At 51.0% G+C, this 131,509-nt stretch overlaps 3 protein-coding genes and 1 pseudogene across 4 annotated transcripts; 1 reads left to right on the top strand and 3 right to left on the bottom strand.

Moving 5' to 3' along the window:
• Positions 1–9,995: 9,995 nt before the first annotated feature.
• Positions 9,996–42,057, top strand: Znf362 (zinc finger protein 362). Of its 2 annotated transcripts, XM_051171280.1 has the most exons (9): positions 9,996–10,084; positions 21,125–21,250; positions 25,654–25,717; positions 25,862–26,108; positions 29,418–29,745; positions 30,454–30,678; positions 38,701–38,779; positions 38,919–39,077; positions 41,462–42,057. In XM_051171280.1, exons 2-9 carry the CDS (start codon positions 21,213–21,215, stop codon positions 41,576–41,578), a joined length of 1,257 nt encoding a protein of 418 aa, XP_051027237.1. In that variant the 5' UTR covers positions 9,996–10,084; positions 21,125–21,212; the 3' UTR covers positions 41,579–42,057. The 2 variants fall into 2 exon arrangements, with proteins under 2 accessions (XP_051027237.1, XP_051027236.1); XM_051171279.1 differs by lacking the exon at positions 9,996–10,084 and having other exon boundaries at positions 20,950–21,250.
• A 7,777-nt stretch (positions 42,058–49,834) lies between these two features.
• On the bottom strand, positions 49,835–60,919 carry A3galt2 (alpha 1,3-galactosyltransferase 2). Its single transcript, XM_051171965.1, has 5 exons — positions 60,692–60,919; positions 54,166–54,249; positions 53,911–54,000; positions 53,469–53,606; positions 49,835–50,898 (listed from the first exon to the last, which is right to left on the bottom strand). Exons 1-5 carry the CDS (start codon positions 60,739–60,741, stop codon positions 50,211–50,213), a joined length of 1,050 nt encoding a protein of 349 aa, XP_051027922.1. The 5' UTR covers positions 60,742–60,919; the 3' UTR covers positions 49,835–50,210.
• A 467-nt stretch (positions 60,920–61,386) lies between these two features.
• Positions 61,387–61,484, bottom strand: LOC127212140 (uncharacterized; annotated as a pseudogene).
• A 3,052-nt stretch (positions 61,485–64,536) lies between these two features.
• Positions 64,537–111,148, bottom strand: Phc2 (polyhomeotic homolog 2). Its single transcript, XM_051171016.1, has 14 exons — positions 110,957–111,148; positions 107,691–107,849; positions 106,486–106,563; positions 105,906–106,070; positions 104,077–104,163; positions 102,478–102,790; positions 90,496–90,884; positions 90,066–90,231; positions 72,618–72,820; positions 71,083–71,212; positions 70,294–70,408; positions 69,129–69,270; positions 68,035–68,311; positions 64,537–64,711 (listed from the first exon to the last, which is right to left on the bottom strand). The coding sequence occupies exons 1-14, from the start codon at positions 111,128–111,130 to the stop codon at positions 64,557–64,559; spliced, it is 2,553 nt and encodes an 850-aa protein (XP_051026973.1). The 5' UTR covers positions 111,131–111,148; the 3' UTR covers positions 64,537–64,556.
• Positions 111,149–131,509: the final 20,361 nt, after the last annotated feature.

The raw sequence follows: 131,509 nt of genomic DNA, 5'->3' as shown, positions 1-131,509 counted from the left end.
GCATATGCAAAGGCCTGGCTTCAATCTCCAGAACCAAGAGAAACAACGATGAAAATTCTCTTTTGGATCTTAACCCACTGACTAGAGCTCCTAAGATGAAGATGAAGGTCGGAGCTGAGCATAGGGAAGGTTAGAGACGCGCTCTCTTCTGGAGCCTGAGGCTGGAGCAAGGGCTTGTGCGCATCTGCATTTGAACTCCTGGCCTCCAGGCGGGAAGAGTAAATTCCCATTGTTTCAAGCTCCCATTAAGGTAGCTCCCTGTAACACAGATGCCCAAAGGGAAATTTGACTGTAGTCAAAGCAAAGGGGGGGGGGGGGGGGGTGGGGGGAGAAGGCCCATGTGAGGCCTGGCTGCACTCTGGGGCAGCTGTGGCCAGGCAGGGGGCCATTGTCTCTCCATCTGTTGTTTCAGATGGTTGCCACCCATGGCCTTGGGCGGCTCCAAAGGAAAAACCGGAAAAGACGGTGATTGGGCAGACTTGTGTCATGGGACTGTCCCCTCAAGAACTGTTCATAAAGATGGAGGGTGCTGTTGAGCCTCACCCCCAAGAAAAGTTTGGGGGTAAGGGGGTCGGCACCTAGAAAGTGCTTCTCTTCAGAGTGGGTGTTCAGCAAGAAGTGGCTTTTGAAGTCAAGCTTACCTCAGAAGTCTCAGCTCCCCCCCCCCCCCCTCCTGGGTAAGCCCCAGGTATTTCTGCATCCCTGGACGTTTCCCTTGTCCCTTTGCTTCAGTGACATTTTGCCCTCCCCATCAGGCAGGCTACAGGCAGAACATTTACTTCAGCTTTGAAGCTACCTGCCTTCGGGCTCTTACCTCTTCCCGGCCTGGCCCTTTCTCTTGCCTCCCCCTTGAAGTGACCTTTAGGGGGTAAATACTGTCCTACTGGCTCCAGGTGATTAGTCCAAAAATGGTCCCCTCCCCTGACTCAGGCCAGGCCAATAAAGGCAGATGCCCTTTAGGTGGCTGTGGGACCTGGTCCCGGAGAGTCCAGTTCATGGTCTGATGGACCACATGCAGGCAGGAACGGATGGTGGGACACCACCACTCATTTCATGAGCAGCATGGAAAAAGAGGGGCAATAGGATTAATGCCTCAATATTCCCCTCAAGAGCACAGGAATGACCATCAGAAAACCCCTCACAAGTTTGTACACACACACACACACACACACACACACACACACGCCACTAAGACTGAGGGATGGAGGGCCAAGCCTTCACTTGTGAGCTTGTGCAGGCCATTCCATATCCAAACGGTAACACCGAGGTCCTCACTCTGTTCACAGCTTTGCTGTTCACCCCCCTCCCCATTCCTAGACTTTTGTTTGTTTGTTATCATAAGATGGATTTCCGTCTTTTGCGACATGGAACGTGCAAAAAGACTGTGTGTATATGGGTGTAATACAACTCAGAGCCATCCACTTGTGGCCAGTGAATGTGGCATTGAGGACACAATGTTGGCTTCAGCTCATTTTGCAGGTAAGGAAACTGAGGCCCAGAGAGAGAGTGAACCACCCAGGCCACGACGGGTTTGCATAGGGGGACCTCAAACCCAGGACCCGGTCATCTGCCATTCTGTCTAAGAAGGTTCTCTAACTCAGGGATTTGTGCGTAACTTCGGGTGGTTGGCTTTAATTTTTCTCAGCCTCAGTTTCCCCATCTTGTCCCTATGGGCTTTCCATTCCGGGCAGAAGGGAGCCAGACGTTCGGTTCTATGTAGGCTGTTTTGAGTTCTCCAGGGGACAAAGGCTATTATTATTTAATTACCAGGAGTGGTAATTAGAAAGGAAAGTAATTGCTTGCCCTTTCATGATGGCACTAGTGTCCTCTTCTCACAGCCTCAGGCCAGCAATAAAAGGGAGCTTTGGGGGGGGGGGCCCATTATCCCCTCCTCCGCGGCCCAGCCCTGGAGAGAGGCTATGAAGGTTACTACCAGGGGCTTCATCTTCCAAAGGTGGTTTGTGGGTGACCTCACCTTACTATGTCCAAGAGGTCCTTTAATCCCCCTAGGAATAGGGAACCTTGGGCATAGGTCTAGGTACCCCCTCTTCTCTGGACAAGAACCTTCCACTGAAAACCTAATAGATGTCCTGCTTACAGCCAATGCTTAGCAGCATACGGTGGTGTGTTCTAATCCTGACACATGGCCCTGTTGGGATTACTGTACCCACTTACAGACTAGAAGGCTAGGATCTCGGGGCTGGAGGCGTGTTTGCCTGGCATGCCCTGGGTTTGATCTCCAGCACTGCCCAAACCAGGCGTGGTGGCACAAGTGATGCCAGCAGGAGGATCAGAAGTTCAAGGCCGTCCTTGGCTACCTATTGAGTTCAAGGTCAGCGGTGGGAGAGGGGGAAGTGGCATGGGGAACAAAGACTGATTCTCCCCAGGTGTTTTATCTAGTGGAAGAGCAAGATTCGGCCCCCCAAGTGCCTGATGTCAGAGCGCAAGTGCTCTCACTGGGGCTTGGCCTTTATACTATCGGCCATTTCTCAGGAGAAGAGCTTGCAAGCCCTGGGGGTGGGGGGTGGGGGGAAAGGGGGCACCAAATGTCCCGCCCTGACAAGCTCGGGGATTTAAGTGTCCTACCCTGCCTGGATGAGGCTCTGGCCTGTTGCTGGCTCTACTCTATTGATGCCTTTTCCCCTGCCGTTCATCTCAATCCCCAACCCCAGTCCTACTGTTGTCTGAGACAGGAGGCTGGCTAAAATGAAAGCTTTACCTCAGGGTAAGTGAGAACTGCGCTGACCTGCAGAGCTGGGGTTATGGACTCCTAGTGGCCTCCGGGCTGTCATTACAGGCTGTACTTTGCAGACTTCACTAGCTGGTCAGAAGATCCCTCCTGTACCAACCCTGACTCCTCAGCTTTCCAGATTTGGAGACTAGTTAAGCAGAATTCCCACTGTGCCTTGGTGGAAATGCAGTAGTGTGCTTAAGATGTCTGTGGGGAGCCATGCCAAATTCTGCCATGTCAGAAATCCTGTGCTTAGGCTGCATGCTGTAGTGGGGAACTGCGGCTTTACTGGTACTGACCATTACTTGTTTTTGTCTGCAGTTGAAACATTACTTGTGTTTCTCTGAAGTTGAAACATGTTTTTCTCTGAACTTGAAACATTGTGCTCTACTGGTTGCCTTCATTTTCCTTGTTTTGAGTCTTCCTCCCCTGTACAAGCAGTTCAGTTACTCCCAATAAACGGCATTCTCTTAGCACGAATGACCCCACTGTTGTGTCGTCTTTTCAATCTGTAGCCTAGCCTAGCCTAGCGGACGCTGCAGATGTCTTCAATTTCCAGTGACTTACAAAATCCTGGTCACTTCTCACTCCCACTTTCTGCTCCCAGCTCATCTCGACTTGACTTGACTCTCAACTCAGCCTTCCTGCCCTACTCCCCTGTCCGGAGCTGGGCCACCTGGTACCACCTGATCATAGTGTGTGGCTCATTTTGTTAAATATTCAAGGAGACAGAAGATGATCACATCACAGCAAGACAGAGAGCGGTGAGCCCACTCAGAGATCTGCTCCCTCACAGAGGTCATTGAGAGCCACCTCTCTCCTCAGGGTCCCCTTTCTTCCCAGTCACCTCGCCCATCAATTCAACATTGGCTCTCAGATTTCCGCTCATTCACCCCGAACCCCTTTGACCCTCAAAATGTTGATACTCGTCACATTCTTATGAAATGAATGAACGCAGAGGTGTTGAATTTGTAATCTGACATCAGAGCCCATTATTGGGAATCTAAAGGCAGAATTATAACTGGAATAGTTGTGCAAAAAGAAGGCGATATAGGCCATCCTTAGGATGCAGCTATGGGCCCTGACACAGTGGGTGAACAAGGGTACCCTAGGTGAAGAGACGGTGGGTGTGGTTAGGTAGTATAGTAGGTTTTTTTTCCCTCCCAACCCATGCTTCTGGAATAATGACTCATGAGAGTCGTTAAATATTATACAAATACCTAGGCCAGATAGCCAGGCTCTTCTCTAACTAGCTCATGACAACTCATCTATTCTAATTTACATTCTATCACATGGCTGGTTACGGTTACCTGAGCTCAGGCACCCTGCACCCATCCTCTTCATGTCTTGCCAGCAATTCTTGTGAACACCTGGCTCTATCCCAGAATCCCTTCTACCTGTTGGATGTCCCACCTATTTCCTGCCTCAGCCATAGGCCATATTTTTTTTTTTTAATTGACAGGTGTTGTATCCATAAAATACACAAGAGATTCATGGGTATCCATGGTTGATGCTTTTATTTAAAATGCTTTATTGGCTAGGCACAATGGTGCACAACTTTAATCCCAGCACTCTGGGAGGCAGAGGCAGGTGGCTCTCTGAGTTCTAGGCCAGCCTGGTCTACAAAGCAAGTCAAGGACAGCCAAGGCTACACAGAGAAACCCTGTCTTGAAAAAAAAAATGTTTTATTGGAGTGCCCGGTCAAGCTAAACATCACCTCTTAAGAACGCTAGCTAGCACCTCCCCCAAGGCCAGATGTAGTTAAGGCAGGATTTACGGGCGTTTTGGAGGGGCCAGGAGGGAGTGGGTCTCCTTAATCTCAGATGAGGCTCTCTTGATTTTCCCCTCTCTCCTTCTACTCGAGAAGGCTAAGAGGGCTTTGTGTGTGATCACAGCTTCCATGATTTCGAGCCAGCAACACCATGCCATACTCGGAAGACAAAGGTCCATAACAGACAACTTCTCTACTGAACTGCTGTGTTGCCATGGTGCCTTATTTCTATAAAACTGAAAGCCTAAACCCTCACCTCCCTGGGCGCACAGGAAGCATCCGTCCCTCGGTATCATGTCATAGTTGCCTCCTTTGGCTGCGGGTCTGTTGTCCCTTCCATGTGGCAAGCTCTTCCTTGCCCTGGGTCTCCACATTACCCCTCTCCCTCCTAGAATCACTGTTCTCTACCTGGTTTCGGCTTAAACCTCTTTTCCACTGGAAAGTTCTCTAAGATCTCTTAATCTGTCTCCAAGCACTTCGGATCTCTCCTCTGTAAATAAATAACCAGTAAAGGAATTCTTTGCTAAACCCTGTCTCTGGGAACAGACTTTTGGAGACTTCACTCACATACGAATACACACCGCCCTTCCTCACAGGGAACTCTATCTCCCAGCTTCCATTGTGGTTGGGTAGGCCATGTGACTAGTCTTGGCCAATGGATGGTGAGAAGTGATATGAGTCACTTCCAGACAAGAGCAGCAGAAAACCCATGCGCCTGGCCATTGAGACAGTCTTAAGTTCCAGTGGGTACAGCTCAGAGATGTCAGTGGCTAGGCCAGTCTAAGGCCCTAGATGACTAGTGCGAAGGAGCCATGTAGGGACGTGGTACAAGCCAGCAGCAATCTGCTACTGTGTTCTACACCCGAGGTTTGGAGCTCTTTGTTACAGCAGCACATTCTGGCTAGTACTCGGCTCTATCTGAGTGAGGGCCAGGGTTTGTCCTCTGCTGCCTGTGCAGAACCTCGGCCTCTGAATGAGGCACCAGAGCAGGCACTTTGTGACTGTATAGTGAGTTATTGGAAATGTGAAATCAGGTTCTTTCCTCAAGCAATTTACTCCAGCCTGGCATGTGGGCGCATGCTTTTTAATCCTAGCACTCAGGAGACAGAGGCAGGCAGGTTTCTGTGAGTTTGAGGGCAGGCTGATATATATATATGTGTGTGTGTGTGTGTGTGTGTGTGTGTGTGTATATATATATATATATATATATATATATATATATATATATAAAATTTATGATTATACATCTTCAGTTGCCGAATTGGAGAGGCTGAGCATGGGTTTGCTGCTCACCTCATCGTTCATCCATCTGTTCAGTAGACATTTATTCTGATGTGCCAGAGCCAGTTTGCCAGCAGAGTGGTTAGTGGCCCGTGGAATTCTGTAGAACCAGAGGAAGCACTTCCTTCCACGCAGGAGATCTACCGTGGCTTCAGAGAGAAGATGGTATTTGAGCACAGGCTTGACAAATAGGTGTTTCCCAGACAGAAGAGATGGGAAAAAGAACTGAGCTCCCAGGCAGATGGAGGAGAGTGAGCAGAGGCTGAGAGGTGAACAGCGTGCTGAGGGACAGGGAACCACCTACCTGGGTTTAGGGGGAGGAGTGTGAATACCAGTGGCAAAGAAGCCGAGAGTCCTCAACCCTGGCTTCCATATAGCGTGCTGAATCATCTACATCTAGGCCACATTAATAGAGTTCTGAAAGGAATGTGTGCATATGCATGTGAGTGCAGGTGCCCAAGAGTCCAGAAGGGGGCAGCAGATCCTTCATAAATAGAGTTACAGGCAGCTAGCTGTGAGTCTCCCACTGTGGGTCCTCTTAACTGCTGAGTTCCCTGCCCCTCTGTAGCTCCCCACCCTCCCCCTATAGCTTTTAAATGTCTAAGCTAAAGTCTGAAGGTAGTCAGGGGAGGGTGTTGTGAAAAGGACAGGTGAATCCCGGGTGGTATGGCAAGGGTGGATGGCAGCCTAGGTGGTCAGAGAGTAAGATGGCGAGGCAGAGATGGGCCAGGTGACCATTACCTGCATTCCACAATCCCTACTCCAGGCCGCAGCTCCACAGTCAATGCCTTTGGTGGCCTTTTTTTTTTTTTTTTTGTCTTGATGCTGTGCCTTTTCTAAGATGATGACACAGACACTTTTGAAGATCAGCAACCTTCAGGGCTGTGATGAGTTGAACCTTTCAACAATGTCATAATTAGTACACTCAGAATTTTTTCTTTTTAGGTTTAATATTTATTTATTTATTTATTTATTTATTTATTTATAGACAGGTCTTACTGTGCAGCTCTGGCTGACATGGGACTTGCTATGTAGACCAGGCTGGCTTCAAACTCACAGAGATGCCGTCTCTGCCTCTGGAATACTAGGATTAAAGTCATGCAACACCACATCCAGTTAGACTTTATTTCTAAAGGATACTTTTATATTTACCAAGACTTTGAGTATATAGTGGAGGGTTTCTCTTTATATATCCCACCACTTTCCCCCACTATACCATGACTATATGATACAATTTTTTGCAATTATTGGTAGATACCTTTATTGACATAATTAGAACCTACAGTTTTTTTTTTTTTTTTTTTTTTTTTAGAGATTCTTAGCTTCACGTTAATACCTATTTTTCTGCTCCAGTACATCACCCAGGGCAGTCATATTACATTCGTATGCTATATCTCTTCAGGCTCTGTCCAGATGAGAATTCCAGACTTTGATTGTTTGTTTGTTTGTTCTTTAGTTTTTTTGAGGCAGGGTTTCTCTGTGTGTACCCCTGGCTGTCCTAGAATCACTCTGTAGACCAGGCTGGCCTCGAACTCACAGAGATTCGCCTGGTTCTGCCTCCCGAGTGCTGGGGTTAAAGGCGTGTACCACCACTGCCCGGCTTGCTTTCTTTCTTTTTCTTTTTTCCTTCTTCTTCTTCTTCTTCTTCTTCTTCTTCTTCTTCTTCTTCTTCTTCTTTTTAAATGATCTTAACAGGTCTGAGAAATAAGTTAGGTATTTTGTTTCACCACTAGTGGAGTGTGCCTGATAGTTTTTCTCGTAGGAAAGACTATCACTGAGGTAATATTCCATTAAAACAAAACCTTTCAGGGCTAGAGAGATGGCTTAGTGGTTAAGAGCACTGCCTCCTCTTCCAAAGGACCTGGGTTCAATTCCCATCACCCACATGACAGCTCACTACTGTCTGTAACTCCAGTTCCAGGGGATCTGACACCTCACACAGCATGAATGCACATAAACCACTAATGCATATAAACTAAAAGAAAATAAAAATAAAGAAAAAATCCTTTCAATGTGGGGTGTGTGTGTGTGTGTGTGTGTGTGTGTGTGTGTGTGTGTGTACATGTGCACTGGCTTGCATGTGCATGCAAACATCCTGATATGCAGGAGTGCTAGGAAGGACAGAAGGGAGTGTTGGATCCCCTGGAACTGGAGTTACAGGCAGTGGATGGTTCCGCTTAACATTGGCGCTGGAATCTGAACTCTAGTCCTCTGAAAGAGCAGCAAGTCCTCTTAACCAGGGAGCCATCTCTCCAGCTCCTAAAATGTTGTTTAAAAAAAGAGAGAATGTTTATTATTTTTAATTATGTGAGGGGGTGGGGGGGAGGTATGTGCACATATAAGTGAAGATTCTGGAGGCGTCCAGAAGAGGGCATCTGATCGCCTGGAGCTGAAGTTACAGACAGTTGTGAGATACCAGGCATGGGTAGTAGAAACTAAACTCAGGTTCTCTGCACGAGCAGTGTGCACTCTTAACAGCTGAGTCATCTCTCCAGCTCTGAAAGTGTTGCTTTCGTCACAAGTCAAGTGTGCACACTCTCAACATGATTTATGACTGCTGCTGTGACCTTCATCACTTCCGGTCCTCTTCTCAGACTGTGCTCTTTGGAAGGAAGTCACTCTGTAAACCGCACACCCCATGTCCCCACGTTGATGACCCGTTCTTTTGCATGGGTGATTTCTCTTTCTTTCTCATTACTTGTTGGTTGTGTTTCCTCGTAGAACCTTCTCAACTGTGTGCCAGTGAAATTTTCACTCTTGTTCTGGAAGCCAAAAGGCCTGCCTCTCTTTTCCACCAGGCTCATCCCGGAGCCATGTTGTGAAAATGGCCCCTATCTCTCTAGGAGAGTGACCTTCTGTGTGTTCTCAATACCGTATCATTCCTGCTAATTCGCGTCACTTGCTCTTTGGACCTCTGCCCTATGCCAGGAACTGTGAGCTTGGTGCTTGATTGAGAAGGAACCATTGCCCTCTGTGGGCCCTTCTCTCCAGCTGCCCCAGTGCCTGTGCCATCCTGTGCTACACAAGGACTGACCAAGCTTCAGAACGGTGCTCCTGGCCAACTAGCACGCTGTCTCTGAACTTTTACTTCCTAGAAGACAGGAGGGTTTGTCTTGAGGGCCAACATAGCCTTGATCCACCAGGCCTGCAGGTGGACGCCGGCAGAAACGCACACAGAAATCTAAGCCGGTTTTGAGTCAGGGATGTCTGCCTCCTCAGGTAGAAGTGAAGTTTAGAAGTTGACACAGCCCGCGAGGCCGAATCAAGAGGACTTGGTGACTGATTGGCTGGGGAGGGTGAGGCGGGAGGAGGAGTCATATTGATGGCTCTGAGGTCTGGAGCTGGGGGACAGCCGGTGTGCCACCTCTGATAGACTTCAAGAACTGCTGTCAGCTCCTGGCCGCCCCACCGCGGAGGCGGAGGCTCAGGCCTAGGGTTAGGAAGCGGAGTCCAGGCCTGTGCAAACTTCTGCACCCCCGCCCCCACGTCCTTGTCTCCAAAAATAAATAACAAAAATCTTAGCATGGATTTTGAGCACAGCCGTTTGTCACCAGGTGTGTGGGGGCCTCTGTGGGGATCCGCATCAGCCTGCAGTTTCCCAGGGAGGGACACCCCCTTCCCGCCCCCTCCTAGGGGCAGCCTGGCCAGCCAGTGCCTGGTCTCCAGGCCACCGCCACCCGGGAGCGGAGTCTGGGCGGGACAATGGCCGCGGCCGCCGGGGCCCCGAGATCCCCCGTGCTGGGGAAGGGGCTGTCCTAGGCCGGGCGCCGGTGCCCTCCCCGCGCGGCTCGGGCGGGCGGAGGGGGGCGCGGAGTTCCTTTGTGGCTCAGCCTCCGGCGCGGCGCGGCGCGGGCAGGGGGCGCCGCGCAACTTTGCTTGGCGGCGGCGGCGAGCGCGAGACGAGGCCCCGGGGCCGAGCGGGGGCCCCCAGCGCGCGGCCCGTCCCCGCCCCGCCGGCCCCCTCCCCTCGCCGTCGCCAGCGCCGGGCGCTGCCCACTCGCCGGAGCCCCGGGGCCGGGCGGGCTGCGCAGCCGAGAGGCGGGGGGCCGGACGCGGCTGGCTCGCGGGGCCCAGAGCACCGGGGCCGCGCGGCTGCATACCCGGCCTCCGCCGCCGCCGCCGCCGCGGCGCCTGCAGAACCCAGAAGTGAACAGCAGGCGACCCGGAAGGTTTGCGCGCCGCTCCGCACCGAGCCCCAGCCGCGCGCCGCCGCCGGAGCCGGGAGCCCCCAGCCCGGCCCTGCTCGGGCCGCCGGGCTCGGGGCTGCGGCCGCATCCCCGGAGCGCCGCCAGCACTGCCAGGTCCGTGCGGGCCCGGGGCGCGCGGGGGAGCGGGCCCGCCCGCGGGAAAGTTGCGCCGAGTTGCGGGGCGGGGGCCGGGCGGGCGCGAGCGCTGTCAGCGCGGGGCGGCCGCGCTGCAAGGGCCCGGGGGTCGCCGGTGCCTCGGGCCCGGCCCGTGGTGGCCGCGGCGGCGGCGGCTGCGCGCGCGGGGTAGGCAGTGTCTCCCGCGGCGTGTCTGGGGCTGGTCTCCGAGTGTGTGCGTGTGTGTTTTCCTAAGCCGGGCTATTCAAACCTGCTGCAATTCTCCGGTAAACAATGATTCATGGGGCTTAATGCAAATAAACGGATTGCAAACGGCGCGGTTCGCGCACTTTGCTGCCGGCCCGGTGGAGCGGCCAGTGCCGGATTTCTCCGTTTTTTTGCAGATCTGCAGAATATGGCGTCCCTGTCCTGTTTTAAAAATAAGCCAGGCTGCCATTTTTGTTTTTCTTTTGTCTGAAGATTTTAATAAAACTGTCTGAGAATGTGGGAGAGGCGGCTGGAAGCAGAGGGGGCACCCGAAGGGTTGGCTTTTTTCCTTTTCTTTGGAAAGAGCCGGGAGCCTTTCGGGGAGGTGAGACACAATACAATTACACTTTAAAGGAAAAATAAGGGGGAGAGAAGCTGCCGGGTGATTTGGGGAGGAAGGGGGTTGGGAATTTAAAGTTAACTCTGAAAGTTTTCTTTTCTTTCTTGCTTTTTTTTTTTTTTTAAAGATTTTTTTTTTCCTTCCCCAAGGGCTCTGAGACGCCGCGAAAGGATATGGGGGCCCACTTCTCTGTTTCTTCCCCCAGCTAGCCGCCTTTCGGGGTTTTTGGGAAAACTTAACTGCCGGTTTCCCCAAAGCTGCGTGGGTGGGGGTGGCGTGTGTGTGTGTGTGTGTGTGTGTGTGTGTGTGTGTGTGTGTGTCTAGGGTTGAGGTGAGAGTTTTGGGGAGGAGTCGTTTGGATGGGGCTCCTATCAAAGTATCGTTGTAGCTCCAGATTTGAGGGGGGTGGTGGCTGGCACTAGGAGTTTAGAGTAGGCCCAGGATTTGGAGCTAAGACCCCTGCCGTCAGGACGTGACCCTGCTCCCCACCCTGTTCCCCAGCAGCGTGGATCCTTCAGGAACTCAGTGTGCTGGAGTTGCAGGGAGGCTTTCCCCTTCATGGGTGGCCACAGCCTCTTGGTGGACAGGAAGTTTCGGTAGCCCTGTCTTGGGGCAAGTCTGGCTGATTGCAGTTGAAGAGCCCCCTCCAGGTATTGGTGGTCTTCTTGACCTGCAGAGATGGCTTCTGGTAGTGGGGTTTTGGTTAGGTACAGGCCTGTGGCTCCTGTGGGTCCCTAAACACACAGGGGTAGCTGGTTGCCTGGCCCTTGTGATGAGGATGGTGTTCTTAATTCCTTTCTGCCACCCTGCCTGCCACTTTGACGGCTCCTGATTGGACATCAATTGAGTTTCTGAGGTGCCTGACGGGACATGCTAGGCTAGGCCCACAGACTCTGAACTTTTCCCCTTCTGGGAGAGTGTGTCCTAGGAGGACCCTGTGCCATAATTGCTCAGAGCCTTTGTGCTTATCTCGCGCCCTCCACCCCCACCCCACCTCCACCTCCACCCCCACCCTCCCACCCCCCATTTCCTGGAGGGAGAACACTGGAATCTTCGTTCAGATCTGTGTCCTGGCTCTACCAGGCTGTGTGAGCTCCTGAGGGCAGGTGGGCTTAGGGCAGTGGTAAGCCGGTCTGGGAGAGCTGAGCTGCAGAGCTAGGCAGGCCTAGGTAACGCAGTTCTTAACAACAGGAACTGACATTGCCCAGTAAGAGGAGAGCCAGAGGCCGCCCCCCCCAACCCCCACCCCCACTGCTGGGTTCCCTCCACCTGTCTCTGTTTTGGAGCTTTGACACTGGGATGGTTTGTTTTGGACAAAACTGATCGTGACTAAGAACAGGAATAGTATGGCCCCGCCCCCTTCATTCTTTCCCCAGACACCACCATCATCATCTTCCAGGAAATGGAACTTTTTACAGTTTGTACAGTGTCATCTGTGGCTGTTGCCATGTCAGGCTCTCCCCAAAAACTGAGTTGAGGTCGGATGTTCAGGTGGGGACAGTTGACTTCATTTAAAATGTAAGAAACTGAGGCTAGAGAGGCCGGGCGATGGCAGAGGAGGGCTTTCACTCAGGCCTGCAGACTCCTTGTGTGGGCCTTTCCTAAGTGGGTGGTGCTGTGAGCAGGACCTTTCCCAACGCCTAGTTTTTGGTCTGAAATTCTTCTGGTGACCCTAGGGGCTGTGTAAAACTCCAGAGGCTCATCCCCACCCCAAAGAATGTCAGAGATGGAAAGGCCCTGAGAGGTCATCTGGACTCAGAGAGAGGAAACCACCGGCTGAAAGTCTGGCCTCCGCTAGGGCCGGAGCCCTGGTCTCCTTTTCCTTCCTTCTGTGAAATACCCAGAGAGCTAGAGAGTCCCTGGGCCCAGCAGAGGGGCGCTGGCTGGGGCTGGGGGGACAGTCACCACACTAGGTAGCTTGGTCCCCCGGACTAAAGACTAGTCTGCGTGGAAATCTTGGGAAACGGAGGCCAGCCGGTTACAGGTGTGTGAGTGGGTTGCCCTTCCCTGGGCTGGTGCTGCCTCACCTCTCAGGTTGTTGCTCAGTATTCTTACCGTTTGCATGTTTGTTTATTTGTTGCTAGGCCATTCATTTATTCTTCCACTGTCCACCCATTTGTTTATTGTTAATTGATTCAGTAGTCCGTCCATCTGTCCATCCATCCATCCGTCCGCCCGTCCATCCATCCACCCATCCGTCCATCTATTCATCCATCCAATCCAGCTTCCCCAGCCCAGGTTGGACAGGTATGAGATATAAATGTAGCCCTGTCATGTTTTCAAGCCAACAAGGGAGAAAAGCCAAGCCAAGGCCTCGGGTGCCTTCCCAAAAGTTGTCTCCCCAAGAATAAGAGTTTCAGAGGCTCTTTTCAGCAGTGGGCCCGGGTCCTGAGATCAAGTTCCACTTGTGTCTCGGGGCTCTGAGGACACTGTTCCCTTCTGTGAGCTTCAGGGTGAGCACCTGTAAAGTGCTGTCCTCTCCATGATCTCATTGATAACACAGGGAAGAAATTAACAGTGTCTTGGGTGTCTCCCACCCCTGGCCAGGCATGTGCTGGGATCTCTGGATGTGTTCGTTGACCCCCTCCCTGCGTTGACTTTGTGAGCCAAGGTGGGGGTTTTCAGAACACTGAGTGATCTGAGGACCCCCAACAGTCCCCTTCTGCCTCTTTATTTCCTGTGCTGAAAGTTCCACTGTTCCTGAACATTCAGAAGAAAAATCAGCAACCAAATTCTGGGCCTATAGGGGCTTCCGTAGTCCCAGCCTTGCTCACTTTTCAATCTCTGCTTTCCTGTTCTTGCCCTGCCCTGCTCTGCCCTGACCACCCCCTGATCCTACCACCTCTAGCCACGCTAGCTGTGCACCTTCCCTGGCCTGGAATGTTGTTTTTTCTTTTTCCCCCTGAATCCTTGCATAGTTGGTGGCACCAACAAACATGGGGCCTTTGCTGACCGTTTGCTGTAAATAGCTTCCCACTGTCACATGAGGCCCCTTCTTGTTTTCTTTTGTGGCTCTGGGCATCTGAAACCTTTCTCTCGTTTTTGTTTATTTGTACTTCTCACTGTCTTCCAGGGGGACATGTTTAAGTTCTAAGCAGGCTTAAGCGCCACTCAAGCTTTCAGTGAGGTGTGGCTGGGCTTTCCGCAGAGGTGAGGAACGGCTGCGGAGCCAGGTGTGGCGCGGCAGCCACCGCAGTGTCCTGGCAGGGCCTGGGAGATGAGGTTACCCTGAAGTCCATCATCTTTCCCCTGGGAATCTTGGAATTGTTGTTAGGCATTAGTGAGATGCTTAAATCATGGACCTGAACTCAGAGCTGTTACAATCCGAGCAGCTTTCCCACCCACAACCGTTGACACTTTGACTGTGACCCCCATCTTCAACTGTCACTGTTACTTAGGGAGCAACAGAGAGTGCCCACTTTGTGCCAGGCCATGCTCTTCAGGGCTTTGTCTTTTGCAGCTGAGGAAGTTTAGGCATGGAGAAGTCAGGGAACATATCCCTGGGGGGGGGGGGGGGGGGGGGGGGGGGGAGGCTGGTGGCATGTGGGGGCACTGCTGGGTCTGGAACTCAGCACTCTGCGGCTGCCTAGGATCCCACACAGCCTTACCTGACCCGTACCCACATCCTGATTGAAGAGCCTCTGCTCTCCCCTAGGACTCCCCCACCCACCATGAACTTTGTCCCCAGGACACTTGTCACCCGTAGTCTGACGGCTGTCACTGCTAGGACAATGTTCCCACACCTCTTGGTAAATGACCCTGGGAAGCCATTTAGAGTTCCAGCTTCCCTGAGCTCTGCCTGGGTCAACCTGATGGCTTTGGTGCATGGCATTGAACTTAGGAGTGAGTGAGCAAATGGGCACCACAGCAACTGCCAAGTATTCCCCGGGCCCCTCTGGTCCCTGTAGCGTGGTGCTGACACTTGTCTGGGGTCTCTGGACGGGCTTGCCATCCTCAGGGATAGGAGACATGCTTTCCTGCCCCTGTAGTGGGCATCTGATGATGTTTGTGTAGCGTTATCTCCTGAGCTTTTACCTGGTGGGCTCTGCGTATCAGGCTTCAGCAGGCTGCCCTGGGAGGTTTAAGGGCAGGAGTAGCTTAGCTCCCTTTAGTACCATCCCCTCCTCCATCATGGGACAAAGGGCTACACCCAACACCGAGGAAGCCAACTGTTGTGGATGTGTGTCGGGGTCATGGTGGTATGAGAACTTTCTGGAACCCCAGACCACAAGTGGGCTTTAGAGATGGGGGGCCGGGGGCTGAGGTGCCTGAGTACTGTCATCAGTAGATCAGTTGTGACAGACAGGCTGAGGGACTTGGTTCTGAGGCCTAAGGGGCCCTCAACCTGCTGGTTCCTGCCTCACCCAGGTGGCTGGAAAGGATATTCCATATTGAACTTTGGGCAGCAGCTTTGGGCTCCTCAGGGCAGTGGTTCTCAACCTGTCGGCTGTGACCCCTTGGGGGATGGTGTTGAATCACCTCTTTCACAGGGTCTCATACCAGACATGCTGCATATCAGATACTTACATTACCATTTATAGCAGTAGCAACGTTATAGCCATGAAATAGCAATGAAAATAATCTTATGGTTGGGGGTCGCCACAACTGTATCCAAGGGTCACAGCATTAGGAGGGTTGGGAACCACTGCCTCAGAGGATAGTCTAGTTACCTAGGTACGGGGGCGGGGGTTCTGACGGAGAACACCTGGCTGCGGTGGGTAGACTCCCCCTTATGCTCAGACACACATATCTATACATAAATAGTCATCCATTCTATCACCGTGTTTCATGAATCCGCATTGCACTCCCGTGGGTGAGGGCCCACTCCTTGCCTGGATCTGCCTACAGTAGTGGAGCCACTCAGAAGCATGAGAAAGCAGTAGCCATGAGAACCTGGGGGGAGGCTATGAGCAACCAGGGGGGGGTCTTCACCGGACTCCCCACCCACATGGCCACCCAGCCCTTCTACTTGGGGGTTCACACTATTTCCTGGCCTTTACTCGGGCCTGAGCCTTGCTGAGCTGCCCACAGACTGCCTTCGTGGGAGGTGGAAGAGCGACTTCGTGGAGGGGTCATGATCACATGGAGGGGTCATGATTACATGTTGGGGTTCCCACTTTGAGATCTGTCTTGAAAAGACAGAGGGGGTACATGTCAGCTGGGGTGCCCTGATGTGGGGAGAAGTCAGAAGAGCCGCAGGAAGCTCCTGCAGCCCAGATACTGAGCCACGCTAGTGGAAGAAGGCCCCTTGGACCCTAGGAGCCCACCGCAGGCAGGTTAGCATGTGCAGCGACTCCATAACACAGGCCCAGGCACTGCCCTGGAACCGTATGCATGTTACCCTGTACTGTCCTTACCGCAGCCCAGTGGCAGCACTGTCACACGCTCCCCACTCTCACCCTGTAAGGTGAAACTTTGAGCCCTGAAGTTTGTTCCCAAGGCCCTGATCCCAAGGCCCACTTCTGGGCTCTCTGACTGTACCATCCTTTCAGCCTCCTGTGAGGACCTAGGCCCTTCCCCTCCCAGCTGTGAATGGTTGAGCCCTCGAGAGGGACCCAGAGACCTAGACCGGTTAGCTAGAAGTTTCCACTCCCTCAGCCCCTACCAATTCAGGACCTTAAGTGGCTTTGTTACCACAGAGCCTCATTCCTGACCCCAAATTAAAGGGTACCCTGAAAACCAGGAGGGCAGGTAAGGGCGGGGGCGGGGGCGGGGGGTAGGACTGGGCAGAACTGTAGTGGAAGGTAAGGGTTCCTCAGGTGTTCTGGCAGTTTGCTGCTCAGGTGTGTTCTAGGCATCTTCCTGGGAGTGTGCCACCTTCTAGAATGTTCCCAGCATCTTTCTCGTGTGGTTGGGAGGAGTTTGAGTGAGAAATGCCTGAGAAGGACTAAAGGGACTTGGATGGAGGCCGTGTGTCGTCACTTTCATCCACCTGGCATCCCCGGGGGAGCTGGCAGTAGAGAAAGGTCCCTCGATTTGAGTCAATAAGATGGTGGTGTCTCCGCTTGGAGAAGGTTCCTTGCCCGGCCACCTCTGGGTGTCTGGAGGTGGGTGTGGAGTTGCTGAGGTTCCGCGGGGCCAGGGAGTGGAAGATTAGGGAGGACACTGGGTGCAGACGTCAGCCCTTTTCACCAGGATCATGTCTTTCTGCCACGACAGTGGAAGAAACAGCCCTTCCCAGCCCTGTGGGGCTGCAGAATATGTCCCAATTTGATCCAGGATTGTCAGCCTTGTTCCTCACAGGAGGTTCACAGAAGGCTGGCCTGGCTTGGCTGGAGTTTTAGGGGTAGGGTCTGGGCAGCAGCGAGGGCTCCGGGCTTTATAGAATGGGGGAGTGTGTATGGCGGAGGGGTTGTGGGAGTGGACCTTGAGCATGGATGGGTGGGTGGGTCTCAAAGAGCCAGATAGCAGACAGTCTCACCTCAGCCTCTCTCTCTCTTGCAAAGCCTTTTGCTTGTCCTTTCTCAGCCATTCCCACCCCCCCCCCCAGCCACATAAGGATTTACCTGCTGGAAACCTTGCTCTCGATTGCTCAGAGCCCTCCCTCCCTTGCATGACCTGCTCTGGCCACCAGCTTGTATCTTCCCTTCACTCTGCTTACTCCAGACCAACATGCTGTCTGGGCTCTCCTGCCTCCTGGCCTGTGCAGTTCCGCCCTCCTGGGGGGCTTAGCAGTGTTCCTTCTCTGTACTAGGAATGTTCCCACACCCTCCTGCTCCTCTGGCATGGAGAGACCCTGCCTCATGGAGTCTCTCTGGGTCCTGCCCAATGCCAGTTTGGTGGGTGCATGGCTTTGCCATGATCCTAACCTTGAGCGCCATTCTTGGCTGCTGGAACAACCAGTGCCTTTAGAGGTATGAGAAAGGAAAGGCTGCAGCTGGGAGGGGTTTTAGGAGTGTGAACCTGGGTAACCCGAATCCTGTTAGGGAGGGGAAAGATCAGAAACAATGGCCTTGGACTAAGACCTGTCAGCTGAGCCATGAGGCTTGACTGGGGAAGCCGTGGATGTAACTATGAACTCTCAAACAAGCTGCCCTCACCCAGGCCACAGCTTATGTGGGGAATTGGGATAGACAGGTGACAGACCATCCACCCATGGCAGTGTGACCACCCAGATCACAGCTTATGTGGGGAAGTGGGATAGACAGGTGACAGACCATCCAACCCATGGCAATGTGACCGACCTCAGCTGAGATTTTGATGTCAGGGTTCTAGCTCTAGAACCTTCAGGTGGGTGGCACAGGTTGACATATAAAAAGCAGCTTGTTCGGGGTGGGGGGTGCAGGTGCTATAGAGGTGGAAGGGTGGGTGCAGTGGTTGGAGGCTAGGAATGAATGTGGTCAACAGGACCTTGTAGAGGCCTAGGTTGACTAACTGTGGTGTTAGGACTTCCCCAAGCCCTGGGACCTATAGAGGGCTTACTGTGGGAGAATGAGTGACAGGCAGGCTGGCCTATCCCTTGGTCTGTCTTCCTAACTGCCCTCCCACCCTGGGGGAATGGGTGGTTCTGGGGGCTTGCAGTAGGACCTTTAGCTTCTCTTTTGGGGAAATTTGGAAAGCTTAGCTCTTCAGACAGGAGGCCAGGGTGACTTGCTTTCCAAGCAAAGCTTGCAAACAGCTTGGATTTTATTTTAAAAGCATCCCTCAAGACAGCCACATAGCCACACTGTAGAAAAGTCATGAAAGACAAATATGAAATAAGCAGCCTGCAGCCCTGTCTTTGCCCCGTTCCAAACCCCAGACACCCTGACTCTTGACATTCGGGTCCTCTCCTGGCATCCAGCCTTGAGTGTGATTTTTATCTCTCATTGTCCTTCTGACTCCTGGCTCATGAGTATCTCCTAAGCTGCCTATGGTGTGTTATTAACCGCGCTTCTTAATGAGTGTGGTAGCCTGGGTGCCAGATCCCCCATAGTCTGAGTCAGAGCCCCACATTCCCTGCTTGGTCCCGGGCAGCTCCTTCTGTGGCCCTGGTTCCTTATGGGCTCATGTGTATGTTGACCAAGTCACAACAGTGCCACTGTGGACAGTCACGGAGAGAGTCATTTCAGGGCCACCTCCCTGTTGCTCGCAAGTTCGCGACTGTTGCATAAAAACACATGGACACAGAGCGTTGTATGTGGAACTCTGGGCCGTTTTCTAGGGATGGGTGACCAAGCCTGGGCTTACTAGGCCAGGGCGTCGGAATACTTTCAGAGCTCTTGACACGCTGCGGGGAGATTCTTTCCAGAAATGCTTCTTACAGTTTGCACACCCATTTGTAACCCACAGGCGTGTCAATCTCATTTCATCCTCTCCAGTATTGGGTGTTATCTTTCTCATGGTCTCTTTGCTCCTTTGGCAGGTAAAACTCTTGACTGTTCATGGCTGGTGAGGCAGAACCATTGGCTGTGTTCACTAGCTGTTCACGTCTTTTAGGGTCAGCGCACGTGCAGCCAGCCCCTCCTTGTGCCAGTCAGGGTGAGATCGGGTGGATATGGGCCACAGGACCGAGTATAATGCAGGGGCCACCCAGAGGAGCGGAGGGCACTTTCTTCTGACTAGGATGTAGCGTTTTTAGTTCCCGCCACCTCACCATGTGTGCACACCATCATTCATTCATTTACTCATTCGAACACCAGGTACTGCCAGTTAAAAGATCTCTGGCCCTTTCTGATGGCGCCCCACATCTCCAGGTGTGGGAAGTACCCTGGTGATGGACACGCAGGACACACAGGGCACAGAGCCCACGTGGGGTTAGCAGACCCCCCGCATGTAGGAAGAAGAGCCTGTGTATTGGGACCGGTGGGAAGAGTTGGAATTAGCCAGTGAGTGGCCCTGGCATCCTTGGAGGGGAGGAAGCAAAAAGGGAAGTGGACATTGCAGGAAGAGGAACTGTCAGTGTGGTTGGCCTTTGTACAGTGGGAGGGACGAGCCGTGAGGCCAGAGGGCAGCCTCTGTGTCCTCACTGTGTCTGCAGTAGGGAGCCATGGATTCACCTTTCTAGGTGGGACAGGGTACAGTGACTGAAGAAGAGCTGAAGGGAGGATGAGGATGGAGACAGGGGAGACAGGGAAACCAGAGGGGATGGGGGCGGGTGGGCACGTGCAGTAACTGAGGCCAGAGCTGAAGACAGGGACCAGAATGCCATGTGAGGGGCAGAATCCTACTTTGTGCCCTGCTCCAACCTGTGAGATCCCAGTCAGGGTCAAAGTGCACATTCTGTGGCCTCTTTCAGGAAGCCCTCCTGACACGCCCACCCCACCCCCGCCTCCCATCCTGAACCCCTCCCCTGCCCCAGCTTAGTTTTAGGATGGCCCTGTGAAAGGCCTGATGTGTGATGGTTCAGAAGTCCCCCCCCCATCAGCTGAGCTGACTTTCCCATGAGCCTCTAGCTTAGCCCCCTTAGGCTCCCAAGCACTTTCTTTCATTTTCTTTTAAAATAATAAATTTATTGTCTTCATTTTAAAAAGAAGCCGAATGCCAAGACTGGGAATTTGGAAATCAGGGAAACAAAGACAAAACCCTAAGCAGCTGAGGCTTGTCCCGGCCCGCCTACCGGCCCGCTGTAGGCGTGGTTCCCTGCTCTCTGGGTCTTGCTCCTCCCACATCCCCCCCTCCACTCTCAGCCCCATTTGCTTTGTTGGAAGTCTATTCCCATTTGGGATTTGGCAGATCTGTTTTAATGTTTGTAGCTTTGGGGGGGGGCGGGTCCTAAATAGTAGAATTGACAACATCCACTTCCTCCACCCTGGCAGCAGCGTCCCCAACCCCCTACAGCCCCCCGTGGGCTGTGTGTCCTCTGTGTGTCCCCCAGTCTAAGTCTGTGCTTTCCCCCTGTGGCAGAGCCTGGCACCTAGTGTGCTCTTCCCTCAGTTACTTTTTCTGGAGTTTGCTAGACTGGCCCCAGAGGCCTTCTGGGAAAGGGTGACAGAGGGACCGGCTTTGAAATTTGTGCTGGGCTCCGTAGCCTCAGCCAAGTTGCCTAACCTCTCTGGACCTCATTTTCTTCATCTGTACCATGGGCCTGTTGCAGTAAGTAATGACTGTAAATATCCTGCTACTGTACTCATCCCATTGTAGGTGGCCACCTTGGGTCAGATGCTGGCCCAGGGGGAGATACCATCCTACCTGGGAAGTGCTTACAGATAGATTCTCCTAGCCACCTAGTAAGCACTGCACCAGAGTGCATGTGACCCTGTAAGGCTGGGCCAGGGCTGGATGGCACCTCCCTCCCTCTGCCCTCCCTCCCTCGCTGTGTGTGGGCGGGCGGGGCGGGGGGGGGGGCAAGTTGATTGACATCTTTGAGCTGTACTTCTGTTAAAATGCTCATTTCACAAAAAGTCCTTGGGAAGATTCAATAACTCGAATCATAATATGTTCAGCGCATGGGTGTTTAAATCAACGGTAGCTGTCATTTTATTATTATTGTTATTATTATTCCCATGTACAAGGTGCTGTTGGGAACACAGAGGAAGTGACTGACTGGGGGTTCAGGGAAAGCTCCGTAGAAGAGGGAACACTTGAGCTGGGTCTTGAAGGATGAGTAGAAGTTCACCAAGTGGGAAAGGACCCTCTAGGTAAGGAACCTGTGATTCCAGGCTGCGGGTCTGTCAAAGAGGGGTTTGTTCTTGGGGGGTCAAGGCATTGTGTTCATAAGCGTCCCGAGTGCCCCTTACTGCTGTCCTCTGGGGTTGTCACGTGGGGGGTATGCTTGCCCTACTTAGTGTTGGTGGCTTTGGCTTCCTGTTCCCGTGAGTCCATGCTTGTGGCCTCAGGTCTATGTCTGTTCCCTGTCTGGGTTTGGTGCTGTCTGCATGTCGTGTTGACTGTGTTTGTCTGTGTCGATGTCTAGAGGTCTGGGCCACACTGTAGGGACAGCCCGTCTACTTCCCTGGCCACCAGCTCCCCCGAGTAGCCAGGCCCCTTTGGTCACTCCCCTCTGGGCCAAGGTACAGTCCTAGCCTCACACCTCTAATTGAGAATTCCCCTGCCACCCACGCTGGCCTCTCTAGAGCCTGCTATATCTGGCAGTCATAAGGGTCTTACAAACTGCACATTCCATACTATCGCTGCAAACATCTGGACTCTGGGCCTGAGAGCTAGGGGTCACCCTCTGAGCCAGGCTCTGGCTGACTGTCCAGGATCATCTGTTTGCCAGTCTCTCTGGGAGGCTGCGCGCCCCTCGCATTAGTACATCGCTTGCCTGCAGGCCTTTGCTGTTGATGTTGTCGCCTGCTGGCTGACTCCTGCTCACTCTGTGAGACTCAAGGCAGGCCTTGTCTCCCCCTGAGTCCTCCCTGGTTCACTCCCCCCACCCCTGCCCCCACAGGGTAGACAGCTTATCCCTTACTTGGAAGCTGGGCAAGTGACTTGCCCAAGGTCACATATTCCGTGAGGTAGAATCAGGACTTGAACCAGAGCCTGCTGTTCCCTGGAAGGGATGTGCTCACGGCCAGGCCTGCTGGGGAGGCATGGGTGCATTGGAGAGTGTCTGAAAATGGCCTCTCAACCCATCTCAGCTGAGGCAGGAGGGTCACTGTGTGTCTATGACCTACTCAGAGGTGGGCGACTGGAGGCGAGGCATGCCACAGGAGAAAGTCAAGGCCAGCAAAGGCCGACTGATGCAGAGCAGCTTCTGAGAGACAGCCTGAGAAAGAAAGGCAGGGGCAGCAGGGAGCTGGGCCAAAACGCCAAGTGGAGGCTTGGGCTTGTGGGTATTTACGGCTCCCAAGTAGATAGGCCACTGGTGCTGAGCCTTTATGGGATGGGCGTCCCACCCCATTCTGAGATGCCCACTGTGGAGGGCTGGGCAGGAAGCTGTGGAAGAGGTCCCAAAGGCAAGAAGCCCCAGACACACCTCATGGGCCCAGGTGGCTCTGGGAGTGGTCTGGTGGTGTGTAGAAGGCATCATAGGTGAGAGTTCTTCCCTGAGGCCCTGTTCACTGTTTTGAAAGACAAGGCAGGTCTGACTGGCTGTGGGTTCCCCAGTGCTGGTCCCTGGCTTGATCCAGTGTTTGTGAAACAGCTCCAGGAGACAATGCCAGCCACCCACAATTAAACTTCCTTTGCCTTTTAGAACAAGGAAAACAAATGACAGTTGTGGGTGGATTGCAAAGGTGAGGGTCAAGGTGTATGGCTCCCTGCTCCCAGCCTTGGCTTCTGCCCAGTGCTGAAGGCCCCAGCTGACTACCAGTGTGTCTCCTTTGCCCTCTTAGCCCCGGCAGGCTTGGCTTCGGCCTCTTCCCCCAGCATACTCCCCTCACCCTTGGTGTCCCCTCTGCCACACTGCTCCCTTGGCCCAGCATGCTCTTTGTTGCCTTCTCACTGCTGGCAACCCATGCCTTATCTCATCTTGGCATTTAAGGCCCTAGAGTTGGCTTCAGTGTCCCATGCCACTCTGGCACTGGGAAGGTGTTCGTCCTCCGTATCACTGCATCCTCAGCCTCCTCCATCTGTCCTGAGTGAGTACCTGTCCTTGCCTCTCTCTTGCATCATACCTTTCCTCAGGGCAGGCCTTACCCACATGCCAGACTGCCAGTGAGTACCAGAGCTCCATAGACACTCAGGCCCTGTCCTGTTCCCTGCATCTGGCACACAATAGGTGGGCACCAGAGCCAACGTCATTGACAGACTCGTAGCTGGAGAAAAGGTAGAGAAAGATCAGGAGAGGGCTGTGTGGAGCACCAGCCTTGGCAAACCCTCCCTCCATGTGCCTGGCCGTGTAGCCGAGGCCAGGGCCAGCTCTGGCTATGCAGAGGCGTGATAAACAGTAGAGTCTATTTGATTCCAGCAATGGGACCCTGGGCAAGCCCTCAGCTCCCAGAACTGTGTAGAAGCAGCCTAGTGCAGTAGGCAGCGTCCCGGTCAGGGCAGCCTGTCTCACTCCATCTTACTGATGTGGAAAACAGCTTATAAGGCTGCATCCAAGCCTGGTGCTACCTGTCCTTGCAGCCTGGAGCAGGTCTCCTCCACGAAATGGGGACAAAAAGCCTTCCCTCCTTGTCACTTTCCTGGGCTTCTGAAGAGCTCTCCACAGAGAGCACTTTGTGGACCCAGCAGCCAGAGAGCATGAGGGCTTGCCTCTCAGAGAGTTCCTTCCTGCAATTCACGCTGATGGCCTCTGGGCCTGGAGGCCAGGGAAGGTCAGGATGGATGGGACAGGTGGACCTATTCCTAAGCTACCCTAGGTTAGCTCCCCATCCCCTCCCCTCATCTCTACTTTGTGCTCATTCATGGGGTCACAGCCATGCCACCCTAAGGCAAGACATACCCACAAGCCTCCAGCCAGAGGGCTCTATCCTCTCCCTGAACACTTGAGGGGCCAACGCCGTGAACATGATCAAGATGAGGAGAGGAGAGGCTCGGCAGTATGCTTACTTGCTGTGTGATTCTGAGCCAGTCACTCTACCTCTCTGAACTTTATTCTCTCACTTCTAAAAGTGGGCATGGTGAGAGTCCCTGCTCTCGGTGTCAGTGTGCCTGCTACAAGGCACACCTGTAACCCTCAGCCTCCTTGCTGGTAGTCTTGCTTGGAGGTTTTCCTGGGAGAGAAATTCCAAAGGCCTGGGGTAGTCAGAGAGATGGGCAGGCGGGACATGCTTTTTGTCTATAAGAGGCCGACCTGGGGTTTGATGGGTAGAGGGGAGGGCCTTCTATGCCTGTGGGGACAGAAGGTTGACAGGGTCGGAATTGTCCTGGTTACCCCCTCCCCAGTCTTCTGCTGAGACCTAGGGGCTGAGAGCAGACTCTCAAGAGGCTAGGACTGAGGAGTAGGCCTTTTACGTGTAGGTACAGCAGCTGCTATTTAGGACTAGAATTTACAAAGCAAATGGCCCGGGGGAAGCAGTTTGAGTAATCTGACTTCCAGGCTTAACCTAGCGCCCCAGAGGTGCTGGGCGGCCTCTCCCTTCTCTTCAAGCCCCAGTTCCCTCACCTATAAAAAGAGACAGGGAAGCCTTTTGAGCCTACTTAACCAAGTGAAGATCTCGAAAGGTGATCCATAACCATAGCTCTTTCTGAAAACACTCAGGTTAGACTGTGTTCCTGTGGCAGGCGCTGTCCTCAAACCCTGTGCCCCAGTGTCATTGCCGCAGGAAGAGAGGTTGCAGGCATTTCTTTTTAGTTGCAATACCAGGTAGGGACGGGATTTCTGAAAGATTTCCAGTCAGCGTAGATGGGAAGCAAGGTGCAGTGGGTACCTCTGTGCGCCCAGTCCCTGTAAGCCACTGCTTGACTTAATAGAATCACAGAAAACTCAACCTCTCCACCTCACCCGCCAGCCCTCAGCCCCCTGCCCCCTGCCCTGCAGGAAGGACAGAGCTGACCTTGGGGACCTGGCCTTTGTACTACCCAGGCCCTCCAGCCCATAGGCTGCCATGGGACTAGCCAGCAGTGGGGGCTGCCGCTGACCTTGTCAAATTATGTCGACCCTTGGTCTCCCCAGCCTCCTCCCTTAAGCCCAGAACCCCGACACCCCATCATGGCAGGTCAGACGTTACACTTGTCCATGCCTGAACTTTCCAGAAGTGTAATTTTGGGGTCGAAGGGTATCCTTATTTGGGGCTGTGTGAATTGTTCTTGCCACCTCCCCTTCAGACAAGGCCCCATCTCTTGTACCCTGAAGAGGACGCCTTTCCTCGGGGAGGTTGCTTTGCGGCTATCCACAAAGGCCTTCCCTGGGCTCCAGGTTGTCTTTGGGTGGGGGGAGGGATCTATGTAGAATCGGCTGGCTTGGCTCTGAAACCTGGGGGGTGGTGGTGGTGGAAACTGGCCTGGCAGCATAAGGGCGAGTAACTGGGAGCATTCTGCTCTGAATATGACCTTTGCCCCTTGAGGTTCACCCAGGGAGACACTGAATTCCCAGCTTTTCGGTTTAGGAATGTGGGTCTCTGGGCCTGGTGGGAGGTCCGCTTGGCTGAAGACTTTTGAGTCCCAAGGGGGTATAACGAGATCTCACAGCTGCCACTCTCCCTTCCCGCAGGATGGCCGAACCTCGATTTAACAACCCTTACTTCTGGCCCCCTCCTCCCACCATGCCCAGCCAGGTAAGACTGAAAGCGCCCCTCGCTCCCGCTGCTGCCTTCCGTGTTGGAGCTGCTTTGCTTTCCCTAGGGTTTGGGCTGTCGCTTTCAGGGAACCGGCCCCCGGTGTGTGGCCCACCCATCCCAACCTGGCTTTTCCCTCTGTAGCTGGATAACCTGGTCCTGATTAACAAGATCAAAGAGCAGTTGATGGCCGAGAAGATCCGGCCACCTCACCTGCCACCCACCTCAGCCTCATCACAGCAGCCATTGCTAGTGCCCCCGGCGCCCGCCGAGAGCAGCCAGGCCGTCATGTCGCTGCCCAAGCTGCAGCAGGTGCCGGGGCTGCACCCGCAGTCTGTGCCACAGCCCGACGTGGCACTGCACGCCAGGCCGGCCACCAGCACGGTAACAGGTAGGTTGAGTAGGCTGGGCTGAAGGTGGTCGGAAGAGAGTGGGTGGGGTCTGTGAAGTGGGCGGGGCTGGCAAGGTCTGCTAAGAGTGTTGGGGCAGGATCTGGTCCAGGTAGGACTTGGTAAGGATAGGACTTGATTAGGTGAGAACAGGGTGAACAGGGCCTGGGATTATAGGGGAAGCTTCGCAGAGGGGCTAGTGGTGCTAGCCATAGCTCCTTGGTCCTCTCCTGACCTTGACCTCTGAGAATCCCTTCCATTGGCTGATGCTTACTAGGAAAGCAAGGTCTGCAGAAGACTCAAAACACCCCTGGCAGTGTGAACAGATGTAGGAGACAAGAGATGACGTCCATGGAAAAGAAAAAGAAAGGCTTAAGGCAGCCTAGGGTGGGGGAGCCGGAGGATGGAGGACCCTGGCAGAGGGAGCAGTGTGTAGAAGGCCAGCAGCCATGTTGTTTGGTGGGGGAGGACCAAGGATGCTGGGGTGGCAGCGACTCCAGTTAGCACTTGTATGAGCTTTGAAACGGCCCTGACTCCCAGCAGCCTGGTGATGGGCTGTGCAAGCGTTTCGTTGAAGGACAGGATTTTAGTACAAAACCAGCATCTTCTTGCAGTCCTGATGGCACAGCATTCCACATGTGGTTGGGTCTGCCCCTCCTCAGTGGCTCACCTCTGCCACCAGCCAAGTGCCTTTCTGCCCCCTCTCTGAGAATGCCCAAAAATTGTGGGCTTTGTGAGCCTCCCCAGGCCCCAGCTGCTCTCTGCAAATCTCCAGTTATTATGATTTTATTAAATTTATTTTTCATTGCAAAAGTAATATTAAAAAAGCAATATAAGCATATTAAGGGAAATTTGGGAAAAGGAGGAACTAAGAAAAAAATTACTCAGAGTCCCTGGTGCCTAACCCAGAATCTTTTCTTTCCCCTTAACCCAGAATCTTAGAGACTCTCTTAGCACATTTTTTCCTTTTACATATTTTTTGTTTGTTCTTTAATATGCGTGTGTTTGCTGTGTTTGTGGCAGGGCTGTGTCCATAATTTAATTTGTTTTTGTCCTGTTCCATTCCATACCCCCACTCCTACCCCACCACCCCACCATACCACTCCTACCACTCTGCCACCCCACCACCCCACCCTACCCCTACCACCCCACCCTACCACCACCACCCTACCCCACCACCACCACCCTGCCCCACCACCCCACACCACCCTCACCACCCCACCCACTACCACTGCCCCTATTTGCTATTTTATCCCAGACATCTTTATTATACATTTATTGTAAAGGCAATAACAGTCATTATTGAAAATTTAGAAATCTCAAAGAACCCAAACAGAGGAAAAATAATTAGCTATAGATCTGCTTTTGTTAGTTTTTTGGTTTGTTTGTTTGTTTGGGTGGTTTTGGTTTTTGGATTTTTTTGTTTGTGTTTTTATTTTTGTTTTTGTTTTTGACACAAGGTTTCTCCGGGCAGCCCTGGCTGTCCTGGACTTGTTTGTAGACCAGGCTGGCCTTGAACCCACAGAGATCCACCTGCCTCTGTCTCCCGAGTGCTAGAATTAAAGGGCTGCACCGACACCATGCCCAGCTTTTTGTTAGTATTTTTATGTATGTTTCTTTGTAATTTATTTTATTTTATTTAATCACAGATGTTTAAGAAAATGAGTGAATTTGTCAAGTAAAAGATTCAGATAACTTTGAAGTAGACTAACAAAGTGTGAAAATCCCCCGTGACCAAACATTACCCCTCTGTCACTAATGAGGGCTAGGTTAGCTGGCCAGAGCACCCAAGAGCTGGCTCCATGCTGGTACACTCCTGTGTCATGTCTGTGTATGTAGACATGTGTGCTCCCGTGTCATGTCTGTGTATGTAGACATGTGTGCTCCCGTGTCATGTCTGTGTATGTAGACATGAGTGCCTTCTGGGGTAGATGGACCCTTGAGGCCTTGCACAGCTTGGCGCTTCTCTGTGTTCTTGCATCCCAGCTTTCCTGTTTTGGTGGCCATGGAGGCCCCATATCCTTGTCCGTGTTGAGGACAAACACTTCATGTCACTGTGTAGAGTCACAGTTTTTGTGGAAAGCCCCAGCATGGAGACCTTTGTGCTCACGAGCTACTGTGTCTGTATGGTGGCGTCTATGCCTGGCTAAAAGTTATGAACATTTAAACTCTCAATAGCTATTGCCAAACTGTCCTCCGGGGAGGCTGTGTCAGTGTGCATTCCTGCCTCCACGGTGTGGCACAGACCCCCTGAATGTACAGATTTTGGCTTGTTTTTTTAAAAAAAAAAAAAAAAAAAAAAAAAAAATATATATATATATATATACATATATATATAAATAGGGCCAGATGATAACTACTGGCATCATATTTTGTCTACTGTAATAGTGTCTATCTATAAGTGCTATTATAAATGTTTGTAGCCCCCTCCCCTTCCTTCCTGACGAGTCTCACTGTGTAGTCTAGACATCCGCTGTTTCAGCCTTGCAAGTGCGTGTATTATAGGCAGCTATTGCACCACTCCATGCCTTCATTTTTAAAATAATTTCTTCCACTGGGCACCGTGGATCATGTGGGAGATAAAGGCAAGAGGTTCAGGACTTGGAGGCCAGGCCAGCCTGGGCTACACAAGATCCTGTCTCAAGAAGCGAAATTACGATAAAATAAGTAAATAAATTAAAAACTGACATAGAATTTGGGAGGGTTTTCTTTCTTTCTTTCATCCTTCCTTTCTTTTTAAAAACTTCATTGTTGTAGAATCAGAAAACAGTTAACCCATTATTTTGCAAACTTGCCTCGCCCCCCCCATCTTATTTGTGCACATCGTCTGTTTACTTTTCCCGTGTGTATCATACATAGCCTTTTGAAACAAAGATAGTGGGAAGTTCCGAAGAAAAGACTGACCACTGTTTTCTCAGCCCTTCCCTAATTTGCATAATTCAGTTGTCTCTGAAAAGTTTGCTATTATAAATAACATGGTGGTGAAAGTCTGGGTGCCCGGGACTTTTTCTGCGGGTGGACTTATTTCCAAGGTGCTGTTTGGTCTCTGTAGTACCGGGTGCAAACCCGAGGCCTGTGCTTCAACAGCTACACCCTCAGCCCCTCAACTGACTTTTTAGTCTAATTTAGCTCAGGCTATAGCTTGTCTAAGGTGTTTTACATATATGCAAGCTCTCATTTAGTAAACTCCAGAGTAATAGTTTCGTGTTGGGACTACCTCAGAAAAACAAGGTGACCTGTCACAGGCAGAGCGCTGGGTGGCCTGTGCTAAGTTGTCCTTACCCTTGTACCCCATGTGTGTGTCTTCCTAGGTCTGGGGCTTTCCTCCCGGACCCCCGCTGTGAGTACATCTGAGTCAACCCCAGGCACTGGCACAGGAACCAGTACCCCCTCCACACCTACTACCACCAGCCAGAGCCGTCTCATCGCCTCATCCCCCACCCTCATCTCAGGGATCACCAGCCCCCCCCTCCTGGACTCCATCAAGACAATCCAGGGCCATGGCCTGCTTGGCCCACCCAAGTCTGAACGCGGCCGCAAAAAGATCAAGGCAGAGAACCCAGGGGGTCCCCCTGTCCTTGTTGTCCCCTACCCGATCCTGGCCTCCGGTGAGACGGCAAAGGAGGGCAAGACATACAGGTGAGGTGCTCTTCATGTGGGGGTGTGGGTGAGGTGGTGGTGGAGGTCTGTACCTGGAGCTGGAAAGTGGGACCCCAGAGGCAGGAGTGGGGATCTAAGATTCAAAGAGTGGGGTAGAGCCCCACCAGTGTACCAGGCCATCAGGGAGAAGGAGGGCAGAGGAATAGAGTTTAGCCCATCAGAGGGGATCCAGGGCAAGCAGCATCCTGGGGTGCTGAGAGTACTGGTCCCATGAGGGTTGTGGAAGAAAAAAAAAAAGTGATATGCTTTCACAACATGCTACTGTGCCGCTGCCAGGGCTGGACCTCCAGGAGTTCTGAGCTAGTTGGGTAGAGGTGGGGAGCTAGGCACTTGTACTTGTCGAAAGGTTCTAGAAGATTCTAATGCACAGCCAGGTCAGAACGACTTAGCCTGTGAGAACCTCCTTCCCCAGGACCACAGGTGTGGCCATACGCAAGACTTTACCTGTTTTCCCTGTGGCTATGTGTAGCCCTGTCCCCCAGACAGCAACAGATGTTTCCAGATGTCAGAGCTCCCTCCGGACTAGAAGGTGCCTGCTCTGGAGCTTACTCATCTTTCTCAAGTGGGTCCTTTGGACTCCACAAGGAGAGTCTACCCCACGCACATGGTCTTCTCACTTGAGAAGGACTCCCTGGTGTGGAGTGGGTGGGGATCTTCCCAGCTGTGAAGCTGCCTCTCGCCCCGCAGGTGTAAGGTATGCCCGCTCACCTTTTTCACCAAGTCTGAGATGCAGATCCACTCCAAGTCGCACACAGAGGCCAAGCCCCACAAGTGCCCACACTGCTCCAAGTCCTTTGCCAACGCCTCCTACCTGGCCCAGCACCTGCGCATCCACCTGGGCGTCAAGCCCTACCACTGCTCCTACTGTGACAAGTCCTTTCGGCAGCTTTCCCACCTGCAGCAACACACCAGGTAGGTGCCTCTCCCTTCCATCCTCTGCTGTGGCCCCTGGAGTGCAGCACCCGGAACTCTCACTCCCAGGCGTCTGTTGCTCTCAGGGTCAAGATCGGATTTCTCCCATGAGCCTTTTAGGCCATGCTGGATGAAGCCCTCCAGCTTTGCTGAGCTCTCATAAGTGACAGCCCTTTTCATCACCAGGTCTTGGCACTTAACAGTGTCCTTTACTTGACATCCTGGCCACCTCTTTTGCACCCCTGGGGTCCCCCTTCCTTCATCCTAGCTGGTTCGGGTGTGCTTCTGTGCCCACAGGTCCCGGGCATCCGAACACCGTTTGTCTCCTTTGAATCAGGAATAGGCTGTCTCATACTTGCCTTGTGTGTTCTACTTCCCTCCATATTTTGGGAGCAGTGGAAAGCAAGGGCCTGGTGTCCTGCGCTGCTCTGTCCCCCGTGGGTGGCAACACGTGAGTGTTTAGGTGTTTGTTAAGTGTTTGTGGCATAGGTAGCCCTAGTTTGAGCAGAAAACATGACTCATCGTTTGACAGACCTTTACGGAGCCCCTGTGCTGTGCCAGACAGAATTCTAGGAACAAACCAGACAGAGCAGCTCTGCCTGGTGGTGCATACAGTCTAGCTGAGTGCGTGAAGGGAGATAGATTGAAGGAAATAAAAGTGTGTGCAGAGGAGAGTAGAGACGCTGGAAAGACCAGCTCGCTAGATGCAAAGACCAGAGTTTAAAAGAAGTAAAGGTTTGGAAGTTCATAGTCAGTGTGTTCCATGCATCCTGAGGGAAGAAGTACAGCTTGCTTGTGTGACTATAGGGAAAGGACTGTGGTTGTGGAGTCTGTAAGGACTGACAGCTAACGTTTTCCTCTCCTATAACAGACTAAAGCTATGTAGGAAACTGGGTTAATTTTTCATTTTCTATTTATTTATTTATTCACTTATTTGTTTTGATTTATTATTATTATTATTATTATTATTATTATTATTATTATTATTATTATTATTATTATTATTATTATTTTGAGACAAGGTTTCTCTCTGTGTAACAGAGCCCTGGCTGTCCTGGACTTTCTTGTGTAAACCAGGCTGGCCTTGAGCTCACAGAGTTCTGCCTGCCTCTATCTCCCATGTGCTGGGATCAAAGGCATGCACCACCATGCCCACCCAGAAAATTGTGTTTTATTGTTAATGGTACTTAAAAATTGCTTATCCTGTGGTGCTGGGAATCAGACCTATGGCCTCCTGTGTGCTAGACATGTGGCCTTATCTCCAGCCATGGTAAACTTTTCTTGTTTGATTTTTTTTTTTTTTTTTTTTTAACTCTACAAAAGATCAGATCTAGGGGCTGGAGAGATGACTCAGTAGTTAAGAGCACTGACTGCTCTTCTAGAGGTCCTGAGTTCAATTCTCAGCAACCACATGGTGGCTCCCAACCATCTATAATGTGATCGGATGCATACTACATACATAATAAATAAATCTTTTTTTTTTAAAAAAAATCAGATCTAGAGCCCTATATGTGCTAAACAAGTTGGCTACCGCAGAACTACATCTCAGGCCTTTAAAATTCCCCCTTTTCCTTTGAAACAAGGACTTGTTCTATACGACGGCCAACATTGAACCTAGCATCTTCCCCCTCTGCCTCCCTAGTAGCCAGGGTTGTAGCGTGCACTACCAGGCCTGGGACACTGTCGTTAGCTGTCTTCCTCTCACTGGGATCTTTGTCCGTTGTTTCTCTGGTGTGGGCCATCGTATGTGGGTTCAGTGGTAGGAATGAATGACAGCATGGCCCCGGGGAAGCCATCAGCCCGATTCCCATTTCTGTGCCTCCCCAGGCACAGGTCTGACTGTGTACGTGTGTTTCAGCAACTTCTGATGTTGTCATGCCTTGACTTTTAAAAAACATGGCTGGTCTCATGTGCATAGGTATATGAGACACAACACTGATGAAAAAGCAGAGACCTGCTGGTGGCATGGCTGGAAGAATGACAGCATATGGTACAAAATGCTGTCTGGAGACCGCCACGCCCCCTGGGCCAGAATTATAATCATGTGTGTATGTGGTGGTGGTGGTCGTTGTCGTCGTCGTCGTCGTCTTCTATTATTATTATTATTATTATTATTATTATTATTATTATTATTATTATTATTATTATTAATCTGTGAGCTAAGAGCTAATTGATTTCTGCCAGATTGTGTGGCAACGGGGGCACCTCCTTTTTTGGAGACGAAGGTTCAGTGTGTCAAGGCTCCTGGGCTGTTTTCTTGTTGTTTTATTTGCCTCCAGGAAGGGGTGGTAGGGCACAGGGCGCAGAGGCAGGAGGATTGGAAGTCCAGGGCTAGCCTCAGCTACATAGTACGTTCAAGGCCAGCCTGGGCTACATGAGATCCTGTCTCAAAGACAGAACAAACATTAGAAAAGAAGAGAGAGAGAGAGAGAGAAAGAAAGAAAGAAAGAAAGAAAGAAAGAAAGAAAGAAAGAAAAGGCTTTAACTCCGTGAGTTGTGGAATAGGCCCAGCCACTTACCGTGGCTGCCTCATTCTTGCACGGGGCTCTGTCCCATCAGGCTTGCCATGTCTGACTAAATGAGACTTGTCTTTAAATGTGACATTTCTGGCATGGTCACGGTTACAAATTTGATTTAGACAATTATATTCTGGTAGGAAGGAGAGCGGATTCCTTTTGAGCCTACTCACAGAACTAATGATGACAAAAAGGAGGGAGGGGCCTCATTCAAGGCCGGGGGGGGGGGGTGTCGCTCGAGCAGGGGCCTCACTCAAGCAGATTGGGGGTCTCACTCAATCGGGGGAGTGAGTGAGTCAAATAGACAAGGGGGTCACTCAAGCGGACAGGGGCAGGGGTGATCACTCAAGCACTGCGATTGTTCTGTGTGGTTTTGTAGACAAGGTCAATCACGTGTTGTTGGTGAGAATGGCGTGATTTTAAATTGTCCTTGGTAATTTACTAGTATGTAAGGCTGTGAGGTCCCTGTAGCCCTTCCCCCCATGCGCCTGAAGGGCTAATCGAAGCAGGCCGTCCATTTGGAGACTGTTCGTTCTATTTTGTTAACTAGGACTTCCTAAAGGAAAGGTTGGAGACAGACTAAGTGGAGGGTGGGTCTCCTGGGCTCTTATAGATTTGTTTGTTTATTATTATGAATGCAGTGCTCTGTCTGCATGTACACCTGCAGGCCAGAAGAGGGCACCAGATCTCACTTAGATGGTTGTGAGCCACCATGTGGTTGGCTGGGAATTGAACTCAGGACCTCTGAAGGAGCAGTCAGTGCCCTTAACCTCTGAGCCATCTCTCCAGCCCCTCTTGGGCTCCTTTTAAAAAGATAAAATATTAACCACGATGAAGTTAGCTTCATTCTCCTTGGTGGTAGTATTCCCTTGTCCTCTCATCCTGTGTCTGTCAGTCCGCTGGGCTATAGTGTCTTTGTCTAGACTCAGGCGGTGTCTGGGTCCAGGCCTCTCTCGGACTCTGTTCTCTTTATGTTCATCCGGAACTTTCTGACCTGCCGCTCAGAGCAGAAGCCCTAAGGCAAATGTGATGGCCCCAGAGGCCTGTTGGCAGGGCCGCATGGCTCTGCCCAGTCTGCTGTAAGAAGCAGCAAGCTCAGAAGGGAGCGTGGTGTCTGCTGCTGAGGTCTCATGCGTGCCACCCTTTGTCCTAAGAACGTGATGCACCCTTAGTTTATCCCATAAAGCTGATTGAGAAGGGTATCTTATATCTGGAAAGAATTTTTGTGTGTCTGAGTTCGGGGGACCAAACCCAAGGCCTTGGGCGTACTAGGCAAGCATGCACCTCTGAGCTACGTGTGTGTATGCATGAGTGGGTGGATGAGCAGGTGGGTGGTGTATGTGTCTGGTGTATACATACATGTGGATACACACCCCACAGTCGCAAGTGTAGAGGCCAGAGGAAGATATCTGGTCCTGTCCTGTCCTGTCCTGTCCTTGTCAGCCTTGTTCCCTGGAAACAAAGTCTTGCGATGAGCTTGGAGTTAGGCTGGCTCCAGCCTCCCGCACTGGGATTATGAGGATGTGTGTTTAGCCATATCCAGCTTGCATGTGGGTGCCGGGGATTCTCTTGGGTTCTCATGCTTGCTCAGTAAACACTCTTGCCCACCGAGCCGTCTCTCCGCAACCCTGGAAGGACGTGGTTTTGTTCGTTTGAGACAGGGCCTCACTATGTAGCCTTGGCTCGTCTGGGACTGGCTACGTAGAGCAGGCTGCCTCAGACTCACAGAGATACTCCCTTGCTTCTGGCCCCTGAGTGTTGGGATTAAAGGAAGATGCCCTATGCCCAGCTGTGCTATGTTGTGTTTACATTTTCTGTGACAGTCTCTGTACATTAGCATCTTTGGTCCATCTCTTAAAAGTACATGCTGTGGCCTGGAGAGACGGCTCAGTGCGTAAGGGCACATGCAGCCAAGTCCGGTGACCCAAGTTATTCCAGTCCGATAGATCTGGAATGCACATGGTGGGAGGGAAGAACTGACCCCTGCGCTTTGTCTTCTGATCTCCACATGTGCACTGTGACATGAGGGTGTGTGAGAGCACGAATGTTTGTACACGTATATACACAAAATAAATACATAAATGCAATAAATTCTTTGGGAGTGCAAGCCATACATCGTGTTGGGTTTATAATCCTAGCACTTAGGAACTAGAGGCTGCATAGTCATAAGTTCAAGGTCAGCCTCAGCTACATAGTGAGTTTGAGGTCTGGGTTATATAAGGCCGTGAATGGGCACAAAACATACATATGTATTACATGATATGTGTATGGAATAAACCCAGGGATGCTGAGCTGCTTCTTTGGGCTACAGACTTAAAGGGCACCTGTCATTTTATGTCCAGCTAATTGAAGGCAGTCCCCTCCCTCTGAGCATACTCCTTTCTCAAATAGTTGCTGTGGGCCAGTGTCCATATGGAAATTCTTGAGGGTTGCATATAGAAGAAACTAGGAAACTATTATTCTGAACTAAAGGACAGGACCCGAGAGGCCACCTAGCTCAAAGGCAGTGTTAGGTAAAGGCAGACACAGTCGGGTCTCGGTGGTAAGACCACATATGGCTCTTCCAGAAGACTTGAGTGTGACCCCCACCACCCACATCAGGAGGCCCACAGTCCAGGAGCATCCAGTTCCTCTGGCCTCTGTGGGCACCTGCACTGACATGTGCACACATGCACGCGCGCACACGCGCACACATGCACACACACACATAAATAAATCATTTTTTAAAAATTAACAAAGAGAAAATAGTCACAGTAGCAAGAAGTAATAATGATTAAGAATTCTGGTTTTTTTTTTTAATTTTTCTTTCAATAAGTAGACTTTGAGCTTATTTAACAGTAACTGTGAGAGGGTTCACACGTGTAATCCCAGCTCTTGGGAAGCTGGGCCTGACGATTGCTGAAACTCTGAGGCTGTGCTAGGGTTACAGAGTGAGATCCTGTTGAAAACAAATAAACACACAAAACGGAAAAAAAAAAAAAAAAAAAACCAAAACAAAAAACCCTGAAAGAATGTGAGCAAGAAAACAAAACAAAAGAATTAACTGGTCCTTGAAGGAGACTGTTTTGCCAGAATGTTCCCAGATCCTGGGGATTGCATTTGTGTGATTCAAGCTTATAATAGGCAGGAAACAGAACACCATTAAGAGGAGTCTGTCAACATTTAGAAGATAATTACAAGTCATGGGGCACTGGCACATACAATTAAGATACCATGTCCTAACCCAGTGGCAAAGAGAGGGGTTTACAAAGCCCCAGGATCCCCCAGCAACCACAGAGTCAGGGAGCCAGCCCTCTTCTACTCTGCAGAGACTGCGTCCTGCCTTCCTGCCCTATGGAGAAATCAAACCCACCTTCCTGGTATTATGTCGTGAAGGGAATAAAAGGGTATGTCCAAACCAGACCATGCTGGGCACTCGTAAGGTGTAGAGTTAGCAAGGGGTTGTACTCAGAGTTGTCCCCCGGACCACTGTTGGGATGGCTGTGTTTAGTGGCTTCCAGAAGAGCCTGTGTTTGGACGGAAGGCGTGTGTAAAAAGCAGGGCACTCCCAAACTGTGCCACCAGCCCAGACTTCTGGAGAACGATACACACCACATGCGTGCGTCAGCAATGCAAGCAGGACATCCTCTACTGTGGTCTATTCATGGAAGGCCCACAGCATGTGTCTTAATCGGGACAAAGAGATACCCACGCCAAAGGCACCACGTGTCTACAGGGACCAGGGTGTGAGCGGCAGAAATGAAGCTGTCTCTGGGGGGGTTCGGTAGAGTGCCGGCGAGCGCTCAGTGTCTATTTGTGGAGGCTAGTGCCAGACACAGTGAGACTCCCTGTGCGTGTTTGCTTCTGCAGGGTGCCCACTGTGCTTGGCTTTGTTTTTCTTTCCCTGGCTGAGTGATGTGATATTGATAACGGCAGCTGGGGACAGCGTGGTTTGCGTTCCTTGAGTCTGATGGTAATAATTGCAATGCCAAGACCAGCTCTTCAGCATCAGAGGGTCCCAGGGTGCTAGACACACAGCCCCTCGACACCTGAGGGGCCCCTGAGGTCTTTGTGTGGGATGAGTGTGTTTCCCCATGGGAGAGAATGGAAAAGGCCATGGAGAGGAATCCCACCCCGTGGAGATTGACTTCTCCTACATCTGCCGTTGTTTTAATTATGAAATCCAAGGTGGTTAAAGCCATCCATCCGGTAGTGGGGCATGCCTGGGAGTGAAAGCGAGCCCGCTGAGTGTTGGGGCTCACGTCTGAAATCCCACCACGTACAAGGCTGAAGCAGCAAAAGTGCCTTGAGTTCCAGGTCAGCCTGGGCTAAAACAAAACAAAACAAAAAGGAGAGGCTGGTGAGATGACTCAGCTGGTAAAGACACTTTCTGCCAAGCACGGTGACCCGGGGTTGGTGCCTGCAGCTCACATGGTGGGGGATTGGTCCCTCTAACCCCGCAGAAGGGTTGTGTGAACGGCCTTCGATGGAATCTTCTGTGCTCAGGGTCCTCAGTATTATCCCTATTTTAGAGGTGAGGAACTTGGGACTCAGGGAGACAAGAGGTGGCAGAAGTAGATTCAAGTGTGGTACACAAAGGAGGAGCCTTGGCTTAAGGTGGAAGGGGGCAGGGCATGTCTGGGTTTGGGTCGCAAGGGATGTGTGGATGGGCAAGCATTAGGTAAGAGAGCAGCTCTGGGTTTGAAGTCCCCACATGGGGCTGAGATCATGGTGGGGCTAGGAGTGGGGTGGGCAGCACACTAGTTTCAGCTGGCTTTTCTTGTGTTTGACAAGGGCCTGCCTGGGGTCAGGCTGAGCGTCCCCATCTCACAGATGCGGGAGGCAAGGCTGGAAGCTCTGCTGGCGGGAAGATTCTAGGAAGAGGATCCTGGTGATGGGTGTGGCCTAATATTCAGGGCTGGAAACAGAAGCCGAGAGCTCTGTAGGCAGTGGGAAAGGGCAGGCCCGGCCTCTGTCCAGTGGCTGCTCTTCTTGGATCTCTTCCGGAGGCAGCCCTGTGCTGTCACATAGGGACAAGTCAGTGGTTAGAGGCAGGCCTTGACCCAAGAGGATCCCCAATATGACCCCACTGTGACAAGGAGGCCAGTGTATGTGGGCATGCAAGAGTCATGTGAAGGAGTTATCTAGGGTGAGTCGGTGAATCTGAGAGGAGCTCTCCCCGCCTGCCTGCCGTCCCCAGCACACATCCTCTGTCTATGGACGTCTCCCTGAAGAGAGCTTATATCTGTCAGGCACCAAGGAGGTGGCAGTGAGTAAGAGAGGTCTATGCGGTCACAGGGGGAGCCAAGAAGACAGACACCGTAGGATGTCACAGGGATTTGGGGGTGTGGGGAAGTCTGTTCCGACCAGCAGCAGACTCCAGAGAAGGATGCTCTGGGGCGCACACCAGGGAAAGCGAGTGGGGGGTGGGGATGTAGGTGCCTGGCAGCAGAGGTCTAGCTGTGGGGGCTGGAGTTGCTGTGGGGATGTGGCAGGATGGCACCCTCACTGGACCCTGCTCTTACAGAATCCACACAGGCGACAGACCCTACAAGTGCCCACATCCTGGCTGTGAAAAGGCTTTCACTCAGCTCTCCAACCTCCAGGTGCGTGCTGACTGGCCCCATCCCTCACCCTCCACCCCCACCCCAGCTGTCTCCTCACTTCCCGGGGTCCCAGGCAGTGGGTGAGATGTGGGAGAGAGTCCCTGCCTCATAACCCCCCCTGCCGCGCTGCTCTTCACAGTCTCACCAGCGGCAGCACAACAAGGACAAACCCTACAAATGTCCCAACTGCTACAGGGCCTACTCAGACTCCGCCTCCCTCCAGATCCACCTCTCCGCCCACGCCATCAAGCACGCCAAGGCCTACTGCTGCAGCATGTGCGGGCGGGCCTACACCTCGGTGAGTCCTGCTGCCTGGCACCAAGTATGGGAGCCTCAAGGAAGGGCCTGGGATTCTGTTCTCCAGAGCCCAGGAATGCCAAGTACCTTCCTACTTGGGGAAGCTGCAATCCCGGCTAGGGCCACCAGGGGACACAGTACCATAGCGAGAGCCATGGGAAAGTTCTCCAAAGAAGGGCCTTGGATACTCAGCTTTTACCAAAGCAGAACTACTCAGTTCTAGCCCCGCAGCCCCTGGGCAGGATGCTCCTCGGAGATGGCTGGACACTTCCTTGTGTCTGGTAGGACTGTAAACAACCTTTGCATCTACCCACCGGGTACCGGTAGCAACCTCCCCTCTCCAAGACAAAATCAGTGCCCATGTCTCCAAGACATGATGTACGCCCACTGCAGGGGCTAACTTTTCCTAGTTGAGAACCATTGCTTTGAGAGACAGTAGCAGGTGCAAGGAGGTGAAGTTGGGGCCGGTTTAGATAAGGCCTTCTGAGGAAGGGACACATACTAACTTCCTGTCACTGTAACCAAGTACCTAAGGCAGTCGATTTTGCAAGATGAAGGCTTTATCTTGGCTCCTGAATTTGGAGAGGTCTCAGTCCATGGCCAGACCCCTGTGCTCGCTCGTCAGGCACAGCGCTGACGTTCCTCGGCCCCTGCTCTCTAAAGCAAAATCCAGACATCCTGTTACTTTGTCTGTAAAAATGTTATGTCTCTAAGGGCCACGATTCCTTTCAAAAACATACCCATAATGCCTTTATAATCCCTTATTCAAAAGCCCTGTTGTCCATTACTCAGACAGCATGGATATATTCACTCGTCTCCTAAATGTCATATTTTTATTTGCAGAATTATTTTTTTTTAAAGAGTAAGACCCAAATAAGATTCCTATATTATCCTGTGTTTTAGTTAGGGTTTTATTGCTGTGAAGAGACACCGTGGCCACAGCAACTCTTATAAAGGAAAACATTTAACTGGTCCTGGCTTAGAGCTCAGAGAGTTAGTAGTCTGATATCGTCATGGCGGCAAACATGGCGGCATGCAGGCAGACGCATGGTGCTGGAGAAGGAGCTGAGAGTTCTGCTTCTGGAGCCACAGGCAGCAGCAGGAGACTGTGCGCCCCACTGGGTGTTGGTCGCTTGAGCATAGGAGACTTCAAAGCCTGCCCCCACAGTGACACACTTCCCCCCAACAAGGCCTCAATCTTCTAATAGTGGCCCTCTCTATGGGCCAAGCATTCAAACATGAGTTTATGGGGACCAATCCTATTCAAATCGCCTCAACTTGGGCCAGTGTCTTTTAGGCCCCCCCCCCCCCCCCGTCTCTTTGCCGCGCGCTCACTGGAGACTGGCTTCTGTCTCGGCTGGTGCTGACTGCATCCTCCGGCTTATTTAACCCCTTGCCACGTTCATAGGCTCTCTCTGCCCGACTGCCCATCTTGAGTGGCGGCCAGGGACAGGGTATGCTACCTTGCTCCTGGCCAGGCTTCGTGGAGGCTGTGGGCATGCTGACAGGCCAGGTCACCTCGTCCATCCAGTCATGATGCCTCAGGGTAGACATACTAGAGGCAGTGGGGTACATGGATGGCTCAGGTGTGGTGTCACTCCCAGAGGGAGTCACCTGGAGGTTTACGGAGGCCAGGACGCCTGCTTCCAACTGGAATAAAATGTTGAGACTGAGGAAGGAGTGGCCTCCGTACCCCTCACTGCATGCCAAGGGCTCTAGGTACTGCTCTTGCTTATGCGGGGTGGGGGGGGGGGGGGGGGGGGGGGGGGTGGGAGGGCTCGGGGGCTCGGGAGCAGGCTGGGGAGATGACCTGCCCTAGTGATAGCAAATGGCAGACAGCCGGGCGTGGTGGCACACGCCTTTAATCCCAGCACTCAGGAGGCAGAGGCAGGCGGATCACTGTGAGTTCAAGGCCAGCCTAGTCTACAAAGAACAGCTAAGAATACACAGAGAAATCCTGTCTCTAAAAACCAAAACAAAAAACAAAAACAAAAACAAAAACAAAAAGAAAAGAAAGAAATGGCAGAATTCAACTCCAGCCATGCTCCTGCCTCAATCCCACAGGAAACACGGACCAGATACAGATGCGGATTTTAGGATGTGGATGGTCTGCAGGGCTAGAGATTGCGGGGTTTTGCCTGGAAACTGTTGAGGGTGAGCTTAGCTCGCCTGTCAGCCTTGTCCCACCCCTCCAGCCAGCACTGTGCAGGACTGGACTCCAGCAAAGCAAAGAATCACCCCAGCATCTATAGGGCCCCTAGAACTCATCCCACAGGTCCTACTGTGCCCCCAAAGGCTGTGGCCACAGTGTGCTTACCTCTAGTGCCTAGGTTGGGAACTGCAGCCTCTGTTGTGACAGCTTCTGCTTGTCCCTTCTGCCCGCAGGAGACCTACCTGATGAAGCACATGTCCAAACACACAGTGGTGGAACACCTGGTGAGCCATCACTCACCCCAGAGGACGGAGTCCCCCGGCATTCCGGTGCGAATCTCTCTGATCTGAGCCCAACTGCGGCCCCGCCCCGCCCACTTGGCAGACACAGACCTAGGCAGCACCCAGCCTAACTCCCGCTGGCGCTTCCGGGAACCACCAAGCTCTCTCACGACCTTCCCAGCCTGCCAGAAAGCTTGGTCCGCAGAAGCCCTGCCTGGTCCAGCTCCTGGGCAGCCAGGCCAGCTGCAAGGTTCTGGACTGTTCTGGTGGCATCCAAAGACGACCTCAGAGCACTTTGAACCTGTCTGTTGGGTTTTCTTTTTTGTTCCCCCTCCCTCACCTGCTTCACTGTTTCTTGTTTTTAAGTTTGTTTTGGAAATAAGAAAAACAAAAACAACAAAAAAAAAGGATATTTATTGGCCAGGATGTTGGTGCTGCTAAGAACGAAAAACTGAAAGGACCGGACAGACGGATACAGAGAACCGGAGGGCAGCGTGGGAACTTCTCTGGCCCTAGCCTCAGGTCTTGAAGGGAGGCTCAGGCCTGGGATTCTGGACTTCAAAGGGGACCCTCCCTCAGGTGGGAGGAGTCAGGAGACTGCTGGAGCGAGCCTTTCCGTCACCCAGTCAAACTGCCTGAGCCTTGCCCTAGCCTTCATGAGCAGAGAGTACAGCAGCTGCCAGGGCTGCCTGGTGTCAGGGCATGGAAACAGGGGTCTGGAGAGCCGCAGGACCAAAGGGTGCAGTGACGGCTGGGTGGCAAGCCCAGGGAAATGGGTTGGGGGTGTACCAGGTGAGGCTTGGCCCCTCCCCTGCTGCCCTGAAGACCACCCCAGTCTACCTCGGTGCTGGCCAGGAAACCTATCGGCTACCTCTCCCACCACTCCAGACTGTGGGCAGGGGATAGGGAGGGAGTGGGCCTGGGACTAAGCCCCTTCCAGAATTCCCTCCACAAGGGGACAGTGTCCAGGGAGGGGTTGTCTTTCTCACCACAGACGACGACTTCCCCAACCCAGACCCCCCAGGCCCTGCGGCAGGGATAGGATCCTCCAAAGGAGGTCCCAGGAGCAGACCCTGCCCCCAGCCCTGCCCCCAGACACACCCCAATCCGAAAGCCATGCGTGTCCGTGTATATAGGAGCTTTGTACAGAGCCCAGAGAAGCCCTTCCACAGCCCCCAGAGAAGAAAACTAGACAAAACTCACCTATATATTCTGTATCTGAGTCCGTTTGAATATTAACTGTGTTATTTTTATACACTTTTTAAGCCTTAACTCGCCATTGATTTACCGGTTTAACGTTTCCTGGGGTTTCTTTTCCACTGGGGGGGGGGGGGTCTCAGCCCCCGGCCCCTTTGTTTGACTTGCGTCGTCTGATACTCAGTATTGTAGCTTTTTGTCCGCATGTTACTACCCTGTAAATATGCTGTTCCGATACTGTTAACATCTTTGCTTTTTTTTCTATGGGACCTCCAGGCCACCATATTTAGAAATAGTTACCTTATTAAAAAAGAGAAAACGGTCTGTTGGCTTTCTCAGTCTGCATCTTGGTGGCAGGGAGGTGAGGACAGGTAGCCCTCAGAGCTTCAGGAGAGAGGCTTATGCTCTATTTAAAGAAGGGAGTGGAGCCACATAACTCCAGTGTGGGAGAAGAACACTTAAGGGGGCGAGAGACGAAGGGATGCAACCCCTCTGCTCTTTGTAATTTCTCTGATGTGAAGAATAAACTGTACCTACACCCTGGTGGTGGCGGTGGACAGAGTGTTTGGTGCTGTGACGGGGCTGTGTGGGAGAGCGGGCCGGCCCACCTTTGCACTACTCTGCTGCAGGCATGTGTTATATACTCTCGTCACTGTGTGACAAATACCCAGGAGGCAGTGGGAACACTTGATGGGACTGATTGCTTTTGGCTCATGGTATCATCAGTCCGTTGGCTCAGGGCCATCCGTTTAGGCCTGAGGTTTAAACGCCATAGATACAGGGGTGTGTAGTGGAAGATGCTCACCCAGTGGCAGCCAGGATGCAGAGACACAGGAAGGATGGAGACAAGATACACCCTCTATTGTTTCTAAGCCTGGCCTGGGCCAAGCATCAGTGTTGATGGATGTGGAGGAAAATGGACCAATGTGCTGCCTGAGTGTAACGTGAGTGAGCTCCAGCCCTGTTCCCATCTGAACCCCAGTGAGCACAGTCTTTGTTTTCAGTATCCTGTCCACATTCCGGCCTTCAAGCTCCCAGCAGAGTTGCCCAAGAGCTCTGCCCAAAAGCATTCTAGGCTTTATCAAGACTTCCGACTTTTCCAAATTCTTCCCACAAACCACTCCCAAAGGCTTCAAATAGTCACAGCGATGACCTAATTCTCTGGTGTAAGTTTTTCATCTTACAGACTTTTCATCCTGTGACAAATACCAGATGGTTTATAGGAGAGAAGATGGGCTTGGGTTGATCAGAGTTCTGTCTGTGGTGCAGCTCATGGTTGGCTGGCTCCATTGTTTCTGGGACTATGGGAGGCAGAACATCCATATGGGAGGGTGTACAGTTGCTCACCTCAGACTGAGAGAGACAGAGGAAGGTGTGAGCAGCACCATGCCCTTTATTCCCTTTATTTATTTTTAAAGATTTGTTTATTTATTGTGTATACAAAGCTCTGCCTGCACGTACATGTGCAGGCCAGAAGAGGGCATCAGATCACATCATAGATGGTTGTGACCCACCATGTGGTTGCTGGGAATTGAACTCAGGACCTCTGGATGAGCAGTCAGTGCTCTTAACCGCTGAGCCATCTCTCCAGCCCCCATCACCATGCCCTTTAAAGGCAGGCTCTTGGTGACCCACGTCCTCCAACGAGGCTCTACTTTCCCAAATGCCATCATATTATGAGTTCTTTTTGTTTTTATAAAAAGATTTATTTATTATGTATATAGTGTCTTGCCTGCATGTGTGCCTGCCCTCCAGAAGAGGGCACCAGATTTCATTGTTGATGGTTGTGAGGCACCATCTGGTTGCTAGGAATTGAACTCAGGACCTTTGGGAAAGCAGCCAGTGCTCTTAACCTCTGAGCCATCTCTCCAGGCTCATATTATGAGTTCTTGAATGGCTAAATCCATTGATTGGGTCAAAGTCTTCAGAGCCTTCAAGAGTTGGCTCCATCCTTGAGGACCAAGCATTTTGGGGGTCCATTTCACATTGCTCTGGTAACAATGTTTTACCATTGAACTGAGAATGGATGTGGGCCAGCATAGAGCCACCGTGTTTTTGGTAATCCCACAGGCCTCTGGTCTGTCTCTAAGGTTGACCTCTTTACACTATACCAGAAAGCACTGGGCTCTGGCAGCCATATCTATGTCACATTACCCCATTACCCATGCTATCTACAGCTGATTGGCCAGAGATGGTCACCTGACTCCGCAAGTACACAGCCAGTGGTGCAGTGGCCACCCTGGCTCACAAGAACAGGTGGTACACATTCCCCAATTACACATTGAGGAGTGTTGGTGGCTCACAGTTGACCGTGACATGTTCATTTGTTCGGAGGCCAAAGGCTCACCTTGAGAGCCTTCTTCAGCTCCGCCCACTTTCTGGGCTTTATTTTTTCGAGCCAAGTTCTCTCACTTCCTTAAGGCTCACTGATCAGACTGGCTGGCCAAGAGCACAGCCACCTGCCTGTCTTTGCCTCCCTAGCTCTGGAATTACAGCCAGCCACCACGGTCAGCTTTTTTATGTGTGTTCTAGGGCTCAAGCTCAGGTCCCTCAACGCTTACACGGGAAGCACTTGACCAACTGAGCCAGCTCCTGCTTTCTGGACAAGCCAGTTGATAAGCCGCTGTATGACAGTGCCTCTCTAGTCAGCTTCTCTGCTCCATGTCTTGGGAAAAAGTTAGTTACGAGATGGTGGGCAACTCAACTGGATGACCGTAGAGATTAGGTGCTGGGGTGGTGGCTGTGTTCAGCCAGCCTCAAGCAGAAGACAGAGGAGGCAGAGAAATGGCCAGAGAGGACTGAGAACGGCGGTTCGTCTCAGTTCTGGAGACTTTCAGTCTTTAATCTCTGGCTGCATTTCATTTCCTGTTTGGTCTGGCATTCGGGAATTTAAGCCGCTAGTGATCTGAGGATGACTTAGTTACTTGACCTCTAGGTGCCTAATTGCATCTTGAGATCAAGAATGACAGCCACTTAGTAGGGAGGATGTGTGGTAAAGTCAGTCTGCAGGTGGGAAGCTCTTGAGCCTGTCCCCGGGGCGTGTAGCGTCATCAATAGTGCTGCTTCTAAGTTTCCACCTTGCTAGCATTTAGCCTAAACGCCCTCCCCCAACCTCGTCCCTAGCCAGGTGGAGCTATTCCAGGTTTTCTAGGCAGTACCAGTACTGACACAGCAATGAGCCACACCTAGATTTTTGGCTGTAGTGCTGATGGTCCAGGTATGTGGGCAAGTCCTGTGGACCTAAGAGCAGAGGTGGCAACCATTGAGGCCTCTGTAGAGGTGGGTTTTCCTGCTGCGCTGCACCTCTAACTCCTGCCGTCTCTAAGGAAGGCAGGGAACTAACTAACTGATCCCAACGAGGTACCACACCCTACTCCCCCTTCTCAGAAGGTCTCTCTCAGCATCATGTGACTGCCCAGAGTCTGGGTCTTGGTCAAGCCCCTATAAACTTGGAACCCTCTGTTTGTAGGAGATTCCCCCACCCTCTATGACCTTGCTTGAAATGGGGCCAGGCAGAGAGAGGGAAAGAGAGCAAGATGCTTTCTGAAGCGTCACGGCACCCCTCCCCACCGCAGGTAGGACTCGCGGCTTCCCACGTTTTCCTGTGAACAAACTAAGGATCTTGTTGTCTACGTCACACAGAGTTCCTAGAAGGAAAAGTCCACAAGACGTTCCACTGCCCCGCTGGCTCCCGGTCAGCTCTCCAGTGGGGCAGAGCTTGTTAGAACTGGTAAATGTTGCCGGCTTAGATGGAAGGCAAGCATTGTCCCACAAGGGGTAGGACTGTGCCAGCCTGTAGCCAGCAGCTATCTGCCTCCAGGCACATTTGAGCCCATCCAGTCCCTCTTTTAGAATCCAAAGGGCTTGGCTTCTGTTCCATCTGGTGCAGGTGAAGGGCACTGGGAAGCAGAAAGGCTAGTTTGCTGGGTACCAGAATCACTACTAGAGCCTTCTTGTGAACAATACCACATTGTAAAAACACCATCAGGGTTGGGCCAGACAAATAGCGTGGGCTGCTAAGCTACAAAGTCAGGAGGTTGGGCGAATGATTCAGTCAGTGAAATACCTGGGCATGTGGCGTATGCATCTGTGTGTGCGCACACCCACGAGGAGAGACCAGACATCAGTGTTGAGCGTCTTCCTCCTCCATCACTTCTCTATCTCCAGTTTTGAGACAGGGTCTCTTTCTGGAGCTTACTCATTCAGCCAGGATTATCGTGTCTGTCTCCCCATTACAGGCATGTGCCAGGATGCCTGCTGTCACATGGGTCCCTAGGATGTGAACGTGGGCATTCATGCTTGCGAAGCAGACACTTAGCTAACTGAACTGTCTCCCCAGCACTCTGTGTAGTTTTTTTTTTTTTTTTAAATTTATTATGTATGCAATGCTCTGCCTGTGTGTACACCTGCAGTCCAAAAGAGGGCACCAGATTTCATTACAGATGGTTGTGAGCCACCATGTGGTTGCTGGGAATTGAACTCAGGACCTTTGGAAGAGCAGATGGTGCTCTTAACCTCTGAGCTATCTCTCCAGCACCTTTGTGTAGTTCTTACAGAGAATGAAAGTGGTTGGGCAGGCATGGATGAGGAAGAGTCAGCCACCTTCTCCTCCTCTTTTTCCTCTCATTCCTTCTTTTCCTTTCCTTTTTAAATTTTTTTTTATTTTTTTCAAATGTAAGGGTCATTCAGAAATGACTTGTTTCTTATAGCATTCCACAAATGTGCACAAACTATGCTACAGGCAGGGGAGGTGACATGGCTGAGCCTCTGGCTGGACTGCCTGCTGTCCTCTCCCCGGCTCATTCCTGAAGACGTTGGCTGGGAAGGAGGGATAAGCCTTCACTCTCCTGCAGCTGACATCTCAAGAATGTGAACGGCTCCTGTGTCTAGGCAGTTTTGCTCTCCTTATTTTAAAAACATTAACTTCAAAAGAAGAGAGAGAAAGATCAGCGGTGAAAGGGCCTGGAGGGAGAAGGGGGGGCTCCTTGGGCGCTGTTTGCCAATGTCAGAAATCTCTTAACATTATTACAAGTGTTAATGATAAGTTCTACAGGCCCTATTGTAAACATCCCTCTGGTGTCCACTGTCCTGTAAACAGCAGAGTCATAGGGGAGGGAGCAACTTGACTCCTGTTAGTAGATTTTGGAGCCTCCCTTACTGCCTGAGCAAAGGTGTGTCAGCCAAACAGCCATCCAGACTACCCTCGTACCAGCTCCAGGTGTCCTGCATCAACCACGGACACCTTGAAAATACCACACAACAGTCGCAGCTGATAACGGGCTCCTGAAGACACAGCCGTAACTGTTGAATGATTATTAATATTTCATAATTTTAACAAATCAGTGGTTACTCCTTAGCCAGCTATACACCCAAATAACCACACACAGAGAGACTAGGATCTATTTAACTAGCCTAGAGCACAGTGCTGCACAATAATTACTCCATCTTAAACCTCCAGGCTAGTATAGCTTCCTCCCATCCATATTTCACTGGCTTTTTACACCTCCTGGGTCCAGTTCTTTTCTCCTGGTGTTTCCACCTGCATCCTTCCTCTTCTCCCTGACTTCTCTCTCATCCTCACCGGACCAGGATGTCCCACCATATTTTCTGTTATTGCTTAGCATTGACTAGTTGGCTTTTATTGGCAACACAGAGAACAAACAGTGACATGTTTACACATGTGTTGTCAACTCTTTTTAAAAAAATATTTAATTATTTATCAGTATGTATACAGTGCTCTGCCTACATGTACACCTGCAGGCCAGAAGAGGGCACCAGATCTCATTACAGATGGTTGTGAGCCACCATGTGGTTGCTGGGAATTGAACTCAGGACCTCTGGAAGAGCAGACAGTGCTCTTAACCTCTGAGCCATCTCTCCAGCCCTGTGTTGTCAACACTTAAGGGTGAAGGCTGATCTAGGAACATGAAGGAGAAGCCAGCACAGCAGTGGTGATGGCAGAGGCAGTGGCAGCTGAGCGGCCAAAGCCACAACCACGGCTGCTTGAGAGCTGAAGGGGCCATGCTACATGGGTCGGGCAGCCAGGCGGCAGAAGTGGGAAGCCTGCTTGACGGTGGAAGAAGAGGCAGGTGACCAGATGCGGAGAGGACCCAGAGCATAAACTAGAGAGACAGCAGAGGCAGTGAGGATGAAGAAGAGCTGATGCTATGAGGACCAGGAGAAGAGAAACCACAGGTCCTGGTCCCAGGAACGATCCTAGACACCTGGCAAGCCTCCGATACGGGAGACTCAGAAGCTGTAACACTGGCCACCAGCAAGGTCTGGGTAACCCTGACACCGGAGACCCACTCAGAAACTGAGACATCAGCTGCTACCAAGGGCTAAGGAAGGCCTTGACCCCAACGCCGAGGCAAAGGCTTAACACTAGAAGGCGTCACTTGCTGCACTTCCAGCTGCTGAAAAATACCTGGGCTACAAAAGCTGCCTCTCGCCTTTTAATAATTTGCGTCTGTTTCATTAAGGAAGGTGGTAGAAGCCGGGCGGTGGTGGCACACACCTTTAATCCCAGCACTCGGGAGGCAGAGGCAGGTGGATTGCTGTGAGTCCAGGACAGCCAAGGCTACACAGAGAGAAACCCTGTCTTGAAAAAACCAAAAATAAATAAATAGTAATAATAATAATAATAAAATAAAATTTTTTCATCTAGCAACAAGTTGCACTCTCAGCAGTGCTCAGTATCTCTGATCTCAGGCCCCTGCCTTGTATACTGTAAGAGCCAGTTAAACCTATAATGACCTTCTCACATGTGGCCTCTAATAACATTTGTCCTGACTCCACCACCACTCTACCTTCTTTTCTGCATTAAGAAACAAATTCTCACCTCTGTTTTTCTTTCAGTTCTATAATTTCACTGTAATTTTCACTCATTCATCCTGCCGGATTAATTTAAAAATATTTTTTCTAGCATAAGGAAAAGTGACTTCATATATTATTGCCTGCCCTGATTCTATTTAAAATATAACTGATTTACTTAAAAAGATATATTTATGTGTAGGTGTTTTGCCTACATGCAAAACATATGTGCTCCATGTACATGCAGTGCCCAGAGAGTATAGGTGAGGGAGGGCAGCAAATTGCCCGGGCAGGAGGTAGTGTTATGAATCACGGTAGATGTGTTGTGAACAGAACCCAGGTCCTCTGCAAGGTGGCTTTGAACTATCTCTCTAGCCCCATACCCAGATCTTTTAGAAAGATTATTAACTACTCTGTCTGTTTAAAATATTACTCATAAAATAAACTTATAAATTAAAAAAAAAATTGCATCTTGGTTGAGCTAAAGGGCTCTCTAACAAGTTGGTGACTAAGGGTCTATAGGCCCCAGGTACCTAGCCTCTTTTCAATACCTCTGAGTTCCAAAGTCCCTCTTCCAGAGACTGTGTTACCAGCTCTAACTGCCTTCATGGTTTTGAAACATCCTACAGTCCGTATTCCATACCCGCAGTGCCAAAGACGCTCTTGCACCTGGCTGGCCAGGGTGGACCTGCTAGGTTCGCACCAGTGTATACTCCTTGGGCGCCCAGAGCAGGCGAGGGTGGTGGATCTCTGTCCTCCAGCCAATAGGCTGGGCCCAGCAGAACTCAGGCGACAGCAGCTTGCTGGGCTTATACAGCCAGAAGAACTTGTTGAGGTGGCTCTCGTCTTGCCAGAGCGCCTCGATGCCGCGCTCACGGTCCAGCTGTTGGCCAAGGTCACAGTGGGCCGTCAGCTTGCGTAGCGCCTTCACGGTGCCTCCGAATACCGCGGCGTGGTAGTAGAAGTCCCCTTCCCCCCACGACAGCGCGGCAGCCGATCGCTTGTCCCGCTCGTAGGGCAGCAGCCACCGGGGCCAGCGATAGTGCCAGGCATGCAGCTGTCCCACCAAGTCGGCCAGCGCCTCGGGCCCGAAGTTACCGGCAAAGTACTGGTCCACGTCCAGGCAGAACACATAGTCAGCTTCTTGGCCCAGCTGCTTTCCCAGCGCCTCGTGTAGAGTGCGCATGCGCGCCATGGACACGTCCTGCCAGCGCCTCTCTCGCTGCACAAATTCCACCCTCAGCAGGCGACTCTGGCCCAGCGCCACGTAGGGCATTGCTTCAGGGCGATCGGTGAACACGTAATACACCACGTTCTGGCCCACCATGAAGTACTGTTCTGCCGATTCCAGAAAGCGTTTCAGGTACTTCTCCAGGTACCTGCCAAGCAGGCAGGCAGAGTCAGTCCCGCCATCTCCCTCCCTGCCTGCCCACACCAGGCAATGCAATCCCAGATCCAATCCTTGGGGTGGTGGGAGACTGAGGCAGGCATCTCAGCATTGGGGGGGGGGGTGGGGGTGGGGGTGAGGACAGAGGTAGGCGGATCACTGTGAGTTTGAGGCCAGCCTTGTCTACAAAAGCGAGCCCAGGATAGCCAGGACTGTTACACAGAGAGAAACCCTGTTTCAGAAACCTTAAACAAAGAAAGAAAGAAACATGATTGAAAGCTGCCCACCATGTCTCTCTGGAAGGAATGAATTGCCCTGCCCTGTTCCGTTGAATGTAGACTTTTTCTGACTCCTCTGACTCAGGCAGTACTGAGCTGGACCACTCTTGGAGGACAGGAGGTGTTGGAAGTCCTCTCAGCCTGGTGGAAGGGAGTCCCAGGACCAGAGGATACAATGACGCACAGAACAGCAGGCTGCACAAGCAAGCCTGTGGGAAGCAAGCCAGTAAGCAGCATTCCTCCATGCCTTCTGCCTTCAGGTTCCTGCCTTCAGGTTCCTGCTCTGAGTTCCTGCCCTGATTTCTTTTCTTGGATTACCAACTGAAGTAGCTGAAATAAACCTTTTCCTTCCCAGGCTGTAAATTAATACATAGCCCAAGCCAGCCATGGAGGGAGACTGTGTGGAGTGGGAGGCATATGTGGCTCTTTAGTCATTGATTTCCCAGCTGAGACTCAGACATCTGGCAGTAAAGAGCCCTTCCTGGGAGTTCCTGAATTCCTGCCTATAGCAATTTATTTTAAAGCCATTTTGTTGGCGGCCATTCTTCACAAGGACAAGCAGAATGCTCAAGATACTGACAATTTAAAAAAAAGATTTATTTATTTATTATGTATATAGTATTCTGCCTGCATGTATGCTTGCAGGCCAGAAGGGGGCACCAGATCTCGTTATAGATGGTTGTGAGCCACCATGTGGTTTCTGGGAACTGAACTCAGGACCTCTGGAGGAGCAGCCAGTGCTCTTAACCTCTGAGCCATCTCTCCAGCCTGAATACTGATAGTTTGCATCCCTTGTAACCTGGGACACCAGAAGTTTGAAGGATTAGTGATCAAGCCTAATAGTCTGAACATGTGCTGTCTTTTAAAGAGCTAGAGTCACTTGAACAAATATTAAAACAAAACAAAACAAAAACCCGCTAAGTGGTGGAAGGAGGTGTTGAGCCTAGGGGGGTGTTGGGGCTGGGCCCTTGATTTCCGTATGCTCAGTTTCTGGTGGGCCTGTGGGATCTGGAAGCACAGGTCAGCATCTCAGAGTGTAAGGTTCACAGAATTTCTCCCTGGAATTCACGGAGGGTCCTCTAACGCACAGAGGCACAAAGGCCCCCAAGTGGTCCAACAGCTCAGTCCCCTTGCTCTTGGGCCAGCCCTGAGGATCTTTCAGGCCACCTTGTCCTGGGGTGACTGGTGACTCTCCTGGGTTTCTTTCCCTTATGTGGGGTTTGGGGCACAGCTGGGAAAAAACTTAAACACTTCTCTGTGGTACCCAGTGGCTCAGACTTCTTTGCGCAAGTGTTTGGGTGTTTCTTCCTGGGTGGGCACTCCCATTTCATTTCACAGGAGCCTTGCCCACTCCCCGCCCTGTCCTGCTCTCTGATGCTCTGTGACTTAGGGCTATAGGTCTGACTCCACACCCAGCCCGGAAGCCCTTCTGCACTACTAATCACCCTGGGCCCCCCCTCCCTCCCACAGCGGGAGGGCAGCGCCCTGTCCTTCGCCTCTTCCACCCACCTGGCTCCTTCTACACCCGAGGCCTATCTTTCAGACTCCTCACTCTGCAATAATTTTGTCCTCCTCGGAGACCGGCTTCTGTGGCTACTCCCTTGCTGTGGTCACCATGAATGTCATACCTCTGAAACCTTGCTGTGTCACCTGCTGAGACCCTTGTTCATCTAGCTCACTTGCTCTGATCCTTCCTTCGCTCACACACAGACGGGCCTACCTCACCGAGCTCTGTGATCGAGTGCTTCTAACATGTCATTCTCCGGCGTCACCCACCCTCATGCCCTTCCATACCTAGCCTGGACTCACCCCTTTGTGAATTCCTGGGCTCCCAGCCGTTCTTCATCAGGCTTTGCTGGCAAAGCCACTCCCATGCTGTGTCATCTACACTGAGGACCTTAGGTTTAGCCACTTGCTAAGCCCTTTCTTTTCTCCTCATCAACCCAAAAAGCTCTTTTATGTCCTCACTATAAGCCCAGTGTTTCCATGTGTGCCAGATCTACCTCGCTCCCCCCCCCCCCCCGCCCGCCAGCCCCTCTGCCGCACAGTCCTTTTTAGGACTAGTTCTGAGCCCTGGCTCCTGGGTGGACTCCGGCATTGCTGTCCAGCGAGAAGGGGGCAGCCCAGGGTGCTTCTGTGCCCGCCTGAGAGTCTGAGGCAGTAGGTACGACCTTTAGCTGTACTATGAGTTCCTATGGCACAGAGCAAGGCTCCATGGATTCTCATCCATGTGCACGGCCTCCTGCTCCCTCCCTATGAGCACCGTCCCCTCCCTGGGCCTTACCTGCCTACAGCGAAGACAGTCAGTCCAACGGTGAGGTTCTGCCGTCTCGCCTCTTGCTCAGCTACATGTGGGTCGAAGGTGCCATCCCAGATAATTGGGGCTCCCCAAGAGGTACAGGTCAGGACTTCAGGCCGGGCCCTTGCCATGAGGAGGAGGAGGAAGACAAGGAGGAAGAGGAGGAGGAGGAGGAGGAAGAAGAAGAGGAGGAGGAAGAAAGACAGTTGTATTTGCCCAGCTGCTTGGTACCTGTTTACTGTCACTTCCCCACTGCTGGGCCTTAGGGACTCACAGACGTCCCTAAGGACTCATAGCTTAGAACCAACCAGGTAGACAGGGTGACCAAAGACAGAATGCTTGCATGTGGATAAGAAGAGGCCAGGGGCCCAGGGCAGACCTGTGTAGTTTGTGGACACGCTGAGTGAGAGAATGGTTTGATGCTTACCTGTGGTGCAGAGCACCCGTGAAATTGTCCTTCAGCAGAGGCGTGGTGGCTGCAGGGCAAACGCCCATGGGGATGAGGGTTTCTAAGTGCCTGTGGGTGGCAGAAACAGGAAGGGACATTTGGCATGTTCCTTGTTTGGTGGGGAGAGCCCATAGATCATTCACCCAGGCTAAGCCAGCCAGCTACCTCCTTCCTTCCCTCAGGAGGCCCTTGGAAAGTTCCACTCTCACCCTGACCCTGGGCATGGAGGAGTACCTGAGAATGCGGAACCCAAATAGGTACAGGCCTAAGACACCAGATGCGGACAGGAAGAGCCACCACAGGAGTCTCTTCTTGGCCCTGGGGTAGTGGGAGAGGGGGAGGGGTATCAGTAACTTACTTAGATGAGAGAAATCATTGCCGGATTCTCCTGCTTTATTTAATTTCTGAGTAAGAACCTATTATTTTATTCATGCAGCACAGACATTCAAACGGATTCAAGAGTTTGCACGGCACAGAGCCTTTTACAGTTCTGCACACACAGGTGGCCAGTGGTATCTGTGTCTCACGTGTCCTTCCAGAGATGGGCTGGGCAGAGAAGGCACATGGAGAAATGACAGTAAGCACTCCTTGCTCCTCTGGCTCCCCCACAGATGGCAGCACAGTGGACAATCTGACCTAAGCCTTGCAGGGCTTGCTGACAGTTATATCTTTCTGGTAACCTATAACATATTGTATGTTGGCATTTAAGGATGACGTTGTCGTTACATTGCTGAGAATCAAAGGCAAGATTACTGCCACTGAGCGTCATCCCAGCTTCACCTCAACCCTTAAAGGACCTCCTGTCCTCTTGCCTCATGCCTTGGGTTGGAGGAGTTCACCTGCCTGGCAGGATCTGTCTAAGGGGCACAGAGTCCTGTCTGTTGCTTGGACAGGTTGTGGCATGGTGTGAGTTGGCCAGGCTTGGAGGATGATAGCATTTAGGTCTGGTGTGTTTCATGAGTTGTAGTAAGGCTGCTCTTGGATGTGGGGAAGAAAGTCCATGAGGAGAAAGGAACTTGTGGCTTGGTATTGGGAGTAAAGAACTGGGCAGACATATGTCGGTGGCAGCCAGTTCAACCTGAGCTGGTATCCTGCCCACCAAGCTCAAGCTGCAGTCCGGGCTTGGCGGTAGTGGGCTTTTTTATTTATTTATTTATTTTTTTCTGTAAGAGCCTCACAGCAAAGAGCAGATATGGGGACCGGGTGCCTGTGCCTGTTTTGAACTCTGGTGTCACCCTTTGTTAATAAGGCTGGCTCTCTGGGCATCAGTTTTCCACGAGGGAGGCAGAGTACTGAGCACAGCACCCTCAGAGGCTGACTCTGAACTCGGACTTAATGTCAGCTAAGTGACTGGAGCAAGCCTTCCACACTGGAAACTCAGTGAACTTCAGCTGCTTGGGGCACTGATAATGCGTCCTACCCACATGAGCTCCTCCTCCTGTTGCCACTCTCTGCACCTCCCCCCACCCCCCATCGTTTCTATGGTCTCTTTCAGGAAGGCCGCCTACATCGGATCCCCTTTTCTGTTAGAATGGCTCCATACCCTATGTGCCTAGGATTCCCTCAAAGAACCCACCTTATATTTGTGCATATGTGGGAATCCTCTCAGCACAGAGAGCCTCAGAGGGGTGACTGAGCCAGAATGCAGCCCAGCCCCTACCTCTCTCACACTTACCTACCCCTACCTCTACCACACACAGGTTGGTTTCCCTAGGTCTCTTTGTCTCTGTCTTTTCAGTCCTCTGTAGCCTCTATGTGACCTTGGCCACCTCAGTCCCCTTCCTGCCCCCAGAGCCATCTTTGAAATGACCAACCTCCCTTAACAGTGCCTGTGTCATACCAGTAGCTTAATTCTCAAAGGAGAGGAAAAAAAAAAAAAAAAAGCATTTAGTAGGCAAATATATAGAAAATGCTCAACCTTACTAGTAGGCAAAGACATACAAATTAGAACTCAGTGGCAGCGTTTGTTTATAAAATGATCACCTTAAAAAAAAAAAAAAAAGACTATGATGAAAATAGCCAGGCTGCCAGCACACAATATGAAAAGGGGGGCACCTGGTCTGCTGGTAGAGTAGGAATTGTCCTGGCCTTTTGGGGAGCTGCTTAGCTTCCTGTACTTGTCCCAGCCTCTGCCCTTCTCTCTGAAGAAGATGCCCTTGGGTATAGAAGGTGGTCCTATGCCCAGGCGTTTGTCAATATCTGCTTGGCCATGCTCTTGGCATTGTGTATTGGTCACAGTGTGGCACCAAGCCTTGTGCTGGGTCCAAGGCATCAAAGTGAGTGAGATGGTAGGAAGGACCCTGTCTTTAAAATGGGGAGCGAAGATGATGGGGTTGCACTGAGGAAGGTGGAGTGAGGGCAGAGCTCTGCGCAGTGAACCCTGGGATGGGGGGGGGGTGACACACAAGAGGTAGAGTGTGGCACACCAGCCTAGGATGGAAAAGAGAGCTCCAGGAGGCTTTCCAAGACTCCCTGGAGGAGCTGGCCTGTGAGCCAGGCCTCAGAGAACTAGAAACTATTTAGAAAGGGATGTGGGGGGAAGGGAAACCTCCTAGAAGGAAAGACCAATGCACCCAAAGGCCTCTCATTAAAGGAAGATTTTTAGTGTCCAGTGAGGGGGGAGCTGTTGGTGGAATTATTCAGGTCGGACTCTGGACCTGGACATGGTGGGCTGGGTCGGGGAACATGGCTAGAGATAAGGAAGCCAGTCAGGGGCCAGGAGTAGCTGGCAGCACGTTGGTGGCTGACTGGAGATAAATAAATGGTGAAGGGTTTGGAGAAGGGATGGGCACGGTGTGGCCATTGATGGCAGAGATATTTGTATCTGGAGCCAAGAGACAAACTATATCTGTCTGGTTGAGGGTAGGGAAGGCCTGGAGCTCAACAGCGAGTTCTGGGGTTCGCCAGGAAGGCAGGAGTGTTGTGGGGGAGAGAGCTGAGGTGGAGGCAGCCAGCCCAGGCACTGAGTGCTGGGTTTGTGTGTGCCAGGTGAGGGGGTGGATGCTGTGTAAGTGTGTGGTGGTGTAAGAGGGCATGGAAGGATGTGGGTGACTTCCCTGCGGCGGAGGAAGTCAAAGGTTTGCAGTCGGTGGATGGTATGTGCAGAGGATGGTATGTGCTGGAGTCACAGCAACTGGCCTTGTCTGAGCTGCTCATGTGCACCCGAGAAAGCCTCCAGTGTCTAGTCAAAGGGACCGGCTAAGTGAAGACTGCAGTCCTGTGGAAAACTGCCTTGCGCAGGAGCATGAAGTGAAAAAAAAGCAGGATTTAAAAAGAGCATGCATCACGACGGCTGATAAATAAGAATAAAAATACACACCGGAAAATGGGGGCAAAGCAGCCACTTAAGGATAGGTGTAAAATTATTACGGGAGGGCTCTCGTCATCTCCTCAGTTGTTTGTGATCTCCTTAGAGTGCTTTGTGTTTCTGTGTAACGTGTAAGTGTTCATTTGTGTGCAGATTCATGTGTGTGGAGGTACACATAGAAGTGTTAGTAGACCAAGCAAAGGTCAACCTCGGTCATCCTTCTGCAAACCTGTCCCTACTGCACCCCCACATTTTTTTGCCTGTGCTGGGAATTGAACTTAGGGTCTCATATGAGCTAAGTAGATGGTCTACCACTGAGCTATCATCCCAGCTCCCTCTTTGTTTTTAAAGACAGGGTCTCTCAGTGGCTAGGAACTTGTCACGTAGGCTAGTCTGAATGACCATGGTCTCGGAATCCACCTGTGTCCATCTTCCTACTTTCTAGAGTGACAAGTGTGGCATCAAACTCAGGTCTTCATAAACTGCCTTGTTTTTTTTTTTTTTTTTTTTTTTTTTCCACAAAGGACCAGAGAATTTGCACCTCTGGCCAACTGCAAGATGAAGTCCACATCTCTTAGCAGGGCTGAAGGAGCCTTTGAGACATGGCCTGTGCATTGGTGTCACCTGGCCATGCTCCCTGGCTGTGCACCTCCAGTCTATACAGCAGACTGTCCAAGGATGTTCTAACAGGACTTAAAAAAAAAAAAAAGCATATGGTGGCTGGTGGGAGGGTGGAGGTGCTTGCTGTCGAGCCTGACTAATGACTTAGACTCAGCCCTCAGGACCCATGTGGAAGAGGGAGAGAGAGAGAGAGAACTGGTTCCCTACGGGTTGTCCTCTGACCTCTACATGTGCACTGAAACACACACACACACACACACACACACACACACACACACACACACACACACACACACCTTAAACAAAAAGAAAAAGAAAATGTGTATTTGTAGGGAAGAAGGGGACTAATGAAAGGAGCGAAGATGGATATGAGTGAAGGACAATGACAAATCTGTCTGAAAGTGCCATAGTGGCACCTAACTGCTCTGAATGCTGGAAAAAAAAAAAAAAAAAAAAAGCTAAGGGAAAAAAAAAAAAAAGCGGTGCACCCCTTTAATCCCAGCACTTAGAAGGCAGAGGCAAGTGAATCTCAAGTTCAAGGCTAGCCTGATCCAGAGAGTGAGGACAGCCAGGGCTACACAGAGAAACTCTGTCTCAAAAGAACAAATAAAATAAAATAAGGGCGTAAGCAAGGCTAGCAGGACTGGGTGGAGCACTTGCGTGTGTCTGACCATGGAGGTCAGTGTGGCCAGTGAGAAGCAGCAGAAATGGATGCAGAACTCCACGGAGAGGCAGGTCTCACACCCGTGGCAGGAGGCCCTCTCCCGATGTGTCCATGTGCTGACGGGCACAGTATCCATCAGAGCTGCCTTAACCTCTACTGGAGATGCCAGGACAGCAGAGCTCCCTAGGATCAAATGTGATCCATATAGGAGACATCACACCTTACAGTAGCCATGGGACAAAAGCAAAGCAGTAAAATGAATTCTGAACTTTTTTTTTTTATGTCAACATATCCAAAATGCCCTTTTACTGTAATTGGCAATATGGAATTTGACATATTTCCTTTCCCATTTTTCCCTAAGTCTAAGTCCTAAGTCTGATTTCTAGCTTTGACTTAATACGGCACACTTTGGGGGCTCAGTAGCCACAAGTTACTGTTTGCTGTTATATACAGATTTGGGGCCTTTTAAAATTGTGACTAAGTGCCCTTCAGTTGTGCTCAACCCTGCACATTAAGGCTGCACCCTTTCTTTAATTGGTGTCTAATTTCTGTAATGTGCCTACCGTGCTGTGGTTCCAGTCCTCTGGAGGGATACAATGGCCACAGGTATTTGTATCCCCTAGATTGCTGTCCACACACACCTTAAACCCACAGCGTCTCACCCAGCAGTCTGCGAGTTCCTGCCTCTCCCTCTCCCATCCTTTCTTTCCTTTGTGTGCCTGTGACCCCGGAACCCCATTCTCCCTTAACAACAGCTGTCTCCGGGTTTACACACGGAAGCCCACTTGCTCTATCATCTCTGCCCCACTGTTTTACATGAGGATTTGTGTAGCAACCTTCCAGTCAAGCTGCTGGGTTGTCTACCCTTCGGCCCCCACCATCCCGTTTCCTGGCTTTCCCATGACTCACTGGTCTTGTCACACCTGTCTTTGCCAAGGCACTTTCCCCACCTTCTGTCATTCATCTCTCAGTTCCTTGGCATCTGGTCCCCCCTTCCTCCATCTCTACCTTCACCAGACCTCTCCTTTCGTCCTTGCCTCTCCTGTGTCAGTCTAGGAACTCTTGGTTATCCTAGTAGACTCTGTAGTCTTGTAACCAAGGTCCAGAACTTGCCTCACACCTGGCGGCATCAACACTCACTTGCTGGAAGTCAATGAAGTAATGGCTTTAACTTTACTCTCTTTTCCTAACTCACCGTTAATCTTTGCTTAAAACTCCGTTCGCTCCAGGAGTTAAGTCTGTGTTTACTCCTAATCCTGGGCACTGATGGGGCCAGACTCTGTAGAGAACACTTCCAGGTCTTGCTGAAGCCCAAGCCTGACCACAGTGCCTGGGGAGGAAGCTGGATTGTACCACTCTGCCAAGCGAGGGGTCTGGGTCTCAGAAGGGAAGGGGCTGGTTAAGTGCTGGGCCTGAGCTTTGGCCTACCCAGCACGACTCCCACCTGCTCCACTTGCAAAGCTCTTTGGCTCCTCAGCGACCTCAAGTCTGTGAGAAGCCTGCTCCTTCCCCGCTCTGCCTGCAGCCCACTCTGAACCCTAGCAGCTGGCTAGACTGCAGCAGGAGCAAGGACAGGCTGGCGCTGACTTCTCTTTGTCCCCAGCGACTGCTCTAGCCAGCCCTCTCCCACACCAGAGTAGGGAAAACAATGCTTACCCACAGGCACTAGGCCTTAGTGAAGGCATCCAGACCGAGCTGGCCCTGAGCAGCCCAAGCTGGATTGAAGGGCTAGGTGAGGGTGGGTGCTAGGACCCAGGATGGGGGTGGGACGACTGTAGCGGTCTACCTTTCTTCCTCTGCCTGGGGCACCAGGTTTACTCTGGAAATGCCCGTGTGACCCACTTTGCTGAAGGACCTGTGGGCATGGCAGAACATAGCTTACTGCCCATTAGGCCCCATTCCTTCACCCCTTTCTCTGCTTTCAAGAGAGCTCTCAGATGCGGGGGGGGGGGGGGTGTACAGCCTTGCACCCTGGCTTTCTTCTGGGGGACAAAGGAAGAGGAGCTCTCCTTAGCTTCCCTTTGCCTTGCTCCTTCCTTCACCTCTTGTTCTTGGGGCAGCACTTTTCCCTCAGCAAGCCTATCATCTGACGGAACCCCCCTTGGGTCAATCAGCCTGGGCTTATCCTTGTACACCCCCCACCACCTGCAGGCACTGAACCCACTCACCTGAATCCCTTGAGAGCCATTGGGAGAAGCCTGTTGTCATAGCCTGCCATCAGATTTTTTTCAGCCCCGAGAGGTGGAAGAAATGGCCTACTTGCTCACAGTGAAAGTGGCTAACGGGGACAAAGCAGTTCCTTTCTGCCTCTCAGCCTCTGGAACCACACCCATTGAGGTACTCTGGGGTGGATGGCCAATAAATTCTAGAGCCAGAAGGTGGAGCTTGTGGGTAAGGACTGGTCCTGGGGTGGGGTGGGTGGGGCTGGGAAGCCCCTTGGGGCCAAGTATCTAGAAAAGAGTGGGCAAGTGAGGCTAGACTGGCAGGCGCCAAGTCCCGAGTAATACGTACAGGCTTCTCTTTGTTCCCTTTTGGATCTGGAGCGCTGCATTAGTGCTTGTTTCTGGGAGGGGCGAGAGTCAGGGTACGGCATCCCTATCTAGGAAAAGCAGCCATGTAGCTTGGGCAGCTTCGCTCCTTGTAGAGTCCTTTGCCTCCTCCGTAGTGTGGGGTGCATATGCCTGCCATTCGGCGAGTCACTTAAGATCATGGCTGCCAAGCTTACACTGGCAGTCATTTTTTGTTTTTGGTTTTTCAAGACAGGGTTTCTCTGTGTAGCCCTGGCTGTCTTCAAATTCAAGAGATCCTCCTGCTTCTGCCTCACAAGTGTGTAGAATAAAAGACATGCGCCATCACATTAAAAAAAAATATGGAACACTTCACGGATTTGTATGTCATCCTTGCGCAGGGGCAAGGACGTTATCGTTCCAATTTTAGTATATGTGCTGCTGAAGTGAGCATGCAGTATTTTTTAATGTTTAAGTTGAATCTTTTTAGATGGCCCAGAAGTCAGCTTAGTGGTATATATGTGGTATGAAATATGCGTTTATGTTGGACAGGGAGATGACCAAAACCAATAATGGAATGTGTTGTACATAAGGGAAACTATTCACATGTTTATGTATGTGAGTGTGTAAAGTGTGTATAATTATATTCCCCAGGTTGGAAATTGGTAATTAAATTTTTTTTATCCTTTTTTTTTTTTTTTTTTTTGAGATGGGATTTCTCTGTGTAACTGCTCTGGCTGTCCTGGAACTTGAATTGTAGACCAGGTTGGCCTCAAACTCACAGAGATCTGACTGCCTCTGCCTCCTGAGTGCTGGGATTGAAGCGGATTTTTTTTTTTTTTTAAAGCTGTGGGTCATGACCAAACATTTGTGAAAGTCTATGTAAAGTGTAAATGCCAGAAAAAAAAAAATGCATTTAAGAACATAGCCTTCAAACACACGGTAGCAGCCAGGAACAGTCGCTCACCTTTGTAATCCTATCACTTCCAGATCAGCTGTGACTACATAAAACCTTGCCTCAAAATACAAACACCAACCATGAGACAGGTTAGGTCCTTCCTTCTGAGTGTGGACAACTCGGCTGACATAATTCATCCATTACTCTGAGCAGCCATGGCTTCTTTCCCATCACACACTTAAAAGCAAACAAGTAGGACTGGTACTTTTTCCCCCCAACAAGGGGAAATAGAGGTTCCAGTGGTAAGACTGGCCAAGGCCATGTAAGCCCAGAGATCAAAAGGACAGGTGGGAGGCTCTCTTGACTAGGGGGGCTCCCTCACTCAGGCTACTTTCCCCAAGCTTCCCCCCACTTCTGAGACACCAGTCTCTGGGTCTTGGTCTCACTGGGACATTACTCTAGTGGGTAATGACGTTTTAATAGGTTCCCCCACCCGCCATGGTTCAGCCATCAAGACAGGAGTGTTGATTCTCAAATTATCATGTCCAACATCTCTGCAGAGGTTCTAGTAGGTTCCGAGGCACCTTAAGAAAAGTCTAGCTGAACCAGGTGGTGGTGGCGCACGCCTTTAATCCCAGCACTTGGGAGGCAGAGGCAGGTGGATCTCTGTGAGTTCAAGGCCAGCCTGGTCTACAAAGTGAGTCCGGGATAGTCAAGGCTACACAGAGAAACCCTGTCTCGAAAAACAAAACAAAACAAAACCAAAACCAAAAAAGGTCTATCAGTAGCTTAGTGACAGGCTGCTTCTTAAGACTATGTAAGCCCTGGGTTGTCACCGTCATACAAGAGGCAAATAGCCCACCTCAGCCCCCACCCATCTGGCTGCTTTTACCTTGGTCTGCCCTTCCGCTGTGCTCCTGTATGTTAACAGCACATCTGATCGCTTTCCTCCTTGAAAGGCTTGGCCCCTCTTCCATACCTAGCCCTCTACTGCAGGATTAACATCCGACGCCAAAGGCTGAGTGAAGCAAAGCTGTCCCCAAGTCCCTGCATCTTGTGAGCCTGGAGCAGCTCCATCTAGACACAGTTGCTGGACACAGGAGAGGCTGGGTTGTGGCTCAAGTGTTACAGGTAATGTTGGCTTTCCACGTGGCCTTGGTGGGGACGGCAGGCGGAAGCTCAGCTCCGAAGGAGGCCTGCATTTCACTTTGAAGGATGTTGATTTGGAGTGAGGGCAATGGAATGATCTAGTCCTAGCCAAGTGTTATGGATATGCTGTTCAATTAAGGCAGCCTTCCCCAACCCAGGTCCCATCCTTTCCCTCACCCAAGAACAAAATTTCAGGCACACAGTCATCCCTGGGAAAAAGCCACAGAAGAGGCAGATTTTACAGATTTATTTTTTAAAAACAAAACAAAAGGTTAAAAAAGTCCTTCATTTCCAACCCTGCCTGGGGGTATGGGGAAGGGGGCAGAGCAAGTTGAGAAAGTGCCCACCCCTCTCAGGAAGAGTCTGACTTCCCAGAGTTGGTAAAGGGCAGGGCAAGTCAGAGGCAGGCCCCAGCCCTTCCTGGTTTGCCCCTCTTTAGGTAGCTGTTAGGCTATACAAGTTTTACAAGCAAGTGTGGGAGTGGAAAGCCAAAGGCTGCTTCCACAGTGCCTCCAGCTTTCAGTTACATACTGCCTCCCATGGGTGAGTGTGTAAGTGTGTGTAAGGGAGGGCAGGCAGGTAAGCAACAGGAGGCTCAGCCTTTGGGTCCCATGGTCTAGCCTCTGTAGCTTCCTTATGTTGTCTGCCAGCCAGCAGGACACACTGCAAGTTTCACGTGAGGAGACCTTCCCAGAACCCTCCTGCCACCTGGAGGGGCACTCTAATCTCCAACCCTTGGGACCTGCCCTTCCTTCTGTTCCCCAGCCTCGGGCTGAGTGGAGTCCAGGACAAAGCACTAAGTGGCTGTTTGCTACAAAACACCTGGAGATGCCAGAGGGAGCTCATGGCCGGTCAGTCAATCCAGGCTCCCAGTCACACAGTCAGTCATACACACAGCGTTAAGGCGTCTGCGCCAGCAGGCATGGCCAAACTAGGCCCAGCTTCTCTCTCTCCACCTGTAGAGGGTACAGGGATAGAACCCCTGGGTGCTGTGGGGACAGGCTGAAGGGGAGAAGCTGGCAGCGGAAGGGTAGGCAGGCCTGGAGAGAGAGAGAGAAAGGAGAAGGCGAGGGCTTTCGAGACCCCGTTCCAGGCCTGCTGGCTGCCCTTGGAGTAACCCAACTCAGGTTGGGGAGCCCTGACCATAAACCCCCTGGAAAACGGGGGACAGAGAAAGGAGAAGGGAGGGGGCTAGAACATTGGGACTTTGGAGGAAGCCAGTGCTATCAGTATTTACAAGCGCAAAGCCCCATCTTCTGTGCCACCTCCCTCTCCCTTCCCACAGAAATGGCCCCTGAGAGCCACTGAAGAGGCACTCAGACCTCCTCACAGCTGCACCCCTAGGGAGAGCCCCTTCCCTCCAACTGGCCCTATCCTGGGCTCCTCAGGAATGTCTGTGTGGCTCTGCTCCATCAGGAGGCGGTGCCCGCCGGGGCTACCCCAGCTGCCCCGTGGTGGCGGCGGGCAGGTGGCAGAGGCCTAGGAGTCCTTGAGCATGCTGATGCGGGCGTAGATCTTGAGGGCAGGCCCCAGCTTGATGTTCATGGCGCTCATCAGGTGGTCCTCCTTGAGCAGCAGCAGGGCCTGCCCGTCAATTTCCTGGGCGCGGAACTCCTCTGCAATCTCCTGGCAGCCTGAGGACGACCATGGACAAACAGCAGCAGTTAGAGACAAGCCCTGGCTCGCAAAACCCTCAGCATGGCGCCTTAGGGCCCTACTGCTGTTCTCGTCTGGCAGCTGAGAGGCTACTGGCTGAGCCCGGGAGTCAGGGAGTCAGGATGCTGGCCTCCTCGGGCACACCCTTGTTCCAATCCCTTCCTCGACTGACTGTCCTAGGTGTTGGGTTGGTACAGAGGGCAAGCATGTGGCTGCTGAAGCCTCACAGACAACAGTGGCTTTCCCTACTCTTGCACATAGCTTATTTAAGGGCAAACTGAGCACCACACAGAACTCTCCTCTAGCCCTCTCTGGAGAGATGCTGGTGGCTAGCAGGAGAGGCCTCTTGCCATTCTGACTGAGCTGTTTGGAAGTGGATGCTGGCCTCGACCTCAGATGCTGCTGTCCTGGCTGACTTCCTCAGTGAGACTTCCTGAGACTTCAACTGCAGCCACAGCAAATGCCTGACCCATACAACTTTGAGAAAATGGATGGGCCATTACTGCTTAAAGCCAAGCTTTGAAGTAATTTGTCTCACAGCAATATATTGATAATATATATTTTTTTGGACTCTAGATAGAGGGGAAGATATTAAAAAACTTTGAACAAGTAGGGATGGTCTAGTACTGGGGCTGACAGCAGCTGGGACCGACAGAGTAACAATGACTGCCCAAGGTGATTTGGGACCCTGAGTAGGAGTCCCACAGTCCAGGAAAGCATTGTTGGAACCTTAAAGGAGAGAGAGGAAACTGCTCCCAGGGGCTGGAAGGGCTAGGATCCAACCACCCGTTAGAAAGCAGCAAGTACAGCAACATGGAGCTGGGGACAGGAAGTGTAGCTCCCAGTGAACTGAGTGGCCAAAAGACATTTCAGGCAGAAGGCTGAGGGTGTGTCCTGGCTTCTTGTTGGAGAGAGGAGGAAAGGAAAGAAAAAGTGGTTCTATGTACCATGGCCAGTATTTGCTGGTTCAGGAAGCCCTCAGCTCTTCAGACGGCCAATGGTGCTGGGGATTAGAAAAGAGTGTCCAGTGTGGTGACACATGCCTTTAATCTCAGCTCTTGGGAGGTAGAGGCAGGCAGATCTCTCTGAGTTTGAGGCCTGGTCTACAGAGTAAGTTCCAGGATAGCCAGAGCTATATAGGGAGAGCCTGTCTTAAAAAAAAAAAAACAACAACCAAGGGCTGGGGAGATGGCTCAGAGGTTAAGAACACTGACTGCTCCTCCAGAGGTCCCAAGTTCAATTCCCAGCAACCACATGGTGGCTCACAGCCCTCTATACTGTGATCTGATGTCCTCTTCTGGTGTGTAGGTGTACATGCAGGCAGAGCACTGTATATGTAATAAATAAGTCTTAAACAACCAAACACCAAACAAAAAACCCAAATCAAAACCAAACCAAACCAACAACCAGAAACCTCCCCAAACAGTTTCTAGGCTAGGATGAGACCTCTTGTAAAACTGATGGTGTAACGTACATGCTTCCTTAAGGTGTGGTGGCCCTCACCTGTAACACAAACACTGGGAGACTCAGGCTGGAGGATGATGATGAGTTCAAACCTAGGCTGAGCTACATAGGAAGACCTTGCCTTAAACAACACCCCCCCCCCCCAAGGCTTTGAAGACCTAAAGTGACACCCTGGAGGAAAGGCTCTCCACAGTGTCCATAGGCTGGCCGCATGGATTCCGACCAACTGCAGGACTCCCAAGAATCCTAAGGGCCCCTGAAGAAATCTGGCATTGCAGAAAGATGATTTGAGGTGTGTTTTTTGTTTGATGGAATGAACCCCAACAAGATTCAGAGACTTTTAAGAAAATTATATTGTCAGAAATATTGCCAGGTGGGACTGAAAAGCTCAGAGGTAATAGGAAGTAAAAGCAGGAATTACAATAAGCACTGTAATTTAACACTCAGGCTGCCTTTCCGGAAAGGGCAGGTGACTCAGGGTGGGTAAGTCACTCCAGGCTTTGAATTTTTAGAAGCAAATGGCAACCAGGGCTACCCAGGGCTGGTGGGTCAGAGCTGCCTGCGTGTTTCCTGTCTTCCCTCCGTTACCTCTTAAGTACTAGGGTTGTAGTGGGCAAGAGACAACCTGCCTTAGTTCTCAGATCTCTAGACTAGGGAACCACACCTATGCAGCAGGGCCAGCGTTCTCCACGCCCAGACTTGACTCAAGAGAATGCCTGCATAGACTGGGTTGTAGGCAAGCCTGTCAGACATTTCTCAACTAGTGACTGATGGGGGAGGGCCCGGCCTACTGTGGCTGAGGTCGTCCCTGGGCTGGTGCTCCTGGTTCCATAAGAAAGCAGGCTGAGCAAGCCATGGGGAGCAACCCAGTAAGCAGCACTCCTTCTTGGCCTCTGCCTCAGCTCCTGCCTCCAGGTTCCTGCCTTGTTTGAGTTCCTGTCCTGACTTCCTTCAATGATGGACCACATGTGGAAGTGTGAGCCAAACAAACTCTTCCCTCCTCATCTTACCTTTGGCCATGGTGCTTCATCCCAGCAATAGAAACCCCAACTAAGTCAGCTTGAGTTTCCCCAAAGGACAGAGCTTATCTGTGTGGCCAATAAGACACCGTGGGAATAGCAGAATGTGATTTCTGAGGCTAAGTAGAGAGAGGGCAGATGGTTTCTTCAAATTGCTCTCTAGAATCTACTATCCGTGGGGAAAACCTGTTATCCTGCTTGCTCTAAGAGGCCCATATAGGGGCCACCTGCCAACAGCCAGTCCCTTCCTGCACACCATGTGAGGACCCTACAATCCCTGAGAGGCCTTCAGGTGGCCTAGGCCTTGGCTGACACAAGGCTACATCCTTATAAAGGACCCTGGGACAGGGTTGCAGAGACTTCCTATGTCTTTACCCACAGTAACTGTATGACCAACTTGGGGGAACAGTGATGGACAACAAATAAACTACGTTAAGTGAGAGTGCTAGAATTGGAACCAGTCCTGTCTGACCTCCAAGACTGCGCTCCCAATTTCTATACTGCCCTGCAACAGGCTTGTGGCTGCCATTACTGCTGACCTGGCAGTGGATGTGTGAGGCTGGCAGAAAGGTGAGAAGTTCTGGGGTTCCCCTGGAGGAATCTGGAATGCCCGATCACTTGCCTTTCCAAGCGTGAGTGTTGATGGCAGCTGCAGGCCCGCCTGCCCTCCACCCCATGTACTTGGTGTACTTCACTTCCTAGAGCAGCAGCTCCCACCGCAGCCCGAAAGTGTTCCTCAGAGGCCTGGTGGCAGCCGCTCTTCCACTCCCTCCTCACCCCTGCCACTCTAGCAGGGGAAGAGTTTCTAAGGCGCTTACCTGGCAGAGAGCGGATGAACTCACAGACGTCCTCTACGTTCCACTTGGTGGGCTCACTGGGCAGGAAGTGGTGCCCCATGCCCACCAGGTCCCGCACATGCACGTCAGGGAGCTCCAGAGCCCTCTGGCCTTGTCGCCGTCGGGAGGTGGATGAGCTGGCTGAGATGGGTGACAGGGGTTCCTCATAGCTTGAGTTATCTGAGCACCGGCTGGAGTCTTCCTGGCTATGTGTCAGCTGCAAGGCAGCAGTAACTGAAAGGGGTACAGTGCCTGAGGGCTGGGAGCAGAGAGAAACAGTGGTCTTCAGGACTGGAGAATGAGCACTCCAGCATCCGGGACGGGTGGAGGCCGGAGCTGCGCCCTTTCTGTGTGGCTCACGACTCCTGGAGTCACATCTCCTGTGCTTCCTGCTCTTCAACCCTCAGCTCCTCAGCACTGTCCCATGTGCTGTGCTGTACCACAGTGATGTGCTTTTCGGTCCGCTCTCTATGTGATGTTTAGTGCGGCCGGGACTAGCAGGAAGGACTTCTTGCAGGTGTGGTCTGGACTGCAGCACTTAGCAGATTCTTAACAAGGTGCAGGACAGGATCACCACCCATCTCTACAGCAAGATGGAGGTAAGGGCAGAGACTGCCATGCTAGGCTGTGAGCTCTTTTAAGAGCGTGCCCTTGAACCTTTAGTACATAACAGGGTTCCTTGCACAGAACTGGTGGGAAGCTACTTAATGGAGGAACACCCTTGTGAACTTGGTGCTCCAGTTTTCATGGGGAGGGGGCGCAGAAAGGTAGTAGGGGTAACAGTGGAGGCTGCAGCCATCTCTCCCAGCCTAACAAGAAGGTAACTGAACAGCTTTTCTTCACAGAGCCAACAGGTGAGAACCAGAAGTCAAGAATGGATGGCAACCCCAAGGGGGTAATTCTAGGGTCAGACTCCTGGAAAGGTGAAGACCCCTAGGTCTAAAGGAAGGGCCCTAAGGGACCCAGGAAAGGCTGGATGTGACACCTGTAAGAGGTGAAAGCAGTGTGCTGGAAGGAACAGCATGCCATGTGACACTTGGGAGCGTTTGTGGGAACAGGGCTCTGTGGCCTCTTACCTGCTTCTTGGTATCCTTGGTAAGTGTAGGCAGACTGGCCTTGCTGGCCCGTCGGCGGTTATGGGTTGTGGTCCCTGCCTTCTGCAGCTTGCTCCGGTCTGAGTGAAAAAGTCCCACTCGTTTGGTGCATCCCACATTATACCTGTCAGACAGGAGCAAGCGAGTCAGAGCAGGGCCCTGGGTGGCACAGACAGCCGGCCAACTGGGAACCCTCCGCCTGTCTACAGGCACAAACTCTGACTCCTGTGAGTCTCTGGCAGGCATGTGAGCTCTGAGCCCTTCCGGGAGTCAGGGCGTGATTCCAGGGGCCTTCTGAAACTGGGCTCATGAGGCTATGAGGGACTGCCAGCGACGTGTTTAATTTAACTACCCAGAGCATGGCTATCTCATGGCTGCTGCACACCATGATGCCAGGCAAGTACTCTGTCTACTGTCCTGGAGTGTGGCCTGACAGAGCCTGACCAAAGGCTCTGGTTCCCTCAGCAAAGACTGGGCAGCATGGCTGAGGACTGGAACTCTGAGGCATCACACACAACACCTCTGCCTGGAACCTAGTTATCTTCATGTTCTAGACTTTCAAGGTTAAGCTGTTCCTACAAAGAGTTGTCTGTCTACCTGTCTGTCTCCTTTTGCTTTAGGTTGAGACAAGGTCTCCTCAGGTCGGCCCTGCTCTACAGCGGAGGCTAACCTCATCCTTGAATCAGTCCTGCCTTGGCCATTCAAGTGCTGGGGTTCTAGAGCTACAGCACCACGCCTGCTTTAAAGCAGCATCTCAGTACATGTCAGTAGTTTTTATCATCATCAATTTTCCAGGCTGGATAAAAGCTTGCCATGGTTCTGGGATGTTTTATTTCTGTGGACAGCTCTACCCTAAGTGTATGGCAGCTGCCTTTGGGGCCCAGATAATAGGCTGCTTTCTTTGCTTGGACAGCAAAGCTTCTTCTCACACACTCCAGGGAGAGGAGGCTCTTCTGGCTTCCCAGGCCCAGTGCACTCACCTGATGCACTTGTATACAGTGCCTTAACTAGGCAGGCCAGGGAGCCCATAGGGTGCATGAGCCTCACCTGCAGCATCCAAGGCAGGTGATTACTTGAAGGAGGACACAAGGTACAATCCTAGGGACGTGAAAGGGGCTGGCACAGTAGGGGGGCTCAGGCCACTCACCTCTTTGCACAAGCCATGGAACAGAAGCGCTTGGAACGCTTGAACTTGTAGGCAAAGTCCACCCGTCCACAGAGCTCGCACTTGAGCTTGAGGGGAGTACCCTCCTCTTTGGATTCTGTAAAATATGGAAACGGCTGAATGTGGGGGAGAGACTGTGACAGGTAGACAGCCACAGGTGCTCCCTGTCCTGCCTCTTCATGTCACTGGGATATAACGCCCAGTGGCATCCATTTAGAAAATGGCAGCCTTTGCCACTCATTGTGAAGGGACTAGGTCTCCCACTGGAGTTCCTCAAGAGTGTTGGTGATGGGTCTTGCCAACTGTGAGCCCGGGGTACAGCAGACTTGGGCAAAGCTAGCATCCTTCCCATGACTATGAAAAGAGCAGTGGGCTCAGACAAGCTAAGAATAGTCCTTGCCTGGCCACAGCTATGCCTTAGATCCATCCCACCTCAAAGGCAGCCTGCCTCTTGAGGCAGCGACAAGGCGCACATGCCTGCCTGGTGCTGTCCTTACCCTCACTTCTAGAGCCCAGCAACGGCCCCCACAGGAAGTGACGTTCTGAAGGCATGTGGTTGTGTTGCTGGAGAGGCAGGGGATGAGGCTCTTATTCCTCCTGTCCCTGTTCTACAGGGACAGAAGCTGAGCAGGTGCTGGTGAAATGTTCACTGGGAAGAAATGTTTCTTGGTCCCCACTCAGAGTTCCTCCACAGACACAAGAAAGGGGAACTGTGAGGCCCACCCTTCTGCCTATCCCAGAAGACCTGAGCCCCACAACTGTGGCACGTACCTTGCAGGTAGGGCTCCTCCATCTCTGAGTCAGTAGTGGTGGTGTGATCCTGCTGTGGAAGCTTCTCAGGCAGGAACCCCTGTGCATACTTCTTCTTGAGATTCCCCACCAGCAGGGACGAGCGTCCCACCTAGAGGACAGGTGACATAGAGGCCACAAGGATTAGATCCTAGACTCCTTGCTCTGCAGCCTTATTATATACAGGAACAACGGAGCCAGGCAGATATCAACCCCTCCCCATTCTCCCGCATGCCATCGTCCAAGGGTGGCCCATTCAAGTCTCTGTTCTGCTGTTCGGTTCCCAAAGCAAGAAACGGTGGGCACCTCCATATGGGGACAACTCAAGAAGTCAGGGGTATTCTCTGCCTAGGTGTGTCCAAGGGACGCAGATCACATTTCCCTCACCACTCATTTGGTCAGGTATCAGACCGTGTGTTTAGAGGGTACCAGGAGGGGTAGGGCTAAGTGTGAGAGTGTATTACAAGAAACTTAGCACCCCTGATTTCATATTGTTCTCTATCTGACCACAGCCAAGCCAGAGGGAAGGCAGTCACAGGGCACAACTAACTCTAGCCAGAGGACACGCCCCGTGGCGGCAGCCTTCATGGTGGCTTTGCTCCGTGGCTCCTTGTTTTGTTTGGTTAATGTGGTGGCCAGCTTGCATAGTATGTGGCTCTAGAATGGTGTGAGCTGCCCCTCTGTCTGCCTACACTGTGCAGTCTAAGATGACTCCAGTATTTCTTCAGAGGCAAGAGGAGGGCCAGACTGGGTTTTAGAGGGGCCAGGGACCAGAGCTAGCTCCTTATACGGTAAGCTGCTCCTAGGAGATCGGCCCTTGGCCTTGGCCAACCTCCAGAGGAGAGGCCACAAATGTGCCTGTCTGTTGGCAGTTCAGAAAGTGGTTTGCCCAGTGCAGGAATCAAGCTTAGTCTTCTGGTGACTTATCCCAAGCATGACCAACAGGCAGATGGTCCCTGGGAGGACTGGGTTCCCAATACACACAAGCCTCCTGAGCTGCGCCTTTTCTGAAGGCCCCTTCATCTGACTCACTCCCTTCTCAAGGCTCTGCTCCCAGAGAGCATTGCTCAGGCTGCACTCCCATGCCACCATCGTGATTTCCCACACAGCTTGGGAACAGGTTCCTTTTGCTAACTGGCTGAAATTTTACTGTTCAGATTTTGGCACTGAAATTCAATAAAGTATAATTTTTTCCAAAGTCCACTGTCTTTCATGAAGTACCCCAAGGGGAACTAAGTCCCTCTACTCAAGGGGTCACAGGTCACCAGTCAGGGAAATGCACAAACTTCTAACCAGAGGGTCTTGCCAATTATTCTTGAACATAAAGTCATTCTGAACTCTGGAGAAACTCAATCCTAGAGAAATTATTCCGACATTTGCAGGATGGGGGAAATGAGCAAGGGTAGAACTGATCACATTTTCAGAAAATTTACATGGAATTGTAAAAATATTCTAGTACACATCCAAAATATACTTAAATAAAAAAATAAAAAGAGGGGAAAAGAAGTAGTCCGTACCGGGAAAGGCTCCGCCCCCTCCTGGATCACAAACCCTTCGATAACATGCGTCAGGATTTGGGGTTTCACAATGGCCTGTGGTGGTTTATTCTCACCATTCTGGGGGGCAGTGCCGGCGATGCTGGAGGCAGAGTTTCCGTTCCCTGAGGTCATGCCGGGGCTGCTGAGGTCGGTCAGTGCATGAACAATGCCCTGCCCTGTCTCTGTACGAGAGGGGGGAGAGAGAGAGAGAGAGAGAGGGAGAGAGAGAGAGAGAGAGAGAGAGAGAGGATGAGAACACGGATGAACATGAGAAGCAGAACAGAGGCCAGCGTGGAGATGGACAGCTAGAGCCTCCAGCGCACACCCAGGCCACAGGGCCAGGTGGGCAGCCCTACCTTCTACAGCCTATTACAAGGATGGCGCCTACGTGGGCATACCACGCAGTGCGAGTGCTTTCAGCTTTGCAGTGATTTGGCTTTGCAGCTAGCAGGGTTTCTTAAGCAGCTACTCAAGATCTATCCAGGCTGAACAGGCCAGAATTCTGCCCCTGAGGAGGTAAGACCTTGGCCAGTACTAGGGTTAGACAGCAACACTCAGCTTACAGAGAGCTCCAAATGTGACTAAGACAGTTAGCGCCAAACCAAGAAGCTCTTCTACATGGTATAACAGAAAGGCTTGGTGGACCAAGGTTAAAACACTCATGGTATAACAGAGCAGCTGGGCAGACAGAGGTTAAAGCAACCTTCTATGGGGCTCCTTGGAGAGTCAGATTTTAATAGCACTCTGAAACTGATGCCCAGGAAATTGGGGGACTGAAACACCAGCAGGCACTATCCTTTGGAGGCCACAGGGTTATTTTCTTTCTCCAATGTTGAAGATATTGGCGCAGCAGCCATTTCTCTCTGCTCAGAGTGCACGATATACTCCACCTAGCCCTCTGCAGGTCGTAGAGCTGCTCCCATCTCTCTGCAGACAACCTTGCTAACATCTCCTCTGGAAACAACACAATGCTCCCGAGAGTGGGATGGGCGCCCCCACAGCCCTCAGGCTGAGCTTCCTTTCCCTTTTGCCAGCATCTCTGGAGTGATGTGCCTCACTGCTGCGGGTACAAGGCTTCAACACCCCAATTTTAGAGACCTCTCCCCAAGCTCCTCCCCAAGCTTGTTCTGTCACCAAGTGCTCAATGAGCTGAGGAGGTACCTTTAACCAGGAACTTCCTAAAAGAGAAAAGTGGAAAAGCTGTTTCTTTATAGCAACAAGCCTATTAGTATTAAGTATAAACAAGTAGTGTGATAAAATTAAAAACAGTATTAAAATAATAAAACAAAAAATAATTGGTAATTGTTGTACAACAGTTCCTATGAAAACATTATTTTTTAATAAGGACCCAAAATATTCCCAGGAAATGGGAATTCATGGTGTCTAATCATGCACACAAGGAAATAAAAACAAATGTTTTTAGTGACAATTTCTAACCGGGCTCCAGCAGATCTCTGACCTCTGCTCTATTTTCTTACAGCAGTCCTGATCCACACAACCAGGACCAACCTTTCATAATGAAAGTATAGGCTATGACCTCCTTTGGTCTCTATTCCTATAGGACCCAACAACAGACTGAAGAGCCAAACAGAAGCCACCTAAGAGAGCTGACTGGTAAGGGGTTTAAAAAACAAAACTCCTGGGGGCTGGAAAGATGGCTCAGTGGTTAAGAGCAATGACTGCTCTATCAGAGGACCTGGGTTCAATTCCCAGCAACCGCATGGCAGCTCACAACATCTATAACTCTAAGATCTGGCACTCTCATAGACATAAATGTGTGAAGCAGGCAAAACACCAACACATATAAATAAAAATAAATTATAAAAAAACAAACTGCTGGGGCTGCTGAGATGGCTCAGTGGGTGCCCTTGTTGGACAAGCCGTATGACCTGAGTCTGAAGCCTAGAACCTATGGTGGAAAGAGAAAACAAGCTCTGAAAACTGTCATCTGACCTCGACATCTGCATTTTAATATGTATATGTAATTAATTAGTTTGATCTAAAACCGTATCAACAAGTTATAAAAAATTCTTGAAATGTTTATGTTAATGTGAGATAAATTTTAATAGCTTTGGCTTTTTTGTAGAAAACTAGATACAGTCCCATATTTCTTTCTTTCTTTTTTTTTTTCTTTGTTTTGTTGTTGTTTGGATTTTTGAGATAAGGTTTTCATATTCAGCCCTGACTGTCCTGGAACCCAGGCCCAGGCTGGCCTCGAACTCACAGAGATCTGCCTGCTTCTGCCTCCTGAATGCTGGGATTAAAGATGTGTGGCACTACCCCGGCTGGAAATTCTCCTGTTTGGAATTAGTCTTTTTAATCAGTAAAAGTGTTCAGAAACTGAAAAACAAATTTGCAACTAGGATGGTGCTAACAACACAAGCAATCAAACTGTTTCTCTTTTAAAGTCTGTGTTTATTCAATTTTCCCTTGCTTTTGTTCTCTAATATTTTAAGTATATATAGGTATATAGATTTTATTTAAAATGATTGATAAGTGTTGTTCAAATACAAAGCTTACAAGAAAAGCTGAACGCTACATTTAGATGAAGGCTGTTTTCCTCCTAATTAAAGCCCAGAGAAACAGTCCCTGAGGATCCCAACACCCTGTGGATCACAAAAAGCTCAAGTCAGCTGACCTGGTACCCAGTCTCTTACCAATGCTCGAACGCTCTACGGTGCTCCCTGCCCAGAGACTCCCAGCATTTGTCTGTCTGAAGGCTAGTGACAGAGGAACTAACTCTGAGGTAGACTGCTGCTACCTTGGGGAGTACAACTACAAAGTTCTTCTTTATAATGAGTCCAAATCTGACTTCCTGCTAGTTTCTGCCCACTAACTCTGGTTATGCTCCTTAAGATCAGAGCCAGAGTCTAAGCGGATGAATATACTGATCAAACAGGCTTGGACAGAGCTTAGGGCCTGTCTCCATCAGGGAGTGGATTATGCCACGTCCTGGCCCTCACATATAGCTTGTTTGATGGGATATAAAATAAAGATGTCAGGACCTACCTTAATGACCACCAAGTGTGTACCTCAGAGAGGGAGTTTTGGTTCATTATCTGTCTCTCCGTCTAGACAAGGGTCTCACCACGTTGCTCAGGCCAGCCTTAATCTTGAGATCTTACTGTCTTAGCCATGCTGTCTCCCAGCCTCCGAGCGCTGGGATCACAGCTGTGTACTGCCTCACCTGGCTACTGTGTGCCTTTGAACCCACAGTCCTGCCTGAGAGCAGAGGCTGCAGGAAGTGAGTAGTTTACAGTGCCACTGGTATGTGCTATGGAATTAACTGGAAGGAATCCACTTTCCTTACCATTCTGGGATCACAGCTGCCGACCATCGGTCACTGATGTTCATCCCTAAGCTGCTCCTGATACCTTGCCCCTTTTGTGGACTCTTTGTAGCCCTGCTCAACTGCAGTGTCCCCTGCTCCTATCCCTTCCTTACTGTCTTAGACCTGTGACCATCCATGGACCCTGTGAGACTGAGGAGGGCGCTCTCCCAGGTACTCGCCAGCTCAGGTTACAAAAAGGACCCTGAAATCTTTAGTCTTTTTTTTTGTTTTTTTTTTTTAAGATCTTATGACAAAAGACAAATAATGTTCTTCACATGGATACAGACGTTTCTAGTCTCCATCATAACCCTGGGACAGATTACAAGAGACAGAATCCCAGGGGCAGAGGAGGGTATTCTGTGAACAGCAAAGGTTTACAGCTGTCTGGCTTTGCCACCATTGCAAAGGCCTACAGTTCATCACCTGCTTTAGTAACAAAGAGTTTGGGCTATTTCTGGAATGACCGAACAGTCGCACCCCCTGCCATGCTCAGCACATGGAGATTAATTTAATCTGCTTCTCACTCTCCCAGACTGCTTTGCAGCCTGTTGGGGGAAAGCCGCTTTGACAGTGAAACTTGCAGGAACCCGCCCTGCTAGCCCTAGGCAAAGAAAAGAGACAAAGAAACCCTGTGTTTGGAGTTCAGTTCCTCTGTGCTCTCCACCAATGCCCTTGGCTGGAAGCTCTGCCAGGGGGATTCCCACAGGTCTCAGATGCCTTCCTACAGTTAGCACCTCAACAGTGGGGGCACCCCTCTAGTTCCAGGAGCTGGAGGGGAAAACAGGCCAAGCTCTACTGTGAAGAAACAGGCTGGAACTGTCTTTAAGTTGCCCACAAACCGGCCAGCAGTATGTGCCAGTCTCGCTAAGTACATGATCAGCAACTAGGCTGCTTCTCATTGCTGACCTCATTGCCAGCTCTAGCAGAACAGCTCCTGTGCAAGAAGCAAGTAGAAATGTCTACCCAGGGGTCTCTGTCTATGCTACTGTTCTGAAGCCATCCTCTTCAGGACTAGTCACTTCTGATAACTAAGGCAGGGGCTGTGACCCTGTCACCCCTGCCCCCAGGGCCTAACCCAATGTCCAAAATATGATACATGCCTAAGGCCTACTAAATTGCACTGAATTCTAATATAGATAATAAAAATAAATAGTAAACTCAGTGTTCGTTATCACCATAAAGAATATAGGTCTCCTTGGTACTACAAAGACATCTGCCAAAGACAAGATTAAAAAAAGACTCTCTGAAGTTGTGACAAAGAGTGGCCAGCTGGTGTCTACTGTAGAAGTGGCATTTCTGTGGACCTGCCTATAAATGATAGCTGCTTTTCTTTAGTCTACTCTCTCTGTCACTGTAGAGGACTGCCTCAGCACAGGAGGGCTAGGGCATCAAGTTAGGTCCAGAAATTTGGCAAGGTAGGATGACCTTTAGAGGCAGGCAGAGGCAGGAAGGCATGTAGAAAGACACTTTCCAGCCAGCGTGAGAGAGATCAGGCTGGTCCAGCCTTGAAAAGCCTGGCCAGTTCAGAATCAGGTTTTCCTATGTACATGACGTGCAGAGAGAGAGAGAGAGAGAGAGAGAGAGAGAGAGAGACAGACCTGAGGTTGACACTAGATGTCAAGGCTGGCTACAGTATGAGAACAAGGTGATGGAATTCACTAAGAATTTAAGGAAACTGTAACTGGGAACAGCTCAACAAACAGCAGCACCAGGCCAACTACAGCAGGACCTGCTGCAGCCCCAGCACTGCAGTCATGCCCTGGCTTCTGCTCAGCCTGTTCTGGGGAACATGGGTGAAACACCGGCAAACTGACGCCTGCTGACCTCCTTTCCAGGAGACAGCAGGAGCCGCAGCTGGTTCCAGCAGCAGGTCACCTTACAGAGAGGGAAGCTGAAGGCAGAGGGGGCTAGGCTTGTGGAAAGGCCTGGGGCCACCCTTCAAAATCTCCTGAGTTATATCCCAACCCCCCCCCCCGAGAAATTAGTGGCACTGTGAAAGCAAGGGAGGGGTCCCTTCCCAGGGGTGCGCTGGAGTCCCATCTAGGCATCCCATAAAGAGATTCGGAGGGAGAACACTTTAAAATGCAAGTGTGGCTCTGCCCATTCAGATCTTGCTGTGACTCAGCTGCTCTGCTCAGGTAAGCAGACCCTTTTCAGCCTTTAATGACTCCCTTAGTGACCCAGGTATATGGGAGGGAAGGAGACTAGATCCAGTTGAAAGGGTGGAGCCTAAGGCCTTAGTTTTTCAGAGGAGGCAACTAGCTTTCAGGATTAGGGGATTTGGGCTTGTCTGTGAGTTTGTTTACAGAGAGGTCTAATGGAAGTGGGAAGACCCATTCTGAATATGGGCTGGCATCATTCCATGAGCTGGGGCCCAAGCAAAATTAAAAAGGAGAAAGTGAATTTAATACCAAATTCAGCTCTCTGTTTCCTGAGTGTGGGCACAACTCAGGCAGCGGCTTCAAGCTCCTACCACTATGCCTAATGCACTATGGTGGACAGCAAGCTTCAAATGCGAGCCAAATGCAGCCTTCTTTCCTTAGCTTGCTTTTGCCTAAGCATTCTGCCACAGCAACAAGATGAGTAGTGAATACATCCCGGTCATGAAACAAAGCTGGCCACAGCAGCCTGGTTCATTCCCCTGGGGTGGGCTGCCAAAGTGGAGCAGCCACGGTGGGGAGGGCTGTGCTTTGACTGGCTGGGAACAGCATGGGGACACTTGAGGGAGGTGGCAGGAAACATAAACTCCATCTCAGGACCAGGAAGCTGAGGCACCATGTGTGGTCTGGGACATTAGGGTTGGGAAGTGGCAATGAGCTAGGTGACTGACTCCCAGATGGGAGTCTTGGACTAATAAGAAAAGGAGCGTGGTTAATCAGGACCCAGGAGCCATGACTTCAGAAGGGAAGTGGCACACGCCTCTCAATGGGCCTAGCACACCATTATTTAAGGCCATGTTTCCCACACTTAAGAGTTTAGGATGAGTCATTTCTCCCACCAATTTTTACACTAAATTTAGATGATGACCACATGTGCATCTCCCATGCAGACCACACAAATTTCAGGTGTGCTCTTTAGAATCCAAACAAGAGTGAATGCCATTTGGAAGACGGTATCTTCTAGGGCACACTTCAAAGGAGCTCTTAGTGGTGAGAAAATTGCAGGCTCCTTCCCACACTGGGCCCTGTAACCCTTTCCATTCTTCTAAGGACAGGGCTGGGAGACAGAAGACCTGTTGCCGGAGGCTACAAGCTATGGCTCTGGCACCTGCCAGCCCCTCGGAGCACCTCCCTCAGCTGGGCCAGCTACAGCTGCTTTGAACCTCTCCAGAGGAGGGAAGCAGCAACAGCGACAGAGGGCTCCTTTGGCCACTCGGCCTAGCACAGCAGAGAGCTTTAACAGGCACAGAGGCGAGACTCTGGATCATAAGCCAGGTCTCTGCAGAGGAGGGAGCTGGCCAGCAGAATGGGAAAGCAGCTGAGCCAGGTGACCTTAAGCCAGCCTGAGTGTCACTCTGGGATGACCTCACTGAGGCTAGGTTAGCAGGCCAGGAGGGTAGACAAGCTTCTCGGCATTCTGGGTAAAAGCTGAATCTCTCTGTCTACAGCCTTGGCTGGAGGGCCAAACCCTCCTTCCCAGCAGCCATTACTACTACATACAGCTGACTTTCATGCCAGCTCTCAGGATTGAGGCAGAGGGGCCCATAGGACTCACCCCACAGCACAGGCTAGAGTGCAGAAGCTGAGTTGTAAACAGCTGGATGCCTTCCAAGCTGTCACCCAGAGCCAGGAGGGAAGCAATGAATGCAGGCAGCAGCCACCCTTCACCACACAACTGAGGACAAGGGAGCAGTGGGAGATTTCCACCCAGAGCCCCGATCTGCTTCCTAGCTCTCAGGCTGAGGGCCATAATGGCTGAGGTCAGATGTAAGAGGCTGCCGTAGCGGTGGGATCAGCTTCTATAGGATCACAATATGACTTCCAACAGGCCAGGACACCAGAAATGCTGGCTGGTCCTGGCTGCAGAGGCAAGGCAAAGTTCTGCTTAACACTGACAATGGCTGACCATCACAGGATGGTGCTCAAGGGCTCCCAGCTTGTCTCCACCACAGTGATCTGGCAGAGACTAGGACTGAGAGGCTCTACAGAGGTATCCCAAGTCCCAGGAGATCAGGGTGGCAGGGCGGAAATAATGCTGGCCTGGGTCAGCTCAGAGCTCCTTCGAGCCCCATCTGTGGTGACTTCAGGCATACAGTCTTTACTGAATCTCAGTTTCTCTATATTTAAGAACCAAAAATTACTATAATTTGAAGTTTATGGAAAATCCTGGTTTTGAGTAAATGGAGAAGCAGAAAGACACTAGGCTTAAATCCTATCCTGTGGTGCCAGCAGGCAGATCTAAGTCTCAGTCTCCTCAACTGTGATGTGAGTGCTAGTACCTGTTGTGCCTGTTGAGAGAAAATTAAGTAATTTCATGAAGCACAACACTCCACAGTGGCCCTGACCTCACTCTCACTGAGTATGACCTCACCCTGTCCCTGAGGCCAGCCTGAGGCCTTCTTTCTGTTCCCCCATGCTCTGTCTGCTAAGGCTTTACCCTGTGTCTTGCCTTTGCACACTTGCGGTCAGTCTTCAGGAAGTGTCACTATTTATCTCTGCTTTGACATGACTGCAACCTGCTCTTCAGGCTAAGCCACGCCAATGCACCATCACTAAGACTCAATCCAAAGACCAAGAAGACAGACGCCATATTCCTTTTCTATGTCTAAGATCACCAGCAAACACTGCAGAAGAAACCCAGAGACCAAAGGAAGATCTTCTGAGTCAAGGCAAAGGAAGAACCCTACCTAGGAACGCAAGGGTTGGGGCGGAACTTACAAAGCCAGGGGTGGTTTTGCCTGTGAAATAAAATCAGTTAAAATGCTAAAAATAAACTCATGGGAGAAAGATTTTTAAACTTCCATGTATAAAAAAAAATCTAGAAATATTTAGTGAATGTACTAATTACCTTCAGGCTGCTAATACGGAAAGATCATCATGCCCCAGCCAGGCCAACCTCATTATTTTGGCTAGTAACTGTAGGATCAGCCAAGGTAACACATGGCAGCCAAGGTCAGAATGCAGGAGGTGGCACCCAGCCTCAGCTGTCCTCCCCACATCACGGTCCAGATTAAACTCTTCACAAGTCAATTCTGATGGTGTCTCTCCGAAACTATTCTCTTTAGTGTATGTTTAACCATATGACAGAGGGGATAGGCATGTGGGCTGTGGGACAGAACTCTGGTGGTCAGGCTTGGCAGAGCCACTTGTACCTTTTAAAATAAATTTATTTATTTATTTTCACTACCATCTAAGCTTTCAATCATCTACTTACTGAGTACTGATAACTGGATGACTGGAGAAATGGAACAAATCCACTTTTTAAAAAAAATGCATTTGCTTCACATTAGTTTTAGAGTGTCGCGTGCTTTGTTTGTTCCACATGTCCGTACAGCTATGCAGCTCTGGGCCACATAAGGATGGGTTCAAGTGTTCTGACAAGATGACTAACTAGCGGTGCAGCCAGGGCTGTGAAAATAAGCCTCAGCAGTCATCAACTTTTGTATTCTCGCCGAGGGTTCCACCATGACATCAGGCCTGGTCTGCTGGGGAGGGTTTGGTTGTAACGTGGCGTTGAACAGTCATCTTTTCTTAATAGAGATGAGAACACATTTACTGCTAAGTATGCTTTAAGGAAAGCTGCGACAGGAAGCTGGGCCTCTCCAGCGTCTGGCTTCCTCTCAGAACACTGGCAAGCAGCAACTGCTTCTTTAGCAAATGGACAAACAGTGTTGTCTGGGGCCTCTGAACACTGGACACACACAGACAGGGGAGACATGCCCCCTTTCACTAAACACGATGGAGCGGGGTATGAAGGGCCAGCACAGTGTTATAATGAATCCCAGAGTGAGACTTTATTATTTAAATTATGTTGTTTCTGACTATACTCCTATTTTCAAAGCTAATCATTCTGGGGAGACCACTCAGTCTGTAAAGTGCTTGTTCCACAAGTTCGGATTCCCAGTACTCATTACAGGGCCAAGCATGGTGGCACAGGTTCAGTGAGAGACTGTGCCAAAAAATAAGGAGTGTGATAAAAGGAAGGCATCCACACACATGAACTATTCTATATTGTGTACATCTTGGCTAGCTGTGCAACACCACATGTGGGGAGCTAAAGAGGCGGATCGCTTCACCAGCAACAAGCGCTTTTGCAGAGGACCCAGATTTGGCTCCTAGCACCTACATGGCAACTCACAATTGTCTGTAACTCCAGTTCCATTGATCTGATGGCCTTTTCTAGCTTCTTATGAGTACCAGGCACACATGTGGAGCACATGCTAACATTCAGGCAAACCAGTCATACACAGAAAATGGAATCTAAAATTTTCCTTAAAATAGCTCATTTCTTGATTATGTCAGGTAGATTCCATTTTGTTACTGAGTGGAGAGAAAACCTACAATTAATAGGAATATTGTCTTAGGCAAAGACTATTTTCCCAACAATTCCTCAAGCATCTAGAATATCAAGTAGAATTAAAAATAGTTTGCCTCTGACCAGCTTTACAAATACCAAACCAGCATTCTGATGTAGCTAGGCACTCAAAATAAAAAATTTAAATGTTAATTCTTAAAATGAAACCTACATCTATTTAATGTGTAGATTAAATTTATTGTAAGTGGCACTTTTTTTAAAAACAAAAAACATGCTACAGGGCTTTTCAAATGGTGACTCATGCTGTAGTTTGTACCATGCCAACACCAACAGTTAAATCATAAATCTGTGTGCTTTCAGGGTACCTTGAGGGGAGGCCAGCTCTGAATCACTCAATCACTGGTGAGAGGTTCCTGTCACTAACACAGAGGCCCAGCTGGGTGCTTGGAGCACCTTGCAATCCCACACAGGGAAGAAGCCTCACACCAGCCTTTGCTTCAAGATGGTCTTAAAGGTTAGAAAGGGCACCACTTTTGAGACTTTTCCCAAGCACGGCAAACGACCATTTTAGATGACACCTTACTCTCATTTATGAAAGAATTCTTTCTGTGTGTGTGTGTGTGTGTGGGGATGCCTGGGGACTAAGACCCCAGCTGGAAAGGCTTCCGTACAAACGGCTCACTCAAGAAGAGACAAGCCTGTGCTCCTCTCACCCTCCTGTTCCCGAGGCGTTCCTGTTCATTTTGGCTGGAAGCACTGACAGGGTACAGTAGGCTAGCTTTAGTGGGCGAGAGGGCAGGCCTAGAAGGTCCACGCCGCCATCTACCTCTACATCACAACAGGAGAAGTTTTGATATAAGTTATTCCACGGCGACACTCCCTAGCACAGGCAAAACCTTCGGATCTTACTCAGTAGTTGTTTCCTCCGTGTGTTTTTCCCTAAGAGACAACCTCAGGAATGGAAGAGCAAGAGAGTCTATAAAGCTACAAACAAGAGTGATTCAAATTTTAAGCTCATCTCGCTCCTCTATCCTTCTCCAATTTATTCCTTCTGCCTCCAAAAAATCAGAACTAAAAGATCCAAAGCATGTGAGACAGGAAATGAGTAAGGCAGGAAAGAGGATGTGGGCTGAAAAAGAGTGGATTCTGGGGCTGAGCCAGAGCAAACAGGCAGCACAGGTCAGAGCTGGGGGAAGGGGTCTCGTGGCAGAAAAGCCAGTCTCAGGGTCAATCAGTTTAGATTAAAGTCAATGGCAGGCTGTGAACAAAACGCCTCCCTCAAAGGTGGTCCTCCATAGGTGGGTGGGGAGCACACAGAGAACCGCCTGAAGACCTGCGGCCAGAAAACTGTTTCTGCTGCAGAAGGAAGGGGTTGGAGTTTTCCTCTTCACTGTTAGGGAAGGAAACAGTACGTAGGAAGCCCACTTGGCAGAGGTAAACCAAAAACTAAGTCAGGGCACAGGAGTGAGTGCAAAAGGCCTAAGGCTATGGGTTCTGTTCCCAGAGCCATAAACAAACACCCAGCAAAGTGCAAAGAGCTAGAAGGCAGCTACAGGGTAAAAAACAAACAAACAAACAAACAAACAAAAAACCCCAGCATTCAATAATGCCATGGCCACACTCATAAAGAACAGTTACAGGGAGGGGAGGAGGGAGGAAAACAAGAGGTATCCCTGAGCCCCCTTAGCCCACAGCATTGCCAACCAAGAAACTACCCGCTCTCAGGTTTAAAGCTTTTGCGGGGGGGTGGGGTGGGGTGAGGAGGGCATCTGTTCTCCATGGTATATAAAGACAAGCCTGGAAACATCTTGGGTGAGCAGGGAAGCAGAACTCACATGACAGTGCCAGGAGAGCAGGTGCCAAAAGAGCACCACTCCCCATCTGCCGGACCCTCGGTGGAGCACACCACCCTTGAGCAGAAGCCAAACCCCCCCACCTCACAGGGGCTGGCACTGAGAGGAGCAGACACGAACGGGGGGGGGGGGGACGACTAGCTGGTGGACAAAAGTCTGAAGGTTTCCAAACAAACTGGATGTTAGGGGCTCTCTTATTAAACTGTCTGTGGGGCCCAACGGTGCTTTACATAAAGCAGGAGCAGCCCAGAGCTGCTCAGCTGTACGTACGGCTGTGAGAAGGCCCGAGAGAAAAACTCTGGCGATGCCGAGTACTATGTTGATAAACTACTTTCTATTTCCCAGGCAAAATGATAGGACTTCCTATATACCCTTGGTGACCCAACAGGCAGTGCCACAGGTCTGCCGCTCTGTGTGGGAATAAAAGGTGGGGAGAATGGGAAAGGTAGGTGTGTAGGTGTGTGTATGTGTGTGTGTGTGTCTGTGTCTGTGCGCGCGCGCGCGCGTGCAGAAATCCTAGAACAAGGAACAATTCTCTTGCTTCATTAGCCTGTAATGTTCACACTGACCTAGAAATCCTAGCAGTTCTAACATTTGGGTTGACTCAGGAGGGGTTAGGAAAATCCCAGGTGAATGATAATTGGATTATCCAGTAAAGCCCCAGGGCCAAATGGCTGGAAAAGGCCAGGACAGTGGGGTCCGGCGCAGTGAAAGTGAGGTTGCTTTATAAACCCGAAATTGAAAGCTCAGGTTGGCACTGAGGTTGCAATGGTTTCAATTGGGGCCATCCTAGGAAAATTGCGGACACACAGAGGATTTAGGTCGGCAGTTCACTTCCCAAGAGCTCCTCAGGGCCTAATATGCTAATGGAGGATTAAGGATCAAGGATGGGAAAAGTCTGTGGAGAAAGCTGTCATTGATTTGTAAAGCAGGAAGGTAGGGCAGGAAGGTAGTCTGACTGGGTCTGGCGGGGGAAGGAAAGTTGACGCGGGAGGGTCTCACTGGCACAAACTAGCACCCGACGCGGGAATCGGGGCTTAGGCGCTCTGGTGGCAACTTCACGGGTTCGCATCCTGGCCGCGCACTTTACCTGCCTCTCTCTGGACGTCAACTTAAAACAGACGCTCACAGATTCCGGATTTAACGTAAAGCGCCCACAGATGCAGCATACCTTCGTTTGGCACGGGAGGGCGAGAAAGCGCTCTTCTAGAAATGGATGAGGACAGGCACAAAACAGCTTGTCCTTTCCCATCAATACAAGTCCCCGCGGGGCCGTGGGGTCGGGAGGCCCCGAGCCGGAGAAGTGGCGGCTCGGGCCCTCCCCGGAGGCCGAGGGCGGCGGCGCGGCCCACAGGCCTCCGCGAGGCCCAGGGCGGCGCCCGTTCCTGGCACCGCGCGATCCCTCCCCGCGGCAGCACTGACCTGTCCGGGGCCCGGCCGGGCCTGACCGGGCGGGGCCTACGCAGCCCCTCGGCCCGGCGCCGCCTGGAGCGGGGGCCCGGGCGGGCCGCGTCCTCCGCGCCGGGAGCCTCCGAGCCGGGGCCCGGGGCTGCCGCGGCGCATCCGACCGCAGGGCCCGGCGGCCTGGACAAAGGGAGCGGGGCGCGGGCCGGGCTGGTGAGCGGGCGACGGCCGGGCAGCGGCGAGCGCTCGAGAGCAGCGGCGCCCCGGAGACAATGCGGCGCGTCCGGGCCGGCTCCCGGGCCGCCTCCGCCGGGGCGGGGCGAGGGCGGGGCAAGGCGGTGCGGGGCGGGGCGGCGGCCGACGCGGGCCGCGCGCTTCCTTTGTGCGCCCGAGCCCCGCCCCGCGTCCTCCGGAAGGCTCGAAGGCGCCCGACGCGGGGCCCCTAGAGACCCGTGGCCTGTGACCCCCGCCCCGGTGGCTCACTGTGGGGTCTCGGAGGCGAGTCTTAATGATTGAGGGTTAGTGTGTGTCCGGGCGAAGTGCACGCACCCTCTCCCCTATTGTCCGCAATAACCCTCCAACTGGTCATTATCCTCCCCACTGAGAGCGAGGATCAGAGGTGAAGTAATGACCAAAGGGACCCAGCCCTACCTCCATAAAAGGCGTAATCCCTACCGCCAGGTTTAATGTGAAGGTTAACTGATTTACAAATTGCCTGAAGTGCCTGGTGCACAGTGGGAGCTCAATAAATGTTAGTTTTCTTCCCCAAACACACTTCTACCTTGAACTGTCCTGGCGAGGGTCCTACATGAAGTCAGCAGGCTAGGAGCGCTGAAGATACGCAGACATCAGAGGGGCCCCATCCTCAAACAGTAGCCGCTGGCTGGACACAATGCCTCCACTCCTGACTTCTCTCTAGTCTCGGCGGATTCATTCCTCTACCACGCCATCTTTTCCTCTGCTCCAACTGCACTTTGTTCGTGTCTATTTCCTGCAAGCTAACTTCTCTCCCTCTCTCCCATCTCTCCCCTTTCCCTTTATTTTCCATACTTTAGAACTTTCTTTGCAGTAGAATTCACATTTCTCTTTATCGATTACATTTGGTTTTAAAAAACGAAAATGACAAGGGACGGAACACTCAACTTCTGTCTGGCACACGCTGCCCTCCACCTTAACTTCCACTGTCCTGCAAGAAGTGTTCTGTCAGCCGGGGCATGGGGTCACACGCCTTTAATCCCAGCACTCGGGAGGCAGAGGCAGGTGGATCACTGTGTGTTCGAAGCCAGCCTGGTCTACAAAGTGAGTCTAGGGCAGCCAAGGCTACACAGAGAAACAAAACAAACAACAAACAAAGAAATACTGTTTCTTACCTCATTAGCCTAAGTCCTACCCATCCTTCAAGGTTTAAAGACCAGCAGCAGACAAACTTCTAAAAGGGGCCACAGAGGAAATACCTCAGGCCTTGTAAGCCATATGCTCTGTGTCCCAGCTGCTCCAGCCTACAGCTGCAGCTGAGAGCTGCCATAATGACTACTTGAGTGAGTGTGGCTGTGCTTCCACTGAGCTTCACGGTGAGCGCTGACATCTGAATTTCATGTATTTTCACACATCACGAAACAGTGTTATTTTGATCATTTACCTTTGTTATTAACTCGTGGGTCTGTACAAACACTGGCAAGGGAATCGATGTAGCCTGGGGGGCGGCTATGGTTTACCAACCCCTGCTTTACAGTGATGCCACTTCTGCTCTGAAATCTAGCTTGCTGATCTCTACTTGGCAGTAACATTTCCCTCTGTGACTTGGAAAGCACCCACCTGAGAGCCTCTTGTGGCACTTATCAAATTGTTCCTTTGACTGTATTCCCCTGTGTGCATCTTTCCCAGCTGACACTAAGCTTCCTGATGGTGGGGACCAGTCCTTATATCTTTGGGCCTTTCCATCCATCCTACAGTGTTTTGAGCCTGAGTGGGCATCCAAACATACATAGCCCACGCAGCCGCTAAGGCTTGGGTGCCTGGCAATTGCGTCCACTGTACAAAGCCGATTTCTCTTGGAAGATGGGCCCCTCAAGAACAGGAAGCTGTGCTATGCTTATTGCCTTGCTTGCATTTCAGAGAACTTTGAGAGCCTTGTGGGCCAAACAGCAAAAGGAAGGCAAATGCCATCTGACTTAGGAGATTTTGTTGTTTGGTTTTTTTTTTGTTTTTTGTTTTTTGTTTTGAGACAGGGTCTCTTTGTGTTAGCTTTGGCTGTCCTGGACTCACTTAGACCAGGCTGGCCTTGAACTCACAGTGATCGCCTGCCTCTGCCTCCCGAGTGCTGGGATTAAAGGTGTGCACCACCATGCCTGGCGATTTAGGGGATTTTGGATAATTGTACTTGAACAGAAAGTGTTGGTCACCAGCGTTCTGGGGACACTGCATGGACCCTCAAGCACATCCTAGCTGCACATGCATCAGCAAGTTGGTAAAGGAGGGCATGTTTTGGAAAGAATGGTCCCCCTTCCCCTGTAACTCACCGCAGTTACACTCTGCAGAGGAGTTAGCATAAGGAGTGACAGAATTCACACACAAGTGATTCCTGTTCCACCATCTCAGTTTCCTCATCTTTAAAGGGGGGATAATAAAGTTCTCCATCCCTGAGGGCCATGACCAGGATTCTGAGAAGAAATCTATGTAAAGCCTGGCAGAGAATGTTCAAGGATAGCTTTATGAACAATTATTAGTCTCTGGAACTATGGACTTAGTCCACACAAGACCACCGAACAGACGTAAGTAACTGCTTTGGTTCAAAAGACAAATGGTAGAATACACCTAGCCTGATGGAGACAAGAGCTTTTGATATTTGGAATCAATGAGTTTGATTTGGAGAGCTGTGCTTTAAGAGAATCAATGAAAAGTCAGATCATAGGTAAGGAAGCATGACAGGAAAGATGGGAATGCGGGTCTTGCCATGTCACGGGAGGTCGGGGGAGTCAATGAAATCTCAGGGTTTTAGACACTCCCTGCCCCAGTCAGGACAAGTTTCTGGAAACACTGTGAGATGGACTCTTAAATTTGTAAGACAGGATCACAAGCAATGATGCTAAGTTCCAGAATAGCAGGTGCTGGCACAATTACAAGAGGAATTTTCTAAGCCAGGTGGTGGTGGCGCATGCCTTTAATCCTGGCACTTGGGAGGCAGAGGCAGGAGGATCTCTGTGGAGGCCAGCCTGGTCTACAGAGAAAGACCAGGAAAGCCAAGGCTACACAGAGAAACACTGTCTTGAAAAACAAAACAAAACAACAAAACAAACAACAACAACAACAAACCCACGCCCCCCCCCAAAAAAAGAAAAAATGAGGAATTTTCTGAATGGGCTGCTCCCCTCTCCCACCTCCCTTTCTTCAGGCTTGTGGACGGATCCCAGGGTCTCATGAGTCTCACACATGCCTGGCAAATGTTCTACCACAGAGCCAGCCCCAGGCCTACTATTCAGTAATCTTTCTCCTTGCAAGCCTGCAAAAAGAGAACAGAGGACCCCTTCCCATTTTTTCATTTTCTAGTGTCCTTTGTCCATTTTCTTTCTCTCTCTTTTCCCTTGATCACCTCCTCTCTCCTTGTAAGACCCCATTTAATGTTTCCTACCATTTTCTTTTTCATTCCAGAGTATTCCATTGCCAAGCCTCTTGCCCTTCCCACTCCGACTCTCAGTGCACACTTAGCAGTAAGGCTGGAGCTGTCAGCAAGCAGCCCTTGGCTCAGGAACGGCCGTGAGATCTAGGCCAAGATCACTGCGCAGACTGGCAGAGAGGAAGGGCAGCAAATGGAGTGCTACAGAGGGCGGAGGTACCACTGTGACTCTCCCACCAGGAAGGAGTGCTCCAGCCGAGTGTCCTGAAGGCCAAGGCCCTGGGAAGTCCACTTGTCACTCAGAGAGACAGATGGAGACTCCAGAGATGAGCATAGTTCGTTCCCTCAAAGATGCTCTCTGTGAGCTGAGCTCACTCTGTGTCCCCTTCTGCCTCTCTCAGAGGCATTTCCCTTCTCCTGGAGACTCTGTGGTCCTCTGGCTATAATTAGTCCCTCTGTCACCTCCTCTATCGGCTTGGCCCACATATATGCAGCATTCAAAACCAAGAACAAAAGAGCCGCGGAGCCCCACTCTTCTTCTTTCTCCTCTGACTCTCTTGCTTTTCTAGCTTTGGTGTCATCTGTCATGGTCCCTGGCCCATGCCCTCACTCCCCCTCTGTCTCCAGCTACCCAGCCACTGTGCTGCTCCATTAGGGTTATGGTAGTTTACCTCTCCTCCTAGATGCCAAGAGAAGGGTGTCAGGACGTGGCGGAGGAGGCCAATCCCCTCCCTTCTCCCAACACTTCATACCGTGAGCTGGGCACTGCTGGATGTTGGGACTCTTGGGTACAGGCAGGACACCAGGCATGGCAGTGATGATGGCTTGCTGGTGTGTGGACGGGCCTGGCTGTGTCCCAGGTGCACTCTTCTCCCCTGGCGTCACTTCCTTCCAGTCATCCGGAGCACACTGCTGCGGCTGTCAGGAAGCAGGACAGAGATGAGTCTCGTGAATCGCCTCCGCGCTCTTGGACACTACTCTGGTTTCTGCGGAGCTTGGGGCAAAGATGTAAAGAGTCAGTCATGTCTAAGACAAAGGGAGCCCTCTCTTCTCCCTGGGGGAATATTCAGAGAGAACCTCCACATTTAGCCTACGTTGAACTAGCCGGAGTCAGGACTGCAGGACTGTCTGAGCTATGGGCCCTCCCCACTGTTCCCTGTGCCTTGATATCAGCCTACTTACCACAGGAGAAGCAGGCTGCAGTTGTAAGATCACAGCTGAAGTGTGCTGGAACCTTCGCTGAGGGACATGGGACGCACTCTCAGGATGTCCATTCTGAGCTCCAGTGTCGGGTGTGGGAAGGTGGCACTGCTGACTGCTTCCTGGCTTGTGTGGATGGGCACTAGGGCACTGGGGTGGCAAGGCAGGTGTCCCTGGGCCTAGAGGCATGGAATGGTCTTCTGGGATGGACTGTAGGGCCAGGTTTGGGGAGACTGGGGCAAGCTGGGGTTGGGACTGGACTTGGAGTGCAGGCCGTGGTGGCTGTGGCTGCTGCTGTGCCACAAACTGGGGCGGTGGGTGCTTCGATGGTGGCTGTGGGAGGAGCTGGTGGGGCTGCAGTTGAGCAAAAGCTGCAGAGAGAAAAGCCAGATTATACAGTATGGCCAACTTCATCTGCCATGACCCTTTTACACACAAGTACAGTTTTTCAGAGTCTCCTACTTTCCTTCCTATTATCTTGTGCACGGAGACTAGCCTGGCCAGTGCCAGAGCCTGGAAGTCTCTTTGCTTTTGCTTTTGATCTTTCCAAAAGAGGAACCGCACCTTAGCAACTACCGTGTCCCCTGTACTCAGAACTCAACCCGGTGCCCAACAGTGCATGGTATAAGTAAATTAGTTTATTGTCATGACTCAGAGTTCCCATATGTTGCCAGTTTTCTTCCTTCCATTTTAACCAGGCTGGCTTTTTGAGGTAAGGATCTGGTGAGTGCGTGTGCCTGCGTTTGTGCGTGTGCGTGTGTGTGTGCACGCGCGCAGATACATGTGCATATGTGTATCCACGTGTGCCGAGGCAGAAGTCCAAGACAGATGTTTTCGTTGATCACTCTCCACCTTATTGTTTTTGAAACAGGGTCTCTCACTGTAACTAGAGGTCATCAGTTTGGCTAGGGCGGCAGGTCAGTGAGACCCAGGGGTCTGCCTGTCTCCATTCCCTTAAGGCTGAGTTTTGGAAACTCCAGTGCTCTTTTTTTTTTTTTTAAGGATGCTGGGATCTAAAATCAGGTCCTCATGTTTGCACGGCAGACACTTTACTGACTGAGCCATCTACCCCACCCCAGGACTCTTTTATTTTTTTAGTAGCCCCTGTTGTGTTTTTAGTGTCTGCCTTTCTGCCAGGAAATCCAGCTCAGAGTGCAAATCCTCCACTTGAAGAGCATCCAGGCCAGCTCAGAATACGAGCAGGTCAGTTGGATATGTTCTACTTAGATGCCACAGCTGGAGAACCGAATAAGTAGGTGTGTCAGGCACAGCTGAACACTCACATCCAGTCTTGCACAACCACATAAGGACAGACAGATTGTGGGGGCAAGCTAACACTTACAAAGAGTCCCAAGACTCTGCAACCACAAAGGTTTCAAACTGGGGGGCCGGGGGGTAGCATCCTTTCTTCACGTTTGCCCCTTTACACACAAGTTTCTAACTGTCATCACAGCCCCATATGGAATCCCAAGCAGGTTGCCAACAGAAACAGAAAAGAAGCAAGAGGTACCAGGAAGCGCAGGTGATGTGGCCCTCAGGGCTGGCCCCTACGGTCAGGGATGGGGAGGATACAGCTGGCACAGCGCGTTCTAGTGATGACAATGAGTGATGAACCGAGGAACTTGGGGATCAGTGTGGATTTAAGTGGGATGTGCTGGGCTTGAGGGGATGGAGGAGGCTGCACAAACACGGCCAGCAGGCATCTGGGGATTATAAACTGTACGCGGCTCCAGTCTAAGCCCTGTCTCCTAATCCCTCATTGGATAGCTCAGAGTCTAACAATCAAACAAAAACAAAATAAAACCACACATCAGGCATAAAAGAGAACTCTTCAGAAGACACCTGGGAGCTGCTGAGGGGCCCGGTGGGACCGCCAGGCTCTAATGTCTAGAATATGACCTGTTGAAGAGATGTTGACCAGAGTCATTCCAGAGGCTGCCATCGAGGGAGAGCTGGGCACGGCCAGGTCTGGGGAGCTAAGGGCATCAGAGGGTGATGCTCTGCCACCTGCTGTTATGAGACCCAGGACAAGGAAGGGCTTCTTCTTTTCAGGGTGTCAGTGCAGCGGAAGGCTGGGCTGGGAGATCACACATGTCGTTCAGCTCTGCATCTTGGTGGAAATCATTGGGAAAATGATTGTAAAATTCAGGACTTATTGTGGCTGTGAAGATGGCCAAATGGGAGAATTGCTTGCTGTGCAAATATAAGAAGCAGAGTTTGAGTCACCTGTGCCCACATAATGCCAGGGGTAGGGTGGGTGTGGCAGCCCACCTATAATCCCAGCACTTGGGAGGTGGAGATGGGGTTTCTGGAGCAAGCTGGCTAGAGAGTTAGTCAAACTAGTGAACTTGGGGTTCAAATTGAGAGATCTTGTTTCAATATACAAGGCGAAGAGTGATTGAAAAAGATACCTGATATCAACTTCTGGCCACACACACACACACACACACACACACACACACACACACACACACTCATGAACAATGCACAATTGTTTGCATGCACAAACAATTTCAGGATTTATGAAGTCAGGAAAAACAAAGTTGAAGAGAAAAAGGCTCTGGCCAACATTAAAAGGCATATAGTGTCGTTAGGAGACATACAGAACCCACTTAGTCCCTGGCCACGAGGGACGTGCTTGTGATTTTGCCATGGCCTCCCACCACCACGCATTGTTGCCTTGCCACAGCCTAAAGCAGTAAGGCCAAGCATCCAAGGACAAGAACCTACAAAGATGTGAGCTGAGGCACAGCGGGCTGACGAGTGAAGCAATGCAATACAGAGCTAACACATCAAGGGATCTGGAAAGAAAATTGCTGGCCTCCTGGCCCCTGTCCTGCGGTTCTCCTCCTACCCCAGGCTTTCTCCAGACTGGGCCACTCATGTGAAACTACAATTGTTACAGGACAAATGATGCTATCTTTACCCAAGCTGAGGTGAAGGCTCAGATGGGTAAAGTGAACGCAGGGATCAAAGTAGGAAAGGCATTTTGGGGAAGTGTGCGCCATTAATCTTTTGAGGTTAATAAAAAGCGAAGAGCATGGTTTAACGGCAGCATTATCCTGGGTCAAAAATCCTTTTGTTCAGCATATTTCAGTAACTTTCTACTTAGTCTTCCTGATTCTGGTTTCTTCCTGCTGCAATCCATCTTATGGACAGAGTTCTGATGACTCTCTCGGGGCACAGATACAACCCCTGACTGAAGAACAGCAAGAGCTCGCCTTTGTCCAGTTGCCCAAAGCCCTGCCATTCAACATTAGCAGAAGCTAATGTGTGTGGTTTTTTTTTTTTTCACTTATTTATCTCACCAAGCAAGCTTTGCTGTTTGCTGTACAGCATTGCTACCTTTTGGTCTGGGCCACAGACGGAATCCCAGTCACCTCCCCCTGCACTGACCACCGCCAGGATGCGTCCTTTGTCTGGACGGCCATGGACAAGGGGGCTCTACTCTGCAGTGTGCTCAGAGGAACAGCATGCTGAGTGGCAGTGGGGTATTGAGAGCCAGTGTGCTTTCATCTGAGTGCCTGCTCTGCCACTCACCAGCTGTGTGACACGGGTTAGCTCAGGATCTCTGTGTCACCATCTTTAAAATGGGGTTAAACATGATGTTCATGTCAACATGTTTGTTTCAGGAAACCATAATCTCCTTGGTGGGCAGAATTGAAGAAATCCGCTTGTTTCCTTTAACACAACTCGAATGTAACAGATGTTCGAGCAATAATCCTCTCTAACTGACCGACAACAAGGTAGAACTCCATTTTGTCAGATCTGTTTCTCCCACAAAATTGGTTTTCTCCAGGGCCAAAACCTGAGTGACACGTGTAATCTTTCAGACCATTTTGCTCTCCCTGGAAACCCTGCATCTGCCCCATATCCTTGCTCATTAACTCCTTGGACTAACTAACCTTCAGCAACCCTAAATGACCTACTTGTGCCATAAAGCGGCTGTCACTGTGTGCCTCTGGGGCCCCTGGCTCCAAGCTTCCATCTGCTGGAATGCGCTCCTTATGCTCCACTGACCTCTGGTTTCAGGGTTTCGGGTCAGGCTCGGCTCCCGTTTTCTCCATTTGCCAGAACCCTGAGCTGCCTGTGTTTTCTTAGATGCTTCTTCTGTTAGATCCATTGTGAGGTAACACAGCCTTGCTTAAAGACGCATGGCACTGATGCTCTTCCCCGACTTTATCATCTGCAGACTAGGATGCACACCGGAGTGATGCCAGTTGGATGGCAGTGTGTTTCTTCTCTAAGAGTCAGTGAAGGTACAGCTGTCAATCACAGGGCTCTTCAGTGAAAGGAAACTTTAGGGAATACTTTTCCCTGCATATGCCCCAATCTTCCTAGCCAGACTCAATGCTTTTGGAGTTGAAGACACAGCTCACCATTAGGTGAAAACACATAGCTTTCGTTTAAAAGATAAGTTGCTTTTCCCTTCTGCACAGTCCAACAAAATAGTCTACAGCTTTATAGACATTCAGAGACTGCCTGCCTGCCAATCAAAGCAAGATCAGCTCATCCTTGCCCCCTCCCCGTTCAATATGGGGGCACCGAAGGGGGGGTCTTACCACTGAAGCCAGAATACCAGAAGAAACCACCACCTACAGTCAGGATGGGGCTCCCTAACCCTAACCGGAACTATAAATGCCCAGAAATCTCTGAACCTGTCTTATTTCTTCCTAAGGACTTGCTGGGAAGCCCATCACTTCTAAAAGCCTCAACAGGTCAACCAGAGCTCTGGAAAGTCTCACCAACCTTTTCTGTTATGGCAGAGGGGCATGGTGATGCCGGTGGTCTGGGAGAAGGACATACAAGAACGAACAGCTGTAAGAGGCTGGTATAAAAACAGGCTTGCCTCCTAAGGGACATGTTTTGGGGAGCTCCGTGAGCCATAGTGTTCTGTGGACTGCTTGGCAACCATCTTATAAGCCCAGCAAATGCTCTTTCCTGGATTTCCTTGTTAGGGACTGCATGCTTGGTTTGTAGCAGGTGCTCAGGAAATGCTTGTTCAATGTGGTTCCACGGTCTAGTTCTGGACACTAGGCAAGCAAGGGTGATGCCAGCCTTCAGGACAGAGGTGGAAAGGTCTTGGATAGCAAGCTGTCTCCTGCATACTTGGAGCCTTGAGATCAACAGACACAGGTCATGGACAAATCTCGGTAACAGATACAACCAAGGATTGAGAGGACACGCCAGTGACTCCTCATAGGCAGCCCTTCTGCCTAGGGGACCTTACTCCTCTGGATATACCAGCAATCTGGTTTAGAAGCAGTGAACTGACCTTACTGGATTTCAAGGAGGCAGTGCAATGTCAGGGGAGAAGCCCGGAAGCTGAGCATCACCAGGACCTGATCACCAAAGGCTATACCTATGTGTGGAGTGGGACTTGAAGCTCAGGTGGCTGACAGGGGCTCTGGGGCAGTTTGGCAAATGTTGTGATGGAAGGGAAGTTCAGAATATGAAGGACACAAGCATGAGGATTCAGGATTTAGCTTTGGAAGGACACTGGTGTGTGTGTGTGTGTGTGTGTGTGCGCGCGCGCGCGCGCATGCTTCTCAGAAGATGGGTTTATTGCAATTCAGCAAGAGGAACGGCAAGGGCGGGGGGGGGGGGGCTAGCACCAAGCGTACTGGCTGTCTGTAGGAAGAGGGGGCACTTCCAGCATGGGTCTAACGGTGGCAGCACTTCCTGGGCACTGCTAATCTCCTGAGATACCTGTGTGACCCAGCTTTCAGGGAGTGGCTGAGACTGACACTGGCAGTGGCGGAGGCAGTTCTTCTCTGTGTGAGTAGACAGGGACACTCTTTTTAGATGGACCTTAAGCAGTACATGGATTTCCAGTAATGAAGTTCCTCCACGCAGCAGTTTGTGAAGAACGGAGAATGAAGAGAAATTCCTCCATAAGAGGTAACTGGGTATAAAAACAGGATTGCCACCAAGGGACACTTTTTGATGGGTCTCATGTCCTTAGGCCTCTTTGGCAGCCCTAAGGTAAGGCCACCAAGGCCCTGTGTACAAGCCTCCTTGCTAGACAACTTGGAGCCTTAGAAGAAATCCTGGTATTTTTGCCCCACCCCACCCTTGGCAGAAGATGCACTGCAGGGTGGCTCCAGGCATGAGTCTTAGAGTCAGACCCAGGGTGGCAGTTTGGCTCTGCTACCTAAGGCTATGCAGCCTCAGATAAATTGCTTAACCTCTCTGGACCTTGATTTCCTGTTCTGTTCTGTTAATGTCAATACATATCATTTAGGGTAGGTATTACTATCAAATAGAGTATTATATTCAAACCACAACTGTGCGCGCGCGCGCACACACACACACACGCACACACACACACAGACATCACCATTTTTGCTCAATGCTTTGGTACATAGCAGACATTAGGAAATGGTAGCAGTTCTCAAACAGTCTGTGCTGTCTGGATATTGCTTTAAATGTCTCAAATGGCTTTTATAACTTGAACCTCACTTATTCCTAACAGTGAGCCTGTGAGCAGTGTCCCCATCTTACAGACAAGAATTGAGAGGAGTTTTCAATGCAGAAAGATGAGGTTTTTTGAAGCTGACAGATGAGGCATGGTGTCTCGCATATAAAGGTAAGGCTGAACAAATAACATGTCAGCAAGTATGCGTGAACACAGCAAGCCCACCAGTGCTCACCATGGGCTGTTGAGACCTTTGAAAGTGACCCCGAGGGACAATAAAAAGGGTATGTTATAGAGAGGGCCAAAGGTGCATGACAGACAGACAGACAGACAGACAGACAGGTCAAGTCAGTCACAGAGGGGTTGGGGTATGAGAAGGGAGAAGAGTGTATTTGCTTGGCTATAGTAGTCGGTCAGGATAAGAAAAATCCATTGTAAGCATGGCAGTTGATAAGAGCAGCGCGGCAGGGTCTCAAAGGTCCCACAGTCAGAGTGAGTCCCTTAGTAGTCATAATCCCGTCACAGAGGGTCCTTACATTGTCAGGTAGGAAAGAAAAGACAAAGGGAAAAGGTATCTGAGGAGAAAGGAGATGAGAGCACATGAGCAAAGGCTGTGAGGAGCATGCCCTGCAGATCACCATCCTGTCAGCTGGCTTTGAACAAAACAGAAAGCCAGTCCAGAAAACGAGGGTGTCAGGCTTGGGAGAGCAGAGGGCGAGACAGCAAGTGTCTCCTGTGAGCTTTCTGTGTGGGTCACTGTGGGCTGGGGTGTCCCTCGGTGCTGCCTGAGGCAGCCCTCCTATTCTGTGGCAGAGACGTTCATTTTCGAAGCATAGCCCAGATTTCCACGAGCTCTCAAAGAAGTTCAGCTCTTGTTCAGCTCTATAACTTTCATGGTTTGGCCTAGCAGTGGGCACAGAATAAGTGTCAAACGAACAGTTCTTGAGCTGAACTGAACAGCTGAAGAGACAAAGATAGTGATTTGTGGATGGCAGGTGGTTATTCATCAGACGCCGTGTTTTCTTCACGTGTGAGATGGGATGCTCAGCGTTGGGGTTACAGGTGATATGCACTGCAGTTGGTTTTCTTTCTTTCTTGGCACAAACCCCCAAGTGTACACAAATACGCAGGCACATGTGTATGTGCATTTTCACACCCACCCGTGCAGTGAAGGATGTTAAGCAAAATGCAACCCCCTTCACCGACAGCGGGTGTGTTCTGGATTTTCCCTAAGCCTAAGAAGAGAGTCTTCACAGTCTAAGTTTGGTCCTACAATAGACAGTTGAAATAACTTTCAAGGCCGGCTCCATGGTTTTAACATCAGTATCACTGTAGCTGGATAACAGGTCCACCCGCACACTTGGGGAGGAAAACACAGTACCCAAGAATCCTTGAGCCAGCATCACTATGCCCAGCCCATCACAGACGGAAATCCCCACTCCCTGACACAACTATGTGGCAGGCCTGCCCGTCAGAAGATTCCCTCTCTGTGCTAAGCCCTGAGGCAGGTGGAGGAGAGAGACTGAACAAAGGCCTGGCATCTGGAGGTATGGCTAAGTGAAAGGGGCCCAGGATCTTCAGAGACCCTACAACTGCCTTTTAGAACAGCATGCTCCTCTTGATCAGCAAGTGTCTCCTCACCTTTGGGCTTGAGTGTTACCCAGAGTCCAGGTTTCTCTTTCAGAATGATGACTCAAAGGACCAAACCTACTAGTTGGAGCCTTTACCAGGCTCTCTTAGGTCTTGGCTGCCCCAGAGGCCAGGCCCAGGGGACCCTTCTGCTTGTCCTCTCAGCCCTGAGAAGGGGCAAGGCCAGATCCTTTGCCTTTCCTTCCAAGGCCCAACGTCCTAAGCTCTGCTCTCCTGTCCTGCCTCCCCTCCCCCCATCCACCCTCTTTCAGGGCATAAGGGACCTTTTCTATTTGCACAGCCTAAAGAAGCTCGTTGCCAAGGTGACAGGAGCAGGAACAGCAGGGAGCTTGCCATGGGGGGGAGGGGCTTTGCCCCCAAACAGCTGTCAGTGGGAGCAGCCCCAGCTGGGGCAGGAGGGCTTGCCTCTCTGGAGGGAACACCCCCAGGGAAGGCACATTCTTCTTTGGGCTCTGCCCCTGCCCTCCATACCCCCCCCCCCCAAGTCTCCACTGTCTACCTTCTTCCTGGGGCAGCCAGCCAGATTTTAAAAATGTTCCCCTAACAGACTCTCCTTGCAGCCCTCACCCTCTCCAGTGCACAGCACAGCTCTCTCTCACAAGCACAAGCATGCCTGCTTGGCTCTGGCCCATTGCCCCTTCCTCACTGACACACAGTGGGCTGGCTGGGCAGAAGGCCAGCCAGTCACCTCTGCCTGAGGAACTGTGGAGCCTGACAGGTGCTGCTTTGCTCTGTCTCCCTCCCCACTCCCCTAATCAGGTTGAAAGAATTATTTCAGTCTTTTTTGTTCCACAGGCCCAGAGAGGCCCAGTGGCTCCTAAGCCTCCCCCAGCTGCCTTCCTTTTGGGAGATGGGAGTTGAGGAGTGGGGAGGGTTATAGAGGGGAGGAGGTGGGAGAGAAAGGAAGAATGGGCCAGACAGTGGGAGGCAGGAACAATGCGAAGCCCACTGAGCTGTGTCTCTGGGGAGAGGGCCTTTATATTCCTCAGCACACAGCTGCTCCGAGGAAAGTTCTGTGGGGCCACTGGCCTAGGCCCTGCATCTCACCCACACTCAGGCTCAGACCACACCTAGGCCCTTGGCTCTCAGGCCTGACAGTCCCTGTTGAATACCTTTCTGGGGCTCAAAAGCAGAGAGCTGTCCATTTGACTCTACAAACCCCTTAAACAGGCTTAGAACCCCCAGGCTCTTTGGGCTTTGGGTTGGGAAGAGGAAAGAAATGCAAGGAGGCTCCAAGTCACTGCAGTAGTAAGCTCTTGGGGACCTCTCCTCGGGCCTCAGCTTTCCCATCCATAAAACAGACAAAGGGCTTGCTCAAAGGTAGAGAGAGGTGGCATGGACAGGCTGCATGCTGTCCAGGGCAGGACAGACTGCCCATGAATATCTGTCCACTTTCTGTCCAACTTCCTGGAGACCCCAGAGATGCCAGCAGCCTCTGGAGAAACTGTAGGGCTGCTTTGTTTAGAGCAATCCTTAGAATTTTGGGCTGGTTTCAATCGAGAGGGAAGCGACACTTTGGCCTGGGCAGGAATGGAGTCCCCAGCATCCTGGGTCTTGACATTGCTCCAGCTATGGGACTTAGAAGTGGGGGGTCAGCCCTCCCCTCAAGGCTTGTTGGCTGGTTTGGAAAAGGAGGCAGAAAGAGCTTTAGAGGCAGAGGTGATGGATGACTCCAAGGAGACAGTGTCTTCAGACACAACATGGCTGAAGCACATATGAACTCCCAGAGACTGTGGCTGCACACACAAAATCTGCACAGTGATGAGCGGGGAATGTGGACACAGTCCCAACTCTAACCAAGACGCTCCCTGCAACTGATGCCCACCGGCAAAGGAAACATGGGTTTTCTCCAATGGAGTCTTGCTGGGTCTATTAACCACACTTTAGCGTAGGTCCTGTGCCCAAGTGGAGCCGGCTAACACAAAACAAAGTCAGTGTATTTTTATAGAATTTTCATCCTGTTTTGCTTTGTTTGGGCATTTTTTTTTTCTTATTGGTCTTTGACTTGTATGATTTCCATTTTTGATGTGTATTTCTTGTTTTTTTGTTGTTATTGTTTGTTTGTTGTGCTTGTTTTTGTTTTTAAAGAGGGAGAAAGAGGTAGGGGGTGGGTGGGGTTCTGGGAGGAATCGGGGGAGGGGAAAGGACGATCAATATACTATATATGAAATGTTTTCCAATAAAACAGATTTTAAAATGTAGTTGAATCAAAAGATGAGGAGAGAGAAGAGCAAGAAGAGCTTTGCAACCCTAGTTCCAGCCTATGGCTCTCAACACACATGGGTCCCCTAGTCTCAGAGTCTGTTTCTCTTTCCATCAAAGAACAAGGCTGGAGCAGTCTGGAAAAAGCAAAGTCAGGTAGGAGGAAGACTGGGAACCTTGGGGCCCTGCAGGGGGTACCCCCATCAGCTCAGCAGGGACCTCTGCAAGGCAGTTAGCCTGTCCTTTGTCCTGGGGGAATGCTGAATCACCTTTCTTCGGAAAAGTGAGGAAATGATCAGTACTCATGTGCTTGACCCATGCTTCCTGCCTGGGATGCCTGCCTGGGATGCCTGCCCCTACCTGGTCTGCTGGGCTACTGCTGCTCATGCTTCAAAGACTTGGGTATCAGCGGGGTGTGTTGGCGCATACCTGTAACCCCAGTATTCAAGAGGCTGAGACAAGAAGATAGAGTGTCCCGAGCTGGCCTGGGCTACATACAAACACTCAGGTGCTGCTCCCTCTGAGAGACAGCAGCAGCCCAGACCCACCCGCCCGGCAGTGAGTTTGCCATCTGTGCCTGCCGTACCTACAGCAGGTTAAAAAACGGAATGGATTTGCTTGTGTATCTGGCTCTCTCCTTTTAACTGTATAATTGTATTTTGACTTTTTTTTTTTTTTTTTTAACCTTTTTGGCAACAGTGGGCATCAAAGCCAGGGCCTCAACATATTCTAGGTAAGTATTGTACCACTGTGTTACACCCCAACCCTGACCACCTTGGTTTTAATCTACTGACAGCTTCTCAAGAAACATTCAAAGACCACAAGGATTTCACTGGATTCTAGTGGTGCTGGTGCTGATGGGAGATGGTGGCTTTGTCAAGGAGGTGACCACAGGGATTGTCCTTAATCTAAGCAGTATGTTCCCTGCTATATTTATTCCTGTGGCTGAATCGCTTGCACTTGCTCCTTAGACTAGAGCTTTTCTTGCAGGGCACATGGCAGATTTTCTCACTAAAAACCGGCTGTAAACAGTGCTGGGAGGTTCAGTGGGCAGGGCAGGGAGTCAGCCAGAGAATACGATTCATCCCCACTTGCAGAATGTGCCCCACAAACAATCAATGGCTTGTTTTTGTTTTTGTTTTTATCTTCTAGGTTTACTCTCAAGTGTGGGGGTCCCTGGCCAGCCTTTCCTGGCTCCTCTCCTGCAGGTAAGGTGGTCCCCTCCACACTCCTGCCGGGCTCAGAACTTAGACACAGAACCGGCCATGGTGCCACCCTCTTTGATCTCCCCGGCCTCTGCACACTCAGAAGAGGTGGCAAGCCTGGCACACTAGTCAGCTGAGGCCTGCTGAAGGATGAGAGAGCCAGCTTCCTGCCTCCCATCTTCCCACGTGGCATGTCCCATTCGCTAACTTTGGGAATCTCAGAATAGTCTAACTAGCAGTCTCCACTCATTCATGGCTAAGCCTGGGACTGGCTCCCTGGGTTGTGTCACTGAAAGGGCCTGGCTTATCCCTACCACTGTGACTTCCTCCTTAAAGTCAGACTAAGCACAAACGGAGTCTGGAGTTGGAAAACACCCCAGGATTGGGAGAGGGTTGGGGAGAGGCTGGCGGGCTCATGCATACACAGGAAGGGAGGTCTGGGAGGTCCTCTTGATTCCCAACCCAGATTTCATCTACCTGGGGCCTTACCTGGTGCAATGAGGGGGTGAGTAGCCATAGTAGGAACTGCTCGGCCAAGCCCAGACCGGCCCTCCATGTTCCCTGGCATGCTGCCGCCACCATCTCCTTTCTTGAGTGGCTCTGCCACATTGTCAGCCACCCCGGACTTAGCACCTGCGGGAGAACCCTGAGCCGTGTTCCTGCCCTGTGGTGTGGCAGGCAGAGGCTGGCTACTGCTGGGTGTGGGTTTCAGGGCCAAGCTGGGCAGGACAGGCTGGGTCGGGGTAGGGCCCGAGGCTGCTGACACTGGTGTCTGCTGTGTTCGTAGGGTCAGGTTCTGTACCTGAAAAAGAGGAGCCTATGAGAAACCAGATAATGCAGGCAGGGGCAGCACGCGCGTGCGCGCGCGCGCGCGCACACACACACACACACACACACACACACACACACACACACACACACACACACACACACACACACATGAGAGGAAGTTAGGGCAGATCCAGGGCTGGCCAAACGTGAAAGGGACTGTAAAAGGAAACAGCAAGAGAAAGAGACAGAGACAGAAAAAGAGACCACAGACAGAGAGACATATGGGGACATGGGGGTGGGCACAGAGAGACACATGGGGGTGGGCAGTTAGGGGGCTGAAGGAGGAGCCAGGAGCAGGTGGAATTTGTAAAGAATGCAGGAAGTATGGCTAGTGACCAGAACTGAATTCTGAGGCTGCCTGACTGGGGCGCACAGGGGCGGGGAGGCCAGTGCGCTTTATTCTGTTACTCTCCAATATTATCAGGATTGGCTGCATACCACTAAGATGAGGCATGATACGGAAAAAGCCAGCACAAAAGTGACAGACAAGCAAAGGCTCAGCTTGTCCTCACAGTCAGGTTAAAGCCAAGCACTTCCAAGACAGCTTGCATGTTTATTCATCCTGGTCCCTGGTGCCCTCTGCTGGACAACGGGAGGCAGTGCCGGACTCATAACCTAGCTTCTCCATCCTTGAGCTCCGGTTGGTCTCCATTCTGGAGATAGGGTGGGGAGATGGAATAAGAGGTGTGTTCTCAACTGGGCGTGGTGGCCTGTAATACCAGCACTCGGGGGAGGCAGATGCAGGCAGGCGGATCTCTGTGAGTTCAAGGCCAGCCTGGTCTACAAAGTGAGTCCAGGACGGCCAAGGCTACCCAGAGAAACCCTGTCTCCAAAACAAAACAAAACAAAACAACAACACCACAACAAACAAGCAGACAAACAAACAAACAAAAACCCCAAACCAACCAAACAAACAAAAAAGTTCCCCACAGATTTCTCTCACGCAATAGCATCCACATGCTACAGCAGAAGGCAGGAGGCCAGGACCCATCCTGTTCCTTCTCTCAGTGTGCCCCCACTCCGCCCCAGTTCCCACCCCTCAGTGCTGGCTCACAGGAGCCTCAGCACACTGCTGTCTGCTGCCTAAGTATATACAGAGACAGAGTCAAGAGGTGCTGAGGCCAGCTGGGTGGGAATTAAAAAGTGAGTCCAGTTTATTTATTTTTCCCTTTTTAGAAGAGTCCCGCCTCTGCCAGCACCCCTACCCCTCTAAGAGGTGCCCACCTCCCTGCCCTCCCACAAGCCTGGGATCCTCACCTGGGCAGGGGTAGGGGGCCGAGCGGGGGAGCCAGCGCCAAGCTCAGGCTGTACAGTAGCGACGGCAGCCGTAGGCGTGAAGATGAGCTGAGGGGACAAAGGAACACTGCGGCCTAGGCTCCTAGCTACCTGCACCAAGTTACCTGGCTGGGCCTGGAATCACAGGAAATGAGGCGCCTTTTACCTGCCCAGTGCGGGCTCAGCCACAGTGGAGAGCAGTTTAGCCACGGAACAGCTAGGCAAGCAGGACACAAAGCCAAGAGGAGGCGGGAAGCCTAGGGACACTGAACATCTTTTTTTTTTTTTTTTTTTTTTTTGGTTTTTCGAGACAGGGTTTCTCTGTGTAGCCTTGGCCATCCTGGACTCACTTTGTAGACCAGGCTGGCCTGGAACTCACAGCGATCCACCTGCCTCTGCCTCCCGAGTGCTGGGATTAAAGGCATGCGCCACCACGCCCGGCTCTGGGACACTAAACATCTTAAAAGGTGTTTGTTGTGGTGAACCAAGCGAGACAGAGAGGAGGCAGGGAAGAACCCTCTGGGAGAGGTTCGTGCTGAGGGACTCTGAATGTTCCCAGAGCACACCCTCCTCAAGTCACTGTCTCCTCAAGCCTGGTGAGTAGGAAGTTAGGTAGCTGTCACAGGCCTATTTTCCAGGTCTAAGCTGCCTCTGACCCCACGGCTAAATCAGAACCAGATTCTCTTTCAGAAAGGATCAGATCAGGTATGCGCAGTGGTCACCTTCTAGTCAAGGGTTGACTCAGCAGGGGTGGGGAGGGGCATCTAGAAGCAACCACAGCAGAGGGAGGAGATGGCCTGGAGCTACGGTGGCAGCTGCATCTCAGTGGGAGGGGTGCAGGTGACTTGACGAGCCATCACTGGCTGGCTCCCTGACCTCTGGCTCCTTGACCTCTGTGTGGTTCTATCTCTGTATGTATGTGGGTAAGCTGGTGTCTGGGCACTGGGCCTTCCCTTCAGCTCAGAGCTGATGCCTCCTGGCTCACCGCCTCCCCACCCCGCCACCCGTTACATTCTGCTCTTAGGGGACAGCAGATGGGCATCAGGACTCCAGTGGGGCATTGAGTCAAGTGAAGTGTGGCTGGGGATGCGGAAGTCCATCCTATGCTGACAGAGGCATCACCTGGGAAGGGCAAAGTGCCTGCAGTAACAAGCTTGGAACCAGAAAGAAAAAAGTGGGACCGAGAGCAGAAAAGGGCTGTGTGTGTGGCCCTCTGGTCATAGCAGCAATGGCGGGGCAGGACTGCACGGTGTTCAGAATGCGAGTCCAGGGGTAAAAAGAGAGAATTCTCTCTTCAGCAAGGGGATCGTGAGCTAGGACTTGCCAGTCAGAGCCCACCATGGTTATACGGTGGCTGCTTCCCAGACCTAAAGACCTTTAGGAACAGATGTGAAGGCGAGATTCCAGGCACGCCGGTGCCAGCCTTGGAATGTTCTGCACTTTCAAGCTCACCTAGCCCTAGTAGAACAGGGCAAGCTGAGAAGGCTGTCATGGGAGCCAGCCCATCTCTGTGTCTCCTCACCCGTGAATTGTAGCCACCCTCTGGGCATGCATCCTGCATGGTCTACCCAGTTAGTTCTGAGAAGGCGAGGGAAGGGGGTCCACCATGGGTGACTTTCCCTGGCTCCATCTTGGACCTGACCCTTTCCTGAGCCCTGTGGCCTCCCTCTCAGCCTTTGGGCTTCTTTCACCCCCCTTCTTCTCACTCCTGGGTCCCAGAGTTCTCTGTTCTTTTCTCTAATCTCCTATCTCCCACCTTTTCTGACTGTGTTCCCGAAGTCCGGGAGCACACCCAAGCTGCGCACACTCACCATCTGTGCCCTGAGGTACATCTGTGCTTGGCTGGCAGTCAGGGCGGGAGAGGATGTGTTGCCCAAGAGCACAGCCTGCTGGGCAAGGCCGGAGGCTGTGGCCGAATTGACACTCTGTGCTCTGTTGATGAGCTGGGCCGTTGCGGGGGAGGCCGCCAGATTGAGCTGATGAGAGAAACGTGTACCTTCAGAGACAGGAAGCCTGGGGCGAGCAGTGTCCCCTCTATTTCTTGCCTCCCTCTTCTACGGCCACATCCTTTAGGACCATCTCCTGCTCTTGGATGAGGGTGATCCCTCTAACTTTGCCCCGTAGCTGGCGTGGACACACAGCCTCAGGGAGGACCCTGTGGTACAAGCGCACTAGCAGCAGAGCCTTGACGCCAGGAAGATGATGGGCTGTTAGTATCAGAGCCAAAAGAGCACGTGCATTTTTTTTTTTCCTGGCAAGAGCAACAGATTCCAGCTATGACCCTACATGGCTGTGGATTCTCCCCAGCTGGATCTGGGAGCTCAGGAGCATCTCAGGCAGGAGCCGGTCCAAGTGTGTGGACTCTGCCTGCCCTTCCCATGCCTTACTCACTGAAGATGACTGGGTGGGAGCCTGTGCGGACACACTGCTGCTGGAAGCACTTCCTTGTCTGTTGGCCACCAGGCTGGCCTGGAAAAGAACAAACTCCGGTCACTAGTGTCTTCCACCCTGATTCATGGGCCCTTATTTTCCTAGAAGTGCTCTGGATGGTGACCAGGAGAGCAGCCTCGAGGGCCTAACTAATCCCATTTTCTTTCTTTCTTTTTTTTTTTAAGGATTAAAAAAAAAGATTTATTTATTCAATATACAGTATTCTGCCTGCATGTTACATCTGCAGGCCAGAAGAGAGCATCAGATTTAATCGTAGATGGTCGTGAACCATCATGTGGTTGCTGGGAATTGAACTCAGGACCTTCGGAAGAGCAGGCAGAGCTCTTAACCTCTGAGCCTTCTCTCCAGCCCACCCCATTTTCCTCATCCATATGGCCCCCAGCATGATCCTGGCCTCCTCTCCCACTGAGGTCCAGTGATAACTGAATCTGTGGAATAGCCACTGAGAGCATCGTCTCTCTGACAGATGCCCATCACCACAGCACAGCAACCAACTCCAGCTCTCTCCAGACCTCTGCCCCACCCATGCCATCCACGAGGTCCGTGGTAGCACATAAGAGCTTTGCACACTGGAATGTCCAATCTGCCCCTTTCCTCTGACCAACTGCTTCTAGGACTGAAGTGTCAGTCTGTGTTACTCCACAGAGCGAGCTTAGCTTCCCTGACCACCTGATGTAGGGGCAGCCTCCTGTGGTTCCATTGCAGCACTCCATTCTCTTTTACAGTGCGCATTGCAGCAGGGATAAAGGGCTTGCTCGCTCCAAGGAGACAGGGTCCACAGAGCACACTGTGCCTGACATTAACTTCACACACAGAAGGTGCATAAAACATTGCATCGGGTGAAGGAATGAATCCATCACTGAATGTATGTCTTTCTCAGTGGAAGGAGAGCATCACCAGACAGGCAGGCTTGCCAAGTAAGCCCCTAAACAGGGCTCACCCAGCACTTCCTGGGCTAGCAGGTGACAGCACCAGCAGTGGGCCTTGGCATCTGTTTCTCACCTGCTAAAGAACACATGATGACAGTACCTGCTGCTTGGGGGCTTTGTGGGGACTTTGAGAGGAACTGGGGAGGCAAGGCAACAGGACTCGTTCCCTCTCATGTCGCATGGGTGCACATGGGTGCCGGGGCAGCCATCACTCACCTGCTGCACTGCTGCCAGGCTCTGGAGCTGTGCACTGCTAAGGTGCTGCTGCTGCAAGGCTGCTGTCTGCAGCATGAGGTGCTGCTGTTGTGCCGCATACATCTGTTGCAGGTACTGCGCCGCTGTGCTGGGCTGCCTGTGCAGGGCCTGCTGGATCACCTGAGAAGTGTGGGAGGGGAGACGGGAGTGCCAGCAGCCCACACCACGTGCCCCCTCAAGCCCGGCTGCCCAGAGAAGGACCCGGCATCACTCCCTAGGTGACACAGAGAGCTAATCTCTGAGTTTTACACCCGCTGTCTTCAGCTCCTGCCTGACAGAGGTTGTCTGCCTCAGCTGCCTGTGCTCAGCTCATGAATGGGGAAGCAGCCTCCCACGTCAGGCTTGGTAGACACTCCAGGCCTTATTCTGTAGCCTCATAGTCAAGGTCACAAGCAGAAGGGGCTGAGAAGAAAGGGCGAATTAGAAGGGCCACCGGGAGCCGGGAAACTGGCTATCCTGAAGGCCACTGCTTCCCTAGAAGGTCAATCTGGAGCTCCCTCCCAGGTTCTGTCTTCAGCACCCCCTCCCCAGCCCCGCTCCGGCCGGACAGTCCTCCCAGTTCCTGAGAAGGTTTCTCGGCCTCTGGGGAGGGCACGCTCACACAGCGGAGGAGTCATATTGGGTTTGACTCTTCTCTCCCTCATCTCTACTTTTCTCCCTTTTGGGAGCTGCTGCCTCAGAGCAGCAGTCTGTGGGAGGCTTGTCTTTGCTCCCCACTCACCCCCAGGCCTAAGGCCAGAGGCATTTTCCTTCCCTCCTTGCCTATCATTTTTCGCCACGCACGGGCCCTAGCTCTGCTGCCCCCACTTCAGGCCCTTTTTCCTACACAGTCTCTGGTCCTGGGGTTGTCCCTGACCGGCAGTGACTGTCAGGGAGTCACTGGTGAGAATCTCTCCTAAGTGGCTCCAGGGCTTTGGGTGTGAATTTGGGGTTCTGTTCTAGCAGACTGATGTCACAGATCCTCCATGGGCTCTGGTGCACCCCCAGAACCCCATGTTCCTATGAGTGCACTTCTGACTCCTCTCCACGTCAACGCACTCTCCTCTGAGACACTACATATACAAACTCCTTTCTCTCTAGCACATTCTCCTCAGGTTCACTTGTTCTTAGGCTGATTTCCTTCAGATTCCTGAAAGTGACTCTCGCCTCAACCAGGAGTTCCCTCAGCCATCAGTGCCTGAGATTCTGTGACTCCTCCTCACCAGGAGTGGCTTTTACTAGAACCCAGAGGGACCCAGTGGTTCTGTCTGCGTGCTGCTGCAAAAACCCCCGACAGCCCTTTGCCCAGAATTCTGGTGAGTGGCAGGAAGAGGACACATTTGACCTAGATGCTGAAGACCAGAGCTAAAGACTCAAGTGTGAAAGGACTAGGTGGGGGGAGGTGAAGGCTGGCGGGGGGGGGGGGACACGACAAGGGTGGGGACAGGAAACACCGCTTGACTAAGGGTGAAGCCAAGATAATTGGACGAGGACTGTCCAGAGTGTCTGGCCCGGTCTAGGACAGAATTTCCCAGGCTTCCCACTTTCTGCTTTGGCTCCTCCCCTACTCCCTGTTCTGGGCCCAAGCCCAATGCAGGATGAGGTCACTTGTCTAATTTATCCACACTGCAACAGCAGGGTTACTTAAAGTAAATCTTTCTCAGTAGTGGTCTTTCTAATCTGCCCTACTTGCAAGGATGCTCACATAGATATCACCGTGACAATACAAATGGCAAATGCCATCTGCTTGAGGATCTTGGAGACTTAGGTTCTTTTCTCCCTTTTATGCTGGAAAGTCATTGCTTCCTCTGAGACTCTGTTTTGCCAAGTGTGGCCCTGTGCCTAACAACACCATTCTCACAACTGGTTAGCCATGGCACATGCCTGTAATCCCAGTATGGAGAATGTTAGGCCTGCCTGGCTGCACAGTGGGTTCTCGGCCGGTCTTGGATACAGAGTGAGACCCTGTCTCACAACACCAACGAAGATCTTAGCACAATGCTTGTCATATGCTGGGTACATCCCATGACTGGTGGCAATACACGATCACGGCCACATTTTGGGACTGTGTCTAAGTTCCCGGAGGACCTGACCAATAGCTCTTGACAAACTTTAAAAAAGAAATGTTAAAATTTCAAGGACAAAGAATGTGTGTGTGTGTGTGTGTTGTGTGTGTTGTGTGTGTGTGCATGTGTGCACATGCATGTATTTGTATGTGTGTTGTGTGTATATTCATATTGTGTATGTGTGTAAATGTGTTGTGTCTGTGTGTATGTGTGTGCATATTGTGTATGTGTATGTTGTGTGCATGTATGTGTATTTGTACATGTGTGTATGCATGTGTATTGTGTGTGTATGTGTGTTGTGTGTGTGTGGATATGTGTGTGCGTGTATTGTGTATGCATGTGTGTGTGTTGTATATGTGTTTGTGCATGTGGATGTGGAGAGCGGAGGTCAGTCTGAGATGCCATCCTTGATCTCTGTTTTCCTTTTGAGACAGGGTGTCTCTCTCCCTGATTGTGCTCAATGATTGTGCTGGGTGGCTGACCAAGCAGCTCCCAGGACCCACCTGTCTCCACCCCAAAGCACTAGCGCTGCAGACTTTTCTAAAGTAGGTTCTGGGGACCCCCGTGTTTGCATGGCAGGTGCTTCACTGACAGAGACACCTCCACAGCCCCCTTAAGTTTGTTCTTAAGTGGCAGTGGCCACTTAGATGACCAGTCTGGGATGTGACAGAGCAGCTCCCAGTCACTTTGCTGTTGGCTACTTTTACCTGTCTGTCCTTTATGCTTGCACGCATCTGTTCTCCACAGACAAAATCCTCACCATCTACCCCTCAGGGGAGATGGGGCTTTTTTGACCTAAGTTCTCTCTCTCTCTCCCTCAACTTGCAGGACCCATCTAGTACCACTTCTCCTTTTTTGTTGTGTTTTGTTTTTTGTTTTTTTTTGTTTTTTGAGACAGGGTTTCTCTGTGTTAGCCTTGGCTGTCCTGGACTTGCTTTGTAGACCAGGCTGGCCTCGAACTCACAGAGATCCGCCTGCCTCTGCCTCCTGAGTGCTGGGATTAAAGGCGTGCACCACCACGCCTGGCTCACTTCTCTTTTAATCATGCACAAGTATGTGTCCACTGACTCACTCCCCTCTGCCCATCCTGGAGCTGCCCTGGCTATCCCAAGAGACCATGCCAGCCCTCCTGGGTAGCCCCATCAATGAAGCGATGTGATCCCATGCTTATTTGGGCTTTACCTGCACAGTCTGTCGGTCAGGAATACCACTGTACACAGAAATCTGGGGTGCAGTGGGGCGCCCGCTGCCACCACTGCCACTGCTGTTGCAGCTGCTGCTACTACCCGTCCCACTGGTGTTGCTGGTGACGCTGGCCCGGCTGGATGTGTGGGGGACTGGCAGCTCATTCTCCATGGCTTATGGGATAACACAGTCGGGCGGCGGAAGAGCAGGTGGATGCTAGGAAAGAAGGGAAAAGAATGGAAAGTCTAGCTAGCCAGACAGCTCCAGGAACTCCTGGTCTCCCACTCCGATGTGCCGAATCACAGGCAAGCTTTTAGGCGAGTGCCTGGGATCTGGGTTCCAGTCGTCACACTTGCACAGCACGTGCTACACCGGCTGAACTCATCTCACCTCCCCAGTTCACACTGTGATCTCAGCACACCAGGAAATGACCGCAATCCCCAAACATGGGCTGCCCCCAGGGGTCCCTGTCTCCCCTTTCCTGAACGTTGATCCAAACTGGGGTTCAGCTCACACCCTGAGACACCTCAGCTGAAGCATGTGGAAGAAGTGAAATGGGAGACAGGCACCACAGTGGCTGAGGCAGAGGGGACATCCAGGTCCAGGCTGACCGGAGTCTTTGATTTTGATTGACAGGTCCTGTAAAGTATGTGTGTGCTCGGTCTTTGTTGACAAATGCTAGTGGCATTCCTCTGTGGGGATGCTGCTGCCTGTAAGAGCAGCATGGCTCCCATGCAGGACTGATGTCTGTAAGCCACCAGGGGACACAGTAGTCTCCATCTTCGCTGGCTAGTTCCTACACCTTCATTGTTTGCCTTGCTCACGGGTCCCTACCTCCAGCTTCTCTGTGGATGGGCTGTATCTCACTTGGCTTTGCTCCTTTGGCCCTGGTCCTGATCCTCTGTTACACCTGTACTTACACTTACACGCACACTCACACTCACCCTCCTTACTCACCCATCTATGTCTTAACACCCCCTCCCCCATCCTCTGCATGTACAGGCTCCTCCTACTGTGCTCTGATTCCTGCTTCCCCGCTGTGTGATGGATCCTGCCCAGCTCTCAGCCCACTAACGTTGATCTCCTGTCTTCTCCAGCCCCCCTCACCCCGCATTGACCTCTCTCTGGTTCTTCCTAGCAGCATCCCTTACTGCTCAGCCCCTTCTCTCCTTTCAGGATCCCTCACACAGGCCAGATCAAGTGTACTTCTTCCACTCACACGCACTTGCTCACTCCCCATGTGCTCACGCATGCTCGCTGGTGACACACTATCTCCAGCTCTCCCTGTCCTAGCTCCCGCTTTTAGTGGCAACAGCTGTCTTCCCAAAGTGCACTCTCTCTTTGCTGACCACTCACGCACAGGGAAGGGAAAGGAAGGTCACAGTGGGCAGCAACACTGACTACACTCAGCGCGTATGACCACCATCACCATCTACTTTGAGAACTTCAGTAACCATTAAGCAACAACTTATTCTCCACTGTCCACCTGGTGGCTTTAGATCTGTCTCTATGAATCTGCCTACTCTAGTGTCTTCAATGGGTGGAACCATATTATCTGTCCTTTTTACAATAGGTTCATTCACATTGTAGCATATGCCACAATTATATTCCTCTTTGGGGTTGAATAATACTCCTCTCTCTGTATGTGTGTATGTATGAATGTGAGCACACACACACACATATGTATATATGTGTGTGTGTATATGAATGTAGCTGCTCCATTCACCTGCTAATGACACTTGGGTTGCTTCCACCATTGGCAATGGCCACTGTGAACAATGATCTAATTCTCTGAGATGTAACAGTGAATCATAGGGCAACTCTGCGGGGGGGGGGGGGAACGACACACGGCTAGATAGGTGTTCTTGTGCCATCTGTTGAACTGCCACCGTGTTTCTGGGGCTCACAGGGTTCCCCTCAAGCTCCCTGGTGTGTGACAAGCTCCTGTGTCTGATACCACCTGCCTTTCCCACCTTATTTCCCACCACACTGTAACCTGTCTGGACTCAGGATTGTTCAGGACAGTACCTGAAAAGCCTTGGACACCTTGGGACTTTTCACCTCTGGGCTTCCTGCTGTGGTTACTTGTGTTGTCCTTGTCCTCTTGAATAAACGACTTCCTTCCAGTGTTCATTAACAGACCACTCAGGTCAGCAGCACAGCACAAGTCCTGAAGAATAACACTGAATGTGGTCCTCCTTCATATCCAGCCCAACTTTCTCTTAAGCCATTGGCCAGAGGGCTGCTTGCACACTGGGTGCTTGCCTCTGCCTCACACTCACGGTGCACCACTGCAAGGAAGTAAAGTGCTTGGTCTCCTGTACCTATCATGTCCTACGTCCCAACTCATGCTTGAGGCTTCAGGGCAGGGATCCCCCTGCTGGCTGGAAGCTTGGTTTCTGCCTCATCTGCAGAATTCTCCCAGCTGGTTAAGAACATGAACCACTCACGATTTATATCTGTGCTATCTGTAGAGGAGGCTATTGCTCGCTAAGCTCTCCAGCATGTCCTTTATGTATACTCATGGCTATCCTATGGGGTAGTTATTAATATCTCAGTTTTGCCAATAAGAAATCATCTAAGCCACGGGCAACACACACTCGTCATCCTGCACTCAGGAGGCTGAGGGAGGAGGCTGGCTGTGAGTCGAAGGTCAACCTGAGTTAAATGGTGAGTTTCAAGTTAGGCTGGACAACAGAGAGATTCTGTTTCAAAACACAGGGTTAGGCAAAAAACAAAACAAAACAAAACAAATCAAAACATAGACACAGACACACACAGACAAATAGGGAGGAGCTATCTAATTTATCTAAGGTCTTCAAAAAACTGGCACTCCAAAACCAGGTGTGACTTCAAAGTAGCACCCTGTAACTTCAGGGGAAGCTGACCTGGGCCACTGTTTTGGTGACACGAGGCCCAGTCCCCGTCAGGACATATCAGAGCCAAGTAACTGAGATCACTGGACTGAACGCACTAATATTAATGTTCATCAAATATGCAAAACAACTTCTTTATATCATACATACATGCATATGTACATACATACATGATGTAAATGGGTACCCATCAACCAGTTCAAGAAATCAGACATTGCCACAGACTCCCTTGTTTTTCCTAGGAAAAACTGAGGCCTAGTTCCTGAGGAAGAGAGAGATTTGCTCAAGGTGTCATGGCTTTGACTCCCTTCCAGGGCCATGGTAACTGGACTTAGCCAGAGAGGGCTGGAGCTCACCCCGAGGGAAAACTAGAAGCCAGTTCATCTCCTCATGCAAGGGAGTGTGAATTTGAAAAAGAATCACCGAAGCGCGGAGCATTGTAGCTGCTTTCCAGCGTCTGCTTCTCGGGTTTGTGCGGCAAAGCTTTCCTATCTCCCTACTCGCTTTCCTTCTGCCTCAAAGCTTTGGGCGGGAGGGAAGCAAGGAAAGCCTCCTGGGGTTTTAGCTGGGGCTTCTGATGTGTCTGTCTGTGGACTCTCATTAGGGCCTGCGCGCCACATGAGAAATCTGAATCCGTACATTTCACAGCATCTGGGCTTTAAACATTTATCCACTCCGACGCAGTTTCCTTTTCCTTCCTATCCTCGCTGCGCCCGCCCCCGCCCTTCTCTTCCTCCTAATGACTGCCTTATTTCTTCCCAAGGCCACCCACCCCTGTGGACTCCCACTGTGAACCACAGCCAGGCTCACTAATGGCTGACAGCCAGAACTAGAAATCTGTTTTTCTCCAGTTCCAACTCACTGTGTGGTTCTGTGTGAGTCTGAGCTCCAACGGCTGCAATTCCTGTTCCAGTCAGTCCTCCCTCCCAACCGCAAGGGACCACTTTGAATGATGTGCTGCTGACTGGAAGTGGCTTGGAGAGCGATCTTATTACAGGTCTCTCGCCGCCCACAGGGCTTGAGACCTGGCAGCTGGAGAAATGCTCATGGTTCTGGCCTTTCAGGAGCCGCCAAGTCTAGGAAACACTAGGCCTTTGTCCCCAGGGTCAGGGAAATCCATTTGCTGTGGATTATGGATGTGATAGCTGTCCAGGGAAGCAGAGGGAAAAGATACTGAAAACAGGGCTCTTCAAACCTAGCCAGAGCCCACGGGGCCAGTGGGACGAGGCTTTCTAATGGAATCAGGGCTTGGCAGGAAGTCCGAGGTCTCAGGAGCCCCATAATAGCTGCTCCTGGTGTCATTATATCAGCTAGTGTGTTGAGTCTGAGAGGGCAGCATGAAGGGGTCGTCTTGAGTGCCTCTCTCTTTGAAGAAGACAGTAAGTGAGAATTCAGCTCTCTAAACCGAGGGAGCTAGGGAGAGTCCTTCAAGCTCCAGGTTGCAGCGTTAACATCTGCGTCCTCATGCTGTGCAGAGCTCCGGTAGCAATGTGAAGACACAGAGACACCGGAGACACCGGGCAGCTCAAACCTCACACCTCCCTCCCAATTCCTGCCCCCCACTCCCCACCCCACCCCCGTCCTCTGCTACCTGCTGTGTCTCTTAGAAACTGAGGTAAAAAGGGCTGAGGAGATGGCTCACAGGGACCTGAACTTGATTCCCCCAGAACCTAAAATGCTGGATGTATCAGTGTACACTGGGAACCCCAGCACTGGGGCGGGGGCACGGGTATACAGAGACAGCAGGGTCCCTGGGCTTGCTGGCCAGCCAGTCTAGTCAAATCAGCAAGCTCCAGGTTCAGTGAGAGACCCTGTCTTAAAAACTAAAGTGGAAAAGCGACTGAGGGAGACACCTGACATCGATCTCTGGGCTCCACATGCATGCCTGTTACATGTACACACGCATCCGTACACACATACACACAGGAGCACATACACACATGGAGGGCAGGTCACCAATGAGAGGCAGTGAAGACAGATCTGCAGGAGGCACAGCTAGAACGGAGCACTATTCTAGCAATGCAAACGATGATTTCAGAGCAAAACACAGCTGCGTATGTTCACACAGGCAGTCTTTCCTTGGTGACGCCTGACTATTTCTTGGTACCTTATAAAAGGCAGATTCTATCAAGCGTTTATACTCTGACCTGGTGCTGATTTGTTGAAGACTATTTGGAGAAGAAAGAGAAAGATCCTTATTTGTAGACACGTTTGGCAAAGGCCCCGCTGGGCCAGGCTGCGGACTGAGGTGTACTGATGAGTTTGTTTTGGCTCAGGCAGCTTTAGTCTCACTGTTCTGAAGCAGGGCAATCTCCCTCAGGCCTTTAGTTGACATGTGTGGTGAAAAGAGGCAAAGCCTGGAGTACATTGCTGTAAGCCAAGCCGGAAACCAAAGAGAGGCCAGAAGGACTCAGAGGAGCACCGCCCATGACCACCCCACTCAGACTTCCGGTCTCCAGAGCTATGAGAACATAGCTCTCTCGGTTTCAGACCACCTTGTTGGTCATGGCAGTCCTAGGAAGCACTAAAGTGTACTGCCTACATCTAACCCTGACGAGCCAAAGAAGGTCAAGCGAAGCCTGTGGGAAAGTTGCAGAGATACAGCCCACAGTCTTGCCAAAATAAGCGCTCTGTGTGCTTCACCTCAGGGGCTCCTGAAATGTGGCCTTCGGCAAGCGCTCCAAGAATGTCAGCTTTCAGGCCCCAGTTCAGACCCACAGAAGCAGAAATTCCAAGACAGGGGTGGTGGGGTGGGAAGGGGGAAGGTTTCAGCAACCTGTGTCATGACCAGCCACGTGGGGTTTCTGACGCAATGCACAGAAGTCTGAAAGCCACCATAAGAGGCCACTCTCAGACTCCTAAGAGACGAAAAAGGAATGGCCACGTCCTAAGATGGTCCACAGGAGGTTCCTCAGAGAGGGTGCTAGGCTAGGGGAATGAGAGGAGAATGGACAAGTTAACAAATAGAGCATCTCCCCTGATGGAAATCAAAGGGCACCTGCGTGAAGAAAGGGGACAATGCTGGCTGCCCCAGAGAGCTTTGCCTCATTGCTTCTCCTGTGCCCACGTGCTACGGGTTCCAGCGTTCTGTTTCCCCTACCCTCCCTTGAGGCCTCTCCCTATGCCAGCCATTCACAATGTCTGTTCTTCCTAGAGCCTAGCCTTGGTTCGGTATCTTCATCCAGCCTTCGTCACATTTATTTAGTGCGTGTGCTCTCATGTGCACACTGTGGAGTCAGAGGACAACTTGTCGGAGTTGGTTTTGGGGTTTTTTTTTGGGATGCTGGGGACTGAACTCAGGCCATCAGGCTTGGTGGAAAGTGCCTTCACGGGTTGAGCCATCTCATTAGTCACCCCATGGCCCCCTTATTTTTGACCTGACAACAGGATGGCTACTTTTCCCAGCAGGCAGGGACTGGTATTTTCATTCCTACTGGACACTGGGACACGACCAGCAATAGTGGATGCTGGTGGAGCAAAGAACAGGCCTAAAGCCCTGCTGAAACACCCACTCCTGGAAAGAGCTCTCATGCAGGCGAGACACCAAAGCAACCTTGTCCCTATTCTGTGACCCTGACACCTTTGAAACCTTGAGTCAACATGGACACATCTACTCAAAGTTGTGGGTCCTAATTCAGACTTCACGGACAGGGTCATTGTGTATAAACTTTGACTTGGGAAAGGAGAGAGGAGAAACACAGGAAGGAGGTGGTGAAGGGATGGCTGTGGAGATCCAGCTGCTGTGAGAGGTGCACGCACGCAGGAGATCCTCGTCAGACAGCCCCAGCCACGCCATCTATTAGCTGAGATGATACCCTCCTACCTCCTGCCTCACATGGACTCTGCAAGAACGAATCAAAATGCATAGACCCAAGAAAAAGGTTTTTAAAACAAAAGCTTGCTGGGCGTGGTGGCGCTTGCCTTTAATCTCAGCACTCGGGAGGCAGAGGCAGGCGGATGACTGTGAGTTCGAGGCCAGCCTGGTCTACAAAGCAAGTCTAGAACAGCCAAGGCTACACAGAGAAACCTTGTCTCAACAACAACAACAACAACAAGCTACATTAATTCAGTACATTATAAGTCCTGAAGAGCAGAGGAGAGTCGAGCACAGCACAAATGAGGGTGAATAGGGCATAGGGTGTGTAAGTGCACTCTTGCCAAATCACTCTCTTTCTTATTTCCCGATTTTGCAAAATGGACAGGGTAGCGGCAGAGATATCACATTTGTTTTAAAGAGCACATATATTTTTGATATAAGGTCTCACTATTTATCCCACACTGGCCTGGGACTTGCTGTTGAGATCAGGCTGGTCTTGAACTCAGAGAGCTCCACCTGCCGCAAGAGTATACAGGTTTGACAGCAGTAAACTGAATCCCGAGCCTTGCACACACCGGGTTGATGCTGGACCACTGAGCTCCATCCCAGCTCTGCATTTGCTTTTTGAGACAGTCTCCCCAAGCTGCCCTTGAGCCTACAGCCATCCTGCCCCAGTCTCTGGGGTGGCTACTGTTACAAATCTGATCTGTGTACCCCCAGTTCTGGCTAGAGTCAATTAAAAAATTATTTATGAGTATGGGTGTTTTGCCTACATGTACATCTGTGCACCACTTGTGTGCCTGGTGCCCACAGTGGCCAGAAGAAGGCATCGGATTCCCTAGAATTGGATTGTTGTTAGCCACCAGGGGATGCTGGGAAGTTTACTCTGGATGAGCATTCAGTGCTTTCAAGTGCTGAGCCATCTCTCCAGCCCTAGTTAATCCTTATTTTATGTAGTCCTAGTAGAGTTATACATATTTGGAACTTTAACATAGCAATCTTAGCTAAGGCTATAAAAGTAAGAATCTCTCGGTACTGAATCTCCCTATAAAACACACATGTACACGTGTGTACATGCACACACACACACACACACACACACACACACACACACACACACACTCAGACCTAGCACTTCTAGAACTTGCATGATCTGCAATTCCAACCTGACCTTGATCTGACTTGGCGCAGGGTAACTGAGGCGGCCAGTGTGCATCCACTGCACTCCCACAGGCCTGAGTGGGACAAGGATTGTGGGGAGCAGGCAATGTCCAGGCTTTCAGAACAACAGTTCCAGGACCTGCACATTAGGGTGCACATTTTTGAGCAGCCTTCCTTTCTCTTTCTGTCATACCATTTCCTGGACAGTGGCTCAGTCTCAAGTGGCCTGTAGGGTCGGTCACCTGACATTTTGTAGCCCAAGGCAATGACAAGTTTGCTGACTCGATGAAGGCAAGCATCAGGGACTATGATGGGGTACCTTGATCTCTTGTGACCACTGATCGATCTCTCTCTCTCTCTCTCTCTCTCTCTCTCTCAATGTGCATTGGTGTTTTGCCTGCATGTATATCTGTATGAGGGTGTCAGATCTTGGAGTTACAGACAGTTGTGAGCAGCCATGTGGGTGTTGAGAATTGAATCTAGGTCCTTTGGAAGAGCAGTCAGTGCTCTCAACTGCTGAGCCATCTCTCCAGTGCCCACCTCAGATCTCTTAAGAGTGAAGCTAAGCAATTCCTTTTCCATTGCTGGGAGGAGATGAGGGGTCAGGGCTGTAACAGATACTTTGAACAGACAGGCTTCAGGGATGAGCGGACACTTCTGAAGACATACATGCGGCGTGTAAGGGATTTCTCCTGGGTGGGAGGCCAGTGTTCTGGGGCTGGCCTGGTGAAGGGAACAGCTCTTGCCACTTGCTTGGAGGTCGGAGCTTTACCATGCACAATCCCATTTAGTCCCCACAATACCCCTGCCATAGGGATTACTTTTCCTCAAGAAAGGTGAGGTTGACTTCCCAGAGGCAGCAGAGCTAGCAAATGGCAGGTGTTGGATTTGAACTAAGTTCACACACAGGGTGCAGGATCTCCTGTGCGTATTACAGAACAGGCCAGTCGGTGCGTATGAACTTGGCTCCTACAGCCTGCTATCCAATAGCAGCAGTCTCAGGAGAGTCATTCCAGCAAGGTCAGTTCAAGGCTAGCCAGTGCCATCTCTCCCAGGGGCTGGCTGCTCTTCCCTGCCCCCAAACCATGCCTGGAGGAGTAATGGGGAGCATCCAGTATCTACAGGCTCTTTCTGTCCCTAATAGTCTCATATAATACAGCTATAGTTGGTCACAGAATCATTCACACGGCCCTTGCAGTAACTGAATTCAAAAGCAATATAAAAGAGCCTGACGGCCCAGCAGTGCTTTGGAGAGAAGGGGCAGAGGCAGCTTTTTTTTTTCCTGAGTGTCTGCGCATGCACATCGTGCCAGAGAGGCAACGTGCCATATAAGAAAGGAGGGTTTGCTCAGCCAGGGATAGCTTTAGGTTCTTGCCCCTGTCCCAGTGGGGACATCTTGGGCAGATCATTCAACTTCCACAGGCTTTCTCTATCTGTAAAGTGAGTTAATAACATTGATGCCTAAGAGTTCCTGGGAAAATCAGAAGGCAAGATGAGCCAAGCACACATGCACACGCGCACACACACATGCATGTATTTAAAGCATGACCCCTTCACCTGCTCCAGCTGCTCACTGTTGCTGTGGAGCAGTGGTTGGAATCAGGAAACAAATTCCCAGAGGGAACAGCACCAGCCCAAGATCACCCAGCTACAAAGCGGCGCAGCCCCGAATGGATCAGTGCCCCGGAGCCTTGACTGTGAGGAAAAGAGGACACAGACAGGTTTCTGCTCCTCGGTAGTGACTGGACACTCTCAAGGCTGCTTGGACATAAGCTTTCCACCAGACTTTCAAAGCCTAAGAGTTTTCTTATGAGGAAGAAAGGAAAGGGGGGGTATGTATGAGAATAAGTAGTCAAGGAACCCCCCCCCCAAAAAAAAAACCTCCCTCAGTTCCAGGTCAAACTGAAAGCATATGAGAGAGAGGGGTATGTGTCACAATGCTCTCATGAACATATGTGGGCTGAGAAGAGAGAAACGTGAGAGATTGGAAGCTAGACACTCAATCATGTTTCCAACCCCAACTCTGCACCCGCTGTACTTCAGGTATGAGAGTGAGCCTGCTCCTTGAGCATCTTGCTTCGTGAGCATCCTTCGCAGGGCTACCTCTCATGCAGTGATTGGGTTATGAGCTCTCAAGGCGACTGCATGGAGACTACTGCACACTACAGGACAAATAGGTGGACAGCTGGAGATCTGGGCTTCCTTCCTCCTCTCATTCCAGCCACTTCCTACTTTGGCCCATCCCACCAGTTAGAGGACGCAGCCCTCTAAAGGGGCTTTCTCCTGCGTTGATCTAGCAACTTCTCATGCCAGCTGATCAAAGCCCTGGAACCACAAAGCGATCCAGAGGGCAGAGGGTGTGGCTTAGTTGGTACAGTGTTTGCCTAACATTCAGAAAGCCCTGAGTTCAACCCCCAGAACCAGAGAAACTGTCTTGGCTACAGTTTATTGACAGCCCGTGATACATGAGATCCTGTCTCAAAAGTTAAAAAATCGGGGCTGGAGAGATGGCTCAGCGAATAGGAGCACTGCCTGTTCTTCCAGAGGACCTGGGTTCTGTTCCCAGCACCCACATGGCAACTCACAACCACCGTAACTCCAGCTCCAGAGGGCCTGACATCCTCTTCTGGCCTTTGTGGGGACCAGGCACACACGTAGAGCATAAAAATGTGTAAACAAAACACACAAACCCCAAATAAATACATGCATTTTTTTTGAAAAGCAACTCTTTAAAAATTAAGCAAATAAACACTTCAGAATCTGTAGTTCCAGCTCTTAGTCTTCATCATCCTCATTTGTCCCAAATAATAGCCACTAATTGCAATTAGCATTCCTAAGGTCCAGTAAGTCCGTGCCCTACTGTGACTACAGGCTTTCTTCTTTTAGCATACCTGCTGGCTTTATCGGGTTATCCCCAGCTCCCTATATCCCTAAGCACTCCCTATATCTGCAGGAGAAGGGATCCAACTGGGTAGAATCTATATTTTCATCCTTACCTGTCAAGTATAATTCTACCCTACTTCTTTTTTTCATATTTATAAATCGCAAAAAGCTAGTGTTGACTGGGGTCTCTGGGATGAGAAGGACAAGAGACTGGGGTGGTTAGGAAGTGGGAGGCGGTAGCTTCCTGAGAGGTTGCGTTTCTCCCCGTGGAGCTGTCTGAGCAGAACGGGGCGGTCCACACAGGAGCAGTTCACAGGGCTGTGTTCCCAGGAGCCCCTCCAACACTAGGCTTCTGTGACTCCTCCAAGATACTTTTCTGGACACCGGTGTAAGCTTCTACAGTTCATCACTCTGCTCTATATGAATATTACAAAGGCTAATGCTGTTTATTTTTTATGGTGTGAGGCAAGCCCTAACTGGTTTTACTTAATAAACAAGAGGGAAACCTCGGTTAGTATGAGCTTCCTGATGCTCACCATCCACCAAGCGGGAAGAGAGCACCATTCCTATCCTATGGAAGGGGCAGCCAAGAGGACGCCATTTCTTTCATCAACCATCCAACCAGCTCACTCCCACTACTAACTCGCTCTCCATTGGCTTATTTACTAAAACTCATCTGTATACTCGGTACTGGATGGGAAATAGAAGTGACTGACTCTGCTTCAAGGAAATTAACATGTAAAATGGGAAACAAGATGAATCCATCAATTCAACAGGGGTTAGAAAGGTGGACATGTTTTGTTTTGTTTTTTCCTACAAAGGGCAAGGTACTGTGGAAGTCAAGCTTTGTGGGCCACATGCAATCTGTAGTGAATATTCTCTTTCTGCCCCCCTTCCACTTAAAAGGGTAAATTCTGTTACTTGGCCAGAAGGCTTTCCACAAGGTGTGCATAACTTTTAATTCAATCAGATCAAGTTTTGTTTTAGGAGGGTCTTTCAGGTGGACTTTGTAGCCAGGAAGGATCATTCTAGGTGGAGGTCAGGGTGTTACACATCACCCTGTTAGTGTAGAGCTGAGATTTGCTGGATGGGCACTGTTACCTAGGAGCTAACTGAAAAGGAAAACTTCCTGGTCCACAGTGGTTCTCAGCCTTGAGCATGCGTCAGCATCCGCCAGAGAGTTCAAATACTGCCCAGTCCCACCCCCAGAGCTGTGATGTGGCAATCCAGGGGCCAAGACAGGCTGTATGAGCAAACTAGGATGAAGAACTGACACCTGAGAGATAAGGGAGTCACCAGAAGAGGCTTTTCAGAACACCAGAGAGGGGCTTTGAACTCTGCAGTTAAGGATGGCTCTTCCCGCCCAGGAAAGCTCTGAGTCTCCTTGGGCAAGGCTTTGTGTGTGTGGGTGCATCTGGAAGGATCTTCCTTTCAGCATCTGGGGTGTTGGCACTGATCCTGTCTGGCTTCTCATAAATTTGCATATTTAAACCACGCCTACAAACAGCCCCTATGCAATATGCTTGGGATTACATCCTTTGATCAGGCAGGGCTTCTAGTTCAGCATTTACATTAAAAGGATTCTTTAAAAAAAAAAAAAAATCAGATGTGGTGCTCAGAGAGGAGGTGGGGGCAGAGAAAAAGAAAGAAGTCAGAGTGAGTATGCAGAGGTATCTCAGAGGACGCGGTGGGCAACCATACATACAAGAAGTCATTATTCTGGTAGACAATGAATGGCAAAAAGGCAATTAGCTCGCCTGGGGTCACAGCAAGCCAATGAGGTATGCAGCAAGGCTTTGGAGGGTCTAGTGGAAGGACAGGGTCATTGCTGGAGAACTAAAAAGGAGGACAAAGCAAGGGAGGTGGGAAAGCCACCTGGGGCTACCGTGAGGAGCCAGGGAGGCACTCTGGGTCTTCACGCTTAACATCAGACTGTGGCAGCAGCCAGCAATGGCTGCACCCTTGCCAGGCTCTGCCCACTGTTATGCTTGGGCACAGTCTTGAAAATATACTAGGTGCTTCCAGTTGTGCGCACACACACACACACACACACACACACACACACACACACACACACACACACACGCACGCACACACCTCTCTCATCCACCTGCAAAGTCTAACCTGGCAGAGGGGTAGGCTGACGACTGCCTGGCTGAACACCGTGAGGAGCGCATGCCGGGACACTGGTGGAGTTAAAGAGACAGTTGGAAACTTCAGCTCGAGGGCCTTCCCTCTGCACTGCACAGCACGCTGTTTCCTCCGCCACATGCCTCATTCACATGCACTTTCCCACGTCCTGTTCTTTGCAGACACTCTGAAGGCACGCGAACGGGTTCTCCCTTCCTCGACAGTCTCCACACACGTCCCCTTGTTCACCCTCAGTCACCCACACATGAGATGCCACCTTCTGCGTCTATACATCACTTCAAATGTCAAAGTTGCTTCCATAGCTCCGGTCCCTGCTGTCTGTAGGGCCTTGCCAGCTTCGCTGTTCTTACAGAAAAAGAAAATTAAAAAAAAAAAAAAAAAAATTTTTTTTAAAGAGGAGGAAAAAAAAGGGGGGGGTGATGAGCAAATATTGGTTTAACTGCATAAAGAGCCCGACCCAAAGCGGATTGTCCTACCGTGGGGTGCAGGTTTGTGGCTGTGGTGTCCCCGCCTTCAAGACCATCCCATTTATCTCTCTTTGTTCCACTCCCTCTCTCTTCCTGCACAACGCTGCAATCACACACATACTCTGCGTTGTGGGGGGGGGGGGGGGAAGGACAGCCTAATTTCCTGATGATTATGTTGTTACCTAGCAACAGCCAATCAGGGGCCAGGCTTTTTGTCTGCAGTATTTCATGCAAATAGTTTGGAGAAATTGCAGGGTAACACGGGCTGCTTAGTCCGTCTTCTCAGGGGACACATTACAGAACACAACCAACCCAAAGAGTGACTGCTGGAGCCAGGCACACGCATGAGAGTGCAGGCCATCTGATCTCAACCCTAACCCTTCAGCCCCCGGCCAGAGAACATCGTTCTGCAGAGACATTCACGGGGCCAAAAACTTGGGAGAGTGTCTGGGCAGCAGCCATCCTGACCCTGGGTCTAAAAGCTAACAGTCCAGTCCAGACCGCACTGACCCCAGCAAGGCGGACAGTCTCCTGCCGTGGAGTGTCTATGGAGGGATGTGGTAAGTTCACACATTCGCAAGGCAGGAGAGACTGCCGTACTCAAAGAAGGTGGTCACAGCTCCTCAACCTTGGCATGCCACTGCCTCACCACCACAGCCACAAGTTGACACCAAAGAACCCATCTTTGTTCACTGGTGGAAAATTCTATTCTTGTCCTAGTCCTCAAATTCCAGAAAATTCAGAGTCAGGCATTTTTATCCTCGGAACCCTGGAACCTGCAGTAGTGGTAGGGGATTCAATGCGTAACTTGCCTAAAGTAGCACAGGCCGAGTATCAAGACACGGGACTAATAGGCAGGCCTTTGGATGTAAAGTCTGCATTGTGGTCCCCAGTAATTCTAGAATACTCCCAAGACCTTATAAAAGTAAACGAGAACAAAGGAAAACAGCAACAAGAAGCTATTTTTCAGAGTGAAAAAAAAAATCATTAAAACAAAAACAAAAACAGCCTTTTGACCTGTGAAGGTCTTTCACTTGAATCAGATGCTGGACCTGCAGTGACTCTCAGCCCTACTGAATGTTAGAACCTGCAGGCGGACATGTCAGAACCGCATAGGCCTGGATCCACTGCCCCCTTCCAGCACCAATTCATTCATTAAGAGGTGTTTTTGTTTTTGTTTTTGTTTTTGAGGGCTGGAGAGTTGCTCAGCAGTTAAGAGCACTGGCTGCTCTTGCAGTGGACCCAGGTTTGATTCCCAGCAGCCTCAGGGTAGCTCAAAATCATTTCTAACTCTAGTTCCAGGGAATCGGCACCCTTTTCTGGTAACATCAGGCACACAGTACACTTACACACATGCAGGCAAAACACTCATAAACAAAAGAAAAATAAAATAAGTCTTAAAAATATCCAGGGTGGGGCAGCAACACCCTGCCCCAGTGTATGTATGCATGTGTGTGTGTGTGTGTGTGTGTGTGTGTGTGTGTGTGCATGAGGGTGTGGGTGAGCATGTGTGCATGTGTGTTGAGTTGAATATCTTTTTTGACCTTTTTTTTTTTCTTTATTGCTCCTCACTCTGTTTTCTGAGGTAGGGTTTCTCACTGAAGTCAGTGCTCATCCATTTGACTAGGCTGGCTAGCCGAAGGGCTGTCGCTGTCACCTAGTCCCCAACACTGCCTTACAGATGCATACCACGCCAGGCTTTTTAATGACAGTGCTGGATGTGAACTCAGGCCCTCATACTGGCACAGTAGGCACTTTGCCCACTGAGACGTCTCCCCCGCCCTGAAGCGCATTAATTCTTAAAAGACTCCTTAGAAATAGAACAACTCACTTTGGAAAACAGATTTCTTTCAATGTTTAAAACTGTGTAACTGACATGTAATAATTACACATAATTATGGGATACAGAGTAAACTTCTGATACATGTCAAATCAAGGTGATTAGCAGAACTGTCACTTCAAATATTTACTGTTTCTTATATTCAAAATTCTCTCTTGGAGGTATTTCGGAACACAGAATAAACCAGTTAGCTATGGCCACCCTACCATGCTGTGGCTCACTAGAACGCAGGCCCTCCCTTTACCTGCACTTACCAAGCCCCTCCTCATGCCCTTTCTAGCCTCCATAACCATGGCTCTACTGTCCACAAAATGCTCAACTTCCTACAAAAATTAAACATTCAGAGTGACCCCATCAGTCAGAAAATCCCATCCTAGAAATTTACAGAAGCAAAATGAAAACAGATTTTATAAGGAACCTTGGACAATTATGTTCATAGTAGCTTCGTTGACAACAGTTATAATCTTGTAGCGTAGTCATGCAAGGAACTACAACTCACCAATGAACAAACTGTTGATTACTCAACATGGGAGAATCTCAAGAATATTATAATGGGAGCTGGAGAGATGGTTCAGTGGGTAAGAGCATGCACTGCTCTTCCAGAGGACCTGCGTTCAGTTCCCAGAACCCATGGTGGTTCACACGTGTGCACACACACAGGTAATATAGTAGTTACCTAAAAATACTATAACAAATGAAAGAACGCACACATATTGATGGTTTTTGTAAGGACCATTAAATGGTACAAAAATACATGAAGAAAAGGTGTTCCACTTATATGAGTTTCTATGGTGGAAAAAAATCAGGGCAGTGGTGGCTCCTGCAAGCAATGGGAGGGGCAGGAGCGTCTGGAGCGATCCTGACTGGACTGTGTCACTCGGCGTAGGCACCTGCCAGGCTTAAAGAATGGTGCCCTTTGGCTTGCTGTGCTTCATTACATGTAAAACTTACCTCAAAAGAAAAGAACTCATAAATATTGAACTCCGCTGAATCGTTAGGGATGAAGTGCACAGAGTTCTGCCTCTTAGTCTGAAACGTCTTCTTCTTCTTCTTCTCCTCCTCCTCCTCCTCCTCCTCCTCCTCCTCCTCCTCCTCCTCCTCCTCCTCCTCCTCCTCCTCCTTCTTCTTCTTCTTCTTCTTCTTCTTCTTCTTCTTCTTCTTCTTCTTCCCCCTTTCCCCAGACAGGGTTTCTTTGTGTAGACCAGACTCTGCCCTGCCTCAAACTCACAGAGATCCTCCTGCCTCTGCCTCCCGAGTCCCGGGATTAAAGGCATGAGCCACCACCACTGGCTGGAAAACGTTCTTAAAGGGGGATATTGACAAAGGATGGATTATTTAATAGTTACGCAATGAGACTAATCTGGTAAGACTTTAGTTGTAGAATTTAGATAGGACGTGTCTAACACCCACCGTACAAGCCTTTTGACTTTCTGATACAGGTGAACATTTTCACGGGGAAACCTTCCAGGTGATTCCAGCGAACAGGCACAGGGTAGAGGACATTTTGTTTGTGTGTGTGGTGTGTGTGTGTGGTGTGTGTGTGTGGTGTGTGTGTGTATGTGTGTGGTGTGTGTGTGTGTGTGTGTGTGTGGTGTGTGGTGTGTGTGTGTGTGTGATGTGTGTATGTGTGTGTGGTGTGTGGTGTGTGTGTGTGTGTGGTGTGTGTGTGTGGTGTGTGTGGTGTGTGTGTGTGTGTGTGGTGTGTGTGTGTATGTGTGTGTGGTGTGTGTGTGTGTGTGTGGTGTGTGTGTGTATGTGTGTGTGGTGTGTGTGTGTGTGTGTGTGTGGTGTGTGGTGTGTGTGTGATTCTTAGTTGGTAAGTGTGAACTGAGTGACATTAGGCTACTTGGTCTTCAGAGATGACTGCAGTACAGTCACCCTCAACCCCTGACACCCTCACGTATCTCCACAGAGCCCTGCGGCCAATGCTCATGCTGAGAAAAGACTTCCCAGAGTCAGGCTATGTATGCCTTGTGGAAACTATAGTCTGCATCACTCTGGACTTCTGCAGGTCATATTGTTTAACATGTGGCCTTGTGAGATGGCTTTGAAGCATCTGAGATATGCTTAATCCATCTCTCTCTGAGTTTAAAACAAAAACAAACAACCAAGCAAACAAAACCTGTGCCAAACTCAGTGCTGTTTGGCTTAGGGAGCTCCACCTAGCCACCGCCTGCCTCTGGTTTTCTGACACAGTCATTCCCTGCAGCTGTCCACCCCCCTCCCCCACCGAGCCACAGGGACAGCACAGGGTCTCAGAGAAGACGCCCGTGCATGGCGCCATGAAGAGTCTGAGTGGATGGTGACTCTCATGGGGTGGGAAAGGACGGGGCGCGGGGGGGGGGGGGGAGGTATAAGAGGGGAACTCACACAGTCAAGTGCAATGTGGAGCCCCTGCTCCCTGAGCTGCCCCATTTAGTCTGCGTAATTGCTTCATTTCCACTAGCACTGCATCCCCAAGTGAGTTTCATTACTGGTGCCTGGGATAGCATATTGATTACCAGTTTCATCGATCCCTATCTTGCTAATTAGCATATAAATTAGCCATTGGGGGTGGGGAGGCATTAGACAAAATTGAATTTTCTCCTTAATCTTCTTTCAGAAGGTAAATGAAAATAGATGTGGCCTCTTAAGGCCGGTGGCCTCCCTCTGACACCAAGTGCTGTTCACAGCCAGGAAGCCTCCCTTGGAGAGAGAGAGAGAGAGAGAGAGAGAGAGAGAGAGAGAGAGAGAGAGAGGGGAGGCTGGTGGAAGAAGCCTTCCCACCCCTACCCATGTAGCCGAAGTGGGAATTCCTTTAGAGTTATCCAGCCTTGGGGCAGAGGAAAGCTTTGCCTGCTGACAGACACAGTATCTATCTCTCCACGGAGCCCCAACTGAGGCATCCCTGTGGAAATGGCCTCCAAGGCCAGCCCGGAGGGCATCACTCTGCTCTAGTGCTCAGAGAAGTACGGAGTCAGGAGGTCAGATGTGGAACATCTACCTAGCCCCATTAGCTGGGTACTCCTGGGCATTCAGCTTCTCTGCAGCTGGGTACTCCTGGGCATTCAGCTTCTCTGCAGCTGGGTACTCCTGGGCATCAGCTTCTCTGCAGCTGGTACTTCCTGGGCATTCAGCTTCTCTGCAGCTGGGTACTCCTGGGCATTCAGCTTCTCTGCAGCTGGGTACTCCTGGGCATTCAGCTTCTCTGCAGCTGGGTACTCCTGGGCATTCAGCTTCTCTGCAGCTGGGTACTCCTGGGCATTCAGCTTCTCTGCAGCTGGGTACTCCTGGGCATTCAGCTTCTCTGCAGCTGGGTACTCCTGGGCATTCAGCTTCTCTGCAGCTGGATACTCCTGGGCATTCAGCTTCTCTGCAGCTGGGTACTCCTGGGCATTCAGCTTCTCTGCAGCTGGGTACTCCTGGGCATTCAGCTTCTCTGAGCATCCTTAGCTTCCTGTTTGTTGACAGGGATGCAAGCATCTAGCTCACTGCATCACTTCAGAGATGGAGAGTGGCCGTATTTGGAGCATCTAGCTTGGGCCTGCCACTGAGCAGAGTGCACCACTACCTCCAGCAGTAAACACTACCAGGGATGTAGAGGCCACACAGGAATCTGGGGACAACCAATTCTGGGTGCAGAGAGAGACCCTGGCACTGCTTAGCAGGGAGTCAGGGATGGGTGGCTTCCTCACAGTGGATGAGATACTGGGCAGAGTGTAGTGACATAAAACATTACTTAGATCGTCCATCCCACTTGCACTCTATGAGATGACAGCGAAAGGAAGGGCTGGGCTTCACACCAATGAGCTCTGAGGGGTAGGACCAGCCAGCAGGCCACTCAGTTGGTAGAGTGCTCGCTGTGCAAGGATTAGGACCCAAGTTCAATCCCTAGCACCTTCATAAAGAAGCAGGGGATGTTGGTGCCCTCTTACAATCTGGACAACGGAAGGCAGAAACAATCCCAGTGTTAGGAGGCAGAAATGGGCAGATGCCTAGAGCTCACTGGCCAGCTAGCCTAGCCTCATTGGTGCATACCAGGTCCAGGTGAGAGACTGCCTCAAAAAACTGAGGAATAACACCTGAGGTTGGCCTCTGGCCCTAAAGCACCCAAACCAAGTACACTTACCATTTCTTACACTCATGTGCATCTCCCACAGAAACACACACACACATAGACACACAGACAGACAGACAGACACACACACACACACACATTCTACATAAACATGCACCCCCAAGAACACTTACCTTCACACACATGTGCACTCTACAGGAACACACACGCACACACACAAACACATGGCTTCCCATCCCCACCTCCTACCAAGGAATTGAAATAAAATAAAATAAAAAAATACAAATAGAAGAGCACTAAGGTAGCTACAAATATACCGTGCACTCGACTGCACTAAGCATATGGTACTTGATATACAGTTAAGAAAAGCTGCGTTGGGGAACAGGGTTACTTTAGAATTTTTTCTTGTGTTTTTCTTTCTTTTTCAAGCTCTCTGTGCTTTTACAAAGTGTTTGGGCTTACGCCACCATGGTATCTTTTGCCTGCCTAGAAGACAAGTAACAGCAAAGGGCACCCCTTCTTCATCTGACAATGGCTCAATCCAAGGAGAGCCACACAGATCTGTGTGCGTGGCCTACGGTGTCTGGACACCTGCTGCCCCAGGGGCGAGTGGCATTCCTGGTCTCCTCTAAGTCCATCGCCCAGGGGCTTCCCGGACTACAGGACATTTTTCAGAACTAGAAGCACACAGATAGAAGGTGGATCCCCACCACTGCCTCCTAGTGGCTGGAGGAGCTCCTTACATGGACATCGACCATAAAGTGTTTTGGGGGCAAATGCAGCGAGTGGATCTCACTTGGAGCTGCTTAGTTGGTAGGAAAAAAAAAAAAAAAAAAAAAAAAAAGCCAGCTTCTACCTTCGATGATGCTGATGATATTATAAGGATGATGGGGATACAGGTGCACAAAGCAAAAAAAAAAAAAAAAAAACGAATAATCCTCCCACAGTTATACAGAGAACAGTGCAGCAGAGCAGAGTGGGGTACCTGGGGTGACCTACTGAACTGCCTGAATCCTCTCATCCTGGAGATGTCTACAGTGAGGCCATCCCACCAGTCACCGAGTTGGCCTGAGCAGCTGCTCCGAAGGAAGGAGTGGGGAATAGGGCAGAATAAAGCAACAGAAACACAGACCGTGACCCAGAAAAAGGTCTGGTTGGTGTCCTCCCCACACACTGAGACAGATGAGTGGAAGCTTCACACTGTCTGCAACATAAGTGTGTATAGTTCACTCGGTCATATCTGACTTTCGCTGTGACAATGCTTCTGAAAATTGGTGTCAGTTTTCTTATCTTTTCGG

Source organism: Acomys russatus, chromosome 29 (assembly GCF_903995435.1).
Source record: "Acomys russatus chromosome 29, mAcoRus1.1, whole genome shotgun sequence".
NCBI lineage: Eukaryota > Metazoa > Chordata > Mammalia > Rodentia > Muridae > Acomys > Acomys russatus.
The sequence above is the reverse complement of the archived record's forward strand: the minus strand, read 5'-3'. Positions and strand labels throughout refer to the sequence as shown.

Coding starts and splice junctions, on each gene's coding strand:
- Znf362 (XM_051171280.1), top strand. CDS start 21,213: ATGAGTAGAAGTTCACCAAGTGGGAAAGGACCCTCTAG. Junction 29,746..30,453: donor AAGGAGGGCAAGACATACAG/GTGAGGTGCTCT, acceptor CTCGCCCCGCAG/GTGTAAGGTATGCCCGCTCA. Junction 30,679..38,700: donor CACCTGCAGCAACACACCAG/GTAGGTGCCTCT, acceptor CTGCTCTTACAG/AATCCACACAGGCGACAGAC.
- Phc2 (XM_051171016.1), bottom strand. CDS start 111,130: ATGGAGAATGAGCTGCCAGTCCCCCACACATCCAGCCGGGCCAGCGTC. Junction 107,850..110,956: donor CTGACCGACAGACTGTGCAG/GTAAAGCCCAAA, acceptor CACACTTCTCAG/GTGATCCAGCAGGCCCTGCA. Junction 64,712..68,034: donor GTTCATCCGCTCTCTGCCAG/GTAAGCGCCTTA, acceptor GGTCGTCCTCAG/GCTGCCAGGAGATTGCAGAG.
- A3galt2 (XM_051171965.1), bottom strand. CDS start 60,741: ATGGCAGGCTATGACAACAGGCTTCTCCCAATGGCTCTCAAGGGATTC. Junction 53,607..53,910: donor ACGGGTGCTCTGCACCACAG/GTAAGCATCAAA, acceptor CCTCATGGCAAG/GGCCCGGCCTGAAGTCCTGA. Junction 50,899..53,468: donor ACTGTCTTCGCTGTAGGCAG/GTAAGGCCCAGG, acceptor CCTGCTTGGCAG/GTACCTGGAGAAGTACCTGA.